This window comes from Phocoena phocoena, chromosome 2, assembly GCF_963924675.1.
Source record: "Phocoena phocoena chromosome 2, mPhoPho1.1, whole genome shotgun sequence".
NCBI lineage: Eukaryota > Metazoa > Chordata > Mammalia > Artiodactyla > Phocoenidae > Phocoena > Phocoena phocoena.
In genome coordinates this window covers 50,114,773-50,236,020 of record NC_089220.1, presented here as the reverse complement: position 1 = coordinate 50,236,020, position 121,248 = coordinate 50,114,773, and the positions used below count along the sequence as shown (strand labels likewise).

Genomic DNA, 121,248 nt, shown 5'->3' with positions numbered 1-121,248 from the left:
TTAACCTGTTTTGATATTTGGCCTTGCCCTTTTCGACAATCTCGCCTCATATGTCCGTACTTTCCACAGTTGTAACATTTAGTACGATTATCTTTCAATCCTCCAGTTATGGCAGCTGCAAGTAAATTGGCATGATAAGTAGGAGATCCAATATCATGGCAAGCTTTTATATACTCATCAAGTGGAGCGTTTACAGCTCATAAAGGCCGCAATGCCTTCTGGCATTCAGGATTTGCATTCTCAAAGGCCAAGGATCGTAATAATAAATCTTGCACATCTATTTGTGCTACATCTCTTTGAATGGCTGCACGCAATCTAGACAAGAAATCAGTGTAAGGCCCACCAGGCCCTTGCATTAACTTAGTAAAAGATTGTGCTGTTTTTCCAGGGGGTTCCACTCGTAGCCATGCTCGCAAACAACACATACGTATTTGAATGATTCGTAAATCGTCAAATTGAGCTTGAGCTTGTAGATTACTAAATGCGCCTGCTCCTATTAATTCATCTAAAAGTGGCCCTGGAGGATTACGGGCCGCATTAGTCCTTGCCATGTTTTCAGCTTCTTCTTTCCACCAAGTCTTAAACTGCATATATTGTCCAGGTTCAAGAGCAGTCCTGGCAAGTGCCTCCCAATCCTGAGGAATTAATATGTTTTTGGAAGCATACCCAGCCAAAAGTCCTTGAACATAATTAGAATGCATCCCATATGCATTAATGGCTTCTTTTAGCATTTAAAAAAATTTTAAATCATGAGGGTTATACTCAACGTTCATATATCCATTCGGAAATTGATTGTTAGCAGGCATAGCTTGTCTAACAATAGGGAAAGCAAAAAATGGTTCAGAATATTGCTTTTCTTCCTTATTCATCTCTTCTTCCAATAAAAGTTTATTAAATTCAGGTTTTAGAGGAAATCGGAACTGACGAGAGGCTCCAAACAAGATAAGCTGCTAATTCTAAAGGAGGAGCCGAAGGAATAGTAGGACATGGCTCCTGATATGAAGGAGTGGTAGCATTGTTTTTATTTTCTTCCAATTTAGTCATCAAATCTTTCAACTTTGAAAGTATATCAGAAATCTCATTCTGTTGAGAAAGTGGCATCTCATTTTGTTTGCTAGCTTGCTCCCGATCTTTATCATCATCAGAAAAAGCCCCTTCATCACTGGAACCCGAAAAATCCTTTCCTGTCTCAGACAGAAGAGGAGGAGGCGGAGGAAGGTCCTCTATAGGAGACTCACGGAACAGAGTACGAAAAGCAGCAGAGTGATCGGGAGCAGAATTCGAACGCTGAGGGCGCGCCCCATTTTCACTTTCAGTCTCAGATTGTAATGATTCCAGGGCAAGGGAAATTAGATTACAGAGAGACCAGACACGAACAGATATAGGGTCTCCATACTGATGAGCTCTTCTTAATGCTCGCATAACCTGTTTCCAAACTTTTAAATTCAACTGGTTATGACCAGTAGGTTGAAACCAGTAACAATGTTTACGAATCTCCGCAAAAAATCCATCAAAAGATTCTTGTTTCATTTTCACTCCAGAACTCCGTAATAACTGTTTCAGGAGTCTAATGTATTGACATTCCACTGAGGGAGAATTCCCCATGACTCTACTCTTCCCGGAGGTTTCGCTTTTCTCTTTTAGCGTACAAAAATCCCCTTCGGTCCCGCGTGCCCTCGATGCTTACCTTCAGGTCCCTGTTCGGGCGCCAAATGTTGTAGTTTCTTATGTCAGGGCTGAAAGCAAGCTCATCACACGAGATGAATTGTGCAGAAACACAACAGTAGAGGGCTGCTGCTCTCTCAGCCAAAAACAGCGCCGTCTCGTCCTGCTGTGGTGACTTTTATTTAAGCATTATCTAAGTTTACATCTTAAGACTTGTTTTCTTAACAGTCCAGAAATACCAAAGCAGCCAGATATGCTTTTACTGATTATACAATAAACAATGGGCTTTCTTAAGAACATGCCGTGCTTCGTCCTTGAACGCAAAAGCAGCACAAGGACATTTCCTTGTGTTCCCATTATCCTGATTATACTGAAGACATTTCATGGATCAGTGCCCAAAGCACTCAGGACTGCTTGCAGTTCTGGCTTTTTCGCACGCACCCAGCTTGCCGGGGAGACTCATGGGTCACGTCTCCTTCCATGTCCTCAGTTATTTCTCTACATGTATATACATGTATTATATACATATATATTTAACGTCCTCTCTCCCTCTCTCTCTCTCTCTCTCTCTGGATAACTATCTCTGCTAGAGGTTGAATGGAAAAGGCAAACCCTCACAAAGCATTAATGTATTAACATATTGATTTAAGTCACAGCAGCATCAAGCCCATGGACCAGAAGTCCATCCATTGAGCCACTGCATAAGGTACACAGGTTGTTCCGCCCACACAACACAATCGCAAGTGGCACGAAATCAGTGGGTGGCAGGGTTGCGGAGAAGCCAAGGCACCTCCCTGCCCACTCAGACCTCAAGCATCCCTAACTGGCGACGCCGCCCCAGGCTCGGCTTCCCGGGCGGGCTTCGGCACGGCGCAGCCGCACTGGTGCCGCCTTCCCACCAATCTCGACCCTCGACGCGTTCCGTTCGTGCGTGGAGGAGCCGGGCGGGAGGAAAGGCCGCTCCGTGGGCAGGGGGCTGCATCGCGCAGAGCGGCTGGACCCAGCGACGGCGCGGATGGCGGACTCCCAGCTGTTCTGCGTGGCCGAGGAGCGCAGCGGCCACTGCGCAGTGGTGGACGGAAACTTCCTCTACGTGTGGGGGGGCTACGTGGTAAGGGGAAGAGGCGGGACGGGGCGGACTCGCGCCGGGAGCCCGCCCGGCTTCTCGGCCAGAGTGGCCGCCGAGCACCCGCCCACACCCGGCCCCTACGCGGGGGCCGGTCCGCGGACCAGGCCGGCGCGCCCGGTGCCCCCCGCGCCCCGCCCGGCCCTCCGCCATCGGCCGCTCTCCCGCCGCGCCAGGGCTTGACGCCGCGCCGCCGTTGCTTCCACTAGGAAACTAGCCTTCAAACCCCAGTCCGGGGCTCTTCCCACTCTCCAGTTCCCCCGGTCCTCGCAGCTGGCCGATAACCCGGCTTACCCAGCACTCAGTCGGTTACTGCGCGATTGATGATCATTTTTAACTGCTTGCGCAGACTCAAAAAAGCCCACCGAGGATGCCGTGCTATATTATTTTGTAAATATTTACTTATGCCCGCGGCGCGATCCGAAATATCGAAATCACTGAAACATTTAAGTGTTTCTAAGTAATTTTTAGTGGCATTCCTTTACCAAGGGGTAATTACGAAATTTTTTCGAGTCTCAAAACAGACTTGTATTAGCAACAATATACTTAGGAGTATTATGCTTTAAAATTCTCACTACAGTGGAGGTTTGAGTATGTGTATTTGTTTTGTCTCTATAATCGTAGGATAATAGAATCAAGGATTTTAAAGATGGAAAACAACCCCTTTAGTTTACAGATTAAAAAAAAGAAAAGCGAGCCATCTGGAGTTCTACTGGATGTAGAACCTACATTTTCCTGACTGACTCGATGCTATTATGTGACAGATGTAACATGACTGAATCGCTCACTGAAATAAAGAACATACTGTATATGTTAAATGATTCTCAGATCCAAGTTGGTTTTTGTTGTTGTTTTGTTTGTGTGTTTATTTTTAATTTGATTCAGTATCAGGATGAGAAAATCAGAGCTCACATTTGAGTGCCTACTATACGTGGCATGTGCTAGGAAATCTCATATCCCTAATCTTGTATAATCCTTACCGTATCTTGTAAGGTAAGTAATGTCCCCATTTTAAAAATAAGGAAGATGAATCAGTAAGTAAATAATTTGAATGACCGTTTGACCTCAAGGGCAGCAGATTCCAACATAGGTATATTGGATTTCCAAAGGCTATTTTTTCTATGATAAACATAAATTAGGTGACTATGCTCTCTTAAGGTCTAATATTTCCACCATTTGTTCTTGATGAAAAAGTAGTCTATATATAATGATGGTTTTTGCAGAAGAAATATTTTGATTGTTTTTGAGCTCTGCCACTTGAAGATGTACAGGTGTCAAACTTCATCTGCTATATTGGTTCTTAATATTGTAAAAGTTAAATGAAAAAAAAAATCTCACTTAAAATAGTAATCTGTAATATCTTATATCTTGTGACAGTATAGATTTCTGTTGAGCCCATAACTGAAATGTCTGAATTTTTTATATCTCATTTTAATCTTGAAAATTGTGTAATTGATAAGATTTCAGGTCTTCAGGTGGCAGTCAGTGAATACAAATACTTCCTACTACTGATTGATCCAATGAGTAAATGCTGTATGAGCCACCCTGGAAAGTACCACACAGATTTAGATCAAGTCTACTACTTTTTAAATTCCAGGGATTGTCAGCGCTTAAAATATGTCTAAGGCATAAGCGGAAGGAAAGGGAGAGTAGGAGGCAGAAAAGAAGACATGGCATATCGTGAGAAAAAATAGAATCCTTCCCACAATTGTTTTATTCAGATCCTTCTGAACAGCGAAAAGACCCTGGAATCTGGAGGTAATCCAGTAGTCAGCAGTTAAGAATAATGGTCAGATGATTCCAGATTGTATGTTCCAAGCACAATTTTCCTCCTCATTAACACAATGTGTGTTAAAATTGACAAATGTATATCCTAAAACTTGAATGGCTAACATATATCTGTCTAAATTACTTATTACCCTATCGTTGAGCATTTTCTAAAGGACTTTGTATCTGAAAACAGCCCTACCTCTAGAGGTAAGAGCAGCAAAGCTGAAAAAAGTAAGTGGTAAATTCTAATTGGTGCCAGAATATTCTCTCGCTCCTAGTTCTTCCATATCCTTTCCACATTACTGAAATTCATACAAACTTTAGTATTGCAACTAGGAGCATTTAAAACTTGTGAGTAGTTTTTTCCAAATTTTGGAGGAGAAGCACAGAGTTTTAGCATCCTTACAGATGATATGCTTTCTTTACTGTTTAATTGTATGAACAGTTTTATTTCCCTAACACAATTGATATTAATACATTTTGCCCTAAACTTTTCCTTATAGAAGCTAGCAGCTGAATCTGTTTAACTATATATTTCTGTTTTGAATAGGACTTAAAGGGAAGAAGAATCAATTTAGAAAATGTCTGAAAAGAATGAAGGTTTATACTACCAGATATTAAAACATATTATGATACTTTTAAATCAGTGGTCCTGATGCACGCTGAGAAAGCATGATGGAACGGAGAAGAAATAACATAAACAGCCAAGCATATAAGAGTATTTTGTATATAAAAGGTAGCATTTCAATTCTGGAAAAACAATTGCTTATTCAATAAATGGTCCTGGGACAGCTGGAGGAAAATGATAGTGGAGTTTTAGGATTGACAAATGTAGAGAAGTTAAGCTATATGATACCAAAGAAAATATGTGACTCTTGTAAAATCTTGAGTTGGGAAAAGAAAAACTGAATTGGGAAAAAACTATAAGGGAAAAGGATTGGTAGACCAAAATTTTTTTTAATGTAAGTGAAAATTGTTTAATCATCTTAGAGCAGTCAAGATCAAAGTTTTAAAAAAATTAAAATCTGTGCTTTTTAAACACCATAAAGTAAGAAGGCAAATGACAAACTGGGGGAGGTATTTGCAACATTTATGATAGACAAAGGTCCTGTAAAATTAAAAATGAATATTTCCCTTGAAAAATGAGCAATGGATATGCACAACAGTTTACAAAAGAAGAAATAAAAATAGAATATGAATCAAAGAAACCCAGCTGAAAATAATGAATTTTTTCTTTTCCAATTTGCAAATATTAAAAAGAATTTTTGAGAAGAGCATGGGGAAATGAATTACTCATGCACTGGTAACCTTTTCTGAAGAGAAATTTAGCAATGTGTATTCAAATCCTTAAGTGTGTATTTCTTTAACTTAATAGTTCACTTTATATATTCATAGATGGTGACACAGACCATCCATATTATGTGGAAGACATTTATTCTTTTTAGATGCCCAGCATTTGAACCCCCTTCCTCTTGTAGTGTTCCCCACTAAGCGAGTCTTGTTGGAGTATTTATTTTAGTTGTCTGAGTACCTCCTACCTACCTTCATAGAATGTATATTCTATAAAGAAGTGGGTTTTGTTCCCTATTGTGTCTCCAGTGTCCAGAATTGGGCATAGCTCATGGTAGGTGCCCCATATAAAAGAACCTGAGTGCCAGGTATTTTTCAGTTTCCCTTGCAGCTAGGTTGTGAGCAAGTAACTTGGATGCTGTTTGTTAGATGTATGTGTGCTAGATTTGGGTTCAGGAATAAACCTGTAAAAGTCAGGACCTGAAGAGGATTCTTAGCGAGCAGTAGAAGTTGTAGGAAGATAAGGTCCCTGGCAAAAGGCAGTGCTACAAGCTGCAGTGTGATGCTCACCAGTGGCTGGGGCAGTTCGTGCATCAGACTGGTTCTCTGGAAGGGTTTCAGGCCTTGCTCCTCTCTACATAGATCAGAGGCTGGTTCTCCAGCTTCCCTGATGATTCCGTGAGCTACCTAATATTACTTTCTTAAAGTTTTATTCTTTAATTTAAAAATTTGAAACGTATGTACAAAAGAGTATGTAAAGTAACTGTCGTGTTTAACTTCCAGATTAAAAAATCAGCTAGAATCAGTACCTTAGAAGCCCCCTGTTTATCCTTCACTGATTATATTTTTCCTCCCACCCTCACAGGGTACCACTATCTTGATTTCTTATTAATCACTATTTTCTTTATAGTTTTATCACACATGCATCTGTCTCTAAACAATATATTATTTGGTTTTTGAATCAGAGCATGTGTTTTCTTTCATGACTTAATTCTTTTAGTTAACATGATGCTTTTTAGATTCACACATTACTTGTATTCAGCTGGTGTGCACTTGCATGGCTCTACCTGTGTTTACTTGGTGTTTATTCTGTTTGGTTAGTTATTAAATATTTTGAAAATCATCCCTGGATGCATTCATCTGATGTGTGTCCTGTATAATATTCTATTGTGTGAATTTACGGCAATTTCCTTATCTATTCCACTATGGATGAATATTTGAATGCTTCAGGGTTTTTCTGGGTTGTAAGCAGTGCTACATTGAGCATTCTCGGTAATATATCTCCTGTTATACACGCAACAGGACATGTACACTCCTAGGGCGTATACCAAGGAATGGAATGCTGGGTTGCCTGGTGCACACATCTCCACATTTACTTGGGAATGTCAGTGTTGCCAAAATATTTGTTATCAATCTACACTACCACCAGCCCCCTCCTTGCTCCACATCCTTGACAACATTTGATGCCATCTGGCCTTAAAGTTTTTGCCAATCCAGTGAGTGTGGTTTTTGTTTACTTTCCATGATTACAGTGGAATGTATTTTCATAACCTTATGAACTATTTGTGTTTTCTCTTCTGTAAAAATGCTGGTTCCTGTCTTTTGCTCATTTGTCTATTGAGTTGTCTTTTACTGATTTATAGGAATACTTTAATTATATAGTTGTATGAGTTGAATATGCCTTCTTAGTTTGTAGCTTATCTTTGCACTTTCTTGGTGATTATCCTTTGTTCAACAGAAGTTTTAAATTTTAATGTAATTTCAGTCTTTTCCTTAACGCTTTGTGCTTTCTGCATCTTAAGAAATCTTTCCCATTATGGAGATCATAAAGTCTCCTGTATTGTCTTCTAAATGATTTTTGGTTTTGCCTTCCATGTTTAAATCTTTTTTTCTTAAATCTGAATTTTTTATTTGGTTGGTTTAAGGTAGGGATCCAATTTCATTATATTTTCAGTATGGATAACTAGTTGTTCTTGTGTCATATATTAAATAGTCCCCTCTTTCCCTACTAACATGCAAACTCAGTCTGTTACACATCAAGTTTCCATGTATGTGTGGTCTGTTTCTAAGTTCTTTATTCTGTGCAGTTTGTCTGTTTATTTATTCTTGTGACAGAACCTCAGTATCTAAATTACAGTGGCTTTACTAGAAGTCTAAATGTTGGGTGGTAAAAGCCCCATCCCCACCCTATCTTGTTCTTGTTCTTCAGGAATAGTTTGGTTATTTAGGGCCTTTTGTTCTTTTGTATGAATTTTCTTTACTATTTTTCAATAATTTGCCATCTTAACCAGGTGACTGTACAGTTCGGTGGCATTAATTACATTCACAATGTCGTGCAGTGTTACCACTCTCTAGTTCCAAAACTCTTCATTACTCCAAACAGAAACTCTCCCTCCTTCCTTACCCCAGTCCCTGCTAACTTCTAATCATTCTGTCTTTATGTATTTGCATTTTCCTAGATATTTCATATAAATGGAATCATACAATATTTGTCTTTTTGAGTCTGGCTTATTTTATTTAGCATAATATTTTCAAGGTTCGCTGTGTTGCAGTATCTATCAGAACTTCCTTCCTTTTTATGGTGAATACGATTACACTGTATGCATATACCACATTTTGTTTATCCGTTCATCTGTTGTTGGGACACTTGGGTTGTTGCCACCTTTTGTGTATCGTGAATAGTCTTGATATGAATATTGGCATACAAGTATCTGAGCCCCTATTTTTTATTCTTTTGGGTACCTAGGAGTGGGATTCCTGGGTCAAATGGTTAGTCTACATTCAACTTTTAGAACTGCTAAATTGTTTTCCACAGTGCTTCCTCATTTGTATAAACTTTAGAATCAGATTGTCAAATAAAGTACCATATTGAGATTTTATGTTACTGTACTCAATCTTAGATCATTTGAGGGTGATAAACATGTTATGAAATTGAGACTTCAAATCCAGGTGTATAGTATGTCTCTCTATGCCGGACTTTTTGATGTCTTTCAATAGAGTTTTATAGTATCTTCATAGGGATCTTGTATATCTTTTGTTGGGTTTATTCTTGGCTTCTTTGTATTTTTTATTGTTTTTTAAAAACTAAATTTCTTTAAAAAAATTAAATTTCTTGATTGTTGCTGGTGTTTTGAAATGCAGTTGACTTGAATACTTTTGTTTCTGGCAAGCTTTCTTATATTAATTTTCAAAATTCATCTGTTCATTATATTTTTATTTTCTATATAGAAGCATGTAATCTACAGATGATGACAGTTTTGTTTCTTGCATCCCAATCTTTATTCCTTTTTATCTCCTTTTCTTTACTACACTGGTGGACCTGAAGTACAGTGTTAAATAGAAGCCAATTTTTCTTGGTCCTAATCTCAGAGTGATTGTTTTCAACTATTAACTATTAAGTTTGATGATTGCTTTAGGGTTTTGCTTGTTTGTTTGTTTGTAGATGGCCTTTTTCAAATTAATGACATGCCCTTTTACCCGATTTTCAATTTATGAATGTTGAGTTTTCAAGAGTGATTTTTTTTTTTTTTTTTTTTGTTGGGGGTAGGAGTTTATTAATTTATTTATTTTTGCTGTGTTGGGTCTTCGTTTCTGTGCGAGGGCTTTCTCTAGTTGTGGCAAGCGGGGGCCACTCTTCATCGCGGTGCGCGGGCCTCTCATTATCGCGGCCTCTCTTGTTGAGGAGCACAGGCTCCAGATGCGCAGGCTCAGTAGTTGTGGCTCACGGGCCTAGTCGCTCCGTGGCATGTGGGATCATCCCAGACCAGGGCTCGAACCCGTGTCCCCTGCATTAGCAGGCAGATTCTCAACCACTGCGCCACCAGGGAAGCCCTCAAGAGTGATTTTTTTTGCATCATACTGAGATAATTGTTTTTTCTTCTTTGGTCTCTTAATATGATGACTTATATAAAAAATAAATAATATTTGTAATATTAAACCAATGTTCCATTCCTTGGATTAAGTACAAGTTAGTGTAATATATTACCCTTTTTATACATCACTGGATCCTATTTACTAATTACTTTTTTAGCAATTTTACATCTATGTTCAAAAGTGGATTGGGTAGTGTTCCTTCTTTTATATTCTGGAATAGATTTTTTGGAAGATTGAATTACTTGTTCTTTGAGTGTTTGTAAGAACTCATCTTTAAAGCCATCTGGGTTTGGTGCTTTGTGGAGGAGGTTTTAAATCTCTGATTCAATCTATTTAAAGCTCTGGGATTATTCACATTTTCCATTTTTTTCTTGAGTCAAGTTTCCTCACTCCCACCTCCAGCCCCAGGAGTCTATCCATTTCATTTAGATTTTAAAATTTATTGGCATAAACTCAAGTTGTTCATAATACTATTTATTCTCTGTAGTAGCTATAGATATGGCCCCTTTTTCATTCCTAGAGTTGTCGAGTGGTGCCTTCCTTTCCTCCCCGCCACCCACCTTGAATAGTCTTGCCACAGGTTTATCAGCCTTCAGAAACACCAATTTTTGGTCTACTTGATCCACTCTGTTGTGTTTTTAATTTTTTCATTAATATCTGCTCCTTCTTATTTCTTCCTACTTTCTATGGGTTTGTTATGCTGTTATTTCTTGAATTTCTGACATTGGATGCTCAACTCATTCTTTTTGAGACTTTTTAATTCTTTAATGTAAGTATATAAAGCTATACATTTTCTTCTAAGTACCTCTTTAGCTGTATTCCTCAAGTTTTGATAAGCAGTATTTTGTCATTTTAGTTCTAATATTTTATACTTTCCATGATTATTTATTATTTGACCCATAAGTTGTTTAGGAAAATAATTTAAATTTCTAACAATATGCTATTTTTATAGTTACCTTTCTGTTATTAATGTCTAACTTAATTGTGTTAATATTCAGAGAGTGTGGTCTCTACTTATCTAATACCAGTCCTTTGGAATATGTTGAGGCTTGCTTTAAGGACTAGCATGTAATCAGTTCTCATAAATATACTCTTTGTTTTCATTAAGAATATATATTCTAATTATATCTGTGCATATATGTGCATGTATATGTATATATATACACAAACACTTCACGGGAGTGTTTTATATGTGTGCATTTTATTAATCTTGCTAGTTGTGTTCAAATCTCCTGTATCCTTTTTTTATTATTTTACTTCCTGTTCTATCAATTACTGTAACAGGTATTAAAATTAAAAACTCCCACTCTAACTGTAGATTTGTTAGTTTCCCCTTATGATCCTATCAGATTTTACTTTATATATATATCTTTAGGCTACCTTTTTGGGTGTATATGAATTCAGAATTGTTATAGCTTTCTGGTTAATAGAACATTTTATAATTTTGTAATGCTCCTCTATCTGTAGTAATGTTATTTGCCTTAAAATCTATTTTGCTGGTGTTAATATGGCTACACTAGTTTTCTTTTGGTTAGTATTTGCATGGCATATCTTCTGATGGAAACTTTGTGTATCTTTATATTTTAGATATGTCTTATAACCTGAAAATAGCTGGATTTTATTTTTATCTAGTCTGACATATCTAGAGAGTTTAGCCTATTTCTACTGAAAGTAATTCTGATACACTTTTTTCATCAGATGTGTTTTATATTTGCCCCCCTTCATTTCTCCTCCTCCTCCTTCTTTAACTTTGTCATTTTGAAAATGTTTTGAGTTTTTTGTTATCTTTCCATTTTTTCCTCTTTGCTTGTATAGAAATTAGGTGATTTATTTCTAGTCATCTAGTAGATACTCTATTTCAGCACGAATGCTTCACAAAGTTCCAAGTTAATAATTTTACTTCTTTCCACAGGGTTCAAATACTTCACAAGCTTTTAAATCTGAGCACCCTCTTCTCTAGTTAGTCCTATCCTGTTCCCTGCAGCCCCTGCCTTAAATTAGGCATCAGAAAAAGCTTAGCCTTTTTTATGTTTAAATCTACCCACACACTTTACCAGTATCTTGTCACACTATTGCTTGTTGCATTTCAGATGTTTAATTTTGATCATTTGTCTTTTGCCAGAAGTACAACATCTATTAGAATTTCTTAAAGTGAGGGTCTGTTATTGACCAGCTGTCTCAGTTTTTGTTTGAAAATGTCTTTATTTTACCTCGGTTCTTAAAAGATATTTTTACTGAGTATAGAATTCTAGGTGGACCGTTACTTTCATTAAGCACATTGGCTAATATGATTTATTCTTGAGTTGTTGCTAATGAGAAGTCAGTCATTAGTTGCCATTCATTTGAAGATGATCTTTCTTTTCTCCGGCAGCTTTTAAGAGTGTATCTTTTTCTCTGATATACAGTTTTACTATGATGTATCTAGGTATGGATTTCTGTTTATTTACCCTGCTTGGAACTTGTTAGGACTTCCTAGATCTCAGGATTGATGACTTTCAACAATTTTGCAAAACTCTCAGGCTCTGTCTCTTCAAATATTGCCTCTTCCTCATTCTCCCTTTTACATCCTAATGTAATTCTGATTAGACTTAGTTCTTCTCTCTCTTCCTCCATGTCTCTTCTTTTTTATATATTCCATCTCTCTGGGCTATGTTTCTGGATGAATCAGTTCACTAGTTCTCTTTTTTTAGGGTGACCTTGACAAAAGCAGTTTTAGTGGAATGAGTCTGGATTGATTAGTCTGGACTGATGAACTAATGAGAGGTGAAGCAATGGAGACTTCTACTATAGTTAACTCAGTATGGAAATTTTGTTGTGAAGGGAGCAGAGAAATAAGAGAAAGAGTTATGGGAGAGTTGGGTTTTGTTTTTTTTTTAAAGATGAGTTATACTAAGGCATGTTTAGGTATTGATAGGAGTGATCTGGTAGAGAAGGAAACTTGATGTAGAAGAGAAGGGATAATTTAGGAGTGAAATTGCTGAGAAAATAAGAAGGAAACTGAAAGAAGGCTGGAGCACAATGACTAAAGGCAAGAAGAACTTTGGAGGGATAGCAGGTACCATATAGCACAGAATCATAAGGATTTTAGGCTATCCTGAGAGCAACAGGGAAGCATTGAAGGGACTTAAGCAGAATAGTAACAGAATCCATTTTCATACTGTTTCTGTTGTAATGGTACATGCGTGAGACTACTAGAGCCTGATGCCATTAAACTTTAGAATCAAGCAATTATAATCTCCCTTTCTTAACAGTTATTTACTTAGCCATGTCATATGGTTTCCTCAGTCAGACATGAGTGGAAGTTTCCTTGGAATTAATATAATGGTTTTCTGCTGTGTGTGTGTGTGTGTGAGAGAGAGAGTGTGCGTGTGAGACAGAGAGTGTGTTTGAGAGAGAGAGAGACAGACAGAGGCATAGACAGACCTGGTAGCCAAGATACTATTTTAAAAATTTAACTAACATAACAATGAGGAAATTAGCTAACTCTGTTTAGCATATTAATAATTTATGCATCATATAGTCTTAGAAATTCTTAAACTGACATCTTTTACAACTAGCTATTTTTGAGTTATTTTATAGATTCTAAGTAATCATGATAGATTTATGTAAGGATTTGTTTTAATCCCTAAGTTTGTAAACTTAACATAAAGAAAATTATTATTCTAATTTTTCTTTTCATCATAAATATCAGAATGTACTATTCTGTTTATGTTATCAGCTTCTTTAGAGATTATTCAGATTCTGAGTTGTCATTTTGACTAGCTAAATTTATCTTGATCCTTAGATTCTATATTTAATGAATATCTAACACTATGCTTGCACATAGTAGGCACTCAAAAAATATGTTTAGTGAATCAAGGTATGTGATACAGTGCTCTTAATTATACTTTAAGTTTCCTTTCTTAACTCCTTCCCTTCACCCAAAGTATATTGCCCTTTTTTGATACTCCTTTTCTTCCTGGTTTCACATTCTTCAGTATTCTGCTGTAATGTTATTATTTTGCTATTTTCTCTTACTTGAAATTCCTTGTAAGGTTTAACTACCCTGAGTCTTCTCTTGAGACTCACGTACTTGCTATTTTGTATTCTAACCCTTATTGTTTGCCCACTTTCTCTTAGAAAATGTCTCTCCTGCCCTTCTCTCTCTTTTTTTTGCGGTACGCCGGCCTCTCACTGTTGTGGCCTCTCCCGTTGCGGAGCACAGGCTCTGGACGCGCAGGCTCAGTGGCCACGGCTCGCGGGCCCAGCCGCTCCGCGGCATGTGGGATCTTCCCGGACCAGGGCACGAACCCATGTCCCCTGCATTGGCAGGCGGACTCTCAACCACTGCGCCACCAGGGAAGCCCCTCCCCTTCTCTTTTGATCTATCTTTATTTCTGTTGAAAAAGTCATCTTTGAGGCTGTTTATGGTTTTGTGTTTTGTACTATTTCCATTGCAGTTTTCCCATCCTGAGGAACTATTTAGTTGTTACTTTGTAACTAATAAACATAATTTTATGTATTCTGTGTTTTTAGTCTATTGAAGACAATGAAGTATATTTGCCTAATGATGAGATTTGGACCTATGAGATTGATAGTGGGTTGTGGTAAGTAACTTTAAATTGCAGAATGTCCAGTCTTAATATCTGTTATAACTGCTGTCATAGCCCACAGGGAGTCTGAGACCATACTTAGAACATGCTGCAACATTATATTGTCTCCCTTTCCTTTTCTTTCAATGCTTTATTCTCTCTGGCTGTTTCTTTCCCCAACTTGCTTCCTCTCTCCATTCTTTGTCCTCTACTATTCCTCTCAAGACTAAGGCTGTTTCTGAAGACTTTGCTTTGTTCTTCTAACTAACTAATTCCCAATTCTGATGACATGTGAAGATTTTGTAACTTTTTTTTCCCCAGTAGGTTGAAAAATCTTTACCATGGATCTTATTACAGTTTTTACAGTATTGGCTACCACTACATCTTAATTGTAATTGTCAGTGACAGTTTTCATTGAAAAAGTACTCATGGAATTCAAAGAGAATTTTAATTTGCTTTTCTGGAAAGTTATGGAATTCCACGTTATTCTTGCTGCAGGACGATGCACCTCATGGAAGGAGAACTCCCTACCTCCATGTCAGGAAGTTGCGGTGCTTGCCTTAATGGAAAGCTATACGTTTTTGGAGGATATGATGACAAAGGATACAGCAATCGAGTAATTTCTTTTTTCAATTCAGGAGCGCAGAAAAATGTAATGTTTAATGTGTCACTTCATCTCACAAGTTTACGAATGTATTTTACAAAGAAGACATATGTAGAAAAGCTTGAGCTTATGATGATAAGGTTTTAAAGATAGGGTGAAAATGCAGCATCATGCTCCTCTCTTCTGCCATGTCTTTCTGCTTCAGAATTAACTACGTACTTAGTTGATATTCATAGGGCAAGAGCATGATGGGAAAAGATCCATTTCAGTATTTTTCATATTATCATTTTTGCTTCTAAAACATAGTCCCATTTTCATTAACTCTACAATTCAAATTTTTACCTTTTAAAAGTCAAAAAGTGATATTATTAATTTTGGATCACATATCCCTGTGACATATGTTTAATTTTCCAATGTCCTGTCTGCTAATGGTGTTCTCCTCTTTTAAAAGCTTTATTTTGTTAATTTGCGAACAAGAGATGGAACCTATGTTTGGGAAAAAATCACCAACTTTGAAGGTCAACCACCCACACCACGTGATAAACTTTCCTGCTGGGTATATAAAGACAGGTAATGCAGCAAGACCATCTCATTAACTGCACTCAAGTAAGGATTACAGCTTGTGACCAAAATAGAGAAAACTTGAAAGTCTGAAAATTTTTTCAAGATAGTTACAAACTTGTTTTGACACTGATGTTAAAGGCAGTTTTGAACCCTGGATAAGAGCCAGGTCATAAGAGTAAACATAGTGGAAGCAGCTATTTACGTTTTAAAAATTCGTTACTTTTAAAATTTTCTGAATCGTTAATACAGTTACATGGTTCAAAAATCAAAACCATATTAAAAAGGATACAATGAAAAGTCTGGCTCCCACTCCTGTCCCCATCCATCCTGTTCCCACCCTCCACATGCACAATTAGCTACTTTTATTAATATCTTTTGTATTTTTATAGCAGTGGTTCTCAAACTTGTCTGCCATAGAAATAATCTGGGGATCTTTTAAAAGCTCTGAAGCCCAGGTGATACCCCAGAACTAATCAAATTGCGATCACTGGGGGTATGATTTTTTTAAACTCCTCAGGTGATTCCAAGTGCAGGCAAGTTTGGGAACAACTGCGATCCCTGTGACTTTATGCAGATAGAAGCAAATACATAGGTACGTGCTCTTCTCTTCCTCCTCCTTATACAAATATCGGTGTACTCCATACAGTATTCTGCACCCTGCTGCCTCCCCTTTTTTTTTTTTGAGGGGGCCATGCCACACGGCATATGGGAATTGTAGTTCCCCGACCAGGGATCTAACCCGCACCCCCTGCATTGGAAGCGCGGTGTCTTAACCACTGGACTTCTTTTAGTCAACAGTATACCATGGGGAACTTTCATCTTTCTGTATCTCTAGTTAGAAAGCTTGATTTTGTTTTTGTTTTTACAGCTGCATAGTATTCTCCTGTGTGGATATACCAAGTTTATTTAACCTTTCCCATATAGATGGCACAACACTTAGATTAAATGAATATCTTTGTGTATATATACATATGATTGCAGATCTATTTGTTGGATAAAATTCCAGAATTTGATTTCTGGTCAAAGGGTAGTACATTTGTAATTGTGATAAATGTTTATTTTGCTAGGGTTGCTGTAACAGATTTCTATAAACTGAATAATTTAAACAACAGAAATGTATTGTCTCATAGTTCTGGAGGCTAGAAGTCTGAGATCAAGGTGTCAGCAGGGTTGGTTCATTCTCTTGGTTTTGAGAAAGAATCTGTTTTATGCCTGTCCCCAGCTTCTGGTGATTTGTTGGCAACCTTTGGTGTGTTGAAGCAACACTCTGATCTCTGCCTTCATAGTCACATAGCATTCTCTCTGTGTGCTTGTCTGTCTCCAAATTTTCCCTTTTTGTAAGAATACCAGTCATATTGGATTAGGACCTACCCTCATGACTTCATTTTAACTTGATTGCCTCTATAAGGACCCTGTCTCTAAATAAGGTCACATTCTTCTTTTACTATTTTTATGTTTTTATTTCTAGAAAATATAACTGTTTTGCCTTCTTAATTGCAGTAATTCCTACTCTGCTTTATTCAATATTCAGTTTATTTTAAAAAATCTCTTTAAACTGCAGGGGGCACTTATAATAATTAAGATGGAGGGTGTTAAGTTTTAAAAAACAATCAGTTTAAATAATACACATTTATATTTTGAATACAAAAGGCAGACATTAAAATTTGACAAAATATTTTATAATTCTCAAAAAGCATATCAGAATTCCACAGGGTAAGGAATAAGATTATCCTGGTCATGAAAAGGTACATAGATCAAAATACTCTCTAGAATATGAGAATTTAGAAAGGAAAATCTTAAACCTTTGAATTGTGGATTAATCAGATTTAAATAGAAACCAACTATGATTATGCTGTTGTTGCTTTCTCTGACCCTACAAATTGATAACCATTAGTACTCTGCTTTGAGTAGCCAATAATGTCACATTCTAAATACAGGGGATTAGGACTTCTATATATGGATTTTGTGGGGGACACAATTCAATCCATAACATTGGATTTTGCCAGCTTTCTCTCCAATAAAGTTGTGCTGTTTTGTGTTGTCAGTAATGGAGTGCCTCTTTGTCCACAGCCTTGCCAAGAATTTGCAGGCAAACTTAGATGTTTTTGGCCAAATTGATAGGTGAGATGTGATGCCTCAGTCTTATTTTAATTTTCATATATTTAAGGACAATTTTTATTTCTTTTTCTCTGAACTGAAAAATAAATCCTTTGCTAATTATTTTTTATTTGATTGTTGGCATTTATAATCTTGACTTCTAGGAGTTATTTATGTATAAAGAGATTAGTGTTTGACTGTGACATGAAAATATTTTTTCCAGGTTGTCATTTATCTTTTGACTTTGCATAAAGTGTGTTTTGCATGTATTAAACAGCTTCTTAAATCTGTTATTTAGGTAAATTTATCAATAATTTCTTTTCTGGCTTCTTGACTTTGAGTCAATTGCAAAGGTTTTTTCCACTCCAAGATTATAAACTAATTCTCACATATTTTCCTCTAGTACTTTTGTTATTTTTAAAAACATGGGAGGGATTCCCTGGAGGTCCAGTGGTTAGGACTCCACACTTTCACTGCTGAGGGCATGGGTTTGATCCCTGGTCGGGGAACTAAGATCCTGCAAGCCGTGTGGCATAGCCAAAAAAAAAGAACCAGTAAAAACCTGTGAATGGTATGAGATATGAATCCAAGTTTATCTTTTATTATTTAGTTTTTAAATTTTATAACTGTTGGTTTGTACCTCTTCATCCCTTCACTATTTCACCCATCTGCCACCCTTCCCCTCTAGCAACCACTAGTTCGTTCTCTGTATCTGTTTTTTCATGTTTGTTCTTTGTTTTGATTTTTACATTGTACACATAAGTGAAAACATGCAGTATTTGTTTTTCTCTGATTTATTTCACTTAGCATAATATCCTCTGAGTCCATCCATGCTATCACAAATGGCAAAATTTCATTCCTTTTTATGGCTGAGTAATATTTCTCTCTGTGTGTGTGTGTGTGTGTGTGTGTGTGTGTGTGTGTGTGTACATACAGACACACCACATCTTCTTTATCCATTCATCTGTTGATGGACACAGGTTGCTTCCATATCTTGGCTATTGTAATTAATGCTGCAATGAACATTGGGTGTATATATCTTTTTGAATAAGTGTTTTCATGTTATTTAGTTAAATAGGAGCGGCATTGCTGGATAGTATGGTAGTTCTATTTTTAATTTTTTGAGGAACCTCCATACTGTTTTCTATAGTGCTTGTATCAATTTACATTCCCACCAACAATGCATGAAGGTTTCCTTTTCTCCACATCTGTGCCAACACTTGTTATTTCTTGTCCTTTTGATAATAACCATTCTGACAGGTGTAAGGTGACATCTCATTGTGGTTTGGGTTTGCATTTCCCTGACAATTAGTGGTACTGAACATCTTTTCATGTGCCTGTTGGACATCTGTATGTGTTCTTTGGAAAAATGTCTATTTAGGTCTTTTCCCCATTTTTTAACTGGGTTGGTTTTTTTTAACTGATGCTGAGTTGTTTGAGTTCTTTATATATTTTGTATATTAGCCCCTAGTGGACATATCATTTGCAAATATCTTCTCCCATTCAGTAGGTTGCCTTTTTGTTTTATTGATGGTTTCTTTTGCTGTGCAAAAGCTTTTTAGTTTGTTGTGGTCCCATTTGCTTATTTTTGCTTTTGTTGCCCTTGCCAGAGGAGACAGATCCAAAAAAATATTGCTAAGGCTGATTTCAAAGAGTGTACTGCCTAAGTTTTCTTCTAGGGGTTTTATAGTATCAAGTCTTATGCTTAAGTCTTTAATGCATTTTGAGTTTATTTTTGTATATGGTATGAGAAAATGGTCTAGTTTCATTCTTTTATAAATAGCTGTAAGTTTTCCCAACATCACTTATTGAAGAGACTGTCTTTTCTCTGTTGTATATTCTTTTTTTTTGTTGTTGTTGTTGTATATTCTTATGTTGTAGATTAACTGAGCATATGTGCATGGGTTTACTTCTGGGCTCTCTATTCTGTTTCATTGATCTATGTGTCTATTTTTGTACCAGTACCTTACTTTTTTTTATTACTGTAGCTTTGTAGTATAGTTTGAAACCAGGAACCATGATACATTTAGATTTGTTCTTCTTTCTCAAGATTATTTTGGCTATTTAGAGTCTTTTGTGGTTCCATAAAAATTTTAGGATTATTTGTTCTAGCTCTGTGAAAAAAATGCCATCAGTATTTTGATAAGGATTGCATTGAATCTGTAGATTGCTTTGGGTAGTATGAACATTTTAACAATATTAATTCTTCCAATCCATGAACATGAAATATCTTTCCACTTATTCATGTCATCATAAATATCTTTCATCAGTGCCTTATAGTTTTCAGAGTACAGGTCTTTCACCTTTTTGGTTAAATTTATTCCTAGGTATTTTATTCGTTTTGATGCAATTGTAAATGGAATTATTTCCTTGATTTCTGTCTCTGATAGTCCATTATTAGTGTATAGAAATGCAACCGATTTATGTCTATTAATTTTGTGTCCTGTAAATTTATTGAATTCATTTATTAGTTTTTATAGTTTTTTGGTGGACTCTTTAGAGTATTCTATATATACAATCATGTCATCTGCAAATAGTGACAGTTTTATTCCTTCCCTTCCAATTTGGACACTTTTTATTTCTTTTTCTTCTCTGATTGCTGTGGCTAGGACTTCCAATATTATGTTAAGTAAAAAAGGGGGCATCCTTGTATTGTTCCTGATCTTAGAGGAAATGCTTTCAGCTTTTCACCATTGACTATGATGTTTGCTGTGTGTTTGTCAAAAATGGCCTTTATTGTTGATGTGTGTTCCTTCTCTACCCACTTTGTTGAGAGTTTTTGTCATGAATCGTTGTTGGATTTTGTCAAATGCTTTTTCTGTAGCTATTGAGTTCATTGCATGATTTTTATCCTTCATTTTGTTAATGTGGTGTGTCATGTTGATTGATTTGTGGATACTGAACCATCCTTGCATTCCTGGGATAAATCCCACTTGATCATTGTGTATGATCCTTTTAACGTATTGTTGAATTCAGTTTGCTAGTGTTTTGTTGAAGATTTGTGTATCTATGTTCACCAGGGATATTAACCTGTAAGTTTCTTTTTTTGTAGTGTCTTTTTCTGATTTTGGTATCAAGGTAATGCTGGCCTTGTAGAATGGGTTTGGAAACTTTCTCTCCTCTTCAATTTTTTTGGAATAGTTTGAGAAGGATAGGTGTTAAATCTTCTTTGAAGGTATGATAGAATTCATTTGTGAAGCCATCTGGTCCTGGACTTTTGTTTTTTGGGAGTATTTTTGATTACTGATCAATTTTATTGCTAGTAGTCAGTTTGTTCAGATTTTCTATTTCTTCCTCATTCAGTCTTGGGAGATTGTATGTTTCTAGGAGTTTATCCAGGTCTAGGTTGTTCATTTTTTTGGCTTATAATTGTTCATAGTAATCTCTTATGATTTGTATTTCTGTGGTATTGGTTGTAACTTCTCTTTTATTTCTGATTTTATTTATTTGGGTCTTCTCTCTTTCTTTATTGATGAGTCTGACTAAAAATTTTTCAATTTTGTATATCTTTACAAAGAACCAGCTCTTACTTTCATTGATCTTTTCTATTAGTTTTTTAAATCTCTATTTTATTTATTTCTTCTCTGATATTTATTATTTCTTTCCTTCTGCTGACTTTGGGCCTTGTTTGTTCTTCTTGTTCTGATTCTTTTAGGTGGATCATGTGGTAATTCTATGGTCAACATTTTTTTTAAGTTAATTTAATTTATTTTTTATTTATTTATTTTTGGCTGTGTTGGGTCTTCATTGCTGCGTGCGGGCTTTCTCTAGTTGTGGCGAGCAGGGGCTACTCTTCGTTGTGGTGTGAGGGGTTCGTGTTGTGGTGGCTTCTCTTGTTGTGGAGCACAGGCTCTAGGTGTGTGGGCTTCAGTCGTTGTGGCTCATGGGCTCTAAAGCGCAGGCTCAGTAGTTGTGGCGCATGGGCTTAGTTGCTCTGACACATGTGGGATCTTCCTGGACCAGGGCTCGAACCTGTGTCCCCTGCATTGGCAGGTGGATTCTTAACCACTGCGCCACCAGGGAAGCCCCTACGTTCAACATTTTGAGGAGAACCAAACTGTTTTCCACAGTAACAATGCCATGTTATATTCCCACTATAAAGGTTCCAATTTTCTACATTCTCACCAACTCTTGCTATTTTCTTTTGTTTTTTGTTTGTTTATTTGTTTGTTTTATAATTGCCATTGTAATGGGTGTGAAGTGATATCCATTGTGGTTTTGATTTGTGTTTGCCCAGTGACTAATGATGTTGACCATCTTTTCCTGGGCTTGTTGGCCATTTGTATATCTTCTTTGGAGAAATATCTATTCTAGTCCTTTGCCCATTTTTAAAAAATTGGATTGTTTTATCTTTTTGTTATTGAGTTGTAGGAATTCTTTACATATTCTGGGTAGTAAACCCTTATCAGATATATGCAGTTTTCTTGTTGTATTTTTGTCTGGCTTCAGTTTCAGGATAATGCTGGCCTCATTGAATGAGTTAGGAAGTGTTCCCTCCGTCTCAGTATTTTTAAATGTTTGAGAAGGATTGGTATTAATTCTTCTTGAAATATTTGATAGAATTCACCACTGAAGCCATGTGGTACTGGGCTTTTCTTTGTTGGGAGGTTTTAGGATTACTGATTCAGCCTCTTTACTTATTATATGTTTATTCAGATTTTTTATTTCTTCATGAGCCCCTTTTGGAAGTGTGTGTCTTTCCAGGAATTTTTCTATTTCATCTAGTTTATACAGTCTGTTGGTATGCAGTTTTTTGGTATTCTTTTATGATACTTTTAATTTCTGTCTGTTATTTTTGGCTGTGTTGGGTCTTCGTTGCTGCGTGCGGGCTTTCTCTAGTTGAAACTAGTCTCTAGTTTCAATGTCCCCTCTGTCACTCCTAATTTTAGTAATTTGAGTTTTCTCTACTTTTTTTTTAGTCAACCTAGCTAAAGATTTGTCAATTTTGTTGATATTTTCAAAGACCCAACTTTTGGTTTTGTTGTTTCTCTCTATTGTTTTTCTATTCACTATTTTGCTTATTTCCCCTGTAATTTTTATTATTTCCTTCTATTATCTATGGGTTTAGTTTGCTTCTCTTTCTAGTTCCTTGATGTGTATGGTTATATTATTGATATGAGATCTTTCTTTTTAAATTTGTGGGCATTTATAGCTATAAGATTCCCTCTGAGCACCACCTTCACAGTATTCCATAAGTTTTGTTTTATTCTGTTTGCATTTTCAGTCATTTCAAGGTAATTTCTAATTTCCCTTGTGATGTTTTTCACTCATTGGGTTGACAGATTTTTTTTTTTCTTTCAGCACTTTAATGACTTTATTACATTGCCTTTTGGCCTCCATTTTTCTGGTGAGAAATTCACTTATTTGTATTTATCCAGCTTGGAGTGTGCTGAGCTTCTGGGGTTGGTGGATATATATCTTTCTTCAGTTTTAGGAAGTTCTTATTAATTAACAAATATTTCTTCTACCCATTTATTTGTCTCTTTTCCTTCTGGGACTCCTATTATATGCACATTAGATCATATGATATTGTTATACAGAGCTTGGGCTCCCTTCCCTGCCCCCGACTCTTTCATTCTCTTTGTTTTAATTTGGATACTTTTTTTTACCAGTTGACTTATCTTCAAGTTCACGGATCTTTTCCATTGCTATGTCCAGTTTCCTGTTATGACCATCTAATGAATTTCTTTATTTCTGACATCTTATTTTCCAATTGTTTGCATTTTCATTTCACTCTTTTTCATGGTTCCATGTCTCTGCCAAAATTACCTAGTTCTTCCTGCACATTGTCCACCTTTGACAAACTGGTCTGTTACTATTTCTACCATAGTTATTTTAAAGGCCATGTCTAATAATTCTAATATCTGGGCCACCTTGGAGTCAGCTTATATTGACTCTTTCCTCTCTTGATCATGGGTCACTTTTTTTGCCTTTTCTTATACCTTGTAATTTCTTCATCATTTGATAGACATTCTGTATGAAAGAACAGTGAAGTTGGGAATAAACAATATTTCTTTCCAGAAAAGGACATGCCCTTTTTTTCCTTTTTCAGGTTGCTAGAGTGGGATTTAAGTCAGTCTAATCTATAGTTGATCTGTGTCTGGGCTTTGTTGCAGCTTTAGTTTGATTCAGTTTAACCACTGGCTTCAAATGTTCTGATGCTGGACCAAGACTTTCCTTTGCTACAGCCCCATGTTTGAGCACTAGAGATTGTCTAGAGATTTTGAACAGTGCTTCACAGCTGAATACCTACTTCTCAGAACTGTGGGAGATCTCTCCTTGTTTCATAGCCTACTTGTGTTGCTAGGGAGTTCTCTTTGCTCTCCAATCCCACTTTATGCTTTCTGTACCTTGAGAGATCTCTTTCAGCACTGCCCCTCCCCGCCTGGCCTTTTGAGGGCAGCCACCCTGTGTGCTGTAACAGCTTGGCATGCCTCTGAGGTGTTTCTGTCAGATCTCCTGCCCAGATCCCAAACTTTAGAGTTGATAGCTCAGATTGCCTCAAGGAGAGTTGCTCAGCTCTTCTCTGCTTCCAGCTGTTGGTGACTGACCCTGAGCCCTCCCTGAAGACTATGTGAAAAAGTTGTTCAGTAGGTTCAAGCTCCCTCTGTGGCTGAGTTTCTTAAGATTCTAATTTGCTATGCCAGCCTACATGTGCCTGTTAAAATTTTGGGTGGCTTCTTTTACAAACCCAATCTGTGCTGGATTCTTTCTCCTCCTGCTGTTACATCAGGTATGAAAGCAGCCATGGGCCTCTTCTCTCCTACTGCGAGCTTATCACTTTCTGGAATTAGTTCATTTAGGTCTCATAGCTCTTTGATTTTTTTTTTAAACTATGGTTTTGTAGTTTATATGGCTTGTTTAGGTTGTGAGGGAAATGATGTCTTCCAACTTTCTGTGAACAGACTGAAAATAGAACTCCTAAAGTGTGTGCTTTGTTTTGTTTTTCAGATTAATATATTTTGGTGGCTATGGGTGTAGGAGACACAATGAACTCCAAGATTGTTTTGATGTTCATGATGCGTCTTGGGTAAGAGAGTAATCCCTGTTTACATTTTCCCCTAAGTTAGTGTCACGTTACAGTCTCCAGAAATAATGAACCCAGTTTTTCTCATTTTAATTTGCTGTAATTGATATTATGAAAAAAATTGTATTTTCTCTCTTTTGAATTTGGATTCAGTTGCAGGAAGTTCTCTCACCTAATTATATCAGCCTTCATGGCTACTGGCAGAGTAATGTCTTTTCTGATGCCATTAATCACTTATAGCTGCTTCTGTTGGAAAACTAGTGGCTTTAGCACAACTTGGAAAAACTTTGTTCTTAGCTAACCGCAGTGGCTGTTGCTGACATACACCTCCTTTTAGGTACGTCCACCAGAACTATTCATAGCTCAGTCTGGCTTCTGTATGAGAGTGAGTAAGTTGGTAGTCATATTACTTTTTCTATTTATTCTTACTGGTTAGAGAATAAATTATTATTAAGGAAAGAACTCATGACTTATAAAAATGAAATCTTTTAAAAGATAACTTTAAAAACCATTGATCTCACCACCAAGATACACAGTAAGTCTTCAGTTTTACCTTCTAGTAGCATGTATTATTATTGTACATTATTAATATAAAGGTATATGTACATTTCATGTATATCTCTTTGTATATAGGTATTTAAAAATTCTCCATAGTCTTTATTTGGACTATGTGTGAAATTAATACATGCTAATTAATAAAACTGAATGGTTTTTAAGTGTTAAAAATGGTTTACATGGTTTTTGAGTTTTTAAAATGAAATATCTTTAAAGTTTTGCTACTTACAGTATTACTGATAATTTTTAGTAATATAACTTCCCATTAATTATGTCTACTCATCAGTGAAATCTCTCATTTTTTCCTCCTTTAGTACAGTTAGGCTAATGATCATGTCCTAAAGTTTATGGTGTACAGGTAGGTTTTTTCATTTAGATTCTAAACTAAGTAAATTATGTAGTTTATTTGACTTGTTTGACAAGTCCTGACAAAAATGAATGTTATATTCCTGACATATAACATAAAACTGGTACAGAGGTAAGCTAGAATAGTGGTAGAGGATTTCAGCAATGCAGAGGATGCTAAGTACAGTCTAACTGCTAAATCTTTGCCTTGCCAATAGTTTCGTCTTCCTAGAAGACAAGAGAGTGAGCATAAGTTTGATGCATAAGAACAAGGTGCTTGGTTAAGTAGAATTGATTGGAATTTTTTGGAAAAAGGAATCATTGTTCCCTAAAGTTTCTAACAGCAATGATTAGGAATTCTGAACCTGTACTTTAGGAAAAGAGATTTCCAAATGTAAATATCATTCTGTTCTCTGCAATTTTAAAAGAGATATTCCTTTGAGAGAAGTGGAAGATTGTCAACAAGCAAAGTTATGACTCATGCAAACAATACTACGAGAAGGAAAGTTGCCGGGTGATGTTGCTATGGCTTAGGGACCACACTTTGTGAGCCACGGGTATATGCATTAGCTTTACGACTGTGGTTACACTGGTGTATGCGTTAGCTTTATGACTATGGTCACACTTAACTCTATTTCTGCAAAAGTGCCTATTATTTCACCAGTAAGTGTGCAGTGAAACTATAATACTAATCTAAAAATTATAAAAGCTTTTTAAAATATTTTTAAAATCTCTTTTTTAGGAAGAGCAGATATTCTGGGGATGGCATAATGATGTTCACATATTTGACACAAAGACACAGAGTTGGCTTCAACCAGAAATTAAAGTAAGTATTGTAAAAAGTCACCTTTATGTTTGTATACTCATTAATACTTTTAAAATCTATTTCTTTTACTGAGTTATTGGATTTCAGTAATTGAGTTTGTTATCATATACAAAGGGGTTCTCTTATGAGAACTGTTATTAGTACTTTTTTTAATCACATATTTTTCTCCAGGCTAACTAAGGTTTTCTAGAAAAATCTAAAGAGGTGCCATCATCATTCTTTACCCACAAGTGTAATGCCCTGATTTAATGAAGTCTCTTTTAAAAAGTCCTTTCGTAACAAAGTCCATGATTTTAAAAAGCCCATGTTTCATAAACCCTTGAAATCTTAATACTCTTTCATCTTCTAGTGAGCAAACACAAATTCACATTAGTTTAAGCCATTAAAGAATTCTCACATAGCTGGGAAGTATATTTTGAAGTGGCTCACACAGTGGAAGAGCTACAGGGACCAGGACCTTAGGAACTGGAGCCAGTTATCCAACACCATCCCAATATTTGCATCTCTCTGTTGGCTTCTCCCTGCTTCTCTGTGTGCTAGCTTTATCGTGTCTACTGCAGACTGTCCAGCTCATTTAGAAGGGAATATGGCTCTGGCTACACCAGCAGATCTTTCTATTGGTGCTGCATTCTGTCAATGTCTATGTCTTTGTCCTAGAAAAGGACTCTGGCTCTACTTAGGCATGTTCCTACTCTATATCAGTCCCTGCTGCCAAGGGGATGACTGGCCAGGTCCGAGTCTCAGGTCTGTCCCTGGGGGAGCAAGGTATTGTGATTGGTCAGCTCACCGGAACTGTGCAGAATAGAATGCTGAACAGGCAAAACCAAATTTCTGTCCACTAACATGCACATATGACTAAATTTCCTTGCAGTTCAGCTTCTGTAGATGGTAGTGAGGGAGGTTCTGTGCAAAATAGCAGGTGTTACAAGGTTTGACCCTTCTCAGCTTCCTCTTTTTCCAAGCAGTGCTTTTCAGGTTTTCAGTGCTCTTCTGTTCTCTTCTAATTTTGGAACTGATCAACTATCAGTCGATCATATTTGTTGATTGAATTTTCCTGCAGTCAGCATTTTAATGTTAAGACTTATGTATTAATGAAATAAAAGCATCTTATCTCTGTTAAAATAATTTCGTATCAGCAAGCAGGTGGAGAGAAATATTATTGAGACTGGATCTACTGAAACTCATCCTGGATTTCTTTCAGGCCTCTTAACGCTCTGCTCCCTTAGAGAATAAGCAAGAGTCTGGAGCTACTGCAGGCATATTTTTAGAATGTGCTCCTTGGGATAAGTGAACTGAGGTAGCTTATAATTAGTTCTTTGGACTTCAGGTCTTTCTGTTGTGACTCCTTCTCTCTCGCCTTACCTTAATCCGTACCCCTTCCCCCCTTCTGCACCAACAGCCTAATGGGCACTGACACTCTTTCAGTTAGTGTTTAACAGTATTTTCACTGTGATTTCTCTGATTATTTCTTCAAATAAGTTCTTACATTGTTTATATTATATCTGAAGGTTTTTCTGATGTGGTTGCAGCTAGAATTTGTTCCCTTTATTTTTTAGAGACATTCTTAAATTAATTAATTGTTCCTGAATATCTGCAGCAAAAGGAAAGGCAACATGGTAGTGTGTTCGAGTTATTGCTGTTGCAGTTGAAGAAACTGGTTGAAAAGAACTGTGTACTTTTACATAAGCCATATAATGTCATCTGTTAAATGGAAAGTTGAAAGTGTTTTCCTACATGGGACTCTTAACCCTATGAGGACAGTAGAATATAATAGTAGTCTTTGGGTTATTTTCAGTATTTCAAATGACCTAATAAGCACTGTGCATTATTTACGCAGTTAGCCACACAGGCTAATGCAAATGCCATTACTTTGTTTTTGTTTGGACTGGTATGAACTCAGTTTATTCAGAAGCTTTGGTTGGATATTAAATGTATTTCATAAATAAAAAAGGAAAAAGTCAATATTTATTTCTTAATGAATGTGTATATAGTAGAAGAATTTTTCCAGAATTTCAGATCAGGGATGGGACAATAAAACTTTTGTTTTGTTGGAAGTGTTGGGAACTGCAACACAAATGGTTCTCTCTCATTTATTTAAGTGTTATATAGGTAATATCTGAATTATTTCTTACCATGTTGACCTCATAATTATTCAAGTAAAAAATTCTAGGAGGTTATGATATTGGATGTAGTGCTTAAATTTCCTGTGGCCACATTCGGTAGCCAATGAGCTGAAAATGTTGGGTTCTTTCAGAACTTGGAATTAAATACATACACAGAAGTACCCACCATGAACACATGGAAATTATGCAGAAAATTCTTCCTTCAAATCTTATTCACTAATCTACCCATTATACCCTCTCTTTTCCCACCAACCCCAAACTTCTCTGAAGAAAAGTTCTGCTATATTTATTCAAAGTAAAGTATAAAGAAGTATTATCAGTTAATGTGAAGAGTTTTAGTAAGAGATAAACACTGGCTTAAGCCAAGAATGAAGTTCTTATTGTGGAATTTGAAGCATCAAGAGTTTTGGGGGGGCAGATTGATTTTTTTTTAAGTCTCTGAGATCATCACACAGTGTACTGCTCACTCATATTAATATTAACTCTGTGTGTGTGTGTCTCTGTGTGTGTGTATGAGTGAGAGAGAGGGAGAGAGAAGAGAGAGGAAAAGGGAGGAAAAGAGGGGGTGGGATGGGCAAGGGAGAGAAAGAAAATGTTTTTAAATATATATATATATATATATATATTTTTTTTTTTTTTCCCGGTACGCGGGCCTCTCAGTGCTGTGGCTCTCCCGCTGCGGAGCGCAGGCTCCGGAAGCGCAGGCTCAGCAGCCATGGCTCACGGGCCCAGCCGCTCCGCAGCATGTGGGATCTTCCCAGACCGGGGCACGAACCTGTGTCCCCTGCATCGGCAGGCGGACTCTCAACCACTGCGCCACCAGGGAAGCCCTAAATATTTATATTTTAAGCTAAAATTTATGTGAAATTTTTTTTCTTTTTTTTATACATTTATTAATTTATTTTGGCTGCGTTGGGTCTTCCTTGCTGTGTGCGGGTTTTCTCTAGTTGGGGCGAGCGGGGGCTACTCTTCGTTGCAGTGCACGGGCTCCTCACTGTGGTCTTCTCATTGCGGTGGCTTCTCTTGTTGCGGAGCACGGGCTCTAGGCGCCCGGGCTCAGTAGTTGTGGCGCATGGGCTTAGTTGCTCCATGGCATGTGGGATTTTCGCGGACCAGGGCTTGAACCCATGTCCCCTGCACTGGCAGGCGGATTCCCAACCACTGCACCACCAGGGAAGTCCCTATGTGAAATCTTATTTTGCCAAATAGTGTCAGGCATTTAAGAAAAACACTTTAAAAAGTAAAGATCAGGGACTTTCCTGGTGGTCCAGTGGTTAAGAATCTGCCTTCTAATGAAGGGCACATGGGTTCAATCCCTGGTTTACTGTGGGGCAGCTAAGCCCTCACACCACAACTATTGAGCCCGCATGCCTCAACTAGAGAGCCCGCGTGCCACAATAAAAGATCCTGCATGCTGCAGATAAGACCCAACACAGCCAAAAAAAATAAAAAATAAAAAATAAAAAAATAATAAATCAGTCAATATTGTAAAAAAAAGTAAAAATCAGGGTGAATAAATGTAATTCCTTAAGAGTAGTATTTGTCTATAATTATTACTATTGAGAACGAACTTTTGCATTAAGGTTTTGAATTAAGTTACATAGGTAATGGTAACTTAGCAGTCAAGTATTTCTCATACTGAGCATAGGAATGTGACTTCATTATAGATGTTTCAAGCCTTTGCTCTCCATTTTCTGATCTCTGCTTGCAGGGTGGTGTTCCACCGCAGCCACGAGCCGCGCATACGTGTGCAGTTCTCGGAAATAAGGGCTATATCTTTGGCGGACGAGTTTTGGTTAGTGTTTTTTATGAAAATCTTTAATCTTTGATGCTTCTTACAAAAATTGATCCTTTGATTTTGTGGAATAGCTGAACATTCAAATAGTCTAGAGATTAAAATGTGATTCAATAATAACTTTTTTAAATCTTCTATTCCCTAAATGGACCATACATGAGTAATCACAGGTGATTATAAATCATATTTTAATGGGGGAGAATCCTTCACTTCAGTGATTTATCAGAAAAGTTTAATTTCTTATTATCTAAATCTTGTTAGTTTAAACTCATTTTTTCCTTTCCCCCTTGACACATTAATTTGGTAGCTCTATGCTAATTTTATTAATGCTTAGCATTGTTTCCCAATATATAAACTTCTGATGTTAAGTAAAATAGAGTTAATCCATTTTTAATCTGAATTTATTTTAAAACCAAAATTTTAGCCCATGAAATATGTAAAACACTGACCAATTTCATACACTTTTATTTTAGCAAACTAGGATGAATGATTTGCACTATCTAAACTTAGATACCTGGACCTGGTCTGGAAGGTAAGTTCGAAATTTAAGTATGTAGGCATTTTTGTGTGTGGGGTGTGTGTGTGTGTGTGTGTGTCTGCCTGCACAGACGTGTGCACACATGCATGGTATAACCCAAACTTGGATCTGTAAAACTGAACTGATATTTTCTTCCCCTTCAGATTTTTTGCTTAAGCAAGGAATATATAGATTTCAATATAGAGTTCGTTCTTTAACTAGACTATATAAAACATGAGAGCACTAGCAGTTGAAAATTGATTATGTAAAAGTACTGGTTTTATACTACATATTCTTGAGGACTGGTCAGTAGAACAAATGAAGTTCTAATGGGGTCATCACAGGTCAACAGATAACCGAGTGAGTCAAAGTCTGATTTTATTGCTCATAATATATATTTAGCAATAGAATAAATATATTTAGCTATCAATTCAGCTGTTCATGTAATGATTTGGAATCAGACCTATATATTATGCCAAAGTATAAATACTATTAAAAATAAAACCTCAAAAGTGCTAGAAGAAAGTATAGCAGATTATCTTTAAAATCTTGGCATGGAAAAAGCTTTTATAAAGATGATATAAACCCAAAATTCATAAATTAAAAGACTGATTGATAAGACCATTTAAGAATTAAATATTTCTGTGTAGAAATATATACCACAAAAAGTTAAAAAGCAAATTGGAAAATGCAAACAAAAAACAAACTAGAAGTAATATTTACAGTATTTCTAACCGAAAGGGCTAAGATTCATAAAACTCAGAAAATCAGTAAGAAAAAGACAAACAGGCCAATAAAAGTGAACAAAGAACATGAATGAGCAACTCACAGAAGAAATACAAATAGGCAGAAATTATTTTTAAAAGATGTCCAACTTCATAAATTATTAAAGAAATTGAAATAAAAATAATAGTTTTCACTTACCGGATAAAAATAATTACAAATGATCAGTTTGTGCTAGGTTGTAACACAATTAGTGGGAGTTTAAATTGGTATAATTTTCTGGAAGGTAGTCTGGTAATATGTTTAAAATATAAAATGGAATTTCTACTTTGATCCAGAATTTCTCCTAAGACAAAAATTGGACAAGTGTTTATATGTGTGTGCATATATGTATGTGCGTGTGCACACACAACAAAGATGTTTATTGCAACGTTATTTATAAAAGCAAAAACATGACATCAACCCTCATGTCCGTAAGTGGGGGTTGTTTAAATCATGGTGCATTTGCCCAATGAGCTGCCGTACTTCCATTACCAAAGGACAATATGCTTCATGGAAATATTCTGAAACATATTAGTTGAATGAAAAAAATTGAACAGAGTATATGATCCTATTTGTATATTTTTAATAAATGTCTTTATATGTGCATTAAAGTTAGGAAAGATATATACCAAATTATTAATGTTTCTTATTGCTGGAGGACAGGATTATAGGAGAACTGTCCCTTTTAAAAACTATTTTTGTGGTTGTTGAATGTGTTGTAACCCAAATGTTTTTTATAGTTAACAAAAACAGTAAAAATATTTCCATTTTGGAAAAAATAAATTACATCTTCTACCAACGGCCCATGTTATTCTGGAGCATTCTGGAATGTTGGAGAATGGTGTGACCTCACCTCCTAAATTAGTTAAAGTTTTGTGCTTATGGTTTTGTTTTGTTTTGTTTGGCTGCACCACGTGGCATGTGGGATCTTAGTTCCCCGACCAGGGATCAAACCCATGCCCACTGCAGTGGAAGCACGGAGTCTTAACCACTAGATGGCCAGAGAAGTCCCTGTGCTTAAGTTTTTATTTTAAGAATATGACAGTATTTGTTTGAAATCTTTAGAGGTTTATCCTGGATCTGGAGTGGCTTGCATACTTTTATTGTGAAGTTAGAGTAGCATTTTCAGGAAATTCTACAATAAATAGACCAAAATAAACAGCAACAGCAACAACAAAATCCCATAATATCCTTAAGGAAGTCAGATGAAAATACAAAATTAAATGTGAAACAACAGTAAAAAATGACAGACATGAAAATATTTCTGTTAAAAACCTGAGGAAGTCTTACTGATTAACTAACAGTGAAGCCAAAGCCAGCCTCTGAACACTGACACCAAATTAAATCTTGGAGACAGAGTTTTGGGTGAAGTAATAAAGAATAGCTTTATTGCTTTGCTAGGCAAAGGGAGCCACAGCAAGCTAATGCCCTCAAAACTGTGTCCCAACAGGGGGAGCCTGTGAGGAGTCTTATAGTCCAGGGGCGGGGTTGCTGATAAGGATCAGGGTACGTGCAGGGCCCACATTCCTTCAATCCAGAGGTCATCTGGCGTCAGGTGGTGATGGGCAAACTGTGACCTTCTCTGGAATGAAACATGCTTCATCATGTAGTTAACATCTTGCATTTGGTGGGGGTTGCAGTTCAGCAGAAGAGCTCAAAGATATTATGTGTATCCCTTGAGGCAGAACCAGGACCCTGCCCAAAGGCTGCACTATTGTTTCTTGACTGCTCCTCCCTTGTGTCTGCATCCTCTCCCTTCCCTGATTAGCAGCGTTTGAACCTACCCTTTGGAACTCAGGGAAGGGGACACGGAAAGGCTCTTGTGCCCAGGAGCCCCACCGGGTCCAGCTTGGTTTCAATAGGAATGATGCTCAGTATGCATTGTGAATAACTAGGAATTGACTTTTTAATTTTCAGTCTGTGTTCTGGCCAAGTGGGATAGACATTAAATGGAAAGAAATTGTGTAAATTCTTCAAGAATTTAAGAATATTTTAAAAATATTCTTGTAGGTAGGATTAGTAGAATCAAAAATTTTTATACTAGGGAGGGCAGTTTTTTCTTTTGAGATCTGAGATGATCAGAAAACTTTTGTTTTGACTAACACAGTACTTAGATTCTTCTATTTTTTTCCCTCACCACAGGATTCCAATTAATGGAGAAAACCCCAAACATCGGTCATGGCATACTTTAACACCAATAGCTGATGATACGCTTTTCCTATTTGGTGGACTAAGTGCAGACAATATTCCATTAAGTAAGTTGATTAAAGTTTAACCTACAGTTAAAATTTTATTCTTTTTTTTACCTGATTGTATTTGATACTTAAGGTATTTTTACTTTTCTGATTTTCTGATTTACCTTTATCCCCAACTATGTGGTTGCATCATGAATTAGAAGTAGAAGGCCCCTTTCCTTCCGTACCCTTGCTTGTCTAAGTTCTCCTGTTTCCTAGTGTAGGGAAAGGAAAAGTGGTTGAACCTAGAGGAATTAAAGACCCTTTCAACTATAGTATTTCTGATTTTGTGTCTTCCTAATTTTTGATCCAGATGCTTATACTATAGGCTAGAATGGGGATTAGAAGAGGAACGTTTCCCAGGAAGCTCTAGAAATACAAGGTGGGAAGACCAGTTGCTTCTCTTTTTGTTCCAGAACTATAAAGGAAAGTGCTTAGCTAGTGTTTTAACTCCTGTTACTGCTCATCCCAATGGCTGTGATTTTTGTAATCCAGTTTTTCTTTCACTAGTGTAATTGTGGCACCAAGAAAGACAAGTGACCAAGAATATCCACTTAGTTTGACAAGTGTCTTGTAATTTAACACAGAAGTTTTCTATGGCTAGAGACGTTTTTCTTAAGAAACTTTATATACCATTAAAACCATTTATATAATTTTATATAGGATCGAAAAACAACTATTTGTTTTTCAACAAAAATTTATTGAGCATCAACTGTGTATCTGGCAGTCTTCTGGCCAAGAAATGCCACATGCTGGTTGGAGGAACAGCAGTTCCTCTAGGGGATGTTAGTTACTGTAGATTATTATACTTCTCTAATTTGTTGGGTATTTAATTAAAAAGGATTTGGAATCTAATTTAAAAACTAACATTGGGCTTCCATGGTGGCGCAGTGGTTGAGAGTCCGCCTACCGATGCGGGGGACATGGGTTCGTGCCCCGGTCCGGGAAGATCCCACATGCCGCGGAGCAGCTGGGCCCGTGAGCCATGGCCGCTGAGCCTGAGCGTCCGGAGCCTGTGCTCCGCGACGGGAGAGGCCAAAGCAGTGAGAGGCCCGCGTGCCGCAAGAAAAAAAAAAAAAACAACTAACATCTATACATCTTAAATATATACAGTATTGTATGTCAAATATATCTCAATAAAACTGGAAGAAAAAAAAATCCTAAAATCTATCCATTTCACTGAGTTGTTTAATATCGTATCTTCATGAGCTCTACTGTTTCAAATTCCTATTTGCTTTTTTTCATCATTGAACTATGGAGAATTAAATGTTCTAACTCCTAGTCTAGTCAGTTTCCTCCCTCAAAGATTCAGCTGAAGAAATGGTCATATGGGTATCAGATGATACCGAGAAATTACTTTTAGTTTTGTTGACTGTGATGGTGGCATTGTGGTTAAGTGATAATAACATGGTGGCTGTGTAAAAAATGTCCAATTTTTTTTAGTGTTGCTCACTGAAATATGTTTGGAGAAAATGATAAGAGCTAGGATTTGTTTTAGAAGAATTCAGCAACAAGAATAACAAAAAGAGATAAGTGGAGCACATATGGTAAAATCTTAGTAGTTGTTGAATCTGGGTTATGTGAAGGTTCGTTGTCATGTTCACTTGACTTTCGTACATGTTTGAGAATTTTTATGATAAAATATGCACACGCACAAAAAATAGTCATATAAATGTAGCATGATAAATTTGGGGAAAAAATTAAAATTTTATCCCAAATACCTAATCTTAATTTCTGAACTGTCATAATATTGCAGGTGATGGTTGGATTCATAATGTCTTAACAAATTGTTGGAAACAGCTTACACATTTACCTAAAACAAAACCCAGGTAAGTCTAGAAGTTGACAAATAAGTAAAATAGTTAAGAATTTTAAAGTATTAAATGTAGCACTGAATTTATAGTGTTTGCCGTTAAAACCAGAAACCATCAGGAAGGATATCTTTCAAATAAGCATGATGTTACCCAAATAACTTAACTATAATTCTAATTATATCTGATTGAATAGAAAGGAACTATTCAGTTTCTATCCATATTTGTATATTTGAAAATTTTATTCTTTTAGGTAAATGTATAATCTTGCCTGATAAATGTGAAAAGGCTAAGAAATTGAAAGTATGATATAATGTTAATATTTTTAATAAGTAGACAAGAATGGGGTTGGCTTTAGTAGTAGTTATTTGGGTTTGGAAGAGATTTAGAGCAATTTAATGAGGAAATTTCTTTCATGTTGATCAAGTAGATGACAGATTATTATTTTTCTTTATTAACTGTACGATGTATTCATTAATGTAAATTTCTTAAAAAAGGAAACAGTTGTTTGTGGTATGTTATAGAGTAAAAAACTGTAGAAAAATATATTATTATTAGACTGCAAAGAAAATCACATGCGTACTGTATTTTTTTCTTATTTGATTGCATAGTATGATATATATTCATAGGAGATTCAAATTCAGTACCTTGTAATCATTATGGTTAGTAATTTTATTCTTTTTCATGCCATGTATTTCAGAATATTTTTTACTATAGATTATTTATATTAATATGAAGTTAGTCAGTGATATATTAATGCATAAGGTGATATGCATTTCAGACATTTAATAACAAGTAACTTACTTGAGAAAAAGGCCTGAAAATATTTATATGTAAATATATATACATATATCATTGTGTATATCTATATTAATATGCACAATACATTTAGAGTTTATCATAACTACATGTGTATCCTAACTACATTCTTATATTTTCATGTATAAAAATTCAGTGGAATGTATTATTTTAGCAATTCTGGATCTTTTGTAATATATTGTTTAAAGAGTTTTATATTAAATTCAGGAGCCCAGTGTTCTAGTCCTTGCTCAGCTACCACTTAGCTTTTTGGCTTTGGGAAAGTCACTTAAAGAAACTGAGCATCAATTTCTTCATCGTGAAATGAGGGAGTCGGACTAGATGAGCTCTTAGTTCTCTTCCAGTTGTTTGATTGTGTGAATGAATTAATTATAGACCAAAGCGGTGGTAAGAATATGTTTAATTTTCAATTGCTCCTATTTTATATTTCAATCCTTAATGAGTAATCAGAGCCATAGAACTATTATCAGTAATATATAGTTAGAACTGAGCTATGTAAAGCGATTTCTTTGAATTCAGCTAATGTGTCATGTAAATCGTATGCTTTATTAGAATGTTTAGAGCCATAGAACTATTATCAGTAATATATAGTTAGAACTGAGCTATGTAAAGAGATTTCTTTGAATTCAGCTAATGTGTCATGTAAATCATATGCTTTATTAGAATGTTTAGGTAATAAGTTTAGAGCAGCTGTGAGAGGACATAAGCTGTCTGTAAAAAAGAACATCAGGTTGCAAGCTAGATGTCACCAAAATCAAGGCAGGAAAGGCTTTCCAGTGTTCCTCGATGATGGAAGTCCAGGCCAGAGTTTTCCTAAGGCGGGTAAGACAGAGGCAGATCTATCTTCAGGTATGAGGTGAGGAGGAGAACAGGTGAGATACAGTTTAGTGTAAGGAGAACATATATATGTGTATATATACTAATTTTTTATGAAAGTAAGAATTTACTTAACATTTAAATGTATATTGTGAAAACTTTTCCAAGTTATAATTTGAAATGTAAGCTGCCCAATTCTCCTCTTGTAATTCTGTGGAAAGTTTCTTAACTTTGGTACTATTGACATTTTGGACCAAATTATTCTTTGCTGTTAGGGGTATCCTGTGCATGTGTAGAAGCATCTCTGGCCTTTACCCAGTAGATGCCTGTAGTACTGCGCCCACTCCCCCCACCCTCCCCCAACACACACCTGGAATTGTGACAATCAGAAATATCTCCAGATATTGTCAAATGTCCCCCTGGGGGCAAAATCATCCCTGGTTGAGAACCACCGTCCTACAGTGTAACACCCTCTTCTCCAGGTGTCATCTTAGATAAAACTGTGCTTGGGTGAATAGCCATCTATGTAGCCATATCTGATCGCCTATATAGGTGGCTATCAGCAAGGTCCCTTTTTTGTGTGTCTGTAAAAGATGTCCCATAAGGTGTTGATATATAGAGCCTTAGGCATTGTTGGATTCATGAGTATTTCCAAGGTTACACATGGCTTTCTGTCCTGGAAATTAAGCTATTCCTTCCTATGAGGGAATTTGTTATACTTGATCTCCTTCCCTCAGTCCCTCCTCCAATCCCCATCCCCAACCCCACAGCATAATCTGAGTGTTGCTGAAGATCTGTGTCAATTTATGTTCTAACATACAAGTTGGAGAATTGGGCAGAGTATTTCACAAACAAAATTTCTAATGACACAGTCCTATTCTGGGTCCCAAGTGCATTTGTCCTTGAATGTGTCATGATTGTTTGAGAAAACTATTTAAACAAATTGTGCATAACCCAATTGTTTGCATTTGTGGAAATTAAAAGGATAAATGTACTAAAAATAAGTTATGTGGTAATAAAAGACATGATGATATGTAATTGTTTGGGGCATCCGATGCTTCAGCAATTTGGTCTATTAAGAAAAGTGGGGGCTTCCCTGGTGGCGCAGTGGTTGAGAGTCCACCTGCCGATGCTGGGGACACGGGTTCGTGCCCCGGTCTGGGAGGATCCCACATGCCGTGGAGCGGCTGGGCCCGTGAGCCATGGCCGCTGAGCCTGCGCTTCCGGAGCCTGTGCTCCGCAACGGGAGAGGCCACAACAGTGAGAGGCCCGCGTACCAAAAAAAAGAAAGAAAGAAAGAAAGAAAAGTGGGACTTCCCTGGCGGTCCAATGGTTAAGACTCCACACTCCCAATGCAGGGGGCACGGGTTTGGGGAACTAAGATCCCACATGCTGCACAGTGCGGCCAAAAAAAAAAAAAAGTAATCAAGTACTCTCAGAGTCAAAACAATGATTCTGTAAAACATAATTTATTTTCTAAAATTGAGAAATTTATGTGTACTTTTTTCTCAGTTAGACCCACAGAAACATTAAATTTTATAAAACTATAACATTACTTTTGGCAAATAATGTGAAATTAGAGATGGATATGAGCTATCAGACCATTTCCAAAACAGCATTAGATGCTGTGCTTCTTTCTGAAATAATTTGTTTATTTAATCACTGAGTAAATTATGCTAGTATTTTGTGTTTGCTTTTGTTAATCAGAAGTTTTTGAGCACCTACTGGATGCAGAACACCCTATTAAGCATTTTTAAGAATATAAAATTAGATTACCCAAATTCCAGTGGTGTGCTGGTAAACAGTTAACAACCGCTCTCCAGGAAAAACAAAACCAAAGAAAAGAAAAGCCCTAGTTTGTAGCATTTGCTGATTTGCACCATGGCCAATGTGATATCATTGAACATGGAGTTGATAGGCACAGTCGGCTTTACACCACTGGGGCCATTTTTGACCTTAAGGACCTTATATATAGTCTTCGTAGCGAGTTAGGAGACAAATTACATCAAACAATTAAAGTAGTATATAGAGCAATTTGTCTTCAGATGTGAGTTAGGAGATTATAAAATAGCACATAAATGTTGAAAGGTGCTGAACAGGGAGGGTAACAGAACCAATTTGGGTGGTATTTGGAACACTTCCTGGAGATTTTGAGCCTGTTTTTAAGGCTCTGAGAGAAAGACTTCTCGTTTTAAGCCCAAGAAGCAGGGTGAACTAACAAAAGCCTAGAAAGCGGTACAAGCTTTTCTCTCAGGGAATAAATGGACTTGGCTGAAATAGAGGGTTCATTTGGGGAAAGGCAAGAATTAAAATTTATGGGAAAAAAATAGCTATTGGTCATAAATTTTTGGCTGAGAAAAGTGGCAGAGATGCTTCCTGATCAGGAAATGTCCATGGTTAAAAACAATAAATATTTGAAAAATATTATTTATCAGCTATAAGTAGCTGGAAGAGATTAGAGACAGAGAAATAAGGAACGTGTGTGGTATTCTGTACCCAGGGTGATAAGTAGTGTGACAATATTAATGTAAAGAGAACGACCAATTGGATTTGTCTGGTGGTGGGGACCAGAGAACAGGGAAGGAAGTCAAAATGATGAGAACAGCACCATGGCAGATAGCAATAAGAAAACTGTTTCTGCAATAGGCTGATCAGTTCTTTTTAAAATTGTTTTATATCATGATAATATCTGTGAGATAAAGAGGTTAGAAAAAGGTCGGAGGATATAATAAGAAAGTTATAGGGAAGCCTCTCTTTCATTGAAACAATGTGATTTAATGAACCCTAGAATCTAATTCTCTAATAATTCTAGAGAAATCTTTGAAATCTAACCCCTTTGAGGTTATGACAAAGGCTCAAGTTCAGTCATACCCCTTTTGAAATAGATTAAATTTTAGAGTGTGCTATTTAAAATTGGTTTATATGTAATGTACAGTTTATTCCTTGATAGTATTTCACTGTTCATAATTTTCAATCATAGGTTATGGCACACAGCCTGTTTGGGAAAAGAAAATGAAATAATGGTATTTGGTGGGAGCAAAGATGATTTACTTTCCTTGGACACAGTAAGAAAATTTCAATTCTAAATATTTCCTCTGAGTAATTGTGTTATTCAAACTAAATGGCTGTTCAAAAAGATTGTTGATACTCCCACATTGAAAAATATGGAAGGGCATGAAATGTTACATTGCTGTATGATTAATCTTCAGAATGAGTGGCTTTTGTGAAGCATTGCAGGATATTTGGGGTTTACAAATCAAAATAGGTCTATTAACTTCACTAGTCAAATTATTAAGAAGAGCTTCTAAAGGATGAATCTTCATTTCTCTTTGACCCTCCCCGTAGTCCCGAGTGTTAATAATTTTATTGAATTAAAATATTTGTACACAATATTTGGTGCATATAAAGAATATATATAAAGTATATGTAAACTACTAAGTATAATAATAAGTACTTGTGAAATTTGCTACCTAACTTTATAACTAGAACATTATCAAGGCTAGCTTCTCCCTTCAAGAGGAAACTACTATAGAATGTTTAAAGTGTATTTTTTTTTATTTTATGTGCCTTTTGCCACTGCTTCACCCCTGTTTTACATTGAGTTTAAAGCATTCTCATTTTAAAATCTGATAAAACTAAAGTGAAAGGAATAAACGAGTAGCATTTGGGAAGTATTGTTCTTCCACTCCTTGCATCCTGGGAAATTCAGAGAGATGGCCACACTTACATTCTGTACATGATGGGCCAGGAGCTCAGGATTGATCGCTCTGGTTTGCATAGGACACTTGGGAATGGCAGGCGCTGAGGCGTCAGGAATGGGCTGCAATGAGACAGAGCCCACCAGAGGGCCCCAGTGCCCTTTCACCTCTTCAGGCGTAGTTATCTCCAGAGTTGTTCCTATGGAGTGGTGAACCCTGAGATAAGGTGGCTTTTCTCCAGGGAATTTGGTTTATTTTAAGGTTCTGAGGCCTCCAACTTAAATGTTATGTGTAGTGAAAGTTTTAGAACTTTCTTTGGCTGAGAATTCAGTGCTTCAATAAAAGATTAAAACCACAACTTTACTTAAAAAGCAACTTTTGTGGTTTGTCCTCTTTTTCTTGGCACTAGAAATCTTTATTTAGGATACAAAGTTTATCATTAAAATATGAATTCTGATTAAAATCATCATAAATTATGAAATTCTAAAGACCTATTTGAAAGTATTAGAAAAATTTTCTGCTGACTCCTCCACATTAACTTTTAGATGAGAGAGTCATTATTCAAAAAATCTTCTGGATCTGTGATTTTCAAATTAGGAATTCCCAGAGAATCTTTCACCTGGAAAAGGGGGACAGAATAAAGAGATTTTAAAATGAGTCATTTGGAAGAAAAAAGTTCTGCTTAAAAACCAAAAAACTTGAAAACCACTACTGTTCTCATTTTGAAACCACTGTCTTAAAGGGAAAACATGTTTCTGATTTTAAAATTTTCATTTATATAGGCTGTGGTTAGGTAGACTTTTGGTCACTGAAAAAATGGTAACCATGTATCTAAAGTTTGTGTAGCTAGCGGGTATGTGTACATTTGTGTGTGTGTGTGTGTGTGTGTGTGTGTGTGTGTGTGTGTGAATAGTTAGAGATTTATTTGCTGCTTTACATAATTTCTTTTACATTTATACAATAAAAATATCCAATTATTAATGTATTTTATTTTTATCAAAAGTCTTGATAACTCCTTTTTTGTGTTGATTAGGGTCATTGTAATGATTTATTGATCTTTCAAACACAGCCTTATTCACTACTCAGGTAAGAAAATTCATTACTTTAAAACATATATGTTATTAATGTATGATAATTTCTTTCTTCTTCCTTTTTGGGAAACGTTATAATATTTTTCAGGTAGATTATTACTTGAATTTATATTTACATCTTCCTAAGAGTATAATAAAATTTGTAATGATGAACCATATACCAATGTGATTTTTAAAAATTAAAATATAGTCACATTTTTGTTTTGTTTGTAAAACTGAATGTAGTTCATGTAGGAATGTTAAACATACTGTATTTCCTTGATTCTAGGCCTGACATTTTTCATATTTAAACTTTTCTGAAATCAGAGTGTGTCTAGTAATAGACACACATATATATGAATTTAGTTTAGTAGAATTTCTTTTTTTAACCCCAAAGTTGTTATTAAATTGGTGGTATGACTTACAGTGTATTAGCTGATATGCTTTTACTTTAAAAGGAATATATACAAAGTTTAGTGGGTGGATTGTGGAGCAAGCCCCTATTTCTGCCTGTGAGAGTCAGGAGGAGGGATTTGAGTGAAGAAGTTGTCTAGTGAACATGTGTGGGTATTTTATGCAGCAGGGACAACAGGGGTGAAGGCATGGGACAGAGGGAGGGAGGGGAAGAGAGAGAGAGAGAGGAGCTCACATGCTCTGTGTCAAGGAGTGTGCTATAACTTCTAGACGTTCCACAGCTTAAACCACTTGAAAACCACAGCTCAAACTGGACATTCCTGAAGTCTTTCTTAGCCACTCCTTCTGTAACTGCTGTGGTTTCCAAACTTGTCTGGACATCAGAATCTCATGGGGAACTTCAAGAAATATTGATGCCTGTGTTCCAGCCCCACAGATTGTGATTTGGTTGGTCTGGGGTACGGTCTGTACTTTGGGATTTTTGAAAGTACCGAAGGTAATTCCATTTTACAAAGTTTAGAAATAACTGGTAGAATGATTTACCCTGCTTTGTATTGTTACTTAACTTTTGTTTTGAACATAACCACTTTCCTTAAGTAGATTACAAGTTCTTTATATGCAGGGATCAATAAATATAATATTTGGGTGCCTAGTATGGGAAGGCACTGTGCTGTGAAATGAAAAGCCATGACCTTTCCCTGAAATTGCTAAGAATATAGAAGGCAGGCTTTCAAACAACTATTATAGAAAAATAAAATTGCTTTAAGGGGAACAGGTACAAAGTTCATAAGAATACTGGAGAAGAAGGCCCTTGGTTAAGATAGCAAAGGTTAGGGAAGTCTTTGCAGCGGAAGAAGAGTCTGAGACAAGAATTTACTGTGAACAAGCAGTGCAAACGTGTTAGTGCAAGATATATATATCTTGCACTAACATGCTTTTTTATATATATATATAGGCATGGTGTGTTCTGGAAACTGAATTCTTGAGTATTTCTGGGACATAAGTATGAGGTGAGGAATTGTAAGAAATGAGGCTGGATAAGAAATCAGGAACTGTATGTCATCTAGCACCTGTGTCTCTCATGCACAAGAGTTTACATTATCTTGCAGGAGGTCAGGAAGCATTGAAAAATTTGGAGCAGAGGAATAAGATGATCATATTATAAGTTATAAAATTTCTTTGGCAACAGCGTAGATAAGAAATTGGAGGGATAAGTGACTGTGTTAGGAAAGTTAGTAGAGACTGTTGCATTGATCAGGAACAAAGTGAGGGTCTGATTTAGAAAGTGGCAGTGGGGCTGGAGAAGGGAGGGATGTAGAGATATTTAGCAGGCTGAATGGACTTGGTAGTTGAATGGATGCTAAGGGAAAGAAGAGGGAAGAATTAGTGATAGAGTATGGAGAAGGCATTGGGTTTGCAGGTGGGATGGGGTAGAAATGATGAACTTGGTTTGGGGCATACTGAGCTTGAAGTGCTTATGGGACTTGCAACAGAGCGTTCCATTAAATAGTTACTAACTGAATAAATGGAGCAAGGTCCAGGCTAGACATAAAGATTTAAGAATCACTGGAGTGTGAATGGGTATGGGTTAGCTCTGCCCAGGAAGAGTTTTGAGAGTAAGGGTGAAGCCAACGACTGAGCATTAAGAACTCATAACATTTGAAGAGAAGGTAGAGGACAAGGAGGCACAGGCGAGTGACCAGAGCTAGAGGTGAAGCAGGAGATAACGGGAGCACAAAAACTGAGCGAGGAGAGAACTGGAGATGGAGCATCTGCTTACTGTAAGGAGGTCACGGAACATCTGGATTGACAAGTGCCGTGGAGTTTGGCAACACTAAGACGTTGGTAAGGTAAAGGGGGAAGCCAGGATGACTTCTGGGGACGAGCACCACGACCCGGGAAGGAGTGAGCATATTTGTTTCTGTGCTCAGGGAAGCAGCCATCGGGGACTAAGTTGTTGGAAACAGAATAAATGAATGGAGTAGGCTCTTGAGGAGGTCGGTTTTAGCAAACAGGTAATAGAATTATCCCTTGACTGGAGGAAGGGGTAATAATAATGGCGAAAGAAGGAAGTATAGCTATGAAAATAGATGAATTTCTTGGTTGGGGGCAGGGCACTGAGAAGGTTTTGGCTGATGGTGAGGTCGTCTGAGGAGGAGGAGAGGTAAGGATGTGAACTTAAGGAGGGCGATGAAGACGTGACATAGCCGCTGAGGTGACTGGGGGTGGAATGCTGCCGAGGGATGTGTAACATCGTAGTGCCGAGCACTCAGGAGGGCTCAGCGGAGATGGAACAAAGTCGATATGCAGTGGGCCACGTCTGCAGAAATGTGGTTTTCTCCAGCCGCACTAAGAAGCCGGGTTGCAAGCACAGAAAGGAGATGGTTGAGTTTATCCGTGGTTGGAGTTTAGCTAGGATGGCATAACAGAGGGACAGTGACGAAGGAGATGAAAATTGCTGGCAGGAGATTGAAGTGCATGTGGACAGGAACGTGCACATGGATGCACTATGAAGTGCATGTGGACAGGCCGGATAGGAAAGAAAGTCACAACTGGAGGGGGTCTTATTATTTGGAGAACAGGGAAGAGTCAAAGGAGTAAAGGGGTGTAAGAGTTAAAAAGATACAGGCTTATGGTCCAAGAGGAGGATATGGAAGTTTAAGATTTCAGAGGTGGAACTGTCCTGAGTAAGGTCATAAGAGTAAAAAGGGTTTTCCACACAGATGCTAAAATCAGTCAAGAGACAAGACTGTGATGAGTCCAGGGCCAGAATCCTCAGCGATGGGGGAGAATGAGCGGGAGGTTAATAGATGGCAACACCTGACGGCAAAATGATCGCAGCCTGGAAGCAGCAGTGAGGGGCGAGGAGAATACATACTAATACTGGCTCCTGACTGTGAAAACAGAGCTGAGGGGAAATTTGTCCTCTTTCCTCCAGAAGGCTGCACACAAAGCAATTTTCTTAGATTTCACTTAAAGCAAAGACAGAAAGTCACAGGAAGCAGGGGTGTTTGTAGACACAGCTGGTGTTCCAAAAAGCAGAAAGGAGAGGTTTGGAAGGGGAGATAAGCAGTGATAGGGAAGATGAAGCAGTATAGAAATGAGAGGAAGAGCAAAGATAGACTGCATGTGCCTGCCTTTGAGGCTGGGACTCCGGGTGGCTGTCAGTCAGACCAGTGTAGTCGTTTCTGGAGGGGCTACGGGGAGGGCCGGGTCACAGGGTGTAAAATGGACACCAGGTGATGCACCTTGGGGTGATGGGAGAAGAAGACAGCTCGCAGAGAGGAGTAAATTGTTATTGGGCTGGAAGGATGTGTGAAAAGGGGTCTGCTTCAGACTAACCTGCTTCAAAATTAAGTCTGAATCTTTTTTACTTCAAGAACATTATGCATGGTAAGTTGTACCTGGATTTTGGTCAGATATGGTCCCCATGCTATAAAAATATACAATTACTGTGGTACTCTGGAAAGAATATATATCCTGTCATGTTCCAAACAATACCAGGGGAGTACATAATCGTGTAAAATTTTTATAGTTTTATTTTTTATATTACTTACCTATAAATATTTTATAAGTTCAGGTTCAAAAACTAATAATTCTGTTATATTTTGTTTACAGGTCATGCCTTGACTGCATTGGTAAAAATGCTATAATTTTAGAAAGTCAGATATCTTTATTACCTCCTAAACTTCTCCAACAAGTACTCAAAAAAATAACATTTTGGACTGCAGTTAATCACCGAGAAGAACAAAGAGCCCAAAAAGAAGAAACAGAAAATAAGTATCAGTGGATCAGTAGCAATTAAGTTGTTGTATACTCTATGTATTTAATATGTTTAAACATTTTAATCAGACTGTATATTTACCCCCCAGATTGGAGGCTTGATTTAGAAGATAAAATTTGAAACAAAAATTCTATGTTAAACTGATTGTATGGCATGAGATATATAGGAAGAAGATGTTAATGGCAGATTAATTTGTATTTATATTTGTAAATTAATTTCCTTATAAGCTGCAGGAAAAAAATCTACTTTCTGAAAGTAAGTATAATTGTAAGAGACTTTAACTCACTGTGTCTTCTTTACTGGAAAGATTATACAAATTTGAGGAGAATAAGAAATTACCCCAAGGACTTTAGAGATTCCCCAACCTAAAGATAGATAGATATATAAAAACACCTCATATCAACTTTCAGAAAGAATAGATTTTTCTCAAGTCACTTTAAAATTACATAAAGCTTCCCATTAAATGACTCAGTTATTTAAAGAACTTCTCCTTAAATAACTAATACAGCTGGCCAAAATGATAAAATAGGCAAGCACTGCTATGGGATTAAATATTGAACTCCTACCCTTTTAGCACTTATCTAGTAAAGTATTCTTCCTCACCTTTGAGTAGGGGAATATATGTCTTCAATTGTTTTTCTGTTACCTCTGAGTTGTTAGTTTGTCCCATTTTATATGTATATAAAACCATGTTTGAAAGTGTCTAAAGTGGAGATTTATTTGTCATACAAGCTTTGAAATATTGAGAGGCAGTATAGTTATTAACTTTAGAGACACCTGAAGATACATTTTGCCTTGGGGGAATACTTCTAAAGTAACTTTCAGTGAATTATGAAATGGGATGATAACCTAGTAATTTGCCTTTCTAGAAACCCCTCGTTTTGGCCCACACCATTCTACAGAGTTGGTGCTCAAGACCCAGGATATTCAAAATATGTTATCTTCCCATTTCTTTTCAGTATTAACTGCCTATAAAGAAATGGAACATGAATATTTATCTTTATGTTCTTTAAAGAGTACTTTTGCCATGGTTAAGAAGTTGTTCACATATCACAGTTGTACCCATCCATTGAATTACTAATAACAAGGAATTACTAAGAATTTGATATATAAAATTACTGTCTACCATACTACCATGCACGTTGACTCTGAAATTTAAAATGTTGGAGTAAATATATTTCTGTATTGAAGTGCATGTATAATTTATAATGAAAATTACAGTAGTTTATAGATCTCACTACCTTGTAGAGATATATTTTATATATATGTACTGTCTTTTAGACGTGTAAAGCTTCTATTTATGTATTGAAATATTTTGTGTTTACATTTTATTTATTATACAAACTATATAGAATTACTATTTTCCTAGTTTTGTTAGTGTGAACCAGTCATTAGAATTGATTGTGCAAACAATATTTCAGTGTAAGTTTTCATTTTTTCTTACTATTTTCAGGCTGAATAACAGATTTAGAAAGTGAATCTCATAGGTAATATGGGTCTTAGAAGTAATATTTTATTACTATGAACTTCAGTATTTGGCATTCTATAAGGAAAAAGTATCAAAACATATTAGACAGTGATAGATGACACTGAGTGGGATGAACACTTTTTAAAATGGCTTCTGGGTTGTGTGAATGCCTTCTCTAGCCTCTTAGAGAAGCATTTCTGTTTTTAAATGGTTTACCTAAACACTAAAAGTTAGATTAACCCCCTCAAATCATACACTCTTCGTTTAGGCTTCAAGAGAATGAAAATCTATTTATTATTTATGGCACACAAAACTGGTACTCTTCTTATTTGACTTAATATATTGTACTGCTTCAAAAAGTTATATGTCCTGAGGTAGCCCCATAGTAGGAGTGGCAGGGAATTCTAATCTGATCTTCAATTTCCAAAACTTGGCTTATAGCAGGGCTTCCCTGCTATTAGGAGATGTAGAAATTCTGGGAGCTGGCAAAGCCAGTTTTGAAGATCCCTAGTCAAGCAGTATTCATTCCTCACTTCTTAGCACTTATGGTTTATTATCAGCTTATGTGTTGTTGACCTGTGCGGTGTTTAGGAACCCAAGGCAACATCAGCCTCATAACTTTCTCTCTTAACTCTCCCTTACGGGTTCTCTGTTTGAAAGATGACTCTAGAGGGTTGACTTTTTTTTTTTTTTTTTCAGGTGGTTCACAAAATAGGTTTCCAGTCTGATTCTCAAGGAAAAAGAATTTCTGGCCATCTTTATTATGTGTATCAGGATATTCTTCCAGTTGTCAGGAAGGATTCTTTTGAGGTATTACCATTTTTAGAATGATATAGTAAATGGCATATCAGAGTTAGTGTACATTTTTTACAGATCGTATCTTTGCATAAGCGCATTAAAAAAAATTATTAGCCTTTTGATAGAAGCTTAAAAATATTCTTTAGAACTTCATACTGTCAGCCCAGGAACAAAGTGATGGTTTCATCAATACATTATTTATATGTATGTATGTGTGAGAGAGAAATAAACTCACTAAGATAGAATAATTTTCAGGGTAGTACATAATGTCTGAAATATTAAAATTTTGATTTCAGAACACTTCACAGGAAAAGAAACAGTTTTAAGAAACAAATAGTACCCCATTCCCACTTTCTTTGGGTGCCTGTTTTTTCATCGTATTAATGTGATTCTATTGGAATTTCCAATTTGATGAAGTTATCAAACGGTCCAGCATGTGGGTGCAGCAAGAACATTTTTTAAATCACCCAAGTAATGGACTGAATGTTTGTATCCCCACAAAATTCATATGTTGAAACCCTAATCCCCAATGTGATGGTTTTTGGAGGTGGTGTCTTTGGGAGGTAATTAGGTTTAGATGAGTTCATGAGGGTGGGGACCCCATGATGGGATTAGTGTACTTATAAGAAGAAGAAGAGACCAGAGCTCTCCTTCTCTGTCCCTATCACATGAAGATGCAATGAGAAGGCAGCCGTCTGCAAGGCAGGAAGAGGGCCCTCATTAAGAACCAAGTCTGTCAGCACCTTGATCTTGGATTTCCCAGCCTCTAGAACTGTGAGAAATAAATGTCTGTTGTTTAAGCCATCCAGTCTATGGTATTTTGTTATAGCTGCCTGAGCTAAGACACGTCTGAGGTCCACAGTTTACATTAGAGTTCAGTCTTGGTGGTGTACATTTTATGGGTTTAAACAAATGTGTAGTAACATGTATCTACCTTTATAGCAGCAGTCCCCAACCTTTTTGGCACCAGGGACCGGTTGGTTTCATGGAAGACAATTTTTCCACAGATGGGGGGTGGTGGGGGATGGTTCAGGCAGTAATGTGAGCAATGGGGAGTGATGGAGGGCAGCAGATAAAGCTTCACTCACTCACCAGCCACTCACCTCCTGCTGTGTGGACTGGTACCGGTCTGTGGCCCCGGGGGTTCGGGACCCCTGCTTTATGGTATCATACAGACTAGTTGCACTGCCTAAAAATCCTACGTGCTCTGCCCATTCATTCCTCCCTCCCCCCTAAACCTGGCAACCACGGATATTTTATTGTCTTCATAGTTTTGTCTTTTCCATGATGTTATACAGTTAGAATTACACAGAATGTACCCTTTTCAGATTGGCTTATTTCATTAGTAATATGCATTTAAGTTTCCTCCATGTCTTTTCATGGCTTGAAAAGATGGCTTATTTCTTTTCAGCACTCAATAATATTCTATTGTCTCAATGTACCACAGTAATTTTTTTTACAATTTTCTATATAGACAATTGTGTGTCTATGATTTGTCATGAACAAAAGCGGTTTTATTTCTTCCTTCCCAACCTTTTGTTTCCTCTTCTTGTCTTACTGCATTAGCTAGGTCATCCAGTAGGATGTTGAAAAGTTGTGGTGAGAGGGGATCCTTTCCTTGTTCCTGATCTTAGTAAAAAAGCCTCTAGTTTCTCATCATTAAGGATAATATATATTTTTTAATTTATTTATTTAATTAATTTATTTTTGGCTGTGTTGTGTCTTCATTGCTGCATGCAGGCTTTCTCTAGTTGTGGCGAGTGGGGGCTACTCTTAGTTACAGTGCGTGGGCTTCTCATTGTGTTGGCTTCTCTTGTTGCAGAGTGCAGGCTTCAGTAGTTGTGGCATGTGGGCTCAGTAGTTGTGGCTCACAGGCTCTAGAGCACAGGCTCAGTAGTTGTGGCGCACGGGCTTAGTTGCCCCACGGCATGTGGGATCTTCCCGGACCAGGGCTTGAACCTGTGTCCCCTGCATTGGCCAGCAGATTCTTAACCACTGCACCACCAGGGAAGCCCAAGGATAATATTAACTGTAGGTTTTTTTGTAGATGTTCCTTATCAAGTTAAGGAAGTTCCTCTCTATTCCTAGTTTGCTGAGAGCTTTTTTTTTTTTGTTATCATGAATAGGTGTTGGATATTGTTAAATGCTTTTTCTTCATCTATTAATGTAATCATGTGATTTTTCTTCTTTAGCTTGTTGATACAGTGGATTACATTGGTTGATTTTTTAAAATTAATTAATTGATTTTTGGCTGCGTTGGGTCTTTGCTGCTGTGTGCAGGCTTTTCTGTAGTTGCAGTGAGCGGGGGCCACTCCTTGCCACGGTGCACAGGCTTCTCATTGCGGTGGCTTCTCTTGTTGTGGAGCACAGGCTCTAGGCATGCGAGCTTCAGTAGTTGGGGCACGTGGGCTCAGTAGTTGTGGCTCACGGGCTGTAGAGCGCAGGCTCAGCAGTTGTGGCGCACAGGCTTAGCTGCTCTGTGACATGTGGGATCTTCCTGGACCAGGGCTCCAACCCGTCTCCCCTGCATTGGCAGGCAGATTCCCAACCACTGTGCCACAAGGGAAGTCCCACACTGGTTGATTTTTGCATGTTGAATCAGCCTTGTATACCTGGGATAAGTCCCACTTGGTTGTGGTATATAATTCTTTTTTAATTTTTTGGATTTGATTTGCTAATATTTTGTTGAGGGTTTTGGCATATATGTTCATGAGAGATATTGGTCTGTTGTTTTCTTGTGATGTCTTTGTCTGGTTTTGGTATTAGGGTAATGCTGGTTTCAGAATGGGTTAGGAAGTATTCTCTCTGCTTCTGTCGTCTCAAAGAGATTGTAGATAATTTCTTCCTTAAATGTTTGTTAGAATTTATCCATGGACCCATCTGGGCCTGTTGCTTTCTGTTTTGGAAGGCTATTATTGATTCAATTTCTTTAATAGATATAGGCCTGTTCAGATTATCTATTTCTTCTTATATGAGTTTTGGCAGATTGTGTCTTTCAAGGAATCGGACCATTTCATCTAGTTTATCAAATATTTAGGCATAGAGTTCTTCATAGTATTTCTTTATTATCTTTTTAATGTCCATGGGATCTATAATGATGTCCCCTGTTTCATTTCTGATATTAGTATTTTGTGTCTTCTTTTTTTCTTAATTAGCCTGGCTAGAGGTTTATTGATTTCATTATCTATTCAAAGGACCAGCTTTTGGTTTTATTGCTTTTCTCTATTGATTTCCTGTTTTCAGTTTCATTGGTTTCTTTCTTTTCATCATTTCATTATTTTTCTTCCTCTTATTTTGGATTTAATTCGTTCCTCTTTTTCTAGTTTCCTAAGATGTAAACTTAGGTGATTGATTTTAGATCTTTCTTCTTCTCTAATATATGCACTCACTGCTATAAATTTCTCAGTACTGTTTTTACCCACCCCGCAAATTTTGATAAGTTGTAAACACAGGGGCAGCGGCTAGGGAAGAAATTACATACTCCGAAAATTTTCGTGAGAAAAGCCTTTTGATGTTGTTGTTTGAAGTATTCCTCCTGCATAATGGTCCCAGCGTGAAGATGGGGAAGGGAGAGGATAATAAAGCACACTCCTCTCACCAAATACATCCAAGTATAGAGGCACCATTAGATTAGGGATTTAAGATGCAGTCTAGTCTAACCCCGTTTTACAGGTGAGAAATCAAATTTAGATTACAATGATTCTTAATTTTCTCTTGACCTAATTGAAAAGTATCATATTAAATGTAAGCGAAAACAGTATCTGTGTGAACAGGATTCATTTTCCTCCCTGAAGGCTTGGGTGGTGAAGGTTTCTGAGGCACTTTTTGAGCACAGTTTTCCAAACTGGGTGGAGGATGCAGCAGTAAATTAAGATTTCAGCTGAATCAAAAGACCTTACAGAGAGGAGATGTCGTGAACCGCTCTGCAGGCACAGTCGGCGTGGCACGCAATCCCAGAGATGCCACGCGCACCGAGCGGCACCTCCGCCGGAGAGCCCCCCAGCAATAGGGCTGGGACCACCTGGGAGAGAAGAGGAGCTACTCCTACCCCTTGTCCTCGGGAAGACAGGGCTCTGACTCTGGAGACCCGGAGACCAGAAACTTACTAGTTAAGCAATTTGCTACCCCTTTCCCGGCTGTGAACCCTTTGAGAACATCCCTCAGTCAAACAAGGCCTTCTTGGAAGAAACATCTTTTGCGAGAATCTGGCTAATTCAGCGTATCCTTGTAGTGAAGGGAGGTGCGGAGTGTGCGTGGAAGTGCCTCCAGCTTCTGCGCCTAGACTTCGGCGGGCGAAGAAGAGGGCGGGGCGCCCCAGAACCGGGCCGTCCGGGAGAAGGGGTTGGGATGACCCGGCGCTGGGGAAGCTAAGCGTCGGCCGCGCTTCCGGAGCTGGGCGAGCGGCGTCAGCGGAACGGGCGGTTCCTGCCACGGCGTAAACAAAGGCCGTCTGCTGCGAGAAGCGAGCTGGAGGTGGGGCGGAGGGGCTGGAAGAAGGTACCGGCCCGAGGCGGACCCCCGCCCGCCCTGCTCCCGGCTCTGCGTCCTCGCCGCCCCCGGCCCGCGACCCCCGCCAGCCGCGACCCCCGCCAGACGGCGAGAGGCCGTCCTCGGTGAGGTGGGCCGCGAGGACGCGAGCGCGGGCGGCGGGGAGCGGCCCTAACGCTGTGCCTTTGGCCACCGCCGCCTCGCCTCGCGCCACCGTGCGTCTCCTTCCTTTTCCTTTGTCTTTTCCTCCGTCGCGGGTGCGGGGATTGTCGGTGAGCCGAAGTGCAGCCTCAAGATGGCCGATGGCTACGAGGACCTGCGGGAGGACGAGCTCCCGGGGCCGGCCTATGAGGGCTACGAGTCCGCGGAGCTCGCCTGCCCCGCTGAACGCAGCGGCCACGTAGCCGTCAGCGACGGGCGCCACATGTTCGTCTGGGGCGGCTACAAGGTCAGTGGGTGGCCGGGCCGCGGCGGGTGTCGCTCGGCTGTTACTGGGTCGGGGTTGGTGGGCCGGCGGGAGGACCAGAGCGGCCGCCCCGATCGCCTCCAGCGCCCCAACGTCGCGACTCCGCCTGTTGGTCCCTTGTCCTCCGCGAGTGTGGGAATCTTCCCACGGGTCTCCCTACCGTCCCAAGCCTCCTGGTCTGTTGTCACGCGCGCCTTCTGCTTACAAAGCCCGCTCCCCGCCCCACGCTGCTCGCGGCCGCCCTGCGCGCTGTTTGACATCCGAGCGTTATCTGGGGAGGGCACGGCGGGCGGTGCAGGACCGCGAAATGTGTTTTATTTAAAAGGGTTGGGGTGTATAAGAGGTAACGGTGTGTGAGATCACTCTTATCCTTTATCGGGTCTACCTAGGAGCACATTACCCTGTGGAGCCGGGCTCAGGTGGCCCACTGATACCGTGGCCCACTTATGGGGAGACAGCAGTGTAGGAAAATGCCTCGGAATTCCCAAAGGCCGCAGGAATCGTCTTATTGAAACTTCCCACCTGTTCAGGCGTCCCAGCTACATCCCATTGTTATTGGAACGCTTCAGGGCTATTTTCCTCTTGGTTTCAGCTGAGAAAGGATATTTTTCACAAGAAATCCCTATTAAGAAAATTAATGGAAAAGCTCTAGAAATAACCGAAAAAATCAGCAGGAACAACTTTAACTACAGAGTGCGGCTCTTTGACCCCTACTCGTGAACAATCTGATTAGTTACCAGTTTAGAGCATTTACTTGCGTTTCTCCTTTTTTCCTCTGTCTGGAAATCCTACCCAAGTGTCTCCTATTTAAACCTCACTAGTTCTGCCCTTTGCTTTTAGAGGTTCCCCGTAGCACTCCACATTCTAGAATCGTCTTATTTTCATTTGCTGGGGGTGGTTCTGATCTATTCCTACCGAAAATATTTTTAGTCTCTTTTGGTTTTAAAAACGATCTCCCCCCATCCCCATTTGCTTGAAATCTAGTCCGCTACACCTGTACCTTCCATGACTTGGAAGCACTTCTTGATTCTGGTAGTAGATTTTAGATTATGGTACAGTTGATCATAGTTGACCGTCTTTGAGATGACTTTCAAAAGATAGATGGGGGCTTCCCTGGTGGCGTAGTGGTTGAGAGTCCGCCTGCTGATGCAGGGGACACGGGTTCGTGCCCCGGTCCGGGAAGATCCCACATGCTGCGGAGTGGCTGGGCCCGTGAGCCATGGCCGCTGAGCCTGCGCGTCTGGAGCCTGTGCTCCACAACCGGAGAGGCCCGCATACCACCAAAAAAAAAGATAGATGGGATAAAGCTTTCCTGATTACTTCATTTGGTTCCTTTTTGCCAATCCTAATTAATCTGGAATGTTTTCCCCAGCCTCCAATGAATGTGTTCAGAGGAGAGTATTTGGTAGGAGGAAGGTGGCCAGTATGTGGTGACCTTAATTAAAACGTAAATAATTCCTTTGGAGAAAAGTAAACCTGTTAGTCTTCAGCCTAAACTACTTTATTTGTAATTCTATTTGTAAAACTCAGCAGTGTTGAGGGAATGGGACTTTTCACAAAGAAGGAAGGTGGGCAGAAGGAGGGTTGTCAGGGTGGAAGATTTCTGAAGCTGAGTTGTGGAGGGCCTGGATGCCTAGGGCTGAGGCCAGGTGGAGAAGCATGATCAATGAAGTAAGTTGGTGGTTCCAAAACAGGCCATCCTCCCCATTTTGGTTAGAACCCTAAGAGTACCACAAACAGGAAGTCCTTGGAGATTGTTTTGATGGCAATAAACCTTAGCTTCCTACACAGAAGTCAGTTTTCCTCCTGCCACCAGCCTGATGTATTGCAGGTCAGCCTGCTATTTTTTTTTTTTTGTGGTATGCGGGCCTCTCACTGTTGGGGCCTCTCCCGTTGCAGAGCACAGGCTCCGGACGCGCAGGCTCAGCGGCCATGGCTCACGGGCCCAGCCGCTCCGCGGCATGTAGGATCTTCCCGGACCAGGGCACGAACCCGTGTCCCCTGCATCGGCAGGCAGACTGTCAACCACTGCGCCACCAGGGAAGCCCTCAGCCTGCTGTTTTGCTTCCAGCCTTTCCTTTCCTAAGTGGTGGAGTGGAAAGAGAAATGTTTACATGGCCAGCTGTTCAATTCTCTGTAATACTTAAACTTGTAAGACCCTGACACCCATTTCAGTGAACTGCAACAGTTTACTGTATATCGACATTGTTCAGAAAGTGGCTCAGGCAGTGGCTGAAGTTGCAAATGCAGGGAATGGAGGCGGGAATCCTGGTTCCACTGTCCCTTGCTAAGCATCCTTGGGCAAATCACCTTCCTCTTTGAAAAACCTGTGCCAGCTATTTCTTATGGTGGTTGTGAGGATTAAATAAAGCACTCCATGGACAGCACTTAGCTAGTTCTGGCATATGGTAAGCTCAGTCTGTTACCTGAAGGGAACTGGATCAGAGCAAGGAACAAAATTTTGCATGGGGACTTAATATTTTCAGTTCTGCCTCTCTGCTTCTTGGTGGAGAATGGATGGGTGAAAGGGGAGAATGGCTAGAAAACTCTACATCACCTGTTAGTGATCAGGTACTTTTTTTTTTTCTAATTTCTCTATTTTATTTATTTATTTTTGGCTGCATTGGGTCTTCGTTGCCGCACGCGGGCTTTCTCTAGTTGCGGCGAGCGGGCACTACTCTTTGTTACGATGCGTGGGCTTCTCTTGTTGCGGAGCACGGGCTTTAGGTACGCAGGCTTTAGTTGTGGCTTGCGGGCTCTAGAGCACAGGCTCAGTAGTTGTGGCGCACGGGCTTAGTTGTTCCACGGCATGTGGGATCTTCCTGGACCAGGGATCGAACCCGTGTCCCCTGCATTGGCAGGAGGACTCTTAAAACCACTGCGCCATGAGGGAAGCCCCAAGGATTAGGTACGTCGAAGGCAGACCTTTCTTTAGCGTGCTGACCATGGCACAGGTAATCTCTCATGAAGTCATGCAAGTGAGATTTGGTGCATGGACTATTCAGGATAAAGTGGCCTTAGAGATTACCTGGAGATCTCGTAACTTCCTGCACCATTACAACTGCTGTATCAAAAATTTGAATTGAGGGCTGTCTATATTAAGCATTACCTTGAGTATGTGGCATGGTGCAGGGAGGATTGTACATTTGATAGAACTGTTATAACCTATTTAACTTTTCATAACTCTCAGTATCTCAAATAAGATATACAATATATATACAATATATATATAAAATACACAATAGTGCCTCTTTAGAATACAAATTACTTTTTATATTTGCAATTTTTTTTTTGTTTCTTTGTTTTTTCTTAGAGTAATCAAGTCAGAGGATTGTATGACTTTTATCTGCCTAGAGAAGAACTCTGGATCTACAACATGGAGACTGGAAGATGGTAACTGGATATTATGAGGGGGACTAAAAAAATCCAGATAAGGTTGCAAACAAAAACATACTCTGTAAAACCCACACTGATGAATAAAAATACTTTAATTAAAGATGCTGAGCTATCTATATATTCTGAAAACAGTGTTCTGCTAGTTTAGCTTAGCTGCTAAGCTTAGATGCTTTTGCATCTCTTTAGTAGTTCAGTAATTACTAGATGCTTTTATGACCTTGAAGAAATTTCTATTCAGAGCTGTGTCAAGTATTATAGTAATATTAAAGAGGTAGAGGCTTCAAATCCTGATAAAAGTTCCATATATTTTTTTTTCAAGATGTTGTCTTTGTTGTGTGCTATCTTGAATGAGAAAAGAATTGCCAGATTGTATCTGCTAGAAATAAAGGTAGTATTCTATTTCAATGAGCTCTAATATTAAAATTTCTATGCAAATCCCTTTGAAATAGTACGTTTTGCCTAAAAAACAACTTAAATTTGCATACAAACTATGGATATTCTGAAAGGACCTTTTGCCAGTTTCATACCAGTATTACTGGAGTATGTTCTTAGCAGAATTAATATGATTCTCAAAATACTGGGTTGGCCGTGGTTAGGGATTTATAAAGTAGTTTTCTCCATGGTTTGCTTTGTGAAAACTTTGTGCATTACATACTTCAGCATATTAGAGATCTCAGAACTAGGAGAATAGTAGTTCCACTTGATTTAAAAGGTCAACTAAAAATAAACCAGGATTATTTTTGCACATAGCCAGTCAGTGTTAATCTAGCTGTTTGATGATCTTTTTCTAGAGAATTGGACATTTATAATAGTATTCCTTTAATATGGAAATTCTAATATTTTCTTTTAACAATTCAGCCCCATAAGGAATTTTACAAATTAAGCCTATCAAAACAAAGCTTGGGAATTCCTTGATGGTCCAGTGGTTAGGACTCTACACTTCCACTGCAGGGGGCACGGGTTCGATCCCTGGTTGGGGAATTAAAATCCTGTGTGTCACATGGTGCAGCCAAAAACAAATAAAAAACTTAAAGCTTAGTTAGCATAGATGAAGTGATATTCTGAGCAAAAGACCTGAGTGTTGTATTAATACTTTGAATCTTAGAATTATTAGCTTTTTGATTCAGATTCACTTTTAGATTCAGAATGAGTTAAAACATGTAAAGAGCACTCAGAGGAGGGCCTGGCCTATAGTAGGCACTACCTGAGTGTTGGGAGTATTACATAAGGTCTGAAACAGATTCGTTTGAATGGCTAAAAGGTAACTGAATTAAAAACACCTATTAATCTGTCAGGACTGACATACTGAAGTTTTTTTTCTTTTGGGTTCTTGGCCCACTCAAAAACAAAAAACCATCAAAAAACCATTAATGGCCAAGTAAGTAGAAAAGCGAACAATTTAGTTTGAGAAATGTAAGATGGTTTGCTCCTAGAATAATACAATGACACGTAGGCTTTTAGAACCTCCCATGCTGCCATGTGTAAGTACCTGCTGGCACAGCCTGTGGAATGGGTGGAAGGGATGAGTTCATTCTGTTAACTAACTTTAGAGCTAGAAGAGACCCCCGACATAGCTACTCAGCCCGCTTATTTTATTTTTTTATTGTGGGGATAGAATTAGAAGAATGAATAGATTTTTGCATTTCTTCCTTTTTGGGAAATCGATTTACATTCAGTTTTTTCCCCCTTAGGAAAAAAATTAACACTGAGGGTGATGTTCCTCCTTCTATGTCAGGAAGCTGTGCTGTGTGTGTAGACAGGGTGCTGTACTTGTTTGGAGGACACCATTCAAGAGGCAATACGAATAAGGTTAGTGTTTCTAAGGATTATGGTTTAAGGCAACTTTGTTCTTTTTCAGACAACTTCAGATTTCTAAGGTTAGCCCATACTTATTCTTGTTCCAGTTAAAAAATACATGTACTTGATTATGGTATGCATGTGCATTTTAGTTTTTTTGTCTACCAGCCGGTATTCACCTGGGCCTTCTGTAAAATCAGCCTTGGTTGGTAAGGTGTGTGCAGTTAACTTTCTAGGTTGTTTTTCTTTGTGTTCTTTGCAGCTACTTATTCTTTCAGAACCCTGGAGTATTAGATGAATATTAGTAAACTAAATGAAAACAAGATGCAGTTAAGGGGGGGGAGCAGGGTAAAATTTAACAGGCCACAACTCAAAAAGCCATAAGGAGAAATTAACACTGACAGATTTTATATACTAACGTTCCTATAACATGGCACCGTAAGATACTGTTGTTCGGACTTAGTCTACATCTTTACCAAATAGGAAAAACGTATCAGTTTTTCTCTCAGGCCAGTAAGAGACAGATGCAGTCAGAAAGGTGCCTGTGATATACATAGACTCTTAAAAACTCATTTATTTGGCAACTTAGCAAGCACCTTAATGCTGAGCACTTGCTTAGACATTGGAGACAGAGATGAATGACACTGTCCCCGCCTCTAGGAGCTCACATTCTAGAAGGGACGCATATAAGTAAACGATTTCAGTAGCATATCATAAAGAGAAACACAGAGTCGGCTCATAGTAACGGCTCAGTAAAAACTGTTGAATCTGAAAAAGAATCCTTACCATTGTGTTTGGTAGGACAGAGGAACAGAAAAATGAAGAGTCTTCACCGAAGAGGTGACGCTTGAATAGAATCATACAATTGGAAGGGGTAGCCAAGATATAGGTACCAAGATGCAGAGGCGTAAGCAAATATCTTGTTCATGGACATGCCAAGTGATTTGCTGTAGATGAGCATATGGCTGAAGTGGTTTCAAATTTCAAACTGCGCTTCTAGGAACTCTCGGGATTTCTTTGAGATGCCTTGGGACGTGTGAGAGGAGCATATGGTGTTGGGCAGGCTCCAGACTGCCCCCTCCTCCTCCATTTTAACAAGTGTAGCTCCACTTTTATTTAATTTAATTTATTCATTCACAGTTCACCTTGGGGTTCACTTTAGTTGAATAGTGTTGCACATTCTGTGGGTTTGGACAAATATAATGAGATATATCCGTCATGATAATGTCATATGAAGTATTTCACTGCTCATAAAAATTTCTGTACTCCGTGTATTCATCTCTCCTCTCCCCCCAGACTCCTGGCAACCATCGATCTTTTTTTTTTTCTTTTTGCGGTACGCGGGCGTCTCACTGTTGCGGCCTCTCCCGTTGCGGAGCACAGGCTCCGGACGCGCAGGCTCAGCGGCCATGGCTCACGGGCCCAGCCGCTCCGCGGCATGTGGGATCCACCCAGACCGGGGCATGAACCCGTGTCCCCTGCATCGGCAGGTGGACTCTGAACCACTGTGCCACCATGGAAGCCCCATCGATCTTTTTATTGTCTCCATAGTTTTGCCTTTTCCAGATGACATAATTGGAATCTATTTTTCTTTTCTTTTTCCTTGAAAAGAGAGGTTCAAGGCCTTTATGTCTATAAGACCATCCATGGCTCATGCATGAGTGGACCTGACAGGCTCTCGGTGGCAAACTTCCCCACTAAATACTGTAGCTTTTCTTCCAATATTGAGCCCTGTCCCACTGGTCCTGCCTAGCAGCCACGTGGAGGTGCAGGGGGACATGTGTTGGATATTTGCTCATAGGAAGGCCACAAGTTTTGTGCCTCTTGTCACAATGAACCCAGATTCCTGTTGGGTATGTTGTAAACAGAGGAGCCATTTCTTCAGGCCCTTATTATTATTATTATTATTTGCGTTACATGGGCCTTTCACTGTTGTGGCCTCTCCCGCTGCGGAGCACAGGCTCCGGACGCGCAGGCTCAGCGGCTGTGGCTCACGGGCCTAGCCACTCTGCGGCATGTGGGATCTTCCCGGACCGGGGCACGAACCCGTGTCCCCTGCATCGGCAGGCGGACTCTCAACCACTGCGCCACCAGGGAAGCCCTATTTTTTTTTAATAATTTATTTTATTTTAATTTTTGGCTCTGTTGGGCCTTCGTTGCTGCACGCGGGCTCTTTCTAGTTGTGGTGAGCGTGGGCCACCCTTCGTTGCAGTGTGTGGCCGCTGCAGACCACAGGCTCCAGGTGTACAGGCCTCAGCAGTTACGGCTTGCAGGCTCTAGAGCACAGGTTCGGTAGTTGTGGCGCACGGGCCCAGCCGCTCCGCGGCATGTAGGATCTTCCTGGACCAGGGCCCGAACCCGCATCCCCTGCATTGGCAGGCGGATTCCCAACCACTGTGCCACCAGGGAAGCCCCCTTATTTTTATATTTAGGCTTTTGCTTAAGATTTTGTTTGAAGGGTTCCGTGCCTAAAAGGTTTTGTGAGGCCCTACTGTAGGCTGTAGTTGAGCCATGTATTTTTCAGGGCCAAGGGGGAGTAAACTAAGTTTGACACAACATGAGGAAGCTTGGGAAAAAGAGAAGCTGTGGCAGCTTTAGGGGAGTGGTCAGAGAAATGATAGTAGTTAACTGACTAGAGTTGAGGAAAGGGAGCTTTAGGAGTCTTAAGTAAAAAAAAAAAAAAAAAAAAAAAAAAAAGCCAGATTTATTTAAATACCTGGATGTGAAAGATATATGAATACTTAATCTTTTAAGATTTATCCTTAGCTCCTAGAGTTAAGTAGGCACTTAAGACATGTTTGTTAAATTGAATTTGAAGATGAATTACTAAGTCTGATTTTTTGGTAATACCATCCTGATACCCGTAAATTAGATCAGTACAACTCAAAGTGCCTATCTAAGGCCAAGAATGTAAATCAACACATGTTCTATTCCTTCATCAAAAGAGTGTGGTATGGGAAAAAAATAAGCTGAACTAAACAGGGTACACAGTGACTTAGGTAATTTACATTCTGGCAGAAATTTCTTATCTAGACTCAGACCAGTTAACACTTTGCAGACAAGCAGCCAGTCTGCAGTTCCACTTTTATTAGTACTGAATTAGATGACAGTCTTATTAGCATGAACGCAGTAAAATTAAATGCCAAGGTTGAATTTCTTTTATGTAACCAAATCTAACTGAAATCATTGCTTCTGACAGTTCTACATGCTGGATTCAAGGTCTACAGACCGAGTATTACACTGGGAAAGAATTGACTGCCAAGGAATTCCTCCATCATCAAAGGACAAACTCGGTGTCTGGGTATATAAAAACAAGTGAGTTAGCAGCACTATAGGTTTGGGTTTTTATGTGGAAAGTGCTTTGCCATCCAAGTATCATTAACCAATAACCATTGTAACAGTAGAACACGCCTTCGAGTGCCCATGAGGATTAAGTGAATTGATGGTAAAGCACCTAAGACATAAATGTTAGCCATGTTAGCCATTATTATTTGAATAAGCAGTTTTATATACTCAAGTGTGCCTTCTCAACTCATGGATAAGACAAAATTTAAAAAATCTCTTGTATCCTGTGGATGTTTGATTTTTTAATGTCTTGTTTTTTTATCAAACAGGTTAATATTTTTTGGAGGGTATGGATATTTACCTGAAGATAAAGTATTGGGAACTTTTGAATTTGATGAAACATCTTTTTGGGTAAATGAAGTTTCTTATTTGCATATGGCCTACTTAGTCTGTTGAAATAATACACTTTGTTTGCTATTAGCTTTGTTCATTTTGCTCTGTTAATAAACCAGACAAAGGCTATATGATTTTACGAACATTATTTGTAAAATAACTCAGATTCTTATTTTCTGTAGAATTCAAGTCATCCAAGAGGATGGAATGATCATGTACATATTTTAGACACTGAAACATTTGTCTGGAGCCAGCCTATAACTACTGTGAGTTACTGAAGAATGAATTATTAAAGCAAGTCTGCTTAGACTAGAAGGGGAGTTGGCAGGTGGTGTAAAATTGGCAATTTGTTATTCTCCAAGGAGTTTAAAACTCAAAAAAGTTTAATGAATGTATAGACTAGCGCAGCATCTATTATCTAATAGCTGTTAAAGTGATATTGTTTGTAATAAAGGACCTAGTGCTGGATTGGAATTTAAGTTACTCAAATATTAGATTTCTTTTTCCTCTGACACAGATGTCATATAATATGCCAGCTTTTGTTTTAAAAGATAAAAGTAAAGCAAGCAAGCATTCTATTGTATTAACTAGCCCCTTCAGTAATGTATTTCAGAAACTCCCAGTTTGCTAGTCAGCCTTCAGTACTGCTGTCTACTATAAGTTTGCACTTCAGCTTAAAAGCTCAAGTGTCTTGCACATTCTTATCCCACATCCAGAGTAGACTCTTTCTGGTATTTATAAAACGTTCACTTATTTATTAAATTGCTTTTATGACCTTACTAGGGTAAAGCACCTTCACCTCGTGCTGCCCATGCCTGTGCAACTGTTGGAAACAAAGGCTTTGTGTTTGGAGGCAGATATCGAGTGAGTATATAAAACAGTTTCAATGATTTGCTTTTGAATTACTCAAAATGATAACTAGTTAATTATCCTTTTCTAGGATGCTAGAATGAATGATCTTCACTGTCTTAATCTGGATACATGGGAGTGGAATGAATTGTAGGTATCATTTTAGATAATTATTTAGAAAAGTTTTTCAAAGAAATTTCAATGGATTTTTCCGTTACTCTATTATTAGTATATAATGTACTTGCTTACATTTTTTGTAACTATGAATTTAAGTAAACATAATCACTAAATCCTTAAAGAAGGAATTTTAAAATTTTCAGTTCCCATAAACTATGCCTGGCACATAGCATGTGCTCAGTGTTTATTGAAAAGAAAAGATCTAAAGTTAAAGACTCTTCCTTCAAAGAAAGTAGTTCATTCTAAAGCATGTAGTTAATACCAAGAAGACTTTTTAAAGTCTCTTTTCAAAATTCCATATAAATTTTTAAAGAAAATTTCTTTAGTATTTCTCTGCATTAAATACAGTAGCGGCTTTTAAATGTAGATACTGTAACTTAGCTATTATTTTCAGAATTCCACAAGGCATATGCCCAGTTGGCCGATCTTGGCACTCACTAACACCAGTTTCTTCAGATCATCTCTTTCTCTTTGGAGGATTTACCACTGATAAACAGCCACTAAGTAAGTACTTTAAGAACATTAAAAAGTTATTATATATAATTCATAAGTGATATATGAATAGCTGAAAAAAATCAGTATTTTAAATTTATCAGAGGGCTATAGGGTTGGTTAGAGGGTTTGCTACTAATTTTGATCCTATAACATACCTATAATTGTTTTCATGACACATCCATTGGTCCAGTAAAAAAATGACCCGGAACACTTTGCCCTGCTAAAGGGCTGTAACATGCAAAGGGCTTACTTGGTTAACTGCAGGAAAAAAAAAGAAATATACTTTCTGTATCTACTCAAAATCTGATTTATTACTGTTCTTACTAAAGCTATGCTCTTTATTTATTTATTTTTTTGCTGTATGCGGGCCTCTCACTGTTGTGGCCTCTCCCGCTGCGGAGCGCAGGCTCCAGATGCGTAGGCTCAGCGGCCATGGCTCACGGGCCCAGCCGCTCCGCGGCATGTGGGATCCCCCAGGACCGGGGCACGAACCCGTGTCCCCTGCATCGGCAGGCGGACTCTCAACCACTGCGCCACCAGGGAAGCCCTAAAGCTATGCTCTTTAAATATCAATGTCACATTAACAGAATAACATACTTCATAGCTCTTTTTCTTTGCTTCAATCAGGTGATGCCTGGACTTACTGCATCAGTAAAAACGAATGGATACAGTTTAATCATCCCTATACTGAAAAACCAAGGTATGAACTATTTAAAAGCTAATTCTTATGCTGAATGAATGAGGTCCGTAGAGATGTACAAGACTGGTAATGATTGAGGAAATTTGACTGGCTGCATTCAGTTCATCATTCTTATTCTAAGAACCCTAGCATTCACTAAGGGTTAACATTGTAGCTTTTGGAAGAAGAGAAAACCAGTGTTATCCTAGTATCAGTGCTTTCTATTTTATCATCTGTGTATGAAAAATAGGGCTGGATTTTGACTTTTGCTTCATCATAAAATTACTGACATTGTTAAAATTTATACTCAAGCTCTTTAGTCAAGTTGAGTTGAACTGTTTCTAGATTTTTCATTAAAAAAAACAAAAAGGAACTGGAAAGGAGAGAATTTCAAAACCCTAAAGAATGTTTATGGCAGTGGCGGGGAGGGGCTGGGAAGGGAGAATCAAGAACTTTCAATCAGATTTGCGGTTGTGCTGTATAACAAAGATCAAGAAGTCAGATCATCCAAAAAGAGCCTATTAAAACACTGATAGTTACTTTTCTTGTTCATCTCGAAAAGAATTGTTACAAAGACTGCTAAAGGAAATAATGCAAAGTTGGTGTTCAAAGCACATTTGGATAATGTCAGCCTGCATTTTTCCCCACACCTCTGACCTAAGTACAGTCATGCCGCTAAGACGTCATTTGGCACAAATATTCTTTCCACAGAATTATCAGGCCTGAAGATACTTTGTTCACTCAGGCAGAGTCAGCATCCCTCAGATGTTTTGTGTAAGGCCAACTGGTCCTGCCTGTGAAAAGAGGAGAAGAAGCAGAGGGCATATACCACTAATCCCCCGTAAGACTTTTATTGCTAACAAAAACCTAGAGAACAGTACAGTTCACATTCCTCATTGCATAAATTAGGAATGGACCAGAAAGATAAAACGGTAACATCCAGATAAAACAGACATTGATTTTTCCAGCTTCTGCTACGGTTCCTTGAGATAACTGCATCTCACCGTTATGTTTTGAGCTGCACTAAAGATCTTTAGTCTTTATTTCATCATCTCTGTTCTGTAGTGTAAATGATCAGTTTGGTGTTCAGGGTGACTTCAAACTCAAGTTTTTGTTTTAAATGTAGATTATGGCATACAGCTTGTGCCAGTGATGAAGGAGAAGTCATTGTGTTTGGTGGGTGTGCCAATAACCTTCTTGTCCATCACAGGGCTGTAAGTACACTACCTTTTATTAAAGGACACTTCATAATATTGCTGAAGCTTTCTTGTGAAGTACTTTTAATATATTCTTCATGTCTGTTTTTTAGGCACACAGTAATGAAATACTTATATTTTCAGTTCAACCAAAATCTCTTGTAAGGTAAGTAACTTTTTACTTGGTACTTATTTTAAATTGTGTTTCTTAAACACTTTAAATTAGTGCTTTTGAAAAAAACAGGTTTATGGATAATTTAAGGGCAATAGCAAGCCTTCACTGTTAAAACTATCCAGTTCCTATGAAAATCTTTAAAGTGCTTTTTCTTTTTTGGTAGTTCTTCAAGTGAATGTACTTCTAAACCGTAAAGTGAAATTATTTTTCTCTTTCTTTGTCCACTTTCAGGCTAAGCTTAGAAGCAGTCATTTGCTTTAAAGAAATGTTAGCCAGCTCGTGGAACTGCCTTCCAAAACACTTACTTCACAGTGTTAATCAGAGGTTTGGTAGTAACAACACTTCTGGATCTTAAGGCTTCATAGACAGCGCCTCTGATCACTTGCATGGACAGCAATTCTGTAAACATCAGAGTGACATTGTTTATATAATTATGTGCATTGTTGTAGTTTGCAGCTTTTTAGTTTTAGTGTGCATGTGAATGGCCTAGAGAACCTATTTTTGTGTCTAAAGTTTACAATAAATGTATTTAACACCAGTAACTGTCTTCTATTAAAACAAAAGTAAGTTAATACTTGGGCTTTTTACCCCAAGGAATGGTTATTATATTTCCTATTTGGTAACATCAGGATATATACCTATAGAAACATAGTAATTATCCTTACCACTATCAATCAAAATGGTGAAGTTATTTTTTTAAAGAAAGACATGAATATTTCAGATGTCTTTTTAATGGCACGAGTAGTCTATTATGTTGTATTTACAACACTAGGCTACATAAAGGTTTTTGTTTTTAACAGTAACTTCCAAAGGAAAAATATTCTCGATAAGGTTAAGCAGGTAAAAGAAACCTTGGAAGGACCAACAGCTGTTTAGTACACTTTGACCTTAATGCTTTGGAATAGGGGCTGGGGCAAGTGCTCATGTTGACTCTAGGCAGCTATTATCTAATTATTTTAAAAGTAACAGTTTTGTAGCTCATAAGGAATGGAAGTAATGTATGACTTTATTCTCCATTCTGTTAGGAGACAGAAGAAGAAAGCTGGGTCAGGAGTCTTTAGTGGTAAGCCTAAAAGTGCACTTACGATATTATAGGTTAAGATACTCTGTAACATGCTACTGATAATTACTAGAGGTGGAAAATAAAATGGTACAGAGCTGAATGAGATTACAAGGAGGAAATTAAGATGAAAAGTAAAGTAAAGGTGTATAAATGCATGGAAGTTATCAACACCAATTTCTTCTAGGTGTTATCTCTTAAGCTGAGTCACGGAAATGATTGATTTGTATTTAAAATCTGGTCTAATATGGGTAAAGGCAGAAGAAAGTCTACTCTTTCACTGCTTAGGGTTTTCAAGACAATCCTAAATGTTTAACCACCCCCAATCCCCACCACCACCAGGAAAAAAACTTGTGATTGGCCTGTAATAGATATACATTATATACAGTAAACTACCAAGTCAATAGTCTAAGCAGTTGAGCCATTTCACTATTCCATTTCTTTACAGCATGAAATGAATACTTAATATTAACCTCCCAAATTTCAAGAAAATGTAGGAGGATAACTACAGATGTATACAATTAGCATTTAGCTGTCCACAGGTATTTTAGGAAATCCTATCATAGACACTGTTTCCTCTACAAAACTGGAAAAAAAAAGTCCTTTTGGCGAATACAAGGCAACGTTTAGTTTATTTTTAAATGCGGAAGTCTTGTTACATGATGTTTTCATCTCTGAACTTCCAAAAGGCTATAAAATTGACTCTTCTCAAATATTTTAGGATTTCATTTCAGCTATTTTCTTTTTACATTCAGAAGATTGGGTGCAGACACTTTGACTTTGCCAGGAATGTTTCTTGATAAATCCGTGTCCTGAAAAAAAGAATTGCTGAGTATCTTCACAATCATATTTTCTTTTGACAATTATATGTCCTCTGCTGTCAAAAGAATGGCATTTCTAAAATTTTCACCCAATATGATTTTACTTATTTTATATTGCTTCTAGTAAGACTGCATTTTCTACCAAAATAATAGCTGCAGGTTCCATCTACTAACAAAGCAATAACTGCTAACATTTTTAATTGCACCACCAATCTCCAGAAGTCTCTAGAGGAATACTTTACCTTTACACTGCGGAATAAGTCTTTTTCTCTTGCTGTTGCTTCCTTGGAATGCATGAAACTATTCAAGGCTGTTTTTGCAGCTGTAAGTAGAAAATAGAAAAATCTACTTCTGTTCAGTCAAGAAATGTTTAAATATAATTCAAAAAAAGATTTTAAATACCTTTTCCCTTTTTCTGAACTCCAGGAGTAAGTTTCACTTTGTATCTTTAAAAAGGAATTGCATGTGTTACTAAATAGATATTACAAAATGATTCATGAGTCAGTGCTGTGGCAGCAGTTTGCGTAAACTCATGATGACTTACTTATAGTTTGTCATGGTGTTGTATGGGGCACATATTGGAATGGCAAACAGGAGAACATCTTCAGGATGTGGCTGCCCCGTCAAAGAGTCAAACAGATTTTCCTAAAAAGGGAAAACAAAAACGATTATTAAAAATAATTTATACCAGTCCTAAAAGAGGAAAACTCTAATAAAACACTGTCAGAATCAATGTATTTTATCATTTTCTGATAAACAGTCTTACACCCTTCGGAGCAATAAAGCAGAGCTTAATGATGATTTTTTAAATGGCGCCTATTGAAATTTAAGAGAAAGGGAGAAAAAACTTGTTGGAGACATTTTTGGTTGTCACAACTGAAGCGAGGTTGGGGGAGGAAATAGAGTACGACTGACATCTGCTAGTGGGTAGATGCCAGGGATGGGACAACTCCCCGCAACAAAGAATTACCTCCTCCAAAATGTTAATAGTGCCAAAGCTGGGAAACCCTGGGCTAGAACAGTCTTCTCTCATGCCTGTCCTTAAGGAGAAATTCTATGGCTTCTCAGAGTTCCCATTTTGTGGACTGCGTTCAAGATTACCCATATTTATTTAACAACATGAGTAAATTTAGATTTAGGACAAAACACTTGGTACAGCTAGTGCTGACTATGTGCCATGAACTTTTCTAAACATTTTATGTATATTATCTTAATTCTCAAAACAACTCTCTCAGTAGGGGCAATTATCCCCATTTTTCAGATGAGGAAACTGAGGTGTAAAGACTGTTTCCAAGGTTGTAGTCATATGTAGTAAAGTTGGGATTCAAACCCAGAATGTGTGACTCCAGAGCCTGTAGTCTTTTCTTAGTGTTTTAAGTTTTAATTAGTTAGAAGTTGTGTGTCAGGTATTCTGGGAACTGGATTGCAGTTAGTGTTGTAGTAGGAACCCCAATACAAAATCATACCTCATTTCCCTGTTGGTCCAGATCTTGCTCTTCCTGTTCCAAATATATAAAATTTTAAAAGTCAGTTATAACTTAAATTGAAATTCCAAACCATTAAAAACTATGAGGAGAAAGAAAAAGTGATAAATAAGACTGTGAGTAAATTAGTATGTGTATCCAGTATAGCAGAAAGAAATGCCATTCAAAGAGAAAAAAGACTGTTGCCCTAAAGTTTCAAAAAAAAGACTTCCACAGAATATATGCTAAAGTAGTGAATGCTATTAGGACAACTTAAAGTGACAAATAAGCTTGATAGGTTTGTCAGGGGGAAAGAAAATGGAGAATTCTGGTGGACAGAACTTTTATTTGCTAGTCTCTGTTCAACAGTTTTAGGATGAATTTTTCACATGTTACGATAAGCTTAATTTTATTTGCTTATTCACATTAAAAAAATCTATCTGAAGATAATCTATTGATGAAAGAACATTCATAATTAACACCTCTGAATATCTGAGTCTAGGGTTTACAGAATAAATAGTATAAAAATTTGAGGACAAAAACGAGTTTTAATATTACTAAACAACACTGTTCAGGGAAAAAAGAAAACAGTATCACTTAGGATCCCTGTAAGCATTGCCTGCACTGAATAGAGCACACAGTTACAACCAAAGCTTTAACTGCCATAAATAAAAATACAAAGTGAAACAATTTTTTTTACAAATTGATAAAACAGTAAATCCTTTGTTCAGAATTTCAATAAGATATATCTATTCATGCAAGAAGATATACGTAAGGGGGGCTTCCCTGGTGGCACACTGGTTAAGAATCCGCCTGCCGATGCAGGGGACGTGGGTTCGAGCCCTGGTGCGGGAAGATCCCACATGCCATGGAGTAGCTGGGCCCATCTGCCACAACTGCTGAGCCTGCGCTCTGGAGCCTGCGCGCCGCAACTACTGATCCTGTGTGCCACAACTACCGAGGCCTGCGCACCTAGAGCCTGTGCTCTGCAACGGGAGAGGCCCCTTACTGAGGGGCCCGCACACCGCGGCGAAGAGTGGCCCCTGCTTGCCGCAGCTGGAGGGGGCCCGCATGAAGCAGCAAAGACCCAACGCAGCCAAAAATAAATAAATAAGAAAAAAATAGCTAATCAGGATTTAAAAAAAAAAGATATACGTAAGGCTGGGCTTTTGTATTCAGTTGATAGACACAAGGCAACTATATTAACTGGAAAAATTGTTAACATCTCACACTGTGTAGCTAGGTTCAACATCATGTAAGATACTATAACATATATTCTTATAGAAAAACCTAGAAAAGTGCAAATTCCTTTCCCACTCATCAAGATAATCCTAATTGTCTGTTTTATTTTAACTAAGTTCCCACCAGAATCTAGCCTCTCTATAAAATTTTCTAATGGCTTATGATAAACTTTTTATGAGCTATCAACACTACCATTTTTATGCTTATATACTGTAATTTTAGTCTTTTAGGTTGTATTTCTAAGATGACTTTCCATTAAGAATAGCATTACCACTCATCCTGGTTTTAGCACTGTAAATCCCATGTCCTGGGAACCATGGGATGGTTGGTTACCCTAATTAAGAAGTAAAAGCCCACATGTGTGGTAGCCTTACCTTGTCATCATGTGGATCATCTACAGCCAAGTCTTGTAACTCATGAGTTGTAACTTCAATGGATGGAGTTTCTTTCTTTATGCTGTCTGAAACTCTTGGTCCGCCTTTAGGTTTCTGGGGCTGTTTCTTCACTGGTTCATTCTTTATTTTACCTTTCTTCCCCTTCTTCCCTTTTTCTTCTTTGTTTGAACCTGCAGACTTCAATTCATAGAGGGAAGAAAAGTTAATGTTGTCAGTATTTTAACAAAGTATTGAATGTAAAGCATATGATAGGCAGTGGTCTGGATGCCCTTGAAAAACAAAAGAAGAAAATGTTTTTAGATGTTATTTACCCCTAGCAATTTCATGATGAGCTCACGTTCTTCTTCATCTTGGTCCTTGTACTTTTCCTTCATTTTTTTCATTTTACTCTACAAAATAAAAAAATTCAGCAGTAAAAAAATGTCAACACATGTTTTGTAAAGAGAAGGTGCTACTTTATTTGTGTCAAAATTGTTTATTGAGTAAGACACCATTATAACAAACAATATGAAGTCTATAACGATGGATAAACCATAGTCCTCACCCTCAAACAATTTACCATCTGGCGGGAAAAGAAGATACACAGAAGAGTAAGGACAAATTAATGCAAAATATTCTAAATACAAACAAGTTTACTTTGAAGATAATTTAGAGAAAGGAGACTTTTTTCACCTTGAGCAAGAATTGCAGGGAAGATATAAAGCAAAACTAAAAGATTCATAGTACCTGGGAATACATGAACAGCAATATTATAAGGTAAAGACAGCAGAGTAGTAACAGCAAGTCATCGCACTTGGTTGGCATCAGGATACACATATAGAGGAAGAATAGGAAATAAGGCAGCAAAGCTTAGCTGGGTATTTAGAGGCTATCAATACTTCAAATTTTATCAGTTAAACTACTGATTCTTTACTCTGGGTACACATCCAACTCACCCGAGCAGTTCTTAAAACTACAGACATACAGGCTTCACCTTCAAAGACTTTTTATCTTGACTAGACTTAGCTAGGGCCCAAATAACAAATTTTTAAAATTTTAAAGATTGCTTTAAACAAGACACACAAAAAACCACTAACTATAAAAGACTGATAAATCAGACTTCATTAAAATTAACAAATGATGCTCATCAAAAAACACTACTACAGGGACTTCCCTGGCCGTCCAGTGGTTGGGACTTCGCCTTCCAATTCAGGGAGTGTGGGTTCAATCCCTGGCAGGGAGCTGAGATCCCACATGCCTCTGGGCCAAAAAAAGACCAAAACATAAAACAGGAGCAATACTGTAACAAATTCAATAAAGACAAAAAAAAGGTCCACATCAAAAAAAACCCCCACTACTAAAGAAGTGAAAAAGCAAGTCTTGAAACATGAAAAGTAGTTGTAATACATATAACCAAGAAAAGACTTGTATTCAGGGTTTCAAAGAACTCCTATAAATCAATAAGAAAGCTGGACAACCCAACTTTTTAAAGCCAAATTAAGTTTCAGTATACACACACTTGAATGACTTAAAAAACGCTAACAATACCAACTGTTAGTGATGACGTGAAGCAACTGGAACTCTGATACACTGCTTGATGTGAAATTGGTACAAGTACTCTGGAAAACTGTCTGGTAATATCTACTAAAGCCAAACACAATATGTGCACTATAACCCAGCATTTCCACTCCTAGCTATACACAACAGAAATGCACACTTGAGAACCTAAAAGATACATGTCTCCAATTATCAACAATACAGCAGACAGAAATTGTGGCAGATCCATCAGTGGAATGCTATTTAGCAATGCAAATGAACTACTGTCACACTCAACAACATGGATGAGTCAAAAGGTTGAGTGAAAGATGCCAGACCAAAGAATATATACAGTATGATTGCTTTTTTACATAAAGTTCAAAAACAGGCATAATAATCTACAGTGATTAAAGAATAATGTTTTTCTCTGGTGGGGATACTATTTATAGAAAGGGACAAGAGTGAGTCCTCTGGAGTAATATAAACATTCAAGTGTCTTATTCTGAGTGGTGGTTTCACAGATATATGTGCATATAAAAACTGAGCTAAAAACAAGATTTGTGCACTTTACTATGTGTACATTACACCTCAAAAAAACAAAAAACTCCAAGAATAAACACTATTACCAATAAATTGAACCAAGAAATGGAAAACCAAAAAAAAAAAAACTCCAAGAATAAACACTATTACCAATAAATTGAACCAAGAAATGGAAAACCCAATAAAAAGAACAGTTTCTTGGAAAATATAACTTAGGAAAGCCAACTCTGAAAAAACCAGAAAACCTGAATGAAAATCACTAAAAAAATTTAGCTAGAACTTAAAAACCTACCCATATATCCCCAAATATCAGGCCCGGGTTTATAAGCAATTGCTAAAAATATTTCAAGGAACAATCTCCATTTTACACAAAGTACTAAAGAGCAGAAAAAGGGAAAAGTATCAAACTTACTTTATGAAGCTGGTATCATCTAGATACCAAAAACAGGCAAGGACAGTATTAGGGGCCAGTTTAAGAGATTTTCTTAATATACCACACTAACTCATGAAGGGAGAAAAATAATACATGCAGAAAAACCATTCAATAAAGTTTAACTCATCATTATTAAAACTAGCCCTTTGTAAAGGATATTTATCAACAACCCACAAGAAACATCCTACAATGTTAAAGATCACAGAAATAGTCCCTTTAATGTATAACAAAGAAGTACACTATTGTTACTTTTATGTAACACTGTAGTGATGTTTGAGCCAGTACAAGGTGAGAAAAATAACAATAGATGTTAGGATTAGAAGAGAAGAGCCATTATTTGTAGACAGTGACTGCCTGAATTTCATCTGTAGATGAAATATTAAATATTCAGTGAGACTGCCTAATACTAGATCTACACATGAAAACTGTCTTTCCATATACCAGTAACTAATAACCATGAAGTGGAAGTTTTAAAAATACAACATTTACTGGACTTCCTGGTGGCACAGTTGTTAAGAATCCACCTGCCAGTGCAGGGGACACGGGTTCGAGCCCTGGTCCGGGAAGACACCATGTGCCACGGAGCAACTAAGCCCGTGCGCCACAACTACTGAGGCCTGCGTGCCTAGAGCCCGTGCTCTGCAACAAGAGAAGCCACCACAATGAGAAGCCCGCGCACCACAATGAAGAGGAACCCGTTCGCCGCAACTAGAGAAAGCCCGTGCACAGCAATGAAGACCCAACGCAGCCAAAAATAAATAAATAAAAAATGAAAATATACCACTTACAAAAAGTAAGACAATATAAGTAGGAATAGATAGGATGTACAAGACTCTAAAAGGAAATATATCTTTATTGAAGAATATAAAATATTCTTATGTACTTATGGTCCACATTCACGAACAGTTAGACTCAATATGGTAAAGATGATAGTTCTCCACAAAATAATCTAAAAATTTAATGTATTTTAGTAAAAATTCCATCAGGATTTGCCTTGGAACTTATCTGCAGAATATTTCATTGTATAAATGCACCACGTTATTTTTTGTTATTTTATATTATTAGGCATTTAAGATTTTCACATTTTTTGCAATTATAAACTTATGAAAATTCCCTGGTGGTCCAATGGTTAGGACTGTGCGCTTTCACTGCCAAGGGCCCAGGTTTGACCCCTGGTGGGGAACAAAGATCCCACCAGCCGTGCGGTGTGGCCAAAAAAAAAAAAAAAAAAAAAAAAAACCTTGATGAATATCCTTAGTGCATACATATGATTTTTTTAGGATAAATTTCTAAAAATAAGAATTGCTGAGTGAGTCAGAAGGCAAATGCATTGTTAAGGACTCTTTTTTTAGAAAACATTTATTTATTTATGTGGCTGCTTTGGGTCTTAGTTGTGGCACGCAGGATCTTCACCGTGGTATGCGGGGTCTTTCATTGCGGCGCACAGGCTCAGTAGTTGCAGTGCGCAGGCTTAGTTGCCCTGTGGCATGTGGGATTGTAGTTCCCCAACCAGGAATCAAACCCATGTACCCTGCACTGGAAGGCAGATTCTTAACCACTGGACCACCAGGGAAGTACTGAATTGTTAGAGGACTCTTGCTGGAAATTCCCATGGTATATATTCAAACTTTTATTGAATGACTAAACACACATTATCTATTAATTTGATGGGTGAAAAAATTCCCCTTGTTGACATAAGCATTTCTCTGATCCCTGCTTCCCCACTCCCCAATCTGTCATTTGTCTTTCAATTTTATTGATGGTTCTTTTCTCCACCTGATATTTACTTCAATATTTTTAAAAACATGACTAGCCAATAATTTTTAATGTTTCATATCCTCCCAATCTGTAATAATACTTTATCAAATACTAAATTTTAAAATACACAGTTTATGGTTCTATGTGTAGATTTTATTCTGCCTCACTTTTCTATCTGGCTGTTCCTATGTTAACACATACTGTTTTAATAATTCTAACAGTAAATGTTTTACTACCTAGTAGGGAAATCGTTCCTTGATCTTCTTTTTCAAGATTTTCTGGGACTTCCCTGGTGGTGCAGTGGTTAGGAGTCCGCCTGCCAACGCAGGGGATTCAGGTTTGAGCCCTGGTCCAGGAAGATCCCACATGCCGTGGAGCAGCTGAGCCAGTGAGCCACAACTACTGAAGCCCACACGCCTAGAGCCGGTGCTCCGCAACAAAGACAAGCCACCGCGATAAGAAGCCCCCGCACCGCAACGGAGAGTAGCCCCCGCTCACCACAACTAGAGAAAGCCCGCGCATAGCAATGAAGACCCAACAGAGCAGAAAATAAATAAATAAATAATTGTATTAAAAAAAAAAACCAGCAGATTTTCTTAGCTATTCTCTGGTATTTACTCTTTCAAATGAACTTCAGAATTACTTTATCAAGTTAATTAAAATCTCAATTCTTTTTTGAATGACTTCATGTTGAATTTACATATTAATATGAATTGATTTCTTCCCTTCCATATGTATAGTATATCCTTTCACTTATATGAAGCCCACTGGAAAAAAACATACGAAATTCTGACTACTATGGATGGAGGAAAGATAAAACATGATCTTTACTAAGATTTCAAAGGAATTTAATTTTCCTAAAAATATACCTATACATCAGCTCACAATCTCTTTACACTGCTACAACATTTTTAAAAGTACAGTCTATACCCACTACCTCTTCCTTCATTCCTTACCTTTATAAAATATGTAAGAACTGTAACCAAAATTGCATTAATAACTGAAAAAGAAACCACTGAGTTAAATTATCAATGGAGACCAGCATTGCCAGTTATTAGCTGAATGTCTCTGGCAAATAAATCACAATCTCCTATTACTCTTCTACATAACATGAAAGCTTCTGTATAGATGATCTTAAAAGAACAGAACAGTGATCTCTATGCTCCCTAAACACTATCTTTTCAACTAATTTTCAAAAGAAGTCACACAGGATTATTCTTGTCTACATCTTGTTTCATTTAAACCTCACAACTTCATTTGTGAATCATGTAGTACTAACTTTAACAGCTCACTCCAAAGTTGTATTACCTTTTGTCCTCGTTTCATTGGCTGCACAGCCGGGACATTTTTGCTGGTGTTCTGATGAGTTTCAATGTGTAGAGCATTTTCTTTTTCTTTGTCCTTTCCTTCTATCATTTCTAAATCCCCTGAGTCACTTGGAAGCTTTTTTTTCTTCATTTCCCTAAATATAAATGAAACGGAAACATCTAAGAACTTCATATTCTTAGTACCCTAAAAAAATTACATGGGGAGGGGAACATGTGCAATATATAAGAGATCAAGGCTTCTGCTTAATTTGTTATCACCAGGCTACAGTATACAAGAAGTGCAAGTCATCATACAAGAAAAAGCTGAAAATTTTTCTCTCATGCATTTATCATTCTTTCTGTCATCCAGGCTCAAAATACTGTCATCCTTGACTTATCTTGATTCAGTAGCCACGTTTAGTCCCTCAACACTTTGATGGCCAGGCACTGGGATTTTGTAGTCTTTGTATCAACATGGCCTTGGCAGATGTTAGGTATTCGATAAAACATTTGTGGATTGGTTGGCAGAATAAATGAATTTTAAAAATAAGCAGATTAAAGAGAAAAGGAAAATTCTATTACTGTGATATTTTTCATGTGCGATCTCTTCTATTCCCAATGCCACTGCCCTAAGGCCAGGTCCTTATCACTTGCCACCCAGACTTCCTCCATATTTCCTCCATAATCTGTTCTCCATGAACTTCTAGATTATTTTTCCATAACTGTTTACCTATGTCACACTCGCATTCAACATCTTCCAAAAGTCCTCCTCACATCACTTTCAGGATAAGTCTAAAACACTTAGCTTGTCATTCTAGGTTCTCCACTTTTGGTCCAATCTCACTTTGCCAATCTTATCTACCAGTTCACAAACATGAATATTCTGTTCCTTTCACCTCAATCTATCATTTCCCCAAAGCACTTTGAATATTACATCCAAATACCCACCACCTCCTTCCCTTTGATCATACTAATTCTCCTTGGAGTCTCCGACCTTCTTAACTTCATTTACCTAAGATCCTACTATATCTTCAAGGTATAAACTTCTGATGGTATTTCCCAAAACAACTGAACTCAAAGTAAATTCTTACTCCTGAATTACTGTATCACTTTCCGATAACACTATTTATAGTGTTATTTCCGATAACACTATTTATAGATTTATGGCTAGTTCCTGAATCCAGGACTCAAAAGCTTCTTGATGGCATGAACTTTATATTTTACCTCTTTTTATTTTAGCATAATACCATGTATTCAGAGAGTTTTCTGTAATTGTTTATAATGATAATCTTTCTCAAAAGAGTTTATTATCCACTTCAATCTAGGGCCTCTTTCTGGAGTGCTTTACTAGTTGTAGTTTTTTTCACCCTACAGTAGTTGTCTCAGTTGTCCCTTTCATTCTGCCTCTATCTTTTTCTTTTTCTGTTCGCCTTCTGAGCCCTACTATATTAGAGAAAAAGAAAAGACAAGGAAGAAACCCCAAGTCTTCTTCTTACATAAAAATTTCCTAATTTCAGTACAGGAATGCCTCAGAGATATTGCAGATTCTGTTCCAGACCACTGTAATAAAGTGATTATCGCAGTAAAGCGAGTCATGAATTTTTTGGTTTCCCAGTGCATATAAAGTTATGCCTACACTCTACTGCAGTCTATTAAGTGTGCAAAGCAATATGTCTTTAAAAAAGCAATGTATATACCTTAATTTAAAAACACTTTATTGCTAAAAAATGCTTACCACCCTCTGAGCCTTCAGTGAGTCATACTCTTTTTATAATAGTAATATCAAAGATCACTGATCACAGATCACCGTAACAAATATAATAATAATGAAAAAGTTTGAAATATTCCAAGAATTCCAAAATACGACCCAGAGACATGAAGTGAACAAATGCTGTTGGAAAAATGGTGCCAACAGATTTGCTCCATGTGGGGTTGCCATAAACTTTCAATCTGTAAAAAACACAATATCTGCAAAGCACAATAAAATGAGGTATGCCTGTATTCCTGTTTATTTCTATCAATATTATCCTAGAATCAGCCTGTCTAATACACTGCAATTATTATTATACGCATTTATGTAATAAAAGGTCTGTCTTCTGTTACTTGACCTATCTCACTGATTACAGTAGCAGACTGGGGCCCTAAAACAGAAAAACCTGTTAGAGCAGAATATGAAAAACTAAACAAAATTTATGCTAAGTCTTGATAATTTTAGTAAGGGAGATCTTTGTAAGAGCCAAGTGATGTGTCATGACTGAATTGTTAATTAAAACAAAAAAAAAAAAGATGCTTTTCAGTTAAATAACACAAGTATATTTACCTTCTTTCCTTGGCTGACAAATGCCTCCGGCTCTGCAATTTACTGTCGCTCTATTAAAATTAAAACAAAAAACAAGCAAATACAAACAATAACCGCCACTGTTAATTTTTCATAAAGCTAAAATTAAAAAGTAGAAAATTATTTATTGAGAAGGACATGATGTTCTTCATAAAACTGAAAAAAAACCTTTACCATATTAGAAGATTCCTCTTTTGAAGCCAATTTCTGGAGAGACCTATGGAAACAAACAGAAAGAGAAGTCCACTACCCTATAAAAGGCATTCACTTACAAAGTCCCCAAACATTCCCATATCATACTCTTAGTTAATTATCGGCAATCCTACAAATTTTCAAATTTGGTAAAATTAGAAAAAATATAATCAAACTGCTCATCTCCTCACTTTAAAATATACTCTTAAATAGTTGACATGTATTGGACACTTACTATGTACCAGGCACTGCTAGATGCTTTACATTCATGTAACCTTCAAAACCCTATGAAGGGGGTACCATTCTCTTTTCACCAAGAAGAAAACTGAAGCTTAGACATAGAGTCACTTGCCCAAGGACATACTCTAAGATTCAATACTGGTCTGACTCCTAAGCCTTTCCTAACTACTCCAATAATAAAGCTTTTATAGCTATGGTATTGTTTACCTGGTGATCAGTAAGACATTAAAGACTAACACTTTTTTTTTTTAATGTAACTGCTTTTATTATTAGCATTTATAACCATTTACTTGTTTCTATTTTGACCTAGTTTGGCCACTTTTATATATATTGTGTTTTTCTACCCTGGGTCCTGGGAATTTCTTAAGAGAGATCTACCCCCCTATCAAATGGTGAAAAGATAGTAAGCTCGTAGGACAATGGAGGGTAAAAGCACTGAAGTCAATCTTGGTATTATTTGTATAAGGATTAACTCTTCATCACTCCCAGCTTACAAAATAAAACTTAAAATTACAGTTTTTAAATTACCTTTGGGATTGAAGGTGGGACAAGTCAATGGAAGTATCAGGATAATGTAATGTCTCTTCCCCTTCATCCTTCATTTCACCAACAGGTTCCTGATGCTTTACCACCTCCTCAGATTCTCCTTCATCTTCAGAGCTTTCTTCCTGAATTAGTTCATTTAGCTCATCACCACCACTCTGAATAGTAATATCCCCTTGGTCAACCTGAGTCACAAGTTCCACTTCCACAGGAGTTTCATGTAATTCCTCTTTATCTTCTTCACTGCTACTGTCACCTCCATCTATTGAATTACCATAAGGAAAGTCAGAGTGCTATCACCACAACAAGGTTAGATGATTTCCTTGAAAACTTCATAAAAATATTCAATTCACTCCCTCTTTCTCCAAAAGATCACCAGAAAAATGCCTGATCTTCCCCAAAGGTTACTCTGACTTAGACAAAAGGATACTCTGTATCAGGAATTGTTTGGAATAAATTATCTCCAAGATCCTTTACTACAATAAATTTCTTAGACATTGCGACCATTTCTACAATGAAAACTATTGCTTGTCTTTGTTAAGTATTTCCAAAAAGGAGGAAAACAGAAGTAGTTATATAAATTCTGCCACTTTTATTATAATTTGCACATGAGAACTGAAATGAGATAAAACAAGTTACATAACTGGCACACAGCAAGTGTTCACGCTTTTGCAAAAGGAACACCGTCTAGTAGTAATAATATGGTCTAGTTACCTCACCTATAAAATAAGATGCCACCAACCATCTGACAAGGATGGTTGTGAGAATTCAATAAATAATGTAAATAAAGTATACATGTCATGAACATGGTGAGAATTCAAAAAAATAGAATCATGTACAATAGTAGTTGTAAGTGAAACAATGAACTATTACTCCTAAAAAGGAATGACTCTAGGAGATGTAAAAATAACTTAGAGGGCATACATTCCCTAGTTCCTTTAGGTAGGTAGGTAAATTTATTTCAGCAACCACAGCTGCTCTCTACTTGAAGCAAATACATTATTAAATCAAGCTAAATTCTCATAAGAAATTGTACTTGTTATAAACTCATCTTTGTATTGCTTCTAATTCCTAAACCCAAAAGTAAATGCTCACTTATATATACCCGAGTCTATCTCTGTTAAACACATTTATGTACTACTCATTAAATACTGGGGAAGTTTTATAATATAAACATATATTCAAGTATTAGTTATGGATCCAATTAAACACTTTATAATTCACTAGAATAAGTATATTTAACATTTCCAAAACCAAAATTCAATAAACTTGACAGCCAGTTGGGGTTTTCTTGGAAATTTTAATTACCCCAAAAGAGACGATCTTCTAAGTAAGAATTTAGAAGCAAAACTAGACAACAGAAAACATTATAAGCTACTTTATTAAAATCTGTAAACTACCTAGTTGTTCCATTTCCTCTGATATGAGTTCACTTGTGCAAATCGCCAGTGTCTCCATGTCTTCATCCTGCACTCTGACTTTTCGTTCACCCCGATGTCTCCAAATACAAGACTCATCTACCTATGGAAACAGTTCTTTTCACTGGTGGAACTTTAGGTTAAGACTAATGAAAATCAGAAAAAAAATAATGAAGAAGCTGAAGAGTACCTTAAAGAGGAAGCTAAACCCCATCATTAGATGTGAGGGAGGAAGGAAATTCTTTTTTCCTACGAAAGATAATGTACATAAATGTTTTAAAAATAGTTTTCTCCATCTTATGCTTGTAAGATATCTGCCACAATGGTCACGTTTGTTCTGTCTTTTCTCTGTCATGAAGGAACATTTCCCATTTACAGAATTTGGCATTATGTATAGGAACAGGAATTAAGAAAGAAAAAATATGAGTGCTTGCTCTCATCTAGGTTAGTCAGATCCTGAATAATCTATTTTTAGAAAAAAGGTCATGCTATATTTTCTTACCCTTATAAATGTAAACTATATGAAAGTACACTGTCATCAATAAAAATATATATGGAGATGACATGTCAAATGCTAAATTTGCTACACCACAGCAAAATTTTGACTTCATATATGAAGTCAGAATAATTAGTTTCTGTTCTGAGAATATTAGTAGATGGTCCTCAAACCTGTCTCCATAATCCACTGGCAAGTCATTACCTCTTATCATGAAGCTTCCTGTTGTCAAATATTCTCCAGTTGGTGCTGTTTTAGACACCTGAGGAACACAATAATACATTATACTCTTGTCTTAAGAAATATGTTTTTTAAATTTTCACCTGAGAAAGTAAAGCCATATTGAAGTAAAGAGTACTACGTCCTGAAAAGTTTATAATTTAGCAAAAATTCTTAACACTGAAGGGCTATCTCTTCAGAGACAGGTATACGTTTGTCCGTAACAAAGAAAAGAAATAATGAAGGATACACTACATCAATCATTTTCAAATGCCATGGACTAGAGCCACAACTGATCCACATTTCCTCTAATGTGAGACATAATAAGAAAAACAAGGATAGTTTAATAAGCTCATCATAAAGGTATAAAACTATATTTACTATATTTATTACATTAAATCCTTTCCTGATATATTTTTTTTGGTAATGAAATAACCTTTCATCTTAGTAAATAAAGATAATAGCATATTTTTAAAAATATCTTCTAATTTGGCAAAATAGGAAGTGAGCAATATAACTCCACAATTTAAAAAAATTGTACACATCTGTGAAACACCCAAATCTGAGAGTATCTTTATTAGTAACAGTTATGCAAGGGATTAAAAGCACACTAAAAAAACCTATTCATAAAAGAATTAAAGCCACTTTTATAATAGTACCAAGGCAGAAAATATAATCCCAGAAGTGATATTAATTTCCTAAGGACACAATATCACAACGTAGTGGAAAATAATAAATATAAACAGATATAAAATGAAACTAAATCTAAGGGAGGATAATAGTATGAACTCTTTTTACCTTGCTGTATAGCTTTAAGACTTTGTAAAAGTTTATCATTATCAATTATAATTCTTGAGAATGTGAAATGAATAGCAATGTGAAGTCATATATGGAATGAAGTATCATCAAAAAAATAGCATTAACCACAAAGAAGGACAATTACTAAACCAAGTGTATAGAAAAAACCACTGGATATACCTACTTTACAGGAAGGGCCAAAGAGAATTCAGAAAATTTCAACCAAGGCGAACAGGAGAAAGACTTTTTAGGTCAGTAGGCCAGTCATAACTGGAACAGTCTTTATCCCATATAATTACATGGATCACTCTCAAATCTTACCTTTCCAGAAAGGCCTTCCCTGACACTACATTCAAACTGGTAGCCTCTATCACTCTCTATCCCCTTACTCTGCTTTAAAAATAAACTTTGTTACCTGCCACTACATATCTATTTTTCAACACCAAAATGTCAACTCCATCACAAGGTACTTTGTCTGCCTTGTTCAATTCTATATCCTCACAATTTGGAACACAGTTGCTCTTACTAAATTAAGAAAAAGGACCACAGCCCTTATTACCTGATGATGGTACACCCACCAAGCACTAGTGATAACTCGTGCATCCCAAGCAGCACTGTAGCAAAGTGCCATCGTGCCAGCTTCAGTCAAGGTCCGAGGCGGAATTGGTTCTCCTGTAATAACAATACTAGAACGCTTCAGTACCAAAGTACAGACTTTCTAGAGCAAGACATGGAAACCACATGCAGCATAACAGGTTCACTCCTCTTATATTTTAAATAATAATACCACACTTTAATTTCAGTATTACAAGAAGTTACTATTTTTATTAAAAATGTATTTACAGGGCTTCCCTGGTGGTGCAGTGGTTAAGAATCTGCCTGCCAATGCAGGGAACACGGGTTTGATCCCTGGTCTGGGAAGATCCCACATGCCACGGAGCAACTAAGCCCATGCGCCACAACTAATGAGCCTGCGCTCTAGAGCCTGCAAGCCACAACTACTGAGCCCGTGTGCCAGAACTACTGAATCCCACACGCCTAGAGCCCATGCTCCACAACAAGAGAAGCCACCGCAATGAGAAGCCCGCGCACTGCAATGAAGAGTAGCCCCCGCTCGCTGCAACTAGAGAAAGCCTGCGCACAGCAACAAAGACCCAACACAGCCAAAAATAAATAAATTTAAAAAAATTTTTTTAAATGTATTTACACAGCAGGTTTTTAAATGGTCTAAGTAAATAAAACAAGTCAGAGAAGAAATATCTTCTCTTTTATCAGTAATTCTAACTTCATTCCAGAAAGGATAATTTAGAAAAATCTATTCAAAGGTTGAAGACTTCCAGAATTACTATATATTGCCTAATTTGCCAAAATGAAGAGCATATTAATATACCCCTACAGTAAGAATTCAAATATTTTAAAATTGGGATATAATTCACATACCATAAAATTCACTCTTTTAAAGTGTACAATTCAGCGGGTTTTAGTATAGTCATAAAGCTATGCAATCATTACCATTAATTTCAGAACATTTTCATCATCCCCAAAAGAAATCCTGTATCTATTAATAGTCACTTCATCTTCCCAGCCACTGGCAATCACTAATCTACTTTCTGTCTCTACAGATTTGCCTATTTTTGAATTTCATATACATGGAATTATACATACCTGGCTTCTTTCACTTAGCATGTTTTCAAGGTTCATTCATGTGAGAGCATATTTCAGTACCTCATTTCTTTTTAAGTCTAAATAATATTCTATTATATGGATACACCACATTTTGTTTATTAATCAATGGATCGACATACAGGTTGTTTCCATTTCTTGGCTATTATAATGCTATTATGAATATCTGCAAATAAGTTTGGACATATGTTTTCAATTATCTTGGAATACCTAGGAGTGGAATTGCTGGGTCACATGGTAAAATCTATGTTTACCTTTTTCAGAAACTATGAAACTATTTCCTATAGCAGCTAGATCATTGTCCATTCCCACCTGCAGTGTATAAGAGTTCCAATCTCTCCACAACCTTAGCAACATGTTACTGTTTGTTTTTTTGTTTCTTTTGGCTGCCCTGTGTGGCTTGTGGGATTTTAGTTCCCCGACCAGGGATTGAACCCAAGCCCTTGGCAGTGACAGTGTGGAGTCCTAACCACTGGACTGCCAGGGAATTCCCACTGTCTGTTTTTTTATTTCAACTATTCTTGTGGGTGTTAAGTGGTATTTCTCTGTGGTTTTGATTTGCATTTCCCTAACGGACAAATGATGCTGAGCATCTTATCATGTGCTTGTTGGCCTTTTGTGTATCTTTGGAGAAATGTCTATTTCACATTTTAAAAATTTTGTTCATTTTAAAATTGCCTTTCTATTGTTGAGTCAGAAGAGTTCTAGAGTTCTTTGGATATTGGTCCTTAATCAGATAAATGACTTGCAAATATTTCCTCCCATTCTGTGGACTGTCTTTTCACTTTCTTGATAAGAGTCCTCTGAATTAAAGTTTTAATTTTGCTTAAATCTGATTTGTTTTCTCTTCGGTTGCTTGTGCTTATGGTGTCATAGCTAAAAAATGACTTCCTGATCCAAGATTATGAAGTTTTTTTACACCTTATTTTCTTCTAAAAGTCTTATAGTTTTAGCTCTTAAATTTAGGTCTGATGCAATTTTTTTTTTTTTTTCGGTACGCGGGCCTCTCACTGTTGTGGCCTCTCCCGTTGCGGAGCACAGGCTCCGGACGCGCAGGCTCAGCGGCCATGGCTCATGGGCCCAGCCGCTCCGCGGCACGTGGGATCTTCCCGGACCGGGGCACGAACCCGTGTGCCCTGCATCGGCAGGTGGACTCTCAACCACCTGCGCCACCAGGGAAGCCCTGATGCATTTAATTTTTTTTTTTTTTTTTTTTTTTTGCGGTACGCGGGCCTCTCACTGCTGTGGCCTCTCCCGTTGTGGAGCACAGGCTCCAGATGCGCAGGCTCAGCGGCCATGGCTCACAGGCCCAGCCACTCCGCGGCACGTGGGATCTTCCCAGACCGGGGCACGAACCTGCGTCCCCTGCATTGGCAGGCGGACTCTCAACCACTGCACCACCAGGGAAGCTCCTGCTTTTAATTTTTATAAATGGTATGAAGCAGGGGTCTAACTTCATTCTTTGGCACATGGATATTAGTTGCATCAGCCCTATTTGTTGAAAAAATTATTCTATCCCCATTGAATGGCCTTGGCACCCTTGCTGAAAATCAACTGACCATAAACAAGGAATCTCAATTCTCTTCATTAATCTATCAGTCCATCCTCACACCAATATCACACTGTCCTGATACCACACTGACTGTTGTTTTGTAGGAGGTTTTGAAATCAGGTAGTATGAGTCCTCCAATTTTGTTCTCCGTTTTCAAGAATGATTTGGCTAATCTGGGTACTCTGCATTTCCACATGAATTTCAGTATGAGCTTTGTCCATCTCTGCAAAAACAGGCAGCTGGAATTTTGAGAGGAACTGCACATATCTGTAGATTAATGTGGGAAGTACTGCCATCAGAACGATATTAAGACTTCTAATTCATAAACACTGGAAGTGTTCCCCTTTATTTAGGTCTTCTTTAATTTCTTTCAATGATGTTTTGTAGTTCAGTGTGTATGTCTCGCATTTCTTTTTGGTAAATTTATTACTAAATATTTTATTCTTTTGTAATCCTGTTATAAGTGGATGTTTTATTAATTTCCTTTTAATACTGCTTATTGCTAGTATATAGAAATATAACTGACTTTTATATATTGACCTTATATCCTAGATGTTGCTGAACTTATTAACTAATAATTTTTAGTAGATTGCTTAAGGTTTAAATATATAAGATTATGTCATTTGCAAACAGAGATAGTTTTATCTGTCCCTTACCAATTTGGATATTTTAAACTTTTTATTGCCTAATGGCCTACTTAGAACCTCCATACAATGTTGAGTAAAAGTGTGGCAAGAACAGATGTGCTTATATTGTTCCTGATCTTGGGGTAAAAGCTCTCAGTCTTTCACCATTAAGCATGATTTTTAGCTGTGGATTTTTTCATAGATGTTCTTTACCAACTTGAGTAAGTTTCCATCTATTCTTAGTTTGTTGAGTGTTTGTATCACAAATGAGTACTGGATTATTACCAAAGGCTTTTTCTGCATCAATTGAGATCATCATGTGGTTTTTGTCCTTTATTTTACTAATACACTGTATTACATTAATTTTCATACGTTAAACCAACTTTGCATTCCTGGGAATAAATCCCACTTTATCATGTGTATAATCCTTGTAATATGCTGCTGGATTCAGTTTCCTAATATTTTGTTGAGGATTTTTGTGTCTATATTCATAAATGATATTGGTCTGTAGTTTTCTTTCCTGTGATATCTTCACCTGGTTTTGTTATTAGGGTAATACCAGCCCTATAGAATGAGTTAGAAAGTTCCTCTCTCTTCTATCTTTTGGAAGTTTATGAAGGATTGATGTTCAGTCTTCTTTAAAAGTTCTGTAGATTTTAGGAATTTGAATCTTATTGTTTTGGTTAGTCTAGCTAAAGGTTTATCAGTTTTATCGATCTTTTCAAAGAACTAACTTTGGTTTTGTTGATTTTTCTCCACTGTCTTTCTATTCTGTTTTATTTTCACTCTAATCTTTACCATTTCCCTTCCTTTCCTTACTATGGGTTATCTGCTTTTCTTTTTCTAAATCTTAATGTGTACAGTTTTGTTATTGATTTCAAATCATTCCTTTTTTATTATAGGTAGTACAGCTATAAATTTCTCTCTGAGCACTGCCTTAGGTGCATCTCATAAGTCTCAATAAATTTGCTTGCATTTCATTCACCGCAAAGTATTTTCTAATACCCCCTGTGATTTCCTCTTTGATCCACTGGTTATTTTATGAGTGTGTTGTTTATTTCCACCCATTTGTGAATTTTCTAAATTTTCTTCTATTAGTGGTTTCTAATTTCACTCCATTATGGTCAGAAAATTTACTTTATATGATTCATTAGTTTTAAATTAACTGAGACTTATTTTATAGACTATCATATGGTCCACCCTGGAGAATGTTCCATGTGCACTTGAGAAGAATGAGTAATCTAGTGTTGTGAGGTAGAGTGTACTAGAGATATGTGTACAATCTAGGTAACTTGAGTGTTGTTCAACTCTTCTATTTCTTTGTTGATCTTATAGCTAGTTATTCTAGCCATGATTGAAAGTTAGGTATTGATGTCTTGAACTACTATTATTAAATTGTCTATTTCTCCCTTCAATTCTGTCAGATTTTGCTTCATGTATTCTACGGCTCTATTGTTGGATGCATATATGTTTGTTTATTTATTATTTTATAAATTCATTTACTTATTTTTGGCTGTGTTGGGTCTTTGTTGCTGCACGCAGGCCTTCTCTAGTTGTGCGAGCAGGGGCTACTCTTCATTGTGGTGTGTGGGCTTCTCATTCCAGTGGCTTCTCTTGTTGCAGAGCACAGGCTCTAGGCATGCGGGCTTCAGTAGTTGTGGCACATGGACTCAGTAGTTGTGGCTCGCAGGCTCTAGAGCACAGGCTCAGAAGTTGTGGTGCACGGGCTTAGCTGCTCCACGGCATGTGGGATCTTCCTAGACCAGGGCTCGAACCTGTGTTCCCTATACCGGCAGGCAGATTCTTAACCACTGCACCACCAGGGAAGTTACAGATGCGTATGTGTTTATAACTGTTACACCTTATTGATGGATTGACACTTTTATCATTATAAAGTGTCCTTCTTTATCTGTATTAGTGATTTTTCTCTTATACTAAAAACATTTTAAACAAAAGAATTAAAGTTATGAATAATAGAAAGAAATATATTACCTGTTGGATTCTTAATTACACAGCTAGTTGCTCCATGAAGGTCAGCATGTACATAAATGTCCCCTTTAAAACAAATAAGAAATAATACTTTAAGTCCTGTTTCTTTGTTTTTAAGTTGAAATTGTTTATTTACTTATTGTTTAATGGGTTCAAAATCCAAAAGGTATAAGAAGACATATAAAGAAAAGTCTATCTCCCACCCCTGGGAGATTTCTCATAGGCCTCCTCAGAGGAAAGCAATGCTAATAAGGCATATTACAAAAATGGTCACAGTTCTTCTCCCTCCCTCTATCCACACTTCTTTGCTCTATGACCTTGAAGCTTCTCCCATCAAGAGGTGGAGTCCACTTCCCCATCCCTCAAATGTGGGCCGACCCCTTGACCTGCCTTGGCCAGCAGAATGTGGCAGATGTGACCAAATGCCAGTTCCCAGCCTAGGCCTTGAGAGGTGCTGTATGCATCCTCTTTTTCTCTCAGAAATTTGCTGAGTTACCATATAAGCAAGCCCAGGCTAGCCTGATGATGGGTGAGAGACACATAGAGATGAGTCATCCTAGCAAGTGCAAAGGTCCTGAGGACCATAGATGGTTGACAAATGTGACAAACAGCCAGGAAGCCAGACTGAAGGAAAGTAAGAAATGAGGCTAGAGAAGAAGTCAGGAGCCTTGTAAGCCACAATGAGGACTTCTAGTTTTATTCTGAAGTGTGTAATAGCAACAAATGAATAAATGAGCAAACAGATGAATGCAGCAATGAATGGTCAACTAGGGAAAAGTAAAGTGCATGGTTTCTAACAGAAAAAATGAGCAGCCATTGTTTGCCATGGATAGTTCATCTGAGATTTGAAACTCAAAGAAGAGCAAAGCCCACACAGCTCCATGAAAGGCTCAGCTCACAATGAACAAAGTTAGAGAAGACAGAGACCAAGCCCTGGGTACCATGTAACCTAACCCTGTTGCTTTCTTTCCTGGTTCTGGATCCTCAGATCCAGACATCAGATTAGCTCTGATACTGATTATTGATTTCTGATACTCACACTGAGGGTTCAGCCACAGTGAAGTGGTGGTTATCGGCAAACAAAAAAAAATGAGAGGGGCTTCCCCGGTGGCGCAGTGGTTGAGAGTCTGCCTGCCGATGCAGGGGACGCAGGTTTATGCCCCAGTCCGCGAAGATCCCACATGCTGCAGAGCGGCTGGGCCCGTGAGCCGTGGCCGCTGAGCCTGCACGTCCGGAGCCTTTGCTCCGCAACGGGAGAGGCCACAACAGTGAGAGGCCCACGTACCGCAAAACAAAACAAAACAAAACAAACAAAAAAAAAACCAGAGGCCTTACAACACAGCACTTAAGTCCTGCTTCTAAAAGTGAAAAATGGTCACAAACTTCAGCACTGAAAAATTAAGCTTTTAAAAATCTGATCTACAATGACTTTGGAGGATTGAAAGCTATTTTCTTAATGCAGTAGAAAATCAAAAATCTAATACTACAGATTAGCTCGGCATTACTACTTTAGGGATATTCACGTAAAATGTGAATCAAGTGTCAAAGCACATATTCAACAAACCATAAACCATGAAATTCTTTCTACCAATTAAATCTGTCAAACAAAGGAGTACAAGATAAAAATCTACACCTAATATTGAGATAACCAATCCAGTTACTTAAAAGAAAATTCTTCAGAATTTTAATCTTACCTACCTGGTGTCAAGTATCTTTTCACAATTATTTCATTCTGTTGCTGATCTCGTCCACCAATAATTAGATAGTTCTCTGAGCTAATGAACCAGAGGAATTTCTCAAACCTATCAAATTTTAAAGAAAAAAGTTAACATTTCTTTCCCTTCATAGTTGCCTGAATTCATGCCCTTTTAACAAACAAAATAAAACAGAAAGCTCTCCTATCTGTGAAGGTTAAGACAACTTGATGGCTTAATTTCTTAAGACATCAAGCTGAATTTTACTGAAAACTTGCAATACAAATTGCCCTAGGATATTCTTAAGACAGTCTCAGTAGAAAACAATTAAATTTTATGCTTAAAAAATATGTTCTCCTTTATTTCCCTCCCATATAGACAGCCTTCTTAAACTGACGTTATAACAATGAATTACAAAAAGCAAAAGCATAAAATGTCACATGGTCCCTAGGTTTAGCTTTCTTTCAGTGGGGCACTGGATAGGCTTTGGGACCACCGATGAGAAAGAAAAGCTGTTTTCCCATTCTGTCCTCAATTAATCAACTGAATGTTTACATATATGATATTCTTTACAGTTTAAAAAAAATACTAAAAACCAAAAATTGCTGTCAGAAGTGTAAAATTATAACTTTTCTCAAGAAACAAATTAACTTGGGTTTTCATGATTAATACATACCACCACAATAAAAAGTAAAGAGTGTATATTTGTATGACATTTAGAAAATGAGATGCACATAAATATTTCCTATTTTACATATGACTCACAAGATAATTTTTTTATGATTTAACCTAGAATTTAAAAATTTCTGGTTAAAGATGATAGATTGAAATGAAACTTCCTCATAGCTCCCAAAATATAATAGCAAAAGGACTCTATTCCTATTTTCTAATCTGATTTTTTATTGAGCAATACATACACATGGTTCAAAAAATGTTTTAATTACATAAAAAAGTATAGTGAGAGATCCTACATCTCTTCAGTTCCCACAGCTGCTACTAACCAATTGGCCATTAGCTTCCTGTATCCCTCTCCAGAGTTTCTTTATACATACAAAAGCTAAAATAAAATGCTTATTCTAAACCGTTTCTCTTTTTCAGACACAACACACTGTTCTGCATATTTTTTTCACTTAAAAATATATTTTCCTCATTGCTGAATGGATGTACTATACTGATTTAACCACTTCCCTATTGATGGTAAAGAGGTTTGCAAAAAGACATAAACCCACAAGGACAAAAAGAATGTGAAAGATAAATCAAGGATGTATTTTGTAATCATCCTAGCAGAGGAATACATAACTAACAGGCCAAAAAAAAAAAAAAGCCAACTAATCAAAATAAAGCAACAAGGAAGACAAAAAAGAACACAGAACAAATAAGACACACTGAAAGCTAGCAGTAAGAAGGTTAGATTTAAACCCAAATATATCAGAAATTATATTAAATATAAATGTAGTCAATTCTCCAGGTAAAATGCAAAGACTGTCAGACTGGAGAAAAAACAATGATATATACTCCTTTAAAATATAAGGATATAAAAAGGTTGAAACATAATGATGGAAAAAGATAATACCATGCAAATACTAACCAAAGAACAGTTTATATACAGTTTTAACATCTCACACAGATGGAAAAAATAGATATAAAAGGACATTTCATTAAAATTAATAAAAGGCTCAATTCACTGAGATGATATAACAGTTCTATATTTGTATCACCTAATTACATAGCCTCACATATATAAAGCAAAAGTTCAGAAGTAAAAGGAGAAACAGATAATCCAAACTGTATGATATTTAACACACTTCTCTCAGTAACTGGGAAAACAAGCATTAAAAAGAGAATTATAAAGATGCCAAAGATTTGAACAACATGATTGATAAACATGACCTGATATTGAGAAATGCACTCAGTAACTGTAGAAAAGACACTATTTTCAACTATATATGAAACATTTATAAATAAAGCTGCCCGTAAATAGACTGGGCCATAAAGCAAGTTTCAACAACAAACACCAAATGACTGAGATAATTCAGAATATCACCTCTTTTACGCAAATAAAGCTAAAAATCAGTAACAAAAAGATAACCAAAAACCCCCATGTGTTTGGACAGTAATACATATACTTCTAAATAATGCATGAGTGAAGAAATCACCATGGATATTAGAATATATCTTGACATGAAAGATAATGAAAATCCTAAACAACAAAACTTTTTAGATACAGTTAAAGCCATGCTTAGGGAAATTCACTGCCTTACATATATTAGAAAAGAGGCCGGGGGAAGGGAGAAATCAATGAACTAAGCTTCTGTCTCAAGAAATCAGAAAGGAAAATGCAAATAAATCCCAAAGAAAAGTAGAAGGATGAAAATAATTATTAAAATAGAAGGCACATATATAATACTGGAGATCAATAGTCAAAAACTGGTTCTTTAATGATATTAATACTACTGAAAATCCTCTGGTCAGATTAATCAAGTAAGAGAGAAGGCACAAATAATTCTTGAATGAAAAGGGAGAAGTAATTAATGATTCTAGGGATGTTAAAAACTTAAGTGGAGGGACCTCCCTGGTGGTCTAGTGGTTAAGACTCCATGCTTCCACTGCAGAGGGAATGGGTTTGATCCCTGATCAGGGAACTAAGATCCCGCATGCCATGCGGTGTGGCCAAAAAAAAAAAAAAGTGGAATATTATAAACTTTTTGCCAATAAATTTCAAACTTTGGACAAAATAGATAAAGTCTTAGAAAAACATTGCTAACCAAAACTAGAAAATCTGAGTAGTCCTTTTATCTACTAAAGAATTTGAATCTGTAATGAAAAACTTTCCCATAAAGAAAACTCCAGGTGACTTCCATCAACATTTAAGGACAACTGATAAAGGAACACTTTCCAATTTGTTTTATGAGATAATATAACCTTGTACCAACAGATAATAAAAACATTATGAGAAATGAAAATTACAGGTCAATCATATTCATCAATAGAGATGTTAGAGAGAGAAAGAAAAAAGCAACAAAATTTTGAAAGCTGGGAAATAAATGAACAAGTGAGCAGACTCAAGAAGCTGAATCCTGAGCTGACGGTGCAAAAAACCAAGAGACAAATCAACTTACACTGTATGACCCATAAAGAGCACAGGTACTGCTAGAAATAGGGTTTAAGATGAGGTTTAAAAACAGAAGAACTGGCTGAAAATCTTATCAAGAAGTAAGCACTTCCCTAGATCTTTCCAGCTCGGAACACGGTGGTAACTTCCCCTTCAACACTCTAACGGAAAGTTAGAAATTAATTCTTTAAAAGGGTACAAAGAGGATCTCTGGACTAGGGGAAACGTATCACAGTTGTAAGCAGGGATAATATATGTAAAATAGGGCAATTAAGTGAATGTATGAAATACTGGATACTAAGACTCTCCAGCTTATTATTTCCACTGAGCTCCCAAAATGGTGATAGCCAGGTCTTCACTTTACAAATAGAAGAGAAAGAAGCTTTTGTGGGAAATGAGACCAGCCGAAAAGGCAAAAAGCTAAAGACTTCAAGGGTTCCACAGATGGCCCACACAGATCATTTTACAAGTCCAACAACCCACAAAGAACTTCCAATCACCATTTTAATGTTCTGCTATAAAAAGTGAGTAGACAGTCAAGGATCACCAGACGTACACAAGTGAACGCTGGAGACAAAGCCAACAAATAGAAAAAAGAAACTTGGAGAAGACAGACCTGCAAGAAAAGGATACTAAATAAAATGTAATACATCAAAACTATTCTCAGTTATAAAGAAACTAGAGCAGTAAGTTTTTTAAAGTAACATTCCAAAAACAGCTTAAAATTAAAACATGATAGGAAGAAATAAAAGATTAAAAAATTCAATGGAAGGATTGAAAGATAAAGTTGAGAAAATCTCAGAATATAGAACAAAAAGTTGAAAAACAGAAAATGCAATGCAATAGGACTGCTAAGGGGCGGAGGGGTCCCATAAGTAAACCATGAGACTTCTAGAAAGAAAGAAAAAGAAAACAAAACAAAAAAAGACAGAAGGTAGGCAATTTTCTAAGAAATAGTTCAAGAAAATTTCTCCAAACCACGTTTCCAATTTAAAAGGCCCACAAAGTATCCAGCATAAGGGATAAAAACATCGTCACCAACCTATATTCCTGTGAAATTTTGGAAAACTGAGAGGAAGAAAAAAAAGATCTAGAAGCTTACAGAATGGCAAAAACAAGTTTCCTATTAAAACAGCAACTATCAAAATGACAGAAAACTCAAGATCAAATCTGGAAGTTAATACAATGGACAATGCCTTTTTAAAAGTCTGAGGGAAACATATTTTCAAATTAGAATTCTATACCTATCCAAACTCTTATGAGTAAAATAATTTTTTTATACATTGGACACCTCAAAAACTTTAACTTCTACATACCCCTTTTCATGAAGCTTCTAGAGCACATAGTCCATAACCAAAGAAAAAGGAAGTTTGAGATTCAGGACAGAAGATACAACACAGAGAGAGGTTACAGAGAAGTTCCAGGATAATAAAAAAAAGGAGATCTTAAAATGCTTACAGTAACCAATCTAGAACAAAGTAGGTCAAAAAGCTCCAGGAAAGACTTCTGCAAGAAGATGATACTGATAAAATTCCAATATGTTTGAACACACTTGGAAGCGAATTTGGACATGGCTAATAACAAGAACAAAAATAAAAAGAAAGCAAATGAAACAATTATTAACTTCAGGGAAGGTAAAATACTGAGCAGGAAAGGAAAACAGAATACTATATGATCCAGCTCTGATTACAACTTAAATATTCATAATAATGTTAACACAGAACATCAGTCTTAACAAAATTATGCTGTAAGTATATTGAGAAGCCAGGTGATGTGTGTGTATGTAACGGAGCACAAATGGAAAGAATAAAATCTTCACTTTCCAAGGTGGGAAGTTATTTATTTTTTTTTTAAACATCTTTATTGGGGTATAATTGCTTTACAATGGTGTGTTAGTTTCTGCTTTATAGTGGGAAGTTATTAATAGAGTGTAAAACAGAAAAATTACGAAGCAGCAATATATTACTAAGAGAAATGGAGGTATACATCAAAAGATTCAGCTAAAAGAGCTAAAAGTTTCCTTGGGAGAGGAGACAATAGGAGTAGGGATAAAAGTTTGCGGGGTTACTGGTTTTTTAACAAGCTTTGTAGAACTGCTTGATTTTCTAAATAATGTGCATGTATAATTTTGATAGAAAGAAAAAATGTATTTTAAAAAGGTAGAATACTTACCAATATACTTTTCTTGCTTTTTGAATAGAGGTAACTGTCTGGACTTCTTTTAAGGTTTGTTTTGTTTTCTTTTCTGCTGATTTGAACGCCTATTCGTAAGAAAAGAGTTTTTAAGTAATCTGTTGAAAATTTACTTAAATAACACCAAGTAAATGACAGGGGAAGAAATGGGTTTTTAAATGTCACAAATGGCACTATCTAAACACACACACCATACACACATGAAAGTAATAAAATAGGGACTTTCCTGGTGGCGCAGTGGTTAAGAATCCGCCTGCCAATGCAGGGGACACGGGTTCGATCCCTGGTCCAGGAAGATCCCACATGCTGTGGAACCACTAAACCTATGCACCACAACTACTGAGCCTCTGCTCTAGAGTCTGCAAGCCATAACTACTGAGCCCACACCACAACTACTGAAGCCCGTGCGCCTAGAGCCCATGCTCCACAACAAGAGAAGCCACCACGATGAGAAGCCCACGCACCGCAATGAAGAGTAGCCCCCACTCACCACAACTAGAGAAAGCACATCAACGATGACCCAACACAGCCATAAATAAATAAATAAATTTATTTTTTAAAAAGTAATAAAATGAAGAAATTTTGGCCTTAAATATTAAAATGATTTGTATACAAGTATCTGCTCAAGACCTACAATGAAAAAGAGTTCATCTGTTTATCATATACTCAGTGCAACTATATAATAGACTCTGGGTTAGATGTCAGAGACACACAATGAACAAGACAAAGTTTCTACTTCCTACCCCACTGGGGTCTAGGAGAAGAGACATATATAAAACACGTAATTATTCAAATAAACATGGTAAATGTTTCAAAGGATGCTACGAGAGTATAACAAGGGAACCTAATTTATAACTGATTATGGTCAAAGAAGGTATTTCTGAGGAAATGGCATTTAGGCTGAAGCCTGAAGGATTAATGGAATTATCAAGGCAAAGAATACAAAGAGCACTGTAAGCAGAAGGAAAACGCCAGCTTGACCAGCAAGTATGATCATAGGGTAAATGAGGTTGGAGAGGCAGACAGAGAGCTAAGTCATGAAGACCACTCATTTAACAGATATTAATGTGACTATGTTTCAGGCAATATTCTAGAGACTGGGACACAGCAATGAATAAAACAGATAAAGATCCTACTTTCATGCAATCTACATTCTAGAGGGAAGACAGATAAACATATGTTGGGATGGGTGTTTTTAAAAAAGAAAAACAAGAGTGAAAAGGGAGTGATTGAGGTAGTTTTATTTTTACTACGAGTGGTCAAGAAAGGCCTCTCTGATAGTCTTAAGTAGACACATGAATGATGAGGGGGATCAAACCATGAAAAATCTGAGGGGAGAATATTCTTGGCAGAAAGAGCAAGTGCAAAGGCCCTGAGAAGGCAGTATGGGCCACTGAGGTAGGAATAGCTTAAGATCCCACTGTGGCTGGAAACAGTGTGTAACAAGAGGAGTGTGGGTGATGTGATCAGAGGGAAGCAGATAGGCCTCCCTACCTGATCCAGGCTTTAAGGTGTCTTGAGTAAGATGGGAAGAAACTGGAAGATGTTGAACAGAGAGAAATGACTTCATTTTTTATTTAAAAGGATTGACTGGATATGAGAAGAGTCCAGGATGACTCCAACATTTTTAACTTGAGCAAAAAAGGGATAATTACTGAGATAGAGACCTGGGGAAGAGAGGGTTAGGGGAGAAAATAAATACTGGAAATGCATACATTTAAAGCAAAATTAAGTTTGAAAGGTATTTCTGAATTTGAAAACCTCATTTAAAGAGAAGAAATAATTAAGTCCATTAATAAAGCAGAGAAAAACAATTAACATTCATTCTAAGAAACATTAAGTACCTTCTCAGCAGCTTCAACAGTCTTCTGTGTTTTCTTAGCAGCATATCTCTTGTGATCATAATACCTAGAAAAATACATCTTTTAATTTTAGATAAAATCTTTATTCTTTAGTTTTCGATTTACGTTATTTCTAATTTTACAGACTCACAAATCATCAAGAACAACTTTAAATACTTTTAAAAAAGTATTTCACCTCAAAGAATATACAGTCAAAATAATGATAGTTCTTATCCTTAATACCCTAACAGATTTATTGCAGATAATATTATACCTAAAATTTATACTTATGGGAATTCCCTGGTGATCCAGTGGTTAGGACTCTGTGCTTCCAATGCAGGGGGCACGGGTTCAAACGCTGCTCAGGGAACTAAGACCCCACATGCCATGCAGCGTGGCAAATAAATAAAATAAAATAAAAACTTAAATTTATGACTTACTTTTTGGCATTGGCATATGCTGACAAGCTGAGATCAACATCAACAAGCAATGGCCTATTTTTCTGAGGCTTCTGCAGTTGTTTATTCTTTTGCTTTTTCTTTTTTCCTTTTGGTGGTTCGGTTTCATTTTTCTCAGTACTGATGTCACCATCAACATCATCATCTTCCTCCTCTGATAACAAGTATGGATTTCTATTAAAAATATTCAATAGTATTTCACTAATGTCAATGACATCACTTTTTTATTTTCAATTTTTTTCTCAAGGAAATTATAAATGGTTTACGGTACTTAAATAGTTGCATTATTTTAATGTAAATTAATTTTTTTCTGTATTTTCAAAGATAAATTTCCAAATAAAAAAAAACTTCAATGAATACAGTGAAAAATTAAATAGCAAAATAAAGACAAACACTAACTGCTTAACTAAGAATCAAACTTACCTTAGCAGCATTGTAACATGATTTGTTTGTAGTTTTAATTCTTTGATTGCATTTGCAACAGGGTCTCCTTGAGCTTGGGCTTCTTTCACAATTAACCCAATTTCTGTCCAGTCTATCTGGTTGGCTAAAGCACTTCGAACAACCTGAATGGCTCTGTCAACAATTTGTAGGTTCATTTCTATAAGCTCTCCTTTAAGTTTGTCTATTTCCTTATGAAATAAACCAAAAACATGTGTTACAATGCCAAAGTTACCATTTTTGAAAAAGTATCTGAAAAAGCTAAACATAATACCTGAGCCTGCTGAAGAGCTTCTAATCTGTTTTCATGATCCTTTCGGACATTATCTAATTTCTTCAATGCTTGTTTTTCCTTTTGTTAACAAAACAGAGTTTTTAAAAATTAGATTTCTTCTACCTTCTGTACCTTCTCTCTTTTACCTCCTGAAACTCACTATCCCACCCCTACTTCTGCCCCCTCGATGTTGTTACCTAACTAGCTAAATTTCCCCATAGTCCACCTCCCCAGGTCTATCCTACCCCGAAGTGTTTCATGTTCCAAAATTACCTCTCCTGACCATCCACATCCCATTCCCTATATAGGAAGGTATTTTGATTACAGGTTACGTTGTATGTAAGATATGCCCTACTGCCCTTGCATTATTCAAGCAGGCAGAATTCAAGACATTTTTCCCTATGACATTAAATTCTGGGGGAATGCACTTTTAGCATTAATTCCTAAAATAGCTTCCTTTTATTTTATTGCTGCTTTTAATTTTCTCAGCCTTATTTCTAGTATTTTACAGAGTATTCTTCTTCCTAAATTAACAACACAAAGGCTCATGGTAGTTATATGAACTTTTATACAGTCAGCCCTCCGTACCTGCAGATACAAAACCTGCAGATATGGGAGGCTAACTATATTCCCTGTACTACACCATTTTATGTAAGGGACTTGAATATCCTTAGATTTTGGTACCCACAGGGGCTCCTGGAACAATCCACTGCAGACACCGAGGGATGGCTGTATAGCATTCTATCACACGGAACTTACATATTAAGGTTACTGATGTGGGGCTAATTTTGTAACACTAGTAACAGCATCACCAATTAGTGAATGTTTGCATGCTGGATGTAATATTAAAAATATTTAAGTTATAAGAATGGTGACTATTAAAAGAACACACAGTAGTTACTAAAATAATTTACGGGTATTTTGATGTACATGGGGTTCAATGTTACTCTTAAATATCTGTTTACTTACTAAAGTGCTGCCACCATGTGGCAATCACACTATGTAACTCATGTGACCCACTTGCTTTGAAATTCCGCTCTTGTTAATTTTTTTACAACCAAGGTGGGGAGGATACAGAGATTCACATAATTCAAGTTTTTGCACACATAGTTTAAGATTCTATGAATATTTCTGAAAAATCGAATCAAGCGTGACTTTGGCCATTTTCTAAAACTGTTCTGCAGTAAAAGCTCCCCAAACATGGTCAAATGAGCTGGGAAAACAAAACACAACATATTAAACCCTCCTTGTGGAGTCATGATACATGCAAAGCATATTAAAGACCTAGTTCAAAAGCCCACTTTAAAAAAGAAAACAGTTTAATGATAAACAAATATATACTTATTTGTATAGAGAAAACTATTCCCTCTCCTTTGGCCTATTTAAAAATCTCCTCTTTGAAACACTATTCCCTTTACAGCAAAGTTTGAGAAGCTCTGGGTTGTTGTAATAAAGTAAATTATACCAGGGAATAAATAATAGGCCTCCTTCCCACTGTATTTTCTGGTTTAGAGAATATTTGGTATTCTAATGGAGCAAATGAGCGTATTTCATTTTAAACAATGATAGTTCCCCTGGACCTTTATTAATATACCAAGAGATCAGGGCATTCCCAAACCACTTCTAAAAGGCTGCCCATTCCTGTATGAGAGCATCACCTACCCAGCAAACCACACTCAAGGCTAGCTGGTTTATATAAATGTTTTTAATAACACCATACCTGTTGTAAAGCTTTTAAATCTATTTTCTGACCTTCTATCTTGGAATAAAATTCATCTACGGCCTTATCAAAAGAAGAAAAAGACAATCAACTAGCTGGAAAAAAACCACACAAACACGGTCTCTGCTTCAACTTGCATACACAGAATTTTAGGGTCCATTATGTTTCATAACACCACTCAAAGAACTTGAGTAGATTTCCAGTAAATGTATTATATAGCTAAGCAGTCAGGAATCAAATTAAGTTCAAATCTTTGGTCCTTCATCTTGAAATAAAGAAACAACAAACATTTCCACTAGTTTGTATCTGTGACTGCACTGGTTTTTAATGTCCAGATTCATAATGATTGTAAAGCAGAAATACTTTCAATTTCTCAATCAAATCAAGTTGATATTAATTTAACAACTCACATCATGCTAACTGGTCAAAAAACAGAATCAGAAAACCCACCTTGTCAAATGATTCAAATTCTATATATGGACATTGTGAATGTTGAGAAAACAAGAAAGGATGAAATTCCTCATACCTGTAAAACATAATTACCAAGAACATTAATAGGGACTTCCCTGGTGGTGCAGTGGTTAAGCATCCGCCTGCCAATGCAGGGGACACGGGTTTGATCCCTGGTCCGGGAAGATCCCACATGCCACATAACAACTAAGCCTGTGCACCACAACTACTGAGCCTGCGCTCTGGAGCCTGCGAGACACAACTACTGAGCCCGTGTGCCACAACTACTGAAGCCCGCACGCCTAGAACCCGTGCTCCGCAACGAGAGAAGCCACCGGAATGAGTAGCCCACGCACTGCCACAAAGAGTAGCCCCCGCTTGCCGCAGCTAGAGAAAGCCCACGCACAGCAACAAAGACCCAATGCAGCCAAAAATAAATAAATCTATTTAAAAAAAAAGAAAAAGAAAGGAAGATTAATAAACACCCAAAGCAAATCGACCCATGCCTACATACTTACGTGAGTATGTCTTCGGTTGGTTTATCTACTTCCAGGCTTGGTTTTATTTCTCTTTTCTGAATGATATACCCCTACAAAAATCCAACATTATAACTAATTCCCATTCATAATTAACAGATTTACTTTCCTTGAATGATATTAATTTTATTAACTTACAAAATTATTCTAGTTATAAACAATCAGCATTTGTCTACTGATTGTATCATTTCTCAAAGTGATGTCTTTAAGACTCAGTAAGTACCATCAGAAAATACTGACTTATTCATATGAACAAGAAAAAAACGGAATAAAGAAAATGAAAACTAATGATTTGATAAAGTGGTGAGATTATACATGTGCATTTTGCTTTTTTCTTTCCATTTTTCAGATGTTCTGCAACTTAAAAAAGCCAAAAGCACCTTACTTCCAGCAGAAAAATCTTCGGTTCACTTTACTGGTAGGAAATTTTAATTCATTTTAGTAACTGGGTGCAGGGTATATTTGGAGTGAATTTAGCTGTAATTAATCAGAACTTTTCCTGAACGTTTTTTGTAAGTAAAGTTATATACTTTGAATAGGGAAGAAAAACAAGATATGAGGTAACTCAGAGGATATTTAATAATTAAAAAGATGTTAATCAGTAAATTTTTGGAAAGTGCTGGCAAATTAAGATGTGCTTCTCTCTCTTAAATCAACCTAAGAGGAAATATTTTCAAATTCCTCAACTTTTCAGGAGTGCCAATATTGTCTTGACCCAGTACTTTATAGAAGATTTAAGGAACAGAACAAAAATCAGAAACCAAGAGCAATTAAAAAAAACTACCCTAGAATAAGCATATTACAGGTGTTAAATTTCCAAATTACAACAAAAAGTTTACATATACTGATCCTTCAATGAACATTTAAATTCTAAACATCTAAATAAGTAAAACATCAACAATATACAATAAGTATTTGTGGCGCTACCTTTCCACTGAAGTTGGATGTTGTTTTCATATACTCTTCTGCTTTCTGAAGACAAACAAGTACTTTTTCAATATCTAATAGGGGAATAAGAAAGGAAAAAAGGAGTGCCAATCAACTGTCCATAACTATTATTAAACATCTATGTAGAAAACAGAAAGTGCTTATGAAATAATACAAGTTGTTCAAGAAAATTAAATATAGTTATTTCATGTTTATAATCAGTTTATTAAATAAGAATATATTTTGGCCAGCTTGTTGTCCCAATAGCTTTTATTGAATCCATCTTTCCCCTCATGATATGAAAGCCACTTTGTTCATATGCTAATTGCCATATATATTTGGGCTTGTTTCTGAATTCTTTATTCTGTGTATTCCTTCTCCCAAAACTTAACTTTTAATTACTATAGCTTCATAATACATTTTAATTTATGAAAAGATTATACTCCATTATTACTATTATTTTCCAGAGTTTTCCTGAACATTTTTGTATGCTTTTTATTGCACCTATCAGATTCATTTAAAAAAGGAAGCGCAATAGCAAAAATAACAATACCACCTGTCGGCATTTCGAACAGGATTGCACTAAATTCATGTATTTCAGAAACTAAATCATGCACTTAAAACATTCAATTTGTATTTTTAAATGCACAAAAAATTTTACATTTGTGCATTTGTGCATCATAAAAATGATCCCTAGGGCTTCCCTGGTGGCGCAGTGGTTGAGAGTCCGCCTGCCAATGCAGGGGACGCGGGTTCGTGCCCCGGTCCGGGAAGATCCCGCATGCCGCGGAGCGGCTGGGCCCGTGAGCCATGGCCGCTGGGCCTGCGCGTCCGGAGCCTGTGCTCCGCGGCGGGAGAGGCCACAGCATTGAGAGACCTGCGTAACGCAAAAAAAAAAAAAAAATGATCCCTAAACCTTAAGAAGTGATATAAATCCCAAAATATAAATATCAAGAATGACTGTTTTTTCATTTTACATGAGAATCTGCAGATAAAAATTTGTCAAAGACCAAAGCTTCCATTTTCCTTATATTTCCTCTAATTTTTTATTATCCTAATCTGGAAGTTAATTTAGGTTCCCTTAAGTAGTTACAAAAGCCTAATTCATTATAAAGTCACACCACAGCACTTACAGAATTAAAATGCATAAATAACGCTACTTCTAGACGCCCCTCAGGTTCTGAGTCTGAAGGTGAATAATTCAACTCCTTCAAGCCTTGTACCAGAGGCTGTCTCAAGTGCAGTAATCCCTTCCAAAATTTAGGGGGAGGGACGGAGAATATTCTAAAATCAGAAGGTAATAACGTAGGTCAAGAGATTAAACTGCATGTTACTATGGATAAAGCCATCACATTAGAGTAGGAAGTCAGGAATACCATATGGATAGAACACTAACAGGTCAAATGTTTTTAAGTCTAGAACTACCCACTCACTTATTACTTTTTCCAGAAATAATTTTCATAGGTTTAAAAAAATGAAATAAAAATGGGCAAAACTTGTAGCATGCACACATACCCTTACTTTCAAATTTTTCATCCACTTTGACATTGCCAGAGAATCCATTTTCTATAAGACAGTGTTCAATGAGAGCTGGTCCACAGGCTATAAAAGCAGAGGATATTCTTTGTAGTATTTCCCTATAAAAGTTCACGTTCAAAATACTAATGTATACCCCAATATAAATGATCTACTCAATAACAGTAGCCAGTGAAAATAACAATTAGTTTACCTATTTTGAAATGTTATTAGAAATGACAGTTCAAGTATTTATAAAAATTTGAGACTACAATAAAATTGTAGAAGTCAATGCAAAAGTTATAGGAATTTAGTGGAATTTAGCCACGTATAAAAAGGATTATAAACCAGGAACGAAAGGTTGGTTTAGCATCCAAAAACTGGTTGATGTAATACACCATATTAACAGAATAAAGAAACAGAAAAATCCAAACGTACAAATTTTACACATGCTGTACTAACAGATGGAAAGTTTTAAAGATAACTTTTTTAATGCATTCTAAACAGTAACTCCTGTAGTAATCAATGGTACCTGCCTTCTCATATGTCCTCCCCAGATTCCTTAGTATAGGGATAAGTGATGATTTTCTCAAGTGTAAAAGTTGATTAGATTATCTTTACCCTGGTTATCAGCGGCACCTGGCAGACCTTGGAATGCCCTGAGACTCACCGATAAAAAACAAAAAGCAAAACAAAGAAAGCCCAACCAAGCTAAGTGACTATTAAATCAAAAAGACGGACACTGAAAAAAACAAAAAAAAAGATTTCTTAGAAAACTACAGCTGGCGCTCAAGTGCTAGATAACATAGTTTGTTTACATAAATGTATTGCTTTTAAATAAGACGTAACATAAAGGTCAAAGTTCATATGGTATAACAAATTTCTCTTTCCTTGAAAATAAACACTTATTTACTCAAAAGATCATTTTAAACTCCTTTCATTGTTCTAATTTTCTACTAGAACTAGATTTCAATGTGTTACATATATTTCTAAGAAACCATATTATCTTACAAACACTTCATTGCTCTATATAGGATTACTCACGAAGTAATGGGTTAAGAACTCTCTTCAGTAGTTCACCCTTAGGTGCACTGGCTATTATCTCAGTCAATCTGTGAAACAAAATTGACACACCCCTTACTATCTTGTATTTAATAAACCCTACAGCCATATTCATGTTCACAGTACTTTCATATGCATCAATTTGCCTGATCTTCAAAATACCCTAAAATATAAGAGGAGTTAGTTCACTTTATAGGTTAAAAAAAAAAAAAAGATCATAAAAGTAATTTATCTAAGTTTAGTAGGTTCCTGAACAGCAGACTGTGACTTGAAACCAAGTTTTCCAAGGAACATCAATACTTTTTCAACGAAGTCATACTGCTTATCATCAGCATGCCCATATATGACATGAAAGACACATTTTTATGCAACAGTTAAATGTAGTTTGTGGAGACTGGTGATATATGGGTTTTTAAAAAAATTTTTATTGTAGTTGATTCACAATGTTGTGTTAGTTTCAGGTGTACAGCAAAGTGAATCAGTTATACATATATCAATACATATATCCACTCTTCTTTTTTTTTAGATTCTTTTCCCATATAGGCCATTACAGAGTACTGAGTAGAGTTCCCTGTGCTATATAGCACGTTCTTACTAGTTATCTATTTTATATACAGTAGTGTGTATATGTCAATCCCAATCTCCCAAGTTATCCCTCCCTGGTGATATATCTTAACACCTGAAATGGCTTTACCTAATTAAACATTTAGAAAGAACTCAAGGATGCTGTGGGCCACAGTATTCCCCCGCCAAATCAGCATCAACCTCACCTGCAAACTTGTTAGAAATGTAAATTCCTGGGATCTACACCAGATCTACTTAAAACCTGGTGGGGGCAGGGGGATCTATATTTTACCAAGCCCTCTAGGTGATTCTGATGCATTCTAAACTTTGAAAACCACTGCTGTAACCTATTAGCAAAGCCTTAGAGCCAGAAGAGTACTGTTATAGTCAGCACCTTATCCCATCATACTCCTATTTTTTAGCTAAACCAGAATTCCTATCTCCTTTTGCGCTCTGCCAAGATATCCATTTGTCTTCTCACAGAACAGCTAATAAATTCCCCCACTTTACCAAGAAATCATAAACATCTGAAATAACACCAAACTTAGATTAAAAAAACGTACATTTGCTACTCCCAAATAAGGCTTAATTGCTTACGTTTAAGCGCACACTTAGGTAGTTCAAGCAGCCCAAATTTATTTTATGCAAGTAAACAAAGTATTTTCTTATGTGACAGTTCTTTCATATTCTGACATATGATCTATTTTACTATGTAATACAATATGAAATGAGTTAATAAACAAACATGTTACCTTTCCAAGGTAAGCAAAGGTTCGGCAGCTCTAGCATGATCAACTGGATAGTGTTCACGAACAGCAAATTTAACATCATCTGACTCATCAGTTCGAAATCTTAGGATATTTAAAATTAGGTACTCATAATCTGTAAGAACAATGTTCCCCTGTAATAGAATAAAATATAATTTAATGCTTTTCCCAAATCATTCTTAAATCTTCTTAAAAATTGAGAAAGAAAATGTAGTCTCTTAAAAACCCAATCAAGGCTATAGAAATGAGTTACAAACACAAAGCATTTGAGTTGCATCTGAACAGTGCTCCTTGCACTTGCCCAGCACAGACTATGAAATAAAATAAATCTAAACACCCCAAGTTTGAAACATAATGAAGGAATCAAGAGCAACTTTAAACTCACTGTCTGGTGGTTCTGCAGAGGTCACTATTAGAAGCAGAATAATCAATCAACACCTTGATGACCACCAACTGAACTTAATGTTGCACTTGGTTGAGGCAAATCTACAAACACTGTGGCTTATTAAGAAAAACAACATATATTTCAGAAGCCAAACACAGAGCTATTTATACTTTCACCTGCAATTTGTCTTTGAATAGCAATTAGTTATATGGAAAAATCAATAAAGGCCGTTATACCCTTTGACCAAGGAATTCCACACTTGGTTATGTGGCCTAGTGTAATACCTCAATAAAACCAGAAGCTACATGCTTAAACTGCATCTTACTTACAATAGAAAAAAACTGCAAACAGCCTAAATGTAAAAATTGGAGATATTGATAAATAAATTATACCAATATGACAAAATATTTAAAAGCTGTTAACTTAAGAAGATTATGTAGGACTTACCTGGTGGTGCAGTGGTTAAGAATCTGCCTGCCAATACAGGGGACACAGGTTCGAGCCCTGGTCCGGGAAGATCCCACATGCCACGAAGCAACTAAGCCCATGTGCCACAACTACACAACTAGAGCCCGCGTGCCTAGAGCCTGTGCTCCGCAACAAGAGAAGCCACCAGAATTGAGAAGCCCGCACACCGCAAGGAAGAGTAGCCCCTGCTCGATGCAACTAGAGAAAGCCTGTGCACAGCAACGAAGACCCAACACAACCAAAAATAAATAAATAAATAAAATTGATTCTTTGAAAAAAGACTATGTAAAAAAAGCAGGAAAATGTTTATAATGTTAAGTAAAAAATAGGAAGACCAAAAAATCCTGTATTCTGGGAAGTATAAGGCAAATGTATCCTGGGAAGTGGAAGGCAAACACAGGAAAAATTAAAATACTTATTAAAGAGTGAGGATTAAAAAGTCTTTTTAAAACTTAATATTGTTACATAATCTTTTCAATAAAAACCAGGGGAGAAACCTAATGAAAATAAAACTGCCCAAAAAACACAAACTTCCAAATTTATTATAGACAGTGAAGGTTGTTGTATAATTAAAATACAAAGAAGCATCCATGAAAATAAATGGTCACATGTGCCTTAGCAAGTACTTAGAAGGTGGTCCCAGAAGACGGTGGGAACAGCCCCAATCTCATGAGGAATAACAGGTTGCAAGATAATGTTCACTAGATGGGGCCACCATTCACCTTGATCACAAATATACAGGCATACCTTGACGTTATTGCAGGTTTGGTTCCAGACCACCGAAATAAAGCAAATATTTCAATAAAGCAAGTCACACGAATTTTTTGGTTTCCCAGTGCATATAAAAGTTATGCTTACACTATATTGTAATGTTTAATAATATAATGTAAAATATAATGTATCGTAACACAATGTATAATATAGTGTATAAAGATAATAATATACTTTAAAAAACAAGGTACATAATTAATTTAAAAATACTTTATTGTTAAGAACTGCTAACCATCATCTGAGCTTTCAATGAGTTGTTCGTAGTAACATTAAAAATCACTGATCACAGATAACCATAAAAATATAATAGTAATGAAAAAGTTTCAAATATTGTGAGAATTTTAATAATGTGACAGAGACATAAAGTGAGCAAATGCTGTTGGAAAAATGGCACTGACAGCAAAAAATTACTTGATGCAGGACTGCCACAAACCTTCAATTTGTAAAAAACGCAGTATATGAGAAGCATAAAGCAAAGCTCAGTAAAATGAGGAATGCCTGTAGATAACCTGAAGTTAGTAGGTGTTGAAAGAGTAGGACCTACTGCTAAAGGTCCTAACTTCAAAGAAATCATGCATTTAGAAATTTAAACATTTAACTTAAAGAACAGAAATGTTAACTGGAGAAGGAAAGTAGGAGACTTGGATAGAAGTCCATATAGTGTCTGATTGGTTCATAAAGGTGTGACTTGAAAAACAGACCTGGCCATAGGACCTGGCACATAGAAAGTGCTCAATAAATGTTTGTTGAATCAAACTGTTCAGTTATCAAGGACATCTGGAAGATTCCAGTAAGGCAGTTACTTCCGTCAGAGGGCTTTCTTTAAACCAAGGTTTCCCAAAAGTATTCTGTTAAGATGGTTTCCACTACTCCCATTAAAAAGAAAAAAATTCTGTGATCTAATAAGTTTTGGAAATTCTATGTAACATATCCTTCCCTAGGGGATGTATACATCACACGATCATATTAAAGGCACTGGTAAGTCCTAGAGTTAAAAAAAAATATTTACCTTATTTATTCTCAAGGTTCTTCAAATTTTTATGACCAGGGGAACCATTTTTCTAGGCTATTATCATATGGAAGTGGTGTCGAGGAACGTACTTGGGGAAATACTGCACTTGTCTCTGATGTACTCAATAATCCATTTTCTAATCTTACTTTCTCCAGAGTCTTTCTTACTGGAACCTTCTTTTCACAAATTAATCAACTGACTTTAAGTGAGTCTGAATAGTAACAGCCTCTTTACCCAAGGTCTGATCAACTCTAGATAAACCATACATCAAAATTCCAGACATGAAGGCTAGAAGCTCAGACCCTGGTATAGAGAGAGGAGAGAGCAATCTTCAAGATCTACTGTAAGAATCAACTAACATACTTCTCTTAAATACCACAGTGAGTACTGAAAATTCCTAAGCATATACTCTCATATATAAATCCTGAATATCTATTCCAAACTCATCACTAAGTGGACCTCTGGAACCTAGACAGTACACATGCCAATTGAGCAGAGCCTTCAAAACAGAAATACCCTAAATGCAAGGGGGTATCCTGGATTGAATCCTGGAACAGAAAAAAGAACATGAGTAGAAAAACTGGTGAAACCCAAATAAAGTCTGTAGTTTGATTAGCAGTAATGTACCAATATGAATTTCTCAGTTTTGACAAATGTACCATGGTTATATAAGATGTTAACATTAAGAGAAACTAAGTGAAGGGTATACCAGAATTTTCTTTATTATCTTTGCAACTTTTCTACAAATCTAGTATTACTATAAAATAAAAAAATTATTTAAATTTTTAAATGATAATAAAGACTTTTTTATTCTGTGGAAAGAACTTTTACTTCATTAAGTGCTAAGTTTAAATTGAAAAAGGAAAAAAAGAAAAAAAAGGGAAGGCCTATGTCTGATATATAACTTAAACTTCACATTGAGTTAAACCTAAGGCAGCCTGCAATTAGTTACATTCTAGAGATTTCTGCCCCCCCCAATGAAAAAAACCTTCTCTTGTTTTTTAATTGGGGTGGGCGGGAGTGGGGGAAAGGGATCATAAATAGGACACCAAACATAACAGTGGTTACTTTGGGATGAGGAACTGGTTAGGCCAGGGATGATAAGACCTTCAATTTTAATTCTACAAACTTTTCTATATACTGAGAATGTATTTGTGTACTACTTGTATAAACATTTTTAATTTAAATGGTAGTCTAGATAATTCTAACTATTGTCCTACTGAGAAAAAGAAAAACTGGACAAGATACAAAGCAAGTCTCTTACGAAACAAAAAATGCAAACAGGCAGTAAACATTTATAGGATCAAAATCTAGGAGAGGAAAACTCAGAAAGGTGAGCTCCACACTTAGAGCTCCTTCTTCCCTAGGATCATTTATCTAACAGTTAAGAATCAGCTGACAGGCTGGGAAGCTGAGCGTGAATTTTGACAGGCTCACAGGACAACTAAGGAGAATAAAAATTTGAGTTCAGGGTCCAAGTGAAAGGGGTAGGGGCTAAGGGGATTTATCCCTGATAAGTTCAGCTATGAATACTGACCCTAAAAGGCTGCGTCCCAGGAGGAGTGAACCGGAAATTTTCCAGCTTTCCCACACCCAGCTCCTAATCAATTCAATTCTTGATTGGAGTAACGTAATATGGGATTACTTGTGTTGTTAGCTACCTGTCTAAAGCAAATATCCTCTCTAAAGGAAGATAACATCATTCCAGGTCTCACGATTTATCTATTACTTTTCCTACTCAATGCCTGGCACACAATAAAGTAACCAGGCATGGGAGGAGACAAGACAATGTAATTATAGTTAAAAAAATAACAGACTATAAAACAGACATCAGAGGAATAAGATAATAGAGGAATTACAAATGATTCCAAATGATTCTTGTCTGATAGCAATAAAATTAGTGGAAGATAGATCAAAAGAAAATATGACTGAGTTTTCCCATACTGATGAAAAACACCAACTCACAGATTCTAGAAGCACTGTGAACCCCAGAAAGTAATTACAAAGGAAAATCAACTAGACATATCATAGCAAACTACTGAAAATCAAAGACAAAGAGAAAAAAATTTAAAGCACCCAGATAAAAAGGAGAGATTACCTTCAAAGGAGCAACAGTATGACTGACACTGGTTTCAACAGAAACAGTGGTCACCAGAAAACAGTATACTATTTTTATAACTGCCAAAAAGTTATTCAACTAATTAATGAGAGAACTAGATGACAAAACTGGTTCTAAGAGAAATGAAGTAAGTGGACTACTTAGAGTGGGTGAGAAAAGAATGATTATGTAAGATTGCCAATTTAGGGCAATAAAACTGCAACCTCTGGGGCTATCTTTTCTCTGGACAGAGATAATTTGAATCTCTACTAGATGAAATTAATTTTCATTGCTATCAGGCAAGAATTATTTGCATTGCTATCAGTTTTCTATAGGTTAAAGTCCACCATTAACGAGTTGTAAAAGAGCCTAATCAAGAGTAAACAGCAGGGTCTTCCCTGGTGGCACAGTGGTTAAGAATCCGCCTGCCAATTCAGGGGACATGGATTCGATCCCTGGTCCAGGAAGATTCAACATGCCGTGGAGCAACTAAGCCTGTGAGCCACAACTACTGAGTCCGCGTGCTGCAACTACTGAAGCCCTCACGCCTAGACCCCGCGCTCCGCAACAAGAGGAGCCATCACAATGAGAAGCCCGCCCACCACAAGGAACAGCAGTCCCCGCTTGCTGCAACTAGAGAAAAAAAACCCAAAAAAACACATCCCTAGAATCCCCAGGAGTGTCGGCTAGACAACACCTGGCAGGATACTAAAATGACATTTTGTCCTTTTTGTCTCTTTTCAAATTTTGGATAATTTTTAACAGTCTCCTCTCATGATTACAACATCTCAAATTATTTTTGATTACACATGTACACAGAAAAAGCTACTTTGTTTCTTGGACTGATTTATTTACGCAAGTGCTGCAAGAAATGTTAACTAACATATGTATAAACTATAGACAGCAAATCTAGAGCCACATGGTATCAAGCAGTTACTGAAGCCTTCATAATCACTGCTGCCTGAAGAATTCATAAGAAATTTGGAATTATATCTTCAATAGCCTCTATTATTCCAGAGACTTAAAAATTATTATTTGCTTCTAACTCAAAGCTATGGAAACCAAAAAAAGAAAAGAAAAAATCACTACTGGTTTTGTCTGTGGTGCACCTATAAATGTGAGTAAATTCTTCTCTACGAGAAGTCACACAAATCTACAAGAAGTGACCTTCCTTACTTCCTGCAGGCTAGGATCCTATATGCCACAGATAAGGTACAAGACTAGGTTCTCAGGAGGGCTTTGTGGACACTGGCTTTACATATGAAGTATAACCTTTTTTCCTTAATGGTGAGCTTTTCACATCTAACTGAATGAGATTTATTCTCAAATGTGACACTCTAGGTTTGACCTTGGCTACACAATCAATTTGCCTAATTGTAACCTGGTAAAAAGGACAAATTCTTATTGAACCTATGTAAATAGACACATTGTCTTGAGCAGTAAAACAATCTCAGTAAAAGGCAAGTGTTCCTAAATTCTAAGAGACCAAAGAGAGCAAACTACCATTTAAAGAATGTATCACTCCAACTAGCACTAGTATAGTTACTAAGTTACACGTCAGAAGGGCTTTATCATATAACTATCATAAAAATAATATCAACAACATTCTGAAAAAAATAACCACAGATTCTCCCCAGTTTATTCAGCCCTGTGTAATCAATTCTGATTGTCCTAGATCATAGGTTAACACTCTATTTTCATGAAGGCATCTGCTTCTAGACTAAAAAGAATCTTAAAAATCCTAACTTGGCATCCCTGATACAGTCTAGCATCTGTCCAAGCAATATTAGCTCAGAAAATATGAGTCTATTATTTAAGAGCAGGGGTCAGCAAACTTTTCCCATAAAAGGCAAGATAATAAATATTTTAGGGTTTGTGGGCCACATACGGTTTCTGTTGCATATTCTTCTTTCTTTTTAAAGAGCTCTTTTAAAATGTATTGTAAAAACCATTCTTAAACTCACAGGCTTTACAAAAAGGGGCCACAGGCTATAGTTTATCAACTCCTATTTAAGACTATCTGGTATGTCCTTTTCACCAAGGTTCTGAGACTGCCTTCTTTGTTAAAGACCCGATTTATAATGACAAAATTATGGAGATGGAACAAATTAGTAGTTGCCAGGGTGCAGGGATGAGAGGAAGAGGGGTGGGTGTTACTACAAAGCAGTACCACAAGGAAGATCTCTGTGGTAATGGAAGATTTCTGTATCTTGATTGCAGTGGTGGTTACTTGAATCTACAAACATGGTGAAATGCATTGAATTATATGCATACATTGTACCAATACTGATTTCTTGATTTTGTTATTGTAATATAATTACGTAACGTGTAACAACTGAGGGGAACTGGGTGAAGGGTACACCAGACCTCTCTGTTCTATCTTAGCAACTTCCTGTGAATCTATAATCATTTCAAAACAAAAAAGGTTTTAAAAAGGTTATCATACAAATTTTTTTTTTAGTTGACCACTACCTGAGACCACATACAAAAATCAATTCCAGGAGAGCAGCCACTGCAGCTGTAGCTGCTGCTGCCTGCAGGGGAGGGGGGCGGGCAGAAAGATGGGTGAAGGAATTAGAGGCAAAGAGAAGTGCACAGACAATTAAAGACAAGTGCAAGGATCAGCAGGTGGTCTCACTGTCCCGGTCCCACATCCAGGTAAATAACTAATACAAGTATGTCCACTTCTAATAGTTCACTAAAGTGCACACTTATAATGTATGTGCCATATATCTAACAAAAACCTTAAAATGATTAAAAGCATGTGGTAAAAAACACTGATAAGAAAGAAGAAAAAACAAACAGCTCAATATTATTTTTTAAAATTACACATTCTATTATTCGGGTCTCCCTTAATTATTTAACCAATCTCTTATTCATAGAAATTTAGCTTTGAATAATGGAGTCGCTTGGAGTCTAGCTAGAATTGAAAAATTCCACACATGAGGAACAACTAGGGACCGATTTCCACTTAAAAGCTGTGATAAGTCCAGCCCAAGTGACTCATGCAAGAAATAAATGGGAACATTTAAGAGATGACAGTCACAGAGAAATGGAGAAAAAGCAAAAAACAACAAACAACAAAAAAACAAAGACATTTAGCTTCTTTCCAAGTTTTAACTATTATAAACACTATAAAGACTATCCTTGGTATGGTCCTTCCTGAGCACTTGCCTCAAACGTTTCTTATGATAAATTGCTAGAAGTGGAATTCCTGCGTCAAAGGTTATGCACATAAACTTTAAAAATCATGTTATATACTGTCCAACAACCTTCCAAAAATAATGTTCTAATCTACCCTTGCGGGCTTCCCTGGTGACGCAGTGGTTGAGAGTCCGCCTGCCGATGCAGGGGACACGGGTTCGTGCCCCGGTCCGGGAAGATCTCACACGCCGCGGAGCGGCTGGGCCCGTGAGCCATGGCCGCTGAGCCTGCGCGTCCGGAGTCTGTGCTCCGCAACAGGAGAGGCCACAACAGTGAGAGGTCCACGTACCGCAAAAAAGAAAAAGTAATAATCTACCCTTGCTCCCGTACATTCTTTTTCAAATTCTCTCCCTTATTTTTTTTTTTTTTTGGCCACGCTGCACAGCTTGCAGTATCTCGGTTCCCTGACCGAGGACTGAACCCAGGTCACGGCAGTGAAAGCCCAGAATCCTAACCACTAGGTCACCAGGGAACTCCCTGTACATTCTTTTTTTCCTTTTCTTTTCTTTTCTTTTTTTTTGCGGTACGTATTAGGATTATGAGCATTTTATTTACCACACAAGTTAAAATATTTTTCCCCAGTTTTTCACTTTTGATATATGTATCAACAGTTCATGGTGTTTTCTGCCTTACACAGCTTTAAAATTAAGCAGTCATATCTATCAATATTTGTTTTCACTGTTAGGCTTAAGTCTTTTTCATCCCAAATTCATATATCTTAATCCATATTTTCACCTAGTACTTCTATGGTTTCGCTCTTTATATTTAAATTTTTGATGCAAATGGAATTTATTTTGCCGTAGGTAGCTCATGAAACATTTCCCAGATAGAACAGGTAACTAAATGGAAGGATTAAGAGGCAAGAAGCAAGAATGGTGAGGCCATCAGTAGTCTTCCTCTTACGACTGATGACACTGAAAACACGGCAACGTCCCTGAGTCTCAACTGCGGTCTTATTTATGACAAAACTATTTGACAATTTGCTGGTTGTACCACTCTAGTCCTGAAATATAAAGTAGTAGATAATTTCTTCAGTTCTCAGATCTTCCTCTCCTACATTCAAATGCTATTTTATTATTGTTTTTGTTTTTTTTCTGGCCATGCCACATGGCATACAGGATCTTAGTTCCCAGACCAGGGATTAAACCTGCACCCCCTGCAGTGGAAGCACAGAGTCTTAACCACTGGACCACCAGGGAAGTCCCTCAAATGCTATTTTAAATGGCTACAGTCTGCCTAAATTCTGGCCTCCAGATAAAAAGGAAGATTAATGGAAAATTACATTTTACTCGTGTTGCACTTTATTATCCTAGTGTATCAATGGCCTTTGAGAAGAAAAAAATGTTCCCTGCCCATGTCTGACAGCACTATTACATGAATAATTAACAATATAATAATTCTCCTCACCCCATCCCCCAAATTTAACTTACCCTGTCATAGAGCTCAATGATTAAGTGATAAGCAGCTTCGTCACTTCCAAATTGAAAATCCACAATTCTATCCACACCAAGCTGTTTTGCACTGACTAATCTCCGACTCTTCAAATGTTTTCGGCACTAGCAAGAAAGAGAAGAAAAAAGGCATTTATATAGTAAAAGTGAATTCCTAATCATTCAGTATTGGTTTATAATTAAGTTTCTTCTTTTCATTTCCATCAAGAATAACATCTTAAGACTAACAGATAAAACAGTATAGTCAAAATTAAAACTTACAGAGTCATAATCAGAGGAAACACATTTTATTTCAGACAACTCTGACTGCTAACTCTGAAACAGTATTTTATATCCAATTTTTAAGTAGACAATAAGAGACCTATAGTGAAGTTTACGTTGTTGCTTTATACCACTGCTAAATAAATCCGTTCTTATTCTGAGGACCTCACACAAAGCTGTATCTTTTTTTTAAGCCTCTTTCTACTGAAATTTTTTAAGTATCCCAAATTTCCTTTCGTGTGTTTGTGTTCAAGATTAACTAGTGGTTTCCACTAATCTTTCACTTCAAATACAAATTCTGAACCAGGAGCTTAATGGAATTCTATAAATTAGTCCTCCAACTTACAACCAACTACCCTCTATTCCCACAAACTTTATTAATAAAACCCAAACAGAATTTTTCTGGTACTATCTCCAGGCTTTTGAACAACCTAGCTCAAATCCAAATGTAGTAACTCCTATCCTTTATCAAATCCCATTCTTCTTATCCCTAGTCATAATGTTCTTGTTCTTATAAACAATTAAAATAAAATTAACCTGTTAAACCCAAAGACAATTTACTTGGTAAATACCTACTGTTTTATATTATATGTACAAATATTTAAGTATGACATGGACCAAAAACAAGACTACTCTGTAGCTCCTAAAAAAAATTTTTACAATTGTTTCTAGATTTGAATTTGAAAGATCCCTTAGTCAAGACCAGAAAGAAAGAATGCTTTCTTTTCTTCAAGCCTCAAATCCAAAACAAATTTTACAGAGAATTTAAACTAAAACCATCTTAAAAAAAAGGAGAAGAAGAATATACAGGGTCATTCTTCAAATTAATGCCAAGTTTTTCATAACTAAGAAGAGTTCTTCTCCAGATCTACAGTTCAAATTGACTAAAATTCTTATTTTATGTATTCAGGCAGAATTATATACTCACATATATTCAGGCAGATGTAAGACTTTTCGACCTTCATAGAATAATCTCTCCCTCCTAATTTCAATAGTTCTCATTTAAAAGTGGCCTATATTAATTTTGATTTAAACAGTGACCTACATTCAGGGCTGCCTTTAAATCTCCAGGTTAAAATCATAATCAATTCCCCCAGTAATATTTTGAGAAAAATAAAGTTAAAATGAAGATAAAAGGCATCCTTGAATGGAACAGAAGTCCACACCACGGAATGGTGAAAAAGGGAAAATTATCATGAGTATAGATGGACGTATAATACATATGCAAAACTTGTTTTTTCTTTATTTCCCTACTAGCAGCTTGGTGAAAACAAGCTTCTGTCAGTGCCACAAAGCTACAGCTGGCATCCCCAAATGTGAGAATTAGGAACAATCACTGTGATTTACCACATACTAAACATCACCCTGCCTGTGACATACAACAGTAGCAGCTCTTTTAGTTATTTATAAAGTACTTAACATTGTCTGCTCCACTGAAGAGAATTTTTATACACATTTAGATTTACATGTACACCTAACTCATTAAATTCTAAGTTTTTTTTTTTTTTGAGTGTCTGACCTCCTATTGATGTAGCCTCGTTTGGGGATGTTTATACAGTCCCAGTATCATATATCTTATTATCTGTTATATCATATGTAAAACTGAAACAATATTAGTTCTTCATATCCAAGTTATTAAACAACTTAAATGAAGTATGCATTATTCTTTGAAAAGTATATACAAATATAAAGTGTCATTATTATTAAGGACAATCCCCAAAATAGAACCATTTGGGGTTACTATTAAGTAAATTAAACTTTTAAGAATTTGATAATTTTGTGACAGGCCTTGTGATTTGGGAAACACTTACCTAACGTGTAATCCAAAACAGATTCTAAGTTGCTGGGGATAAGGATCTTCTCTGTAAAGCCTCTAATGAAATAACACAATGCCAAAACAAATAAATTTCTGAAGGAAAGTGAGGAGGAGAGGAAGAAGGAAATTAATACATATGGAGCCCTATTATGTGTCAGGCATTGTGTTACGTGCTTTACATGTAACTTCAATTAATCCTCACCAATAACCCCATGAGGGAGGCATTATCTACATTTCACATTTAAAGAAACAAGTTCCAAGAGATTAAGTAAAATTTCCAGGTTATAAAATTATTCAGCAGCAAAACCATTAATTCAAAGTTAGGTATATCTGACTCTAATGTCTTTCCTCTGCATCATGAGCTTTTCAGTATATCTCGTGTCAATGAGCGAAAGGGTAATACATCCACAAATGTGGGATCTCAGTTTTAATAGTAAAAACAAAAAGAGAAGTGAAAAGTAAAAAGATATGGTTGGTAGCATACTAATGTCACTGAGTATTCCAACAAAATACAGATTGGTAGCTGAAAAGTGAGCTGTGGAAGACAAGGCTAGGGAAGGAGGGAGGAGGGCAGATTACGGAAAGCCAAGAATGCTGGGGTACAGGATATGGATTCAGCAATTAGAGAATCATAAAAGGTGGGAAAACTAATGAAAATGATGCTTTAGAAAAACCAATGTCGGTCTAATACAGAATTGTTTTGAGAGTGAGAAGAGTATTAGAGTTAAATGGCTATAATGTCCAGCATTATAAAAGCCTGAGTTAGAACGGTAACTGTGGGAACATAAAGATGTGGTGCACAAAGTGGCGTGAAGGGTAAAAGGGAGAAGTTAATAAACATCTCCTTTATTCAACCAGTATCTATCAACTACTCTATTTTATTTATAACAGTGAAGAAAAACCCATTTATAATTTCAATTGTTAGTGACCAATCTCAGGGCCTTAAAATTTAGCTTCAAGTATAACTTAAAACTTACCTTCATGGCAAAACTAGACGGCATCATATTCTTAGGCCATTCAAATTCTGTCGTGTGAATTCGTATGCCAGATTCAAGTAAAAGTGTAGCTTTAAAGTCTGGTCTGTAAAAGAAAAAAGTCAAAAAATTTTTAGGGCAGCATTAACTCAGGTTAAAAAAAACAAACAAGCTCATATTTAATTATACAAAAGATAAAACAAGCCTATAAAATGCTCTTACTTTTGAAGACGAATAAGATACGTCTTATTATCCACATCGTAAACATTGTTTACTCTCATTCCTAGCAAGCTGCAAAGAGAAAGGAAACATGTAACAAATCATACTACCATTTGAAACATAAAACTTCACACAATTTAAAGCTGTAGGCGAAAGGAGAGACGGTGAAAGGGGGGATCTTTGACTCTAAAGATGCAGGAGTCAACCAGTGTGCAGTCTGAAGGCCATCAGACATTGAGCCCAAACCTTGAGTGTAACTATTTAAGAACGAAAGTAGTCTATCAGCTCTAGGAACACTATACAATGCCTTGAGTCTTTTAAGTGATCCAATATATATTTTAGCAAATACAATAAAATCTAACCCACTTAATCATAAAAGAAAATATGTAAACGAGGCCCTGAGAAATATGACAAAGCTCACACAGCTGAATAATAGAAAGCAGATTAGAATGCAGACCTCAGGCCAAATCTGTTAACTCCGGCTAAAAAGGCGATGCTGCCTTTCTTTGCGGTGAGGAGGAGCGTCTAACAAACCAAGCCTCTGGTCTGGAAACCTCTGAAGCAAATGACTACACTGGCGTCCTCCACCTGGCGTCTCGTCTTTTACTAAACGTTTGCTGCCAGACCCGGGCGACTCACGCCGACAGGCCGAGAGCCCCGCCAAAGCCGGACGCAAGACCTGGCGAGACTAGCAGCCCACGAGAGCGGGGAGTGGGGCACGCGACCGCCGGGGTCCCCCCGGTATCCTGAGGGCCACGGAAAGATGTCACGCGCTCGCCCACTCAGGCCTAGCCAGGTCCACAGAAGAACAGGACCAGGCGGACCCAGGGGAAACATAAGGCCGTTCTTGTTTCCACGGTGGGGCCATGCTGCCTCCTGCACCACCCGCACGAGCCTGGTCACCCGTCATACAGTACCGGGCATTCAGCTCCGCGAGTACCGCGCGGAGGTCAACGGTGCTGAAACGGGTTTTCATGGCGAGGCTTGAGGGTCTCCACCGCAGTTTCCTCCACTGCTGGCCTGACTCAACGCTGCTACTCTTATGCGCAGGCGCACCTGGCGGATCTACGGCCGCGCAGAAGACCCAATATTCCTTGAAGCGAACTGCTTTTCGTCACTTCTGTGCAGCGTTCGGCTGTCAAGTCCGTCGTCAGCTCCGTTTTCGTTGTACCAAAACAATTCGAAATAGATCCAAACTATTTTCTTGAAACTTCATTCCTTCCTGGAAAGCTTACGGACTAGGCCGGTTACTCTGCTCCCTTGCGTTTCGGGACTCAAGCCAGCCTCCACAGTGACCCCTGCGGGTCAAGACAATTTACAAGAAGCGCACTGGGAGGATTTCCCCAGGTGGGACTCTGCGTACCGGAGCAACGACCCCTTTCCCTGACGTGCACAGTGTTGAAATTTAACGAAGTGGACTATTTCATACACCCTACAGTTACCCTCAATGATCAAAGCAAATGAACCCTCAAAAAGGAGTTCCTATTCTGATGTCTTGCTCTCCGAAGAGCATTTTGTGGTGTATTGTGGGATTCTCATCGAATCTAGGTACTGGGATCCCCTGGGCTCAGCATAGTACCTGGCATACAATAGGGGCTCCATTAATGCTTGGCAACCTGAATATTCAATTGTTTCGCTAGGTAATGGTGAAGTAAGATTAAAAATAAAAATAAGACAATATTGCCCCGCCAAAGGAATTCACGATGCAGTGGGAAATCAGTCGTGCAAGAATGTAAACATGGTACTTTTTGTTGTGATATATACGTGGGAAGAAAGCCTATTTTAAGATAAGAACTCAAAAGAGACGGGGTCTCGCTATGTTGCCCAGGCTGAAGTGCAGCGGCTATTCACAGGCGCGATCCCACTACTGATCAGCACGGGAGTTTTGACCTGCTCCGTTTCCGACCTGGGCCGGTTCACCCCTCCTTAGGCAACCTGGTGGTCCCCCACTCCCGGGAGGTCACCATATTGATGCCGAACTTAGTGCGGGCACCCGATCGGCATAGCGCACTACAGCCCAGAACTCCTGGACTCAAGCGATCCTCCTGCCTCAGCCTCCCGAGTAGCTGGGACTACAGGCGCGCGCCACCGCGCCCGGCAAGGAATCTGGACGTAGGAGGATTCTAGAGCCTATGGGCTACAAGTAGTGGCAAGCAGAATTCCCACCAGCAGATGGCGACTCTAAGTAAAAAGAGCTCGGTTGACATTTCAGAAGAAACAGAATTGTAGACGCTAAGGGGACTGTAGCAGGTACAGCGCAGAATTAATGCGACATATGGCACAGAAAATCATGCAGAATAGCTCAAAATATGGAATAAACCATTTGGAGGGTTTAGGGAAGACTGAGAACCAAGTCGACTGTAGTGCAAACAGTAAAAGCGAGAGGTTTAACTGTACATAAACAATGCTAAGGTTCTTATGTTGGCTCTGAAGGCATTACCCAAATAATGCCTAAATATTTTGCATAAAAGCAACCCATGTATAAACTCCACATTGAGAGGGACAACACTCAGATGCTTCTTTATAAACAAAAACTGAAATACTTCGTATCAAAACTCCCACTTTAGGGCCCTAAACCCATGAGAT

General features: G+C 37.2%; 3 protein-coding genes and 1 non-coding gene across 5 annotated transcripts; 2 read left to right on the top strand and 2 right to left on the bottom strand.

Annotated features, from left to right (window-relative positions):
- The first annotated feature begins 2,680 nt into the window (after positions 1–2,680).
- KLHDC1 (kelch domain containing 1) lies at positions 2,681–47,511 on the top strand. Its single transcript, XM_065872228.1, has 13 exons — positions 2,681–2,776; positions 14,240–14,310; positions 14,794–14,911; positions 15,351–15,469; positions 24,512–24,590; positions 26,230–26,313; positions 30,148–30,231; positions 30,705–30,763; positions 33,656–33,768; positions 35,504–35,576; positions 40,174–40,258; positions 41,925–41,977; positions 45,994–47,511. The coding sequence occupies exons 1-13, from the start codon at positions 2,681–2,683 to the stop codon at positions 46,178–46,180; spliced, it is 1,221 nt and encodes a 406-aa protein (XP_065728300.1). The 3' UTR covers positions 46,181–47,511.
- A 5,349-nt stretch (positions 47,512–52,860) lies between these two features.
- On the top strand, positions 52,861–66,363 carry KLHDC2 (kelch domain containing 2). The gene is made up of 13 exons (XM_065871246.1): positions 52,861–53,361; positions 56,693–56,772; positions 58,467–58,584; positions 61,772–61,887; positions 62,187–62,268; positions 62,433–62,516; positions 63,034–63,114; positions 63,191–63,249; positions 63,671–63,780; positions 64,399–64,471; positions 65,577–65,664; positions 65,760–65,812; positions 66,053–66,363. Exons 1-13 carry the CDS (start codon positions 53,209–53,211, stop codon positions 66,174–66,176), a joined length of 1,221 nt encoding a protein of 406 aa, XP_065727318.1. The 5' UTR covers positions 52,861–53,208; the 3' UTR covers positions 66,177–66,363.
- Positions 60,351–60,475, bottom strand: LOC136119732 (small nucleolar RNA SNORA11). Its single transcript, XR_010655693.1, has one exon. It is a non-coding gene; the product is annotated as a small nucleolar RNA SNORA11 (small nucleolar RNA).
- Positions 66,364–67,240: 877 nt separating the features above from the next.
- NEMF (nuclear export mediator factor) lies at positions 67,241–119,901 on the bottom strand. 2 transcript variants are annotated; one of them, XM_065900852.1, is made up of 33 exons: positions 119,580–119,901; positions 118,666–118,734; positions 118,447–118,549; positions 115,372–115,497; positions 105,989–106,137; positions 104,655–104,722; positions 103,611–103,697; positions 102,096–102,169; positions 101,151–101,221; positions 100,633–100,708; positions 100,183–100,245; positions 98,463–98,540; positions 98,171–98,379; positions 97,730–97,921; positions 97,293–97,356; positions 95,428–95,516; positions 90,148–90,251; positions 88,453–88,515; positions 83,159–83,271; positions 81,787–81,844; positions 81,277–81,335; positions 81,069–81,189; positions 79,654–79,930; positions 78,868–78,910; positions 78,676–78,725; positions 76,357–76,510; positions 71,114–71,191; positions 70,782–70,979; positions 69,169–69,201; positions 68,247–68,347; positions 68,105–68,148; positions 67,945–68,024; positions 67,241–67,693 (listed from the first exon to the last, which is right to left on the bottom strand). In XM_065900852.1, exons 1-33 carry the CDS (start codon positions 119,636–119,638, stop codon positions 67,616–67,618), a joined length of 3,231 nt encoding a protein of 1,076 aa, XP_065756924.1. In that variant the 5' UTR covers positions 119,639–119,901; the 3' UTR covers positions 67,241–67,615. The 2 variants fall into 2 exon arrangements, with proteins under 2 accessions (XP_065756924.1, XP_065756932.1); XM_065900860.1 differs by lacking the exon at positions 88,453–88,515 and having other exon boundaries at positions 67,616–67,693.
- Between the last annotated feature and the right edge of the window lie 1,347 nt (positions 119,902–121,248).

Excerpts from the sequence above, each read along its gene's own strand:
- KLHDC1 (XM_065872228.1), top strand. The coding sequence starts at position 2,681 with ATGGCGGACTCCCAGCTGTTCTGCGTGGCCGAGGAGCGCAGCGGCCAC. Across the intron at positions 14,311-14,793 it reads GAGATTGATAGTGGGTTGTG|GACGATGCACCTCATGGAAG; the intron begins GTAAGTAACTTT and ends TTCTTGCTGCAG. Across the intron at positions 40,259-41,924 it reads ATTTACTTTCCTTGGACACA|GGTCATTGTAATGATTTATT; the intron begins GTAAGAAAATTT and ends TGTGTTGATTAG.
- NEMF (XM_065900852.1), bottom strand. The coding sequence starts at position 119,638 with ATGAAAACCCGTTTCAGCACCGTTGACCTCCGCGCGGTACTCGCGGAG. Across the intron at positions 95,517-97,292 it reads CTGTTGAAGCTGCTGAGAAG|GCGTTCAAATCAGCAGAAAA; the intron begins GTACTTAATGTT and ends TCTTACGAATAG. Across the intron at positions 71,192-76,356 it reads CAATGAAACGAGGACAAAAG|AGTAAAATGAAAAAAATGAA; the intron begins GTAATACAACTT and ends TTTATTTTGTAG.
- KLHDC2 (XM_065871246.1), top strand. The coding sequence starts at position 53,209 with ATGGCCGATGGCTACGAGGACCTGCGGGAGGACGAGCTCCCGGGGCCG. Across the intron at positions 63,781-64,398 it reads CACTGATAAACAGCCACTAA|GTGATGCCTGGACTTACTGC; the intron begins GTAAGTACTTTA and ends TGCTTCAATCAG. Across the intron at positions 65,813-66,052 it reads CAACCAAAATCTCTTGTAAG|GCTAAGCTTAGAAGCAGTCA; the intron begins GTAAGTAACTTT and ends GTCCACTTTCAG.